The following is a 143,061-nucleotide window of genomic DNA, read 5'->3' on the forward strand; positions in this document are numbered from 1 at the left end:
TGGGGATTTTCTGCCTGAGGTGCTCTCTGAGCTAAGTCATTTAGGGTCCAATCCTATGAACTTTCTAGCACTGATGCAGCCATGCAAACAGGGCATGCACTGCATCCTCCAGTGTGGGCGCAGTCATGAAAGCCTCCTCAATGTTAGGGAACATTTGTTTCCTTTCCTTGGGGTTGCATTGTACTTGCATTGGCACTGGAAAGTTGGACTGGATTGAGCCCTTAGTCTGGTTACTTTCAGGCTGGCCAAAGAATCCCCTATACATAATAACCCGGTTTCTATGCTCTTGGAAGAGATGACATCAACTGAAAGCCTAATCCTATGAATGCATACTCAGATTTATTATTATTTATTATTTTATTAACTTGTACCCCGCCTATTTGCCCAACGGTCACACAGTCCCAGTATAGTCCCAGTATAGTCAAGGGGGCTTACTCCCAGGTAAGTGTGGATAGAATTGCAGCCATAATCTAATTTATATAATAGACAACTAGAAGAGTATTGTTGAGAGCAAGGCTTCCTAAGGCTTCCATGGTCACTTGACAGGAAACCAAAACATGACAGGTAATAAAAAGAACTGTATGATATTATATGTGTGCTGAAATGCTTTTTACTACAGTCCAAAGGGCACAATCCTAACCCATTTTCCTGCACTGGCATAGCTGTGCCAGTGGGGCATGTGCTGCATCCTGCAGTTGGGGGGAAGTCACAGAGGCCTTCTCAAGGTAAGGCAATGTTTGTTCCCTTACCTCAAAGTTGGATTACCCTTATGTTGGTGCTGGAAAGTGGGTTAGGATTGTGCCTAAAATATCCTTTTTGAGCATAGCATGTATGTCTCTTTGTATGTCTTTAACCATTGCAAATGTTAAATTGTTCGTAGTTCATAGCTATTCATTAATGACCCCAAAAATGCACAACTCATTTTCCCCCAAACTGTCAGATCTGTTGTGGACATGCCAAGATGCAGAATGCCAAATATATATATTAGACTATTGGAGGAGGAGGTGAGAGAACTCCTTACATTGGTAATTTTTTAATCTCTTGCTTAGAAGGATGTTTTTCGAAGGAAAATTTCGGAGGCATGAAACCGATATTAGATACGATCCCGCCAATAAGAATCTCTCCTGGCTGGTACCACTCATGTCGGATAAGCATGGGAACATCCCCCGCACACTTCTCAGCATGTGCTTTGCACACCATTGGAGGTAGCAATAGCAACAGCAACAGCAGCATGATGGATAAGCCCCCCTTTCTCCTTAATCTCAACCATGTTAAAAAAGCCAGACTTGAATCCCTGTTCCTGGAACTTGAAAGGCTGATTTAGAGGAAGAGGATGAAATGGACAGAGCCCTGCCTGTCAATAGTCCCTAATCTGAGCTGGGAATTGTACCCTACAGTTTTTATAACCACTCTCTGGCTTGCTCACTGATATTTTTCTTGTGTGTGCTTGGAAAGAGCTTTGCCCTTGGGAATCGATGGCAACGATTGCTGAAATTACAAGGGAGTACATTATTTTTGCTATGTGTTTTTCTTACTTCCTTGTGGTCAAAGGAGGCAAACCTGTTTGCTACTCAACAGTTTCAGACTCACTCAAAGTGATCAGATACAATAGGAGATGATACAATAGATGATACATCTATTGTATCATCTCTGTTTATCCAGAGGTTCCCAAACTCTCTGGGAGTTTGGAAACAGGGGAAAGTTCTTGCCGGGGGAGGGGGGGCAAAGGCAGTTTCGAGATTGGCATGATCACATCGCTGCTGGGGATAAAAGGAGTTTTTTAAACTCACCGTTAGCAGTGACTTTCGGGGGGGGCTTCAGGGAGCCCTTGGACCCTTTGCTGGGCTCCCCACATCTCAGAACAGTTAAAAATAGCAATCACGGCCCACTTCTGGTTTGCAACTGCGAAACCAAAAGTGGGTTGGGATAGGTATTTTTAGTTGTTCTGAGGCTTGGGGGTCTCTACACCACCTAGTGGGCCGGCATTGCTAATGGTGAGTTAAAAAACCCTTTTTATCCTCGGCAGCAGTGCAATCGTGGTGATGATGTGGCTTCCTTCAACATCGAAGTGACCCTTAAGGGGACAGAGACGGGGCTTCCCTGGCTGGGACGTCACAACATCCCAGTTTGAGAACCTCTGCCTTTAACTGTTGTGTAGAAGAGGTGCAGCTTTTTAAACCCTTCCATGTTGAGCTGGACCAGCCCAAATTCTCTATTTTGCAAATTTAGAATTGTCCTTTTGCAATTTCATGCTCAGGAATGCTTTGAAAAGGTCGACAGGCATGTGGATGCGGGAGAACCCGTGGACATTATATATCTGAATTTCAGTAGGCGTTTGACAGAGACCCTTATCAAAGGCTGCTGATAAAACTCCAGTCAGGGATTAAAAGGACAGGTCATTTTATAAATTAGGAACTGGTCAAAGACCAGGAAAGAGAGGGTGAATGTCAATTTGCAATTTTCACAGTGGAGAGAGGTGAAAACAGTGTGCCCCAAGGATTGGTCCCAGAATTGGTGCTTTTCAATTTGTTTATAAATGACCTGGAGATGGGGTGATAAAGTGCAGAAGGGATTGTGAAGATCTCCAGAAGGATCTCTCTGAAATGGGTGAACAGACAGTTAATACACTTCAATAAGTAAGTATAAAGTGATGCACATTGGGGTGAAAAAAGTCAAAGTTTCACACATAAGCTGGTGGGTTCTGAACTTTCTGTGATGAATCAGGAGAGAGTTTTTGGGGTGCTGGTGGACAGCACGATGAAAGTGTCAACCCAGTGTGCAGTGGCTGTGAAGAAGACCAGTTCAATGCTCGGGAAAATTAAAAAAGGGATTGAGAATGAAACAGCCAATATTATAATGCCATTGTACAAATTGATGGTAAGACCACACCTGGAGTATTGCATCCAGTTCTGGTCCAGTTATGTCATTGTCAGTTACTTCCAGTGGTACTTCAAATAGGTGGGTCATGTGAAGTGGGATGGCCGAGGACAAACCTTGAGAGACACTGTTCTAGAGTAAGACCTTGGGTACTCATTCCAGAAACTTTGGAATGAATCACAATGAAGGAACAAAGAAAACAAAAGTTCATTACAGAAGAGTGTTTCATCATTCATGCAATCAGATGCTTTATTCTACATACACATCATAATGGCTGTACAGTATATGGCTGGGACATATAAGAAAAGATGATGGGATTCATCTAGGACAGTGTTTCTCAAACTGTGGGTCGGGAGCCACCAGTGGGTCACGAGGCAATTTTTGGTGGGTTGTGAAAAGTTTCCAAAATATTTTTTAAAAATCCCTTTGCTACCACCCAGTTTGCAGATGAAATTGCAGCAGAGGGAAAACTAGATGGAAAGACTGCTCTCATAGCTGGAATACTAATCTGTGCAGATGAGGTCACCTTCATACCCCAAATTAAAACGTCACAGATTCTGATTTTCTCTAGTAATTGGCATGACGTAGCTCAAGTGTGAACCATGTTTCAGCCTTTTGTCTGGTCTGGAAGTTCCTCACTCAACACGCTGCTCTCCAATTCAGCCTTCTCATACCCTGGAAGGACTGTAGCAAGGTTCGGGGGAACAATCATTGTCTAGGGAGAGTCTAGCAAATGTCTACATACATAATATATGTAAGATCTCTAGCAGCCTTGGGAGCACAGGACCCTGATTTTTAATATTTATGTATTTATTATTAAATAAAAATATTCTTTCTTTCTTGATCTCTTTCTTTGTCTAGTAAAGATACATAGGTTGTGATAGTCATTTTTAAAAGTGGGTCTCAGTGCTAAAATGTTTGAGAAGCACTGGTCTAGGATATCCCAAGTGCTAAGCTCAGGCAGGCTCATTCACACATGAAACTAAATAGTTTCAAGAAGACAGGAGAAAAAAAAAATAGAGCATCTACTGGATATTTGAATGCTGTCTTCTTATTAATTGCTCTCTTTTGTTCAAATAAGGTCTCAGTATCAGCCATGGTGTGGGCTTCCTCATGAGGAAGCTGCTTCAAGCATTCACTAATGAGGCTATACTATATCTCCAAAAATAAACATGAGAGGGCAAAATGGATGCCATTTTTGGAATTGGCACCCCAAATATACCCAGGTATTGGTGTAACATTGAAGGAAGCTAAATGTGCTGTGGGATGCTGTGGGCATTATCGTGGGTACATGACGGCAACTACTGCCATAAGCCAAACACACCAGGCCCAGGAATGCATACATTCCTTAACAGTGTCGAGGAAACTGACCTGCTGCAGTAGCTCTTTCGCTAGTGAAGGAGTGTAGAGGAGCTCAGTGACAGAGCTGCGGGACTGCAGCTGCTGCAGAAGTCAGTGTTGGTGTACACAGGAGACTTTCCATTCTAGTGTGAGCCTAAATACAATGATACTCATCTCCTGCAATTATTTTCTGTATTTGAAAGACTTTAGAGAGACTTAGGAGTGTGTTTAGTTTTCCATATTACTGTATAGAACTGCCAAAGTCGGGCAGGCAGGTAGACCTGAGCTCTAAATTGGGAAGACTGGCAGACCTGGGTTCCAAAGACTATTCTAGCTGTTGCCAGTTGCCCCCACCTGTTTTGCCCCCATTCTGCCCCCCCACTGCCCCCCCACTCTGTTTCACCCCCTTCCATGTTGGGAAGGGGCCCAAAAGAAACTTTGCACACCCTGATAAAATTCCTCTCAGAGGCCCTGCCTGCAAGGGCTTCTGTGCGTCTACCTGGACTTGCACCAGGTCTGAGTAGGGGCAAGGGGAAATGCTGGGGACAAAATGGAAAGGATGGTATTGATAGAGGAATCAGCGCATATACCTGCCCTCCAAGCCCCTGAGTCCCTGATTCCCAGTGTTGTACACCAGTGAGGAAGCATCACCTGCCAGGGTTCCATGCTCACTTTGCTTCCATCCTCTATTTTCTGGGTCTGGAGGAATGCATGAGATGCAAGGCATGTGCCACAGTATAGACAGCATTATAGATACTGTAACTGTTACCAGTCATGCTCATTTCAAAAGAAGGTGCAGGAAGGGTCTCCAGGTCTTCCTCTCTGCAACACGTTTCTATATTTTTAAGCGGCACACCAAGTTTAGGAAATGCGCAGCCGAATGCCTGCTCCCAGAACATCTTCCTAAAACTATCTTTCTTTCCCCTCCAAAGGGACTATATTCTGAAGGAATTCTGTGAATCCAAGAGGCTCACTGGAGTGAACGGAGAAGGAAAAAGCACCATGGAATACGGGCATCTTTTTCAGGAATCCATAGATCAGTTCAGCCATGGTTATGAAATAGACTTTGCCTTTATGTCTTTCAATGAAGGCTGAACAAATTCCAGTTTGGGACAGCATGGCTTCCAAGACCTTTAAGAAATATTCTCCAGCATCATTATCCATAGCGAGGAGGCTGATTTCCATCCAAAATGCAGACATAATTAGACAATTCCCCAGTACTGCAGGGCTTTGTTGGGGATCATGCGATAAAAGGAAGGGAAATTGAACTCGTCGCTCTTTGCTGGTTCAAATGAGCCATATGAAATCTTGGGGGAAAAAATCCAGTTACATTAGATAGGGAATTCAATTAATGTATCTGAAAGTTTCTTCATTCATACTCATGTTTTGTACTTATTATGAAATTATTGTTTACTCATCCTTCTGCAGAGAGAAATCCTCATAGCTGCTTTGAACCATAAAATATAAACACACTTTTCAGTCTTTGAAACCACTTCTTTTGAGAAGGCAAACATAAGAAAAATGATAGTATCTAATCCTTATATTTCACTTGAACTCTTTCATCTTAAATTTTCCCAGGAGTGAATGGAATATTCAAGAACTGCATGCATTTATTGATTTGATTTACAGCCCTGAACTCCAGCCAATAGCCAACTGAAAATGGATAGTTTGCTCTCTGGCACGGGCTTCTGCCATGGGCAATGCTGGTTCACAAAACATACCTCCATCATTGTTTAAATAAGTTGCTATTGGGCTTGCTCTAGGACACTTGTAGCATACACGAAAGACCTCCATGCTTGTGCAGGGACCTCTGTGCTGTTAACATTCAGAGCCAGGCAGCAGGGGGCCAGTTGAAGAGAGGACGTAAAGTAAAAGAGCCAAAGGTGCTCCCTTTGGGGAAGGTGTTTAGAGGGAAAACCCAGGGGGTGCCAAATGACTATTATGCCCAGAGCAGAAGGGGACATAAGAAGGAAGCTAGAGAAAGAACAAAGGAAGGAGCAACAAGAGACTCAGAACCTGTGTGAGTACCTGGTGGCACCACTAATCCTAAAACAAGGGAAGAATAGATGACATGTGAGGTTAGGAAAAGTGCTCATGGCCCCCATGCACAGTTCTGACCTGTGGAATCTTGTAAGCAGCTAAGATGTCTGCCGTATATGAGGTGATATCCCAGTCAAGTCCACCAATAATAAACTTTATTTATTTATATCCCGCCCTTCTCCCTAAAGGGACCAATGACCCCAAGTGAATTGGGCAATCAATTTATCCTCAACAACAAACAGCTTAACAAATTCAGGAAACTTTGTCATGTCATTTAGACTTTATTTTACCTTGGTTAGACAAGATTTGGGGTAACTCCCTTTGGGAAAATTATGATCTGCATGTTTTGTCAATAAGAACATTGAAATTTAGTGGGATCTTCCATTTTCCAATCTCACCCAGACTCACTGCCCATGTGGGATGCTGTCAATGCCGGGCAGGCAGGTAGACCTATTGGAAGATTGGTAGACCTTGGCTCCTGTTCTGGCTTTTGCCACTTTCCCCCTGTTTTGCCCCCATTCTACCCACCCCATTGCCACCCCTGACTTGGTTTCACCCCCTTCCTCTTTGGGAGGGGGCCCCAAAGAAACTTTGTACCCCTTGATAAAATTTCTCTCAGAGGCCCTGCTGGGGGCACAATGGCAGGCGCACTACTGTGGCTACTGCTGAAAGTCATACACACCAGGCCCAGGAACGCATGCACGACACTCCTTAACACAGTGTCAAATCTGGGGGGAAACCGGCCTGCTACGGTAGCTCTTTGGCTTGTGGATGTGCTTACCACGAAGACGTGTACAGGAGCTCAGAGACACAGCTGCGGGACTGTAAGAAAATCCTCTTACAGCACTCCAACAGGTGCTTGTCGAGCCAGTAAAGGTACTTGTGACAGATTCCACTGGAAATCTAGTTTGTCATAGTTGTCCTCTGCTGAAAAGAGCAGGTATTACTGTTTACATGAACGATATTTCTGAAGTGAGGCACAGCCCAGTCTGCAATCTAAATAATATTTGAAATTTATCAGTGCACACACAAGCACACAGAATGATAATATAGAACCATCTATTCCGAATGGATGGCACTTTTCCAAGCTTGTGAACCAAATCAGAAATCCAACTGGATAAAATTTTCATTTGTCAATGGCGAACCTGCCATGAAGTGAAAGGGGCAAATGCCCTGGGCACGGAAACTTGTGCACCTCTAGGACCACACGGAAGCCTCATGGAGGCTCCTGATATGGTCAGTAACAGAAAGATTCTCCTTAAAGAGTATGGTTGTTTTGATGCTTAACCATCCTGAATGATATCTGAACATCAAACCACATTCCTGCAGAATATCAGGAATGTCCAAGCTATCCAATCTATTGCAGCCTCTCCTTGCGGTCCAAAAATTGGGAAGAAAGATTCTCAGCTATAGTGCTTTCTCTGTGGAACATTTTAAAATGGGGATTTTATGCCTGAGGTGCTCTCTGAGCTATGTCGTTTAGGGCCCAATCCTATTTACTTTCTAGCACTGATGCAGCCATGCAAACAGGGCATGCACTGCATCCTGCAGTGTGGGGATAGTCATGAAAGCGTCCTCAATGTTAGGGAACATTTGTTTCCTTGCCTTGGGGTTGCATTACACTTGCATTGGCACTGGAAAGTTGGACAGGATTGAGCCCTTAGTCTGGTTACTTTCAGGCAGGCCAAAGAATCCTCCATCCGGGATAGCCCGGTTTCTGTGCTCTTGGAAGAGATGACATCAACTGGAAGCCTAATCCTATGAATGCCTACTCAGATTTAGTCCCAGTATAGTCAAGGGGGCTTACTCCCAGGTAAGTGTGGATAGAATTGCAGCCAAAATCTAATTTATATAACAGAAAACTAGAAGAGTATTGTTGAGAGCAAGGCTTCCTAAGGCTTCCATGGTCACTAGACAGGAAACCAAAACACGACAGGTAATAAAAAGAACTGTATGATATTATGTGTGAGTTGAAATGCTTTTTACTACAATCCAAAGGGCACAATGCTAACCCATTTTCCTGCACTGGCATAGCTGTGCCAGTGGGGCATGTGCTGCATCCTGCAATTGGGGAAAAGTCACAGAGGCCTTCTCAAGGTAAGGCAATGTTTGTTCCCTTACCTCAAAGTTGCATTACCCTTATGTTGGTGCTGGAAATTGGGTTAGGATTGCGCCCAAAATGTCCTTTTTGAGCTTAGCATGTATGTTTCTTTGTATGACTTTTAATCATTTCAAATGTTAAATTGTTCGTAGTTCATAGCTATTCATTAATGTCCCCAAAAATGTCTTAAGTGCACAACTCATTTTCCCCCAAACTCTCAGATCTGTTGTGGACATGCCAAGATGCAGAGTGCCAAAAATATATATTAGACTATTGGAGGAGGAGGTGAGAGAACTCCTTACAGTGGTAATTTTTTAATCTCTTGCTTAGAAGGATGTTTTTCGAAGGAAAATTTTGGAAGCATGTAACTGATACTAGATACGATCCCGCCAATAAGAATCTCTCCTGGCTGGTACCACTCATGTCGGATAAGCATGGGAACATCCCCCGCACACTTCTCAGCATGTGCTTTGCACACCATTGGAGGTAGCAATAGCAACAGCAACAGCAGCATGATGGATAAGCCCCCTTTTCTCCTTAATCTCAACCATGTTAAAAAAGCCAGACTTGAATCCCTGTTCCTGGAACTTGAAAGGCTGATTTAGAGGAAAAGGATGAAATTGACAGAGCCTTGCCTGTCAATGGTCCCTAATCTGAGCTGGGAATTGTACCCTACAGTTTTTATAACCACTCCCAGGCTTGCTCACTGATATTTTTCTTGTGTGTGTTTGGAAAGAGCTTTGCCCTTGGGAATCGATGGCACTGATTGCTGAAATTACAAGGGAGTACTTTAATTTTGCTATGCGTTTTTCTTACTTCCTTGTGGTCAAAGGAGGCAAACCTGTTTGCTACTCAACAGTTTCAGACTCACTCAAATTGATCAGACACAAAAGGAGATGATACAATAGATGATACATCTATTGTATCATCTCTGTTAATCCAGAGGTTCCCAAACTCTCTGGGAGTTTGGAAACAGGGGAAAGTGCTTGCGGGGGTGGGGGGCAAAGGCAGTGACGAGATTGCCGCGATCACATCGCTGCTGGGGATAGAAGGAGTTTTTTAAACTTACCGTTAGCAGTGACTTGGGGGGGCTTCAAGGAGCCCTTGGACCCTTTGCTGGGCTCCCCACATCTCAGAACAACTAAAAATAGCAATCACGGCCCACTTCCGGTTTGCAACTGCGAAACCAAAAGTGGGTTGGGATAGGTATTTTTAGTTGTTCTGAGACATGGGGGTCCCCGCACCACCTAGTGGGCCGGCAGTGCTAATGGTGAGTTAAAAAACCCTTTTTATCCTTGGCAACAGCACAGTCGTGGTGATCATGTTGCTTCCTTCACCATCGAAGTGACCCTTAAGGGGACAGAGACGGGGCTTCCCTGGCTGGGACGTCACAACATCCCAGTTTGAGAACCTCTGCCTTTAACTGTTGTTTGAAGAGGTGCAGCTTTTTATACCATTCCATGTTGAGCTGGACCAGCCCAAATTCTCTATTTTGCAAATTTAGAATTGTCCTTTTGCAATTTCATGCTCAGGAATTCTTTGAAAAGGTCAACAGGCATGTGGATGCGGGAGAACCCGTGGACATTATATATCTGAATTTCAGTAGGCGTTTGACAGAGACCCTTATCAAAGGCTGCTGATAAAACTCCACAGTCAGGGATTAAAAGGACAGGTCATTTTATAAATTAGGAACTAGTCAAAGACCAGGAAATAGAGAGTGGTTGTCAATTTGCAATTTTCACAGTAGAGAGAGGTGAAAACAGTGTGCCCCAAGGATTGGTCCCAGAATTGGTGCTTTTCAATTTGTTTATAAATGACCTGGAGATGGGGTGATAAAGTGCAGAAGGGATTGTGAAGATCTCCAGAAGGATCTCTCTGAAATGGGGGGACAGTTAATACACTTCAATAAGTAAGTATAAAGTGATGCACGTTGGGGTGAAAAAAAGTCAAAGTTTCACACATAAGCTGGTGGGTTCTGAACTTTCTGTGATGAATCAGGAGAGAGTTTTTGGGGTGTTGGTGGACAGCACGATGAAAGTGAAGACTGAGTGTGCAGTGGCTATGAAGAAGACCAGTTCAATGCTTGGGAAAATTTAAAAAAGGGATTGAGAATAAAACAGCCAATATTATAATGCCATTGTACAAATTGATGGTAAGACCACACCTGGAGTATTGCATCCAGTTCTGGTTCAGTTATGTCATTGTCAGTTACTTCCAGTGGTACTTCAAATAGGTGGGTCATGTGAAGTGGGATGGCCGAGGACAAACCTTGAGAGACATTGTTCTAGAGTAAGACCTTGGGTACTCATTCCAGAAACTTTGGAATGAATCACAATGAACAAAGAAAACAAAAGTTCATTACAGAAGAGTGTTTCATCATTCATGCAATCAGATGTTTTATTCTACATACACATCATAATGGCTGTACAGTATATGGCTGGGACATATAAGAAAAGATGATGGGATTCATCTAGGACAGTGTTTCTCAAACTGTGGGTCGGGAGCCACCAGTGGGTCACGAGGCAATTTTTGGTGGGTTGTGAAAAGTTTCCAAAATATTTTTTAAAAAACTCTTTGCTAGCACCCTTGCCCAGTTTGCAGAAGAAATTGTAGCAGAGGGAAAACTAGATGGAAAGACTGCTCTCATAGCTGGAATACTAATCTGTGAAGATGAGGTCACCTTCATACCCCAAATTAAAACGTAACAAATTCTGATTTTCTCTAGTAATTGGCATGACGTAGTTCACGTGTGAACCATGTTTCAGCCTTTTGTCTGGTCTGGAAGTTCCTCACTCAACAGGCTGCTCTCCAATTCAGCCGTCTTATACCCTGGAAGGACTGTAGCAAGGTTCAGGGGAACAGTAATTGTCTAGGGAGAGTCTAGCAAATGTCCACATACATACTATATGTAAGGTCTCTAGCAGCCTTGGGAGCGCAGGACCCGGATTTTTTAAATAAAAATATTCTTTCTTTCTTGATCTCTTTCTTTGTCTAGTAAAGATACATAGGTTGTGATAGTCATTTTTCAAAGTGGGACTCAGTGCTAAAATGTTTGAGAAGCACTGGTCTAGGATGTCCCAAGTGCTAAGCTCAGGCAGGCTCATTCACACATGAAACTAAATCGTTTCAAGAAGACAGGAGAAAAAAAAAATAGAGCTTCTACTGGATATTTGAATGCTGTCTTCTTATTAATTGCTCTCATTTGTTCAAATAAGGTCTCAGTATCAGCCACGGTGTAGGCTTCCTCATGAGGAAGCTGTTTCAACCATTCACTAATGAGGCTATACTATATCTCCAAAACTAGACGTGAGAGGGCAAAATGGATGCCATTTTTGGAATCGGCACCCCAAATATACCCAGGAATTGGTGTAACATTTAAGGAAGCTAAATGTGCTGTGGGATGCTGTGGGCATTTTCATGGCGGCAACTATGCCATGAGCCAAACACACCAGGGCCAGGAATGCATACATTCCTTAACAGTGTCGAGGAAACTGACCTGCTGCAGTTGCTCTTTCGCTAGCGAAGGAATGTAGAGGAGCTCAGCGACACAGCTGCGGGACTGCAGCTGCTGCAGAAGTCAGTGTTGGTGTACACAGGACACTTTCCATTTTAGTGTGAGCCTAAATACAATGATACTCGTCTCCTGGAATTATTTTCTATATTTGAAAGACTTTAGAGAGATTTAGGAGTGTGTTTACTCTTCCGTATTACTGTATATGGCTGCCAAAGTCGGGCAGGCGGGTAGACCTGACCTCTAAATTGGGAAGACTTTGGACATTGACATGGGCTCCAAAGACTATTCCAGCTGTTGCCAGTTTCCCCACCTGTTTTGCCCCCATTCTGCCCACCCCCACTGCCACCCCACTCTGTTTCACCCCCTTCCACTTTGGGAAGGGGCCCAAAAGAAACTTTGCACACCCTGATAAAATTCCTCTCAGAGGCCCTGCCTGCAAGGGCCTCTATGCGTCTACCTGGACTTGCACCAGGTCTGAGTAGGGGCAAGGGGAAATGCTGGGGACGAAATGGAAAGGATGATATTGATAGAGGAATCAGCGCATATAGCTGCCCTCCAAGCCCCTGAGTCCCTGATTCCCAGTGTTGTACACCAGTGAGGAAGCATCACCTGCCAGGGTTCCATGCTCACTTTGCTTCCATCCTCTATTTTTCTGGGTCTGGAGGAATGCATGAGATGCAAGGCATGTGCCACAGTATAGACAGCATTATAGATACTGTAACTATAAGATACTGGTAACATGTAAGATACATGTTACCAGTCATGCTCATTTCAAAAGAAGGTGCAGGAAGGGTCTCCAGGTCTTCCTCTCCAGTACACGTTTCTATATTTTTAAGTGGCACACCGAGTTTAGGAAATGAGCAGCCGAATGCCTGCACCCAGAATCTGTTCCTAAAATTATCTTTTCTTTTTTTTTTCCTCTAAAGGGACTATATTCTGAAGGAATTCTGTGAATCCAAGAGGCTCACTGGAATGAACGGAGAAGCAAAAAGCACCATGGAATACGGGCATCTTTTTCAGGAATCCATAGATCAGTTCAGCTATGGTTGTGAAATAGACTTTGCCTTTATGTCTTCCAATGAAGGCTGAACAAATTCCAGTTTGGGACAGCATGGGTTCCAAGACCTTTAAGAAATATTCTCCAGCATCATTATCCATAGCGAGGAGGCTGACTCATTTCCATCCAAAATACAGACATTGTTTCCGCACTGTCCAATGAACACTCGAGACAACAGATATGGGAGAAAAGGCCACTTTATTTCACATTAGCAAGAGAAGAGTAGGCTGAGACCTGCAGCATCCGAGGCAGTGAAAGCCCCTGTGGTGTGGGATGGGAACTCTGGGCGGTACCAGAAACCTCTGCCCCCAGGCAGGCATGCACCTGACTCCAAGTCGTGCCCCGCTGCAGGGCGGCGCGTCTCATCCATGTCTGTCCCTTAAGGGGAAGGCAGCCGGACCATGGACTGCGCCACCTCAAGTCACTGAGCCTCTGAGGTGGGCCCTGTGGTCCCGCCCAGAGCCCCGTCTACGTCCTCATGCCGCCGAGCCCCTGAGGACTGAAATGGGGTTCCGCCCTGCCTATGCCGCCTGAGGGTGCATGCCCAAAGTCCCATTCACTCCTCCTAACCCACACCACCTGCCACAAGGAGGGGTCAGCTAGCGCTTGACCCCCCCGCTCCCAACCAGTGGCAGAAGCACCTTAAGGCTGTCCCACAGGTCCTTAAGAAAGATGTCTGCGCCTTCCTCCGACAAATGAACACCATCGCCCCTGTACAGGTAAGGTAGCGAGAACACAATTGCAGGATGCATTACCACCCTGCCACCAGTGTGAGACACAAAGCCACCAATGCCCTTGGTGATTTTCCTGTGCATCCTTTCAATCTTAGCACAGCAGAAGGCCCCTTGCCATACACGACGCTGCAAGACGTCCGACCAGACCAAGGTGGAACCAGGCAGCCAACCCATAAGGGTGGTGATGTCCTCGCGGGCTCTGTTCATCAGAGCCAGACCAGACATCCTGCAAAGGTCATTCTCACCCAGATGGAGCACCAAAACATCCAGTGGGGGGTTCACATTCAGGAACTCCATTAATGCAGGCAGCAGCTGGCCCCATCTCATCCCCCTCTTGGCTAACCAAGTAACCCGCACTGCTGGGCTGAGGCCCAGATGCGATCCGAGGAGGGTTGCAGCCACCCTCTTGCAGGCCCAAAAGACAATGGAGTGGTCGCAGATTAACACACGTACCGGGCTACCACAGTGTCCTGCAAGATGAAAGCAGAGATGTTAATGCAAGGTATCCCTGCTGCTGCTGCTGCTGCAGCCTAACATGCGTTCTGGGCCACCACAGCGTCCTGCAAGATGAAAGCAGAGAGTTTATAGCAAAGCATCCCCTTTAACACTGCTCCCCCCACAGATTGGGGAATGCCTGGAACACCAGAGTCACTGTAGTGGACCGTGCGATACTGGTCGGGAATGCCATCGTTCACGGATGTCCCCGTGGGGTAAGACAATTGGTGAATGAGGCGGTATACCCCAGGGGCCTTCTTAGGCACCACCCCCAGCGGAGAACCTTAAGGTCAGGTGGGGGGAGTAAGAAAAAGGGGCCCAAACACGCTCCAAATCCACCCCTTGGCAATTGTCCTCTGGACTATGCCTTCCATGCCCGTGACTGACTTCAAGTTGCGAGCTAAACTCACACCCTTGTGGTGTGGCGAGCGGATATGGAAACCCTGAGTGAAACCCTCCCACAGGAATACAGCCGCAGCGCGATCAGGGCACTCGTGCAGCAGCTCAGCCATCAGCGGCAGCCTAATCGGACTTGGCCTCTTTGGAATTGGATGCGTCACCTGCACCTCCTCCCTTCTCCTGACCTGAGCCTCGGCGCCTAGATTTCCTGTCCCAGTAACCCCTCGGGCAGGAGGTAAGCGGATGGTCAGCACCGCACAGTCCACAGTTGTTCAGGAACATACAACTTGATCTAGAACAGTGCCCCGAGGAGGCATACTCATAGCAGGCACATGGGGATTGAACCCGTCGGCCTGGTGCTCCCACCTGAGGCGGCCCCACCATGCACGAACTACTGTTCCTGGTAATCAGTTGGCTGCTCTCTGAGCGCTCACCCCCAGCAGCACCACCCGCCATCACGAGTTGAATCCACAACTCCGAGTTCTTCCTTTCCCAGGAAAGCTGTGGGTTATTCCCCATGCGCATGTGGAACTGCTCATCATAGGCCAACCAACCTGAACCTGAGTATCCCCTAAAAGCCCTGTGAATCAAGTCCAGGTACTTTGCTAGTGCCGGGCCTTTATACAAGTCTTTCTGCAGAACAACTCCCATGTAAATGGTAAACCCTGCTAACCAATTGGTCCAATTGCGATCAATTTTGGGCTTACGCAACGTCTGATGGTCCCGATTGCACTCCCCTGGCCTGATCTCAGGCTCTGGCTCCCTATGGAGAAGGCTGAAGAGGTCCACATACTCGCCCCTCCATATCTTTTCTTTAACTGCAGGGGCCAGATGATCCCCAAGTGGAAGAGCCTCCTACCCGTATGGCATGCGGGGAAGGGGGAGCCCCTTGAACCACCGCCTTGGAAGCTGGTGACAATAGGGGCCATGCGCCAGCTGCCAGCCCAGCCCCGCTCTGGGCAGGCAGCCCAGCATGCCAGGCTTGGGCTGCATTGGCCAGCTGTGATGCTGAGTAAATGTTCCCTTGTGCCAGCGGGAGCTCACCTGTCACTGTAACACCCGCAGCAAACTGCACGCTCACCCCCTGGGCGCCATCCTGCACCCGAGAGGGGCCCGAATGTAACACTGCCATCGTTTGTTGGGGGAGAGCCGCCAGCGCCATACCACCCTGCTGAAATGCAGCCTGCTGAGCAGCGCATCCCTACGGGGAGGCTGGTTGTCTGCCCTCCGGCAGCTGTGTAGAAACTGACTGGCAGCGGGGCTGCAGAGTCTCCCCCACTGCCAGGACGGGTGAATGCTGAAGCAATCCTGGTTGCCCCTCTGGGCCATCTATTACAGCCCCTGGGCGCCCTCGCTGATTGTGCAGAACAGCGCAACCTCCCCAGACTTCCACAACTCCAGCCAAGCCTCTCCCTCCATACTCACCCGTGTTGGCCTGGTCCCCTATGTTGGGGTTGGGAACTTCAACATATGCAGATGGAGCCACTGCTGCATCGTTGTCCGAAGAGGCCTCTGAAGATTCCCCCACTGGGGTCAAATCTGGGCCTGCAGCAGGCCTCGCAACTGCCGCTGGCCCGCAGCTCTCCAAGGCTGTAAGCCTGTCCAGAATCCCTTGCAGGATATCGGACAGGGAGGAGCACGCACACTTCTCAGGCAGGGCATTGCCCCCCACTCGGGGAGTACATGAAGGCACCATCTCCCCTTGTAATGCCATGACCAGTGCAGCTATGCTGTCCAGACCTAGCGTGGGAACCACCTGCCCCACCATGGAAGCCCCCGCGTTCCCAACAGGCACTGCGGCAGTGGGCGCCTTGCGGTTGGCTCTACACTGAGACCTACGCATGCTGACAAGAGACTGAAGCAAAGAAACAAGCTAACCTGGAAGGGAAGTGATGAAGACAAGTAGTCAATGCCAGATAAACTCTCATACATAACCCACATGAGCAGTAATTGCGCACCAAACTGTAAGGCCTCGGGGGGGGGGGAGTGTGGCAAACAACTCCCTGCCGACTACCCCAGCTGGACACAACCCTCCAGCTGCGCCTGGAACGGTGAACAAATGAAGCCCTACAGCTCCGCAAGGAGAGGGGACCCCCCAGAGGGAAAGAACCATACAACATTCACACTGCCGAGGGAGGGGGGCATGATTAAGGCACCTCTGCCAGCCTCCCCAAAATGGGGGAGAACCCCTTCGAAGGAAGGGGGCTGCCTGAAAGCGCCTCATCAGCAAGGAGAAGGGGAACGCCGCTGTCCTGAGGGGGGCGCCATGGCAGCCAGCCAAGCTTCATGGAGCTCCACTCTCCAGGAGGGGGGGTCTGAGGCACCCCGGCGACCCCCTGAGGGGGGGCAGACCCCGCCACACCACGTCGAGTATGCGGAAGGGGGGATCCAGCCCCCCCAGGAGCAGATCACGCCGCCACTGGCGGCCCAGCGGTTCCCGGGGTCCGAAGCACCCAGGCAACCACCCTTCCCTTCTTTGGGAAGGGGCCCCAAAGAAACTTGGTACCCCTTGCTAAAATTTCTCTCAGAGGCCCTGCTGGGGGCACTACTGTGGCTACTGCTGAAAGTCATACACACCAGGCCCAGGAACGCATGCACGACACTCCTTAACACAGTGTCAAATCTGGGGGGAAACCGGCCTGCTACGGTAGCTCTTTGGCTTGTGGATGTGCTTAACACGAAGACGTGTACAGGAGCTCAGAGACACAGCTGCGGGACTGCAGCTGCTGCAGAAGCAAGTTTTGGTACATGCAGGACACTTTCCGTTCTAGTGTGAAATATCCCAAAATACGATGATGCTAATTTTCTGATTTAGGAGTGCGCTCGGTTTAACACACTACTGTATCTAGTGGCCGATGCCACAAGTGCAGGCAATGTTAGCCCACACCTGCTTTAGAGCAAAACAGATGTTATCAAGCAAAGGCATGGGGAGGGATCCAACATGGCTACCGAAGCAGTCGCTCTTACGGTGTGCTCCGGTGTTTAAATTTTATTTATTGGTTTTAACTATTGTTTTATCTAGAACTGCTGTGGCAGTTTGGTCTGTGAAGGTGTCCTCCTCCAGTTCCTGATTAAAGGTATCTTTCTGGGTGCTTTTTGAAGCTTCCTTAGAAGCAATTCTGATATCTGCACTCCCTGTTCAAATGGGAAGAAAACGCCAACTTTTCCTGGAGAGTCCTGACCTTGGGTCTCCTCCCTCATCCTTTAAACAACCTAAACAATCTAAACTTGGGGATTTTTTCGAACCCACAAGGAGTCTCTCCCATGTTTCTCATGTAGAGGCCGATATAGACTTGCTGAGGACTATTGAGTATTCACGCCTCTCTCCTCTCACCAGATCTCTGATTAGAGACCTGATTGATGACCAAGTGTCAGGGAATTCCCTCCAAGTGTCAGGGAAGCTTTGCCAGACTCTGGCACTATAGAACTATTATTGTAACATTCTACCTCTATGTCCCTGGCTGTGAAGCAAATCTTCAAATATCTAGAAAATATTCTGCTTCTCTTAAAGGACCAGACACCAAATTATGTGAATCCCTACCTGCACCTCTGCAAACCTAGTTCTACTTTTAAATCTTCAGAGTCCCAGGCTTTTCTTCCTCTCCCAGAAGAGCCCCTTCTTCTACCATCCGGAATCTCTGCAACCAAGCTAATATTGGACCCCAAGAGTGTTGCCTTTTCAGTACATTATCATCCAAGGCACCCCGCGGACTGGACGCAGCTAAGGAAGGCTAAGAAATACTTGTCAAATATCTGGAGGATAAACCTTTCTAAGATAGACCTGTATAAAATCGAGAAACTGCCTTCATCTTTATGCCAGACATGCGTTCTTTTATATTTTTGATCGCTTTATGTTCCGAGTCTGATATTCTCTCATGCCCACGTTTTTAGAGACCTAGGTATTTTTCCTCAAAGACATTTTAAAAACCTGATTATCGCACGGCTGCAACCGATTAAATCCAGGAAGCCCTCTAAACTTTGCCACAACCAGAATGTCTTCTCCGTTCCTCATCCAGCTCTCCCTCTCCTCTGATGGCCCCTAGACTTAAGGACTCGAGCTGCCCTTCACTCTACACTTTTCTTTCCGACAAGCCTACTGAACTTAATGAAAGCTCTCCACCTCTGTGTCCTTCTCCTCCTTCCCTTTCACCTATTTGTGTTGTGGATCAATCTCGGCAAAGTGGTGTATTTACTCTTGTCGATGCCCAGGCGCAAGCTGTTCCCCCGAAGACTTTTCTTCTCTCTACCACGTCGTCCACCAAGCCAGCAGCCCTTTCTATGATCTCACATCCTGCTCCCCCAGAGCCTTGTACTACGGATACTTGGTCAAATTGAAATGATAAGCCTTATACGCCTGTAATCTCTGGCTCAAACAGTTGCGTTATTTCTGAAGCTCCCCCAAACATTGATGTTGATGTACCGTTTCAATGACTACTGAATTTGTCTTCATTCCCTTCACCCTCTGGATTCCCTTCCAAGTCTTCACTTTGCCATCTAGTAAGTCAGCTCAAATCAGGAGTTATATTTAAATCTGAGCTCTGTCAGGCTGCCAACCGGATCACAGAAAGGAGTCTATCGACGCCTTTGGAGAGGCCACCTCTACCTTTTGCACCTCAAAGCCCTCCTGAATCTATCTACTGCGACTCCGGTTTGATTGCTCTGGAACCTAAAAGGCCTTTATCCTCAGTGCCAACTACTCTTGATACCATAAATGTTATATCTTGGAACATCGCTGGCTGGATTCACAAATCCATGGACAAAGATTTTAAAGACTTTTGTACTCGATTTGACATAATCGCTTTTCAAGAGACCTGGCTACTGCCGGCAGCATCTCCTTCCATTCCTGGATATGCCGTCTTTGTCAAACCAGCCACCAAATCCTTGACCGGCAGAAGGACTATGAGCTACTTTAATTTCTACCCATAAAACTTCAAAGACAGAAGTTCTAGACATCCTTCCTAGCTTAAATATTCTGGCCATATTTGTGACTTGGTTTCCCTCCTTTAAATTCATTTTGCTAAATGTATATTGTCCCCCCAAGGATTTGCACTGTCCTGAGATCTCTACGTTGACTGCCTTGGACCAGGTGATGTCGGAACTGTCTGAGGAATACCCTGGTCTCCCCGTTCTATTAGCCGGGGACATGAATGCCAGAATGGGGCAAAATAACACCATCATGGGAGATAAATTGGGCCTAATTCCGGAAGAGATTACTTATCTCCCAGAGAGATCCTCACCTGATGCTGGAGTAAAGGAAGCCGGCATAACTTTATTCAGTTTGATTTATAAATACCACCTCCTTATATGCAACGGCTTAACTCCAGACCCTGGCTCTGCTTCCTTTACCCTTCTTGGCCAAAGGGGCAATAGTGTCATTGACTACATGCTGGTTTCATCTACCTTTTTGCCCTATCTTCAATCCTTCAAGGTCCTATGTAGGCCAGAAAGCGATCATATGCCAACTTCTCTGGTCATTTCCTTTCCCTCAGGCTATCGGGCAAATACTAAAGATCCAAAAGTCTCTCCTTTATTGCTATGTGAAAGAAGACTCCGCTGGTCAGACAAACTTCAGGATCAAGAATCTCGTCTTCTGGGATCCACCACTCTGTCATCTCTCAGAAACTCCATTTCCAAGGCTTCAAATCCCTTGGCTATCTATAATCAAATTACTTAAGAAATTAGGCCTCTTCTTGTCACTTCCAAGCCGACGGGACAAGAATCACATTCATATGGCGGCTGGTTTGATTGGGAGTGTATTCGACAAAAACGATTATTGGCCAGAGCTCTTAAAATCCTGAGGAGGGACAGGCCCTTTTTGTACCATCCCTGTGAGGGAAGGGGAGGGGCCAAAGGGGAGGGCTCTGCCCTACATAAACCTGGAGGCCAGGGATGACAAGGCTGTTAGGAGTTAGGAGAGCAGGCAGGAGGATCTGCTGCTAGCAGCCCCTGCTCCTGACTAACAAATGCTGCCAACCCAAAGAAGGGGAACCGGGTGACGCAAGCCCCCCTTCTTGTGGGAAACTAGTCTGAGGCCTCCACAAGGGGGTCCCCCTTGGAAAGGCCAGGCAGGCCCTCCCCTCCCCCACAGGGAGGCCTCACACTCCTATATCCAACTGAGGAGAGACTATAAAAACCTTTTAAGATCTAAAAAGGCTGATCAGACTAGAAAGTCTTGGCAAGACCTTGCCTTGGCCGCGTTTGAAAAGGATTCTTCTAAGTTCTGGTCTTTGATCTCCAGAGGTATGAAGCCTCAACATGGTACTCTGGATAACCAGATAACTACCCTCCAGTGGCAAAATCATTTTTCCATTATTTTCACTGAAAATGCCAATCTAAACCTCCTATCTCCTTATTGCGATTTGGCTGCTCCTTCCCTCCGTCTCATACCCAATTGGGACCCCGTCACCTCGGCAGAAATAAAAGACTTGATATCTTCTATTCCAAACAACAAAGCCCCAGGCCCTGACATGCTACCAGGTGAACTTTTCAAACACAACCCAGACTGGTGGTGTAAAATCCTCATCAAATTATTCTCCTATATAAACCATTCTGGAGATTTTCCCCAGGGCTGGGAGGATAGTATTGTGGTACCCATTCATAAGAAAGGTTCCAAATCGGACCCCAAAAATTTTAGACCCATCAGCCTTCTTAGTGTAGCGTCCAAACTCTATACCAAGTATCTCCTACGTAAATTGGAGGAATGGGCTAAAGACAACTCGATCATCGCTGAAGAACAGGCCGGGTTCCAAAAGAGAAAGTCCACATTGGATCATAGTTTTGTTATCCACCACTTGATCCACAAATACACCCAGACTGGCAACAAAAGACTTTATGCTGTTTTTGTTGACCTTACCTCGGCATTTGATTCTATTAACAGAATGCTTTTATGGCAGAAGTTGTCTGCAACCAACATCGATAGGAGACTTCTTCTTCTAGTGCAGAGGATTCATACAAACACCAATCTAAGAGTCAGACTTAGGACATCTGGCACGCTCTCTGAGAAAATTTCTACCGACAAAAGGGAGTTCGACAAGGCTGCCTATTGGCTCCTTTTCTTTTCAATTTTTATCTAAACGACATCGTACATGCTCTCCAAGGACCAGAGTTTTTCCCTCCTGTGATGGGGGACACTAAACTTCCAATTCTCCTGTATGCTGACGACATAGCACTTTTCTCAACTACATCTATTGGGCTGTGCAGGTTACTGTCTAGATTAAGCTCCTTCTGTACACAGGAAAAACTGTCCATAAACCACAATAAGACCAAAGTGGTCTCCTCATTTAAATATGGCCAAGCTTAAAGTAGCTCATACAATCCAATCTTTACTACACTTTATGAGAACTAAAGGAAGTAACCTTGTGACTCCTGCGGTAGAGATTTTTGCTAAGAAAATAATCCCCCAAATGATTTTTGGAACAGAAATCTGGGGCTACTCAAAAACCTCTACATTAGAATCAGCCCAAAATGCTTTTATATGTTTATTATTAAATGTCCCTCGGCAAACTTTATCCCCTCTTCTCAGAGTGGAAGTGGGTTTAATTTCGATAGGAGCACACTGTTATACTGCGCTAGCTCCGTACTGGTATAAATTAGCAGCAATGGATGACTCCCGTCTTCCCAAGATGTGCTTCAGAGATCAACTTATTAACCCTGCTCGGCTATCCTGGGCAACTTTAGTAAAACAGATCATGGAGAAATATGAAATAGTCACGGACACTTTACCTTCCTATATATCCAAAAACGTTAAGGCTATGGTAAAAGATAAAATTCGACTTTACCATATGAGACGTGACTTGTGTGATATTTCCAGCTCAACTTACTCATCCTGGCTCCCATTGTATAAGTTATCATTTGTATCAGAAAATTATTTAACCTATCTTACAGTTCCAGCATTGCGCAAAGCCTTTACTGCCCTGCGCTTTCAGTGTATGCAGACTACGGTCCTTGAAGGCAGATATAAAAATACTACCTACCATCTTAGGACTTGCATTTGCAACTCAGGTGAAATAGAGGATATTTCTCACTACCTATTAAAATGTCCTTTATATGAGCTTTCTAGAACAAAATATCTATTTAATATCATTGCTCTGCTCCAAGAGAGATCCACCTCAGCCTTAATCTGCTGGCTTCTTGCTGACTCTGACACTGACATCACTTATAAAGTTGCTGTCTTTGCCCTTGTGGCAAAGAAAATAAGAGCCAAATTTTTGTTGTCTTAAACTCAAATTTCTCTGTCCTCTTTATTAGTTTGCAAGATCCCGACAATTGTTTAAACTTTTTTCACTTTTGAACTATTCCGAAAATATCCTCTATTTTATGGTTTTGACCTACGTTAAGTATTAAAATCATTTGCCTAATTTTACGTGTTTTGTAGGTTGCAATGCTATTGTGTGCTTTTATATGTATATATTGTAATATGTTCTCTCATATATTGAAATGACCTATGGTTATATAATAATAAATTTCAATTCAATTCAAAGCAAAGCCATGGTGTGCTGTTGCTTGATAAAACCTGTTTAGCTCTAAAGCAGGGGTAGGCAAACATTCTGACAGGAGGGCCACATCATTTTGCTGACACTGTGTCGGGGGGGCTGGGAGAAAAGAATTAATTTACATTTCAAATTTGAATAAATTTGCATACATTTTCATAAATGAATACATTAGACATGGAACTTATATGAATGAATGAATTTGACTGAGCTTATTTATAATACACATGAGTACTATAATACAGGCTGCAATCCTAACCACACTTTCCTGAGAGTAAGCCCCATTGAACAAAATAGGACTTACTTCTGAGTAGACCTGGTTAGGATTGTGCCCAAAGGCATGTAGAACCACATGAGAGCTATGCACTGTTTCCCACACACCTCTTGCACCGTGAAAACATACAGACCAAGCCAGAAACGCATGGAGACATTAGTTGTTCAGAGGCAATGGGAGGGCATTTAAAATCAGGCCCAGGGAAAAGCAATAAAAACACATGGAGACTATAAAAGGCCTTACCCTAATTTGACCTTACTTGTGTCTGGCATTTGCGACCAGCATGGAGCCAGCATGGGCTAACGTGGACCAGAGGCTCATTGGAGACTGGGGTATCCCTGTGGGCTGGATTTGGGGTCCCCAAGTGCTACAAATGGCCCGCAGGCAGGGGTCTGCCCACCCCCTGCTCTAAAGGAATCCTCTGTTAGCGCAATTGGGGGAAGGGCAGAGTTAAAATTCTTCCATCACCACTGAACTCGGTATTTGGCCTTTGAAAAGACCATTTCTTTTAATTTTCAGGTTCGGCCTCTGCAATTAGATAGTGATTATCCTGATCTTCCTCAATGAATTGTTGTAATATGGATAAATGAGAAAATGTAGATGCACAATTTTCAATATTATACAGTGCACTGTAATTGTTTGATAGTATTATGCCAGGGACTAGATGGGAAGCCACTGAGACATGATTAGCCATGGGATTCATACCCCCTTTCTATGCTGAAGCCACTGTTCCTGACTCGAAGACGACTATGAATAAAATAATTCAAAGTAAAACATTGTTATTTTAATAGTTTTAAGTTAACAATAAAATAGGATACTCTGGGTTCAGCTCTTGTTATTCCAAAATTTCACCCTGAGCTTCTGCCAGGAAACCAAGAAAAATGCAACCTATGGCATAAGTACATTTTCACAATGTTTAAACTGAGAGTTTTTATTCTAGGTACAAATCACAGTCATTTTGTTGGAGGGGGGGGTGCGTAGATTAGATTCTTATGTATAATCATCCCAGGCTTCACCTTTGGACAGAACACCAGCTCTTTCCATATGTCAGAGACAGGAAACTGAAGGAAAAAGACTGATTATCAGATATCTCATTTTTGTCTTCTTATTAACTGTTCTCGTTTGTTCAAATCAGGCCGCAGGAGAATGATGTAGCATTTGGGAGAAAAGATGCAGCCTAGTAGCCCAGCACTGGAGGCCAAGATGGAGAAGATCTCTACAGCCACCATGGCTTTTCCCCTTGTGCTCAGGTAGGTTGGCACAAAGGACAACCAAACGCTGCAAAAGACCAGCATGCTGAAGGTAATGAATTTGGCTTCATTGAAACTGTCTGGCAGTTTCCTGGCTAGAAAAGCCACACTGAAGCTGACAGAGGCCAGGAAGCCCATGTAGCCCAGGACAAAGTAAAACATGGTGGCCGAACCTTCATTACATTCCACCACAACTTCTCTAATCTGTGAGTGCATGTCCAGCTCGGGGAATGGAGGAGAAACAGCCAACCAAGCAGCACAAATGCCTACTTGAAAAAGAGTGCAGGATAAGACAATAAAGTGTGCCAATCTTTTCCCCACCCATTTCCGGAAAATGTTTCCAGGCTTGGAGGCCATGAATGCCACCACCACTGTGATGGTTTTGGCCAAGACAGACGAAACAGCAACAGAGAAGATGAGGCCAAAGGCTGTTTGCCGGAGAAGGCAGGTTGTGTTTGTAGACTTTCCGATGAAGAGCAATGAGCAGAGGAAGCAAAGAAGGAGGGAAGTGAGAAGAACATAGGTGAGGCTGCGGTTGTTGGCTTTGACGATGGGAGTGTCCCTTTGCTGAATGAAGATTCCCAGCACCACAGCTGTGATCACAGCAAAGAAAAGAGCCAAGGCAGCTAAAGTCATGCCCAGGGGTTCTGCATAAGATAAAAAGGTTGGTGTCTTGGGAATGCATCCATCTTGGTGCTTGTTTGGGTAATGATCTTCCATGCAAGGAATACAGTAATCCATGTCTGAAAAAGAACACATACCACCTTCAAGCTACTATAATTGTTACCAGGAATGACGATCTGTTCTTCCAAGAGTGTCAGTGCTTTCAACACACTAGCAGCCCAATCTTATGGGCCTGCTGTGCTGCTGGAAGGGTGGTGGTTGGTGGGAAGAATGGGTAGGGGGGTGGGAGGAACAGGGTAGAGATCGGGGTGTGATGGAATGTGTGTCAAGGATGGGAAGGGGGCATTATCAGCTGCAGCATCTTTGCTGATATCCTATCCTTTTTCCTGGCCTCAACCCACCCAGTGGCAGCCCTGGAGAGGGTAGGTGGGAGGCAAAAGCCCCAGGTGCCATGCCTGTGGGCCCCATGGTGGTGGAACTGCTGTGCCTGCTGCAGCACTGCTGCTGCCACCTGCCCCTCAGAGCCATTCTGGGGGCAGGCAGAAGCCCCATGCTGCATTCAAGGGTGCTCCGGAAGCCTTCTGAGTTCTCCGGAGTGCCCTGTTTAATGGTGCTCCAGAGGACTCAGAATGCTTTCAGAGCACCTACGAATGTTGTGTGAGGCTGCAAAGCTCCTCAAAGTTCAGTCCCAGGCAGGCTCTTTTTTGACCTTTTTTTTTAAAGTCCCAGGTAGGACGTAACCCACAGCCTCCAGCAGGGGGCTCACTCCAGGAGCTTAACTGTGGGTTAAGTCCTAACTGGAACTTAAAAAAAAAAAGGTCAAAAAAGAGCCTGCCTGGGACTGAACTTTGAGGAGTTTTGCAGCCTCAAATGGCCCCCCTTTTGGCAACTAGCAACCAACCTTTATATTTTGCAGCCATGGAGCACCTTCCCACCTAAAAAAAATTATTCCTCATAGGGATTTGAACCCCAAGCCTCTGGCTCCACAGACCTGCAATTTAGCCATTGAGGCACCAGAGCTCTTAGGCTCAAAGTGTTTGGAACTAACACTTGAGGCACTGATGGCCACCAGCTGGGCTCAAGACCTTATATATTTGTTCTGAACACTTTAACTACTGTACAGGCTTTCCTATAGCCCAATGGAGAGAGTTTCCTATAGCACAATGGAGCACCTCCCAACCTAAAAAAAAAGGGGTGTTTCACTCCAGCTGTGGCAGGAGTGCTTTTGCTATCAGGGAGCTCACACGGGATGGACGTGTGTGTGTGTGCGTGTGTGTGTGTGTGTGTGTGTGTGTGCGTGTGCGTGTGCGTGTGCGCATGCACGCGTATGTGTATAAAAAAAGGTTTAAAAATAAATAAATAAATAAATAAATAAATAAAAAGTTGTGAGTTCCTGCACCTATTTTTTTACAAAAAAGGCACTAGATAGGATTAATCCAATTCAAATTTCTAAACTATACACAGCTTACCGGTTTGATTTGAGATCTTCCCTTCTGGACACGGAGCACAATCATAGCAGCAAAATTTCTCCCCTTCCTTCCTTTTCCTGCTGGAACCAGGTGGGCAGTTATCATTACAGAGAGACAAGGGTGGCACCTGTCCTTAAATCAAGGAAGTTTTAGCATTAACACCAAGCATGTTTGGGGAGTTTTGGTGTACAAATGACGTGCCAGTTAAGAAGAGGGGTGATGACAGTGTATAATACTATCCTTGAGCTCACAGGTGGCACATTTGGTCAAATGTTCTCAGAATTATTTATGACAAAAACATAAATACAATTAGAGGATGATAACAGTTTCCACACTTGGATGGAGCCCTGGTGTATTGAGGTCAAGAAGGAGAGGTAGCAGTTGTTTCCTTGACCTGGCCTTTGCTGCCCCTTGAGTCTCATTGGACATTTGCCAGTTACGGGTCTGAGTGGACTCAGAAGGATGAATCCAGGCTAGGAAGGGGGATCGGATTTTGGCAGCAGTGCTGCTGCTGACACCACCCCTTTCCTGGCCTTGATCTGCTCTACTCCTTGCTTGCGTCTCCACGCCATTCTGCCCACTTGCCTCCTTGTTCCACTGACTCCAGAGCACCGCCCACCCCTGTACCAACTTACCAGTGCTGGGGTACTTGAGGTGGCTACCAGCATGAGGGTCTGGTCTTTCATTTCTTACAGTGGCAGCTAGGCAGTGTGTTACAGTACCTTGATATATGCAGTGCTCAGAAAACACACCCAGTCACTGAAATATGCATTCTGGCGGGGGAGAGGACCAGTAGGATTGGGTCACTTATCTGACCATGCTGTTTTTGAGCATTGCAGGGCTGGGGATCCTTCTTTTGTGTCACTTAACAACTTTGTTCGCTACTAGAAGATGGCTTTTCTCCACAGGGTTCAAAGTGCTGCACAAGCAAGATGCAGTCACACATGGAACTTTTCAAGGATCACGCAAGGCTCCTTGACAGCTAACTTGATAGTGTGGGTAGGGATGAGTGGGCTGACAATAAAAAGTGAGGCTTCTGCTTGAGTCTTGGGCTGTCAAGCTGTTCCGGGAGCCTGTATTCAGCTGATCACTTCCAAAATTCAGGGCCCAATCTTATGCGTATTACACCAAGCCATGCTGTGTTGGTTCTCTTCTTACACTGGCACTGACTGCCACTAAGTAGTCAGTGCAAGTAGCAAAACATCAGGAGAGGCAGGAGGGGATGGAAAGAGGGCAACTGGGAGGTAGAGGGGTGGAAGGGGCAGGAGATGGGAAGATATCGTCCCATTGGATATCTTCATCCCCTTCCTGGACCTGATCCTGCACACAGGTCAGTACAGAATTGTGACAGCAAAATAGATGTTGAAGGTCTGAATATACCCCTCTGTGTTGTGGATATTTACCTCTGAGTAAAGGAACAATTGTTCCCTTACCTAGAGAAGAACTCTGCAACTGACCCCCACCTTAGGATGCAGCGGTTGTTGTTTTGGTGCTGGTGCATCTATGGGGGTGGTGGTGAAAATGATAAGTTTGGAATAAATGTGCCTCTAAGGACTGCAGGGAAATGTACAGGTGAGTAGGAACTGGACCCCCAGACACCCACTGCCACCTACCTGTGTCTCTCTGCACATAGTAAAACAAAATTTCAAATTTTGCCAGGAAATATTTATCTTGCAAAAAAACAAGATTCCCCAACCTGAATAAAATAGTCAGGCCACTCAATTCCATCCACATCAATGGCAAATGTAATGCCTGAATCAGCTTGAAGATTCAAACTCCCCACTTTGACTCTGACATAGGAGTCATTCCTGAAAGTGATCACGTTTGTAATATCAAATCCAGCCACTAATTCTCCATGTTCATTGAACTTAATTTCCTCTCCACAACTGTTGTTGAACGAGAGCCTCAGAAGAGGTGAGTGGAGCTGGGTGGAAAGAGGCATGAAAGCATCAGGTTTAAAACCTACAATAATATTCCTAGTAAGCTGGTCTAAACTGAATTCCCCATATGAATTTCCTTCTTAGAGTGAAAAGGGTTTGATAGATTATTCTTTGACAAGTTATATTCGACCATAGCTTCTTTAGGGAGCATGTAAAGGAAAGATCCTAGCCAGATTCTATGCCAATTCATTGCTTGAGTTGGTTATGATGCTGATTGGGAGAACTTCTGAAAAGAACCACATGTCCTGGTAGAGGGAGGGCTTCTCAGCATCTATGGGCTGATCCAGGGCAGTAGGGCCTAGTGGTTAGCACACTCATGCCTTTCCTGCCCCCCTCTTTCCCCTGCTTGGACACTCAGCAGAATGCAGAAAAGCTTTGGTACAATGTCACCTCTGCCACCAGCCAGGAGATCAGGCTAGAGAGAGGGGCTAGCTGGGCAAAGCCCCCGCTTTGAAAAAAAAATTGAACCTCTGCGTTTTCTATTAAAATCATTCTCATACTAGCACTTGTAGAGGAAGTAGATGTGACAATCCACAGTGCTGTTCATTTATACTGTAAACAAATTACTAAAAGTCTAACCAAAAAGGGAAAAATGAAATGGTGGATAAAAGCAGATAAAGAGGAAATAAACTTGGCTAAGGGGTATTCCCAACTGCACTTATAATTTATGCCAGCAGATGGTGATGAGGCACTTTGTGTTGCATGTTATAAGGACCAGCTGCAAGTTAAATCTGAGGACATAAGAACAGCCCTGCTGGATCAGGCCATAGGCCCATCTAGTTCAGCTTCCTGTGTCTCACAGTGGCCCACCAAATGCCCAGGGAGCACACAAAACAGCAAGAGACCTGAATCCTGGTGCCCTCCCTTGTATCTGGCATTCTGACATAACCCATTTCTAAAATCAGGAGGTTGCACATACACATCATGGCTTGTAACCCGTGATGGATTTTTCCTCCTGAAATTTGTCCAATTCCCTTTTAAAGGCATCTAGGCTAGATGCTGTCACCACATCCTGTGGCAAGGAGTTCCACAGATTAACTACACACTGAGTGAAGAAGTATTTTCTTTTGTCTGTCCTAACTCTCCCAACACTCAATTTTAGCAGATGTTCCCTGGTTCTGGTGTTGTGTGAGAGGGAAAAGAGCATCTCTCTATCCACTCTGTCCTTCCCAGGCATAATTTTGTATGTCTCTGGGCGCAATCCTAACTCACTTCCCAGCACCGACATAAGGGTAATACAACTTTGAGGTAAGGGAACAAACATTGCCGTACCTTCAGGAGGCCTCCGTGACTGCTCCCCATCTGCAGGATGCAGCACATGCCCCACTAGCACAGCTATGCCAATGCTGCAAAATTGGTTAGGATTGGGCCCTCAATCTTGCCCCCTCTCATGTGCCTCTTTTCTAGGCTGAAGAGGCCTGAATGCATTGTGGAAGGACTACAAATGGCAAAAAAAACCATAAGCACTGATGATCTCTAGCTAGACTTATTCCTGCCTTTTCAGGGTTATCCAGGTATCCAACATTTTCACTCATCTTCAGTGAGTCCCTTCCACCCAGAGCCCACTACATGGGCTTTGGGCTTCTGGAAGAAAGAGAGCACTCCTTCTTGTCAGCTTGGAACTTTTAGTGTTAGGTTTTAACACAGTCACTGGTTTACCCGACGAAGTCTTTCCTTCCCGGAGGAGAACTGGCAGGAACATGAGCCAAGCAGCTAGTTCATTCCTGATTCAAACTTTCAGACTCAAATGGAAGAGAAAAGCGAAACAAAAATGATGTTTTGCAGAACAGAGGACTGCAAACCTGCTGCTCCCAGCATCTGAATGGCACAGTAAACTCCCCCAAATGCAGAGAAATGCACAGGAAAAAAAAAAAACAGGGGAACTTGGGGAACACAACCAGTCAGCTATCACCTTTCAGGAACCTGAGGACTCACAGTAAAATGGTAATATTGGATTGACAGGATTACCTGCCAGGGCTCCATGTGCAGTCTTTTTCCATTCCCTCTTTCTTCATATCTGGCTCTGGGGGAAGGCAAGTGATGCAAGGCATGTGCCACTGCATAGACAGCATTATAGATACTATAGCTGTGGCCTGTCATGCTCATTTCAAAAACAGGTGCAGGGAGGCTCTCCAGCTCCTCCTCTCCGGTACATTGTCTTCTACTCCTTGGAGGCACACCAAGTTTTGGGAACGAACAGCCAAATGCATGCTCCCAGAACATCTTCATAAAGCCATTACTTTTATCCTCCAAAGGGTCTATATTCTGAAGAAAGTCTGTGAATCCAGCAGGCTGATTGGAATGAATTGAGAAGGAAAGAGCACCATGGAAGAGAGCATCACGGAATGGCTGAATATTAACTATCTTGTAATAGATGTTGCTTGTAAAATCAATCTGGGCTGTCATAATCCACAATTTACCTTCAGGGGGTTTAAATCCAGGAATGACCAGAGGAATCATATTTATAGAGCATATAGTGGTCGTCAATGATACAATATTTGGAATGTCCCCATAGAAAACAATTGCATTGGCTTTACTCTCCAGGAACACTGGCATATTGTTCACAAGTTCTTGGAGAAATTCAGTTATTGTCACAGCATGAATTCTCCATTTATGCCTTTCAGTGAAGGCTGAACAAATTCCATTTTGGGACAGCATGGGTTCCAAGATCTGTAAGAAATGTTCTCCAGCTTCATTATCCATAGCAAGGAGGCCAACCCATTTCCATCCAAAATGCAGACATAACTGGACAATTCCCCAGTACTGAAGGGCTTCATTGGGGACCATGCGATAAAAGGAAGGCAATTTGGACTTGTCCTTCTTTTCTGGTTCAAATGAGCCATAGGAAAACTTGAAAAATAGAATCCAGTTACTTTAGGCATGAAATAGGATTATTTGAAATTCATATTATGTACTCGCTTAGAAATTAATTTCTAACTCACTTTTTTTTAAAGATAGAAATCCTCATGGCTGCTTGGGTTGAATTATAAATGTACTTGCCAGTCTTTAAACTGTTTCAAGAAAAACTGTGTATTTTGTCCCACTTTTACAGAAGATAATTCAATTATTTATTTTTTATTTTTTGAGGGGGAAAAACATATTTGGGAAGGCTGAAATGTTTGTGCCATCTGATATACTCCAAAATAGAAAAATTCTTAGATTTCACTTATCTCTTTAATCCTACATATATTTTTTCAGAAGAGAATGTTCCTGCCCTGAGTACCGGGTGACAGATCTAATCATAAAAGAAGGGAAAAGTGACTTGCATGTGAAATGAAGAAAAGTGTTTGTGGCCCTCCCAAGGACAGTTCTTACCTGTGGAATCTTGAAAAGACCTAAGGTGTTTGCCATATATGAGGAGATATCAGAGTAAAGTCCACCAACGGCTCCAATTAAATTTTTCTTGGAGCCACAGTTGTAGTTGGGGATGAACCTTGATGATTGAAAGAGCAGGCCCAGAATATTGCGGTAGGTTGTCCTTGCCACACCGTAGCTGTCATAGATATGAAATCCCAGAGTGATATTGGGCAAGATTTCAGAGTTTTCATTGATCTCATCTATGGCAAAAGCCAAGGCCAGGATGTGCTGGTACATCTTTGTTATCATTCTGCAAAGGAAGTGTCTGACAGTTTTAAGTAGAATCCAACAGTGTCTGAATACATTTTAGCAACTAACTGGCCCTCCCAGGCTCTAAGAGTTTGAGCTGCTTGGTAGTGAAATGCGGATAAAAATCATAGAATCCTAGAGTTGGAAGGTGCCTAATAGGTCATCTAGTCCAAACCCCTGCCTTAGGCAGAAAATCCTCTTACAGCACTCCAACAGGTGCTTGTCGAGCCAGTAAAGGTACTTGTGACAGATTCCACTGGAAATCTAGTTTGTCATAGTTGTCCTCTGCTGAAAAGAGCAGGTATTACTGTTTACATGAACGATATTTCTGAAGTGAGGCACAGCCCAGTCTGCAATCTAAATAATATTTGAAATTTATCAGTGCACACACAAGCACACAGAATGATAATATAGAACCATCTATTCCGAATGGATGGCACTTTTCCAAGCTTGTGAACCAAATCAGAAATCCAACTGGATAAAATTTTCATTTGTCAATGGCGAACCTGCCATGAAGTGAAAGGGGCAAATGCCCTGGGCACGGAAACTTGTGCACCTCTAGGACCACACGGAAGCCTCATGGAGGCTCCTGATATGGTCAGTAACAGAAAGATTCTCCTTAAAGAGTATGGTTGTTTTGATGCTTAACCATCCTGAATGATATCTGAACATCAAACCACATTCCTGCAGAATATCAGGAATGTCCAAGCTATCCAATCTATTGCAGCCTCTCCTTGCGGTCCAAAAATTGGGAAGAAAGATTCTCAGCTATAGTGCTTTCTCTGTGGAACATTTTAAAATGGGGATTTTATGCCTGAGGTGCTCTCTGAGCTATGTCGTTTAGGGCCCAATCCTATTTACTTTCTAGCACTGATGCAGCCATGCAAACAGGGCATGCACTGCATCCTGCAGTGTGGGGATAGTCATGAAAGCGTCCTCAATGTTAGGGAACATTTGTTTCCTTGCCTTGGGGTTGCATTACACTTGCATTGGCACTGGAAAGTTGGACAGGATTGAGCCCTTAGTCTGGTTACTTTCAGGCAGGCCAAAGAATCCTCCATCCGGGATAGCCCGGTTTCTGTGCTCTTGGAAGAGATGACATCAACTGGAAGCCTAATCCTATGAATGCCTACTCAGATTTAGTCCCAGTATAGTCAAGGGGGCTTACTCCCAGGTAAGTGTGGATAGAATTGCAGCCAAAATCTAATTTATATAACAGAAAACTAGAAGAGTATTGTTGAGAGCAAGGCTTCCTAAGGCTTCCATGGTCACTAGACAGGAAACCAAAACACGACAGGTAATAAAAAGAACTGTATGATATTATGTGTGAGTTGAAATGCTTTTTACTACAATCCAAAGGGCACAATGCTAACCCATTTTCCTGCACTGGCATAGCTGTGCCAGTGGGGCATGTGCTGCATCCTGCAAATGGGGGAAAGTCACAGAGGCCTTCTCAAGGTAAGGCAATGTTTGTTCCCTTACCTCAAAGTTGCATTACCCTTATGTTGGTGCTGGAAATTGGGTTAGGATTGCGCCCAAAATGTCCTTTTTGAGCTTAGCATGTATGTTTCTTTGTATGACTTTTAATCATTTCAAATGTTAAATTGTTCGTAGTTCATAGCTATTCATTAATGTCCCCAAAAATGTCTTAAGTGCACAACTCATTTTCCCCCAAACTCTCAGATCTGTTGTGGACATGCCAAGATGCAGAGTGCCAAAAATATATATTAGACTATTGGAGGAGGAGGTGAGAGAACTCCTTACAGTGGTAATTTTTTAATCTCTTGCTTAGAAGGATGTTTTTCGAAGGAAAATTTTGGAAGCATGTAACTGATACTAGATACGATCCCGCCAATAAGAATCTCTCCAGGCTGGTACCACTCATGTCGGATAAGCATGGGAACATCCCCCGCACACTTCTCAGCATGTGCTTTGCACACCATTGGAGGTAGCAATAGCAACAGCAACAGCAGCATGATGGATAAGCCCCCTTTTCTCCTTAATCTCAACCATGTTAAAAAAGCCAGACTTGAATCCCTGTTCCTGGAACTTGAAAGGCTGATTTAGAGGAAAAGGATGAAATTGACAGAGCCTTGCCTGTCAATGGTCCCTAATCTGAGCTGGGAATTGTACCCTACAGTTTTTATAACCACTCCCAGGCTTGCTCACTGATATTTTTCTTGTGTGTGTTTGGAAAGAGCTTTGCCCTTGGGAATCGATGGCACTGATTGCTGAAATTACAAGGGAGTACTTTAATTTTGCTATGCGTTTTTCTTACTTCCTTGTGGTCAAAGGAGGCAAACCTGTTTGCTACTCAACAGTTTCAGACTCACTCAAATTGATCAGACACAAAAGGAGATGATACAATAGATGATACATCTATTGTATCATCTCTGTTAATCCAGAGGTTCCCAAACTCTCTGGGAGTTTGGAAACAGGGGAAAGTGCTTGCGGGGGTGGGGGGCAAAGGCAGTGACGAGATTGCCGCGATCACATCGCTGCTGGGGATAGAAGGAGTTTTTTAAACTTACCGTTAGCAGTGACTTGGGGGGGCTTCAAGGAGCCCTTGGACCCTTTGCTGGGCTCCCCACATCTCAGAACAACTAAAAATAGCAATCACGGCCCACTTCCGGTTTGCAACTGCGAAACCAAAAGTGGGTTGGGATAGGTATTTTTAGTTGTTCTGAGACATGGGGGTCCCCGCACCACCTAGTGGGCCGGCAGTGCTAATGGTGAGTTAAAAAACCCTTTTTATCCTTGGCAACAGCACAGTCGTGGTGATCATGTTGCTTCCTTCACCATCGAAGTGACCCTTAAGGGGACAGAGACGGGGCTTCCCTGGCTGGGACGTCACAACATCCCAGTTTGAGAACCTCTGCCTTTAACTGTTGTTTGAAGAGGTGCAGCTTTTTATACCATTCCATGTTGAGCTGGACCAGCCCAAATTCTCTATTTTGCAAATTTAGAATTGTCCTTTTGCAATTTCATGCTCAGGAATTCTTTGAAAAGGTCAACAGGCATGTGGATGCGGGAGAACCCGTGGACATTATATATCTGAATTTCAGTAGGCGTTTGACAGAGACCCTTATCAAAGGCTGCTGATAAAACTCCACAGTCAGGGATTAAAAGGACAGGTCATTTTATAAATTAGGAACTAGTCAAAGACCAGGAAATAGAGAGTGGTTGTCAATTTGCAATTTTCACAGTAGAGAGAGGTGAAAACAGTGTGCCCCAAGGATTGGTCCCAGAATTGGTGCTTTTCAATTTGTTTATAAATGACCTGGAGATGGGGTGATAAAGTGCAGAAGGGATTGTGAAGATCTCCAGAAGGATCTCTCTGAAATGGGGGGACAGTTAATACACTTCAATAAGTAAGTATAAAGTGATGCACGTTGGGGTGAAAAAAAGTCAAAGTTTCACACATAAGCTGGTGGGTTCTGAACTTTCTGTGATGAATCAGGAGAGAGTTTTTGGGGTGTTGGTGGACAGCACGATGAAAGTGAAGACTGAGTGTGCAGTGGCTATGAAGAAGACCAGTTCAATGCTTGGGAAAATTTAAAAAAGGGATTGAGAATAAAACAGCCAATATTATAATGCCATTGTACAAATTGATGGTAAGACCACACCTGGAGTATTGCATCCAGTTCTGGTTCAGTTATGTCATTGTCAGTTACTTCCAGTGGTACTTCAAATAGGTGGGTCATGTGAAGTGGGATGGCCGAGGACAAACCTTGAGAGACATTGTTCTAGAGTAAGACCTTGGGTACTCATTCCAGAAACTTTGGAATGAATCACAATGAACAAAGAAAACAAAAGTTCATTACAGAAGAGTGTTTCATCATTCATGCAATCAGATGTTTTATTCTACATACACATCATAATGGCTGGGACATATAAGAAAAGATGATGGGATTCATCTAGGACAGTGTTTCTCAAACTGTGGGTCGGGAGCCACCAGTGGGTCACGAGGCAATTTTTGGTGGGTTGTGAAAAGTTTCCAAAATATTTTTTAAAAAACTCTTTGCTAGCACCCTTGCCCAGTTTGCAGAAGAAATTGTAGCAGAGGGAAAACTAGATGGAAAGACTGCTCTCATAGCTGGAATACTAATCTGTGAAGATGAGGTCACCTTCATACCCCAAATTAAAACGTAACAAATTCTGATTTTCTCTAGTAATTGGCATGACGTAGTTCACGTGTGAACCATGTTTCAGCCTTTTGTCTGGTCTGGAAGTTCCTCACTCAACAGGCTGCTCTCCAATTCAGCCGTCTTATACCCTGGAAGGACTGTAGCAAGGTTCAGGGGAACAGTAATTGTCTAGGGAGAGTCTAGCAAATGTCCACATACATACTATATGTAAGGTCTCTAGCAGCCTTGGGAGCGCAGGACCCGGATTTTTTAAATAAAAATATTCTTTCTTTCTTGATCTCTTTCTTTGTCTAGTAAAGATACATAGGTTGTGATAGTCATTTTTCAAAGTGGGACTCAGTGCTAAAATGTTTGAGAAGCACTGGTCTAGGATGTCCCAAGTGCTAAGCTCAGGCAGGCTCATTCACACATGAAACTAAATCGTTTCAAGAAGACAGGAGAAAAAAAAAATAGAGCTTCTACTGGATATTTGAATGCTGTCTTCTTATTAATTGCTCTCATTTGTTCAAATAAGGTCTCAGTATCAGCCACGGTGTAGGCTTCCTCATGAGGAAGCTGTTTCAACCATTCACTAATGAGGCTATACTATATCTCCAAAACTAGACGTGAGAGGGCAAAATGGATGCCATTTTTGGAATCGGCACCCCAAATATACCCAGGAATTGGTGTAACATTTAAGGAAGCTAAATGTGCTGTGGGATGCTGTGGGCATTTTCATGGCGGCAACTATGCCATGAGCCAAACACACCAGGGCCAGGAATGCATACATTCCTTAACAGTGTCGAGGAAACTGACCTGCTGCAGTTGCTCTTTCGCTAGCGAAGGAATGTAGAGGAGCTCAGCGACACAGCTGCGGGACTGCAGCTGCTGCAGAAGTCAGTGTTGGTGTACACAGGACACTTTCCATTTTAGTGTGAGCCTAAATACAATGATACTCGTCTCCTGGAATTATTTTCTATATTTGAAAGACTTTAGAGAGATTTAGGAGTGTGTTTACTCTTCCGTATTACTGTATATGGCTGCCAAAGTCGGGCAGGCGGGTAGACCTGACCTCTAAATTGGGAAGACTTTGGACATTGACATGGGCTCCAAAGACTATTCCAGCTGTTGCCAGTTTCCCCACCTGTTTTGCCCCCATTCTGCCCACCCCCACTGCCACCCCACTCTGTTTCACCCCCTTCCACTTTGGGAAGGGGCCCAAAAGAAACTTTGCACACCCTGATAAAATTCCTCTCAGAGGCCCTGCCTGCAAGGGCCTCTATGCGTCTACCTGGACTTGCACCAGGTCTGAGTAGGGGCAAGGGGAAATGCTGGGGACGAAATGGAAAGGATGATATTGATAGAGGAATCAGCGCATATAGCTGCCCTCCAAGCCCCTGAGTCCCTGATTCCCAGTGTTGTACACCAGTGAGGAAGCATCACCTGCCAGGGTTCCATGCTCACTTTGCTTCCATCCTCTATTTTTCTGGGTCTGGAGGAATGCATGAGATGCAAGGCATGTGCCACAGTATAGACAGCATTATAGATACTGTAACTATAAGATACTGGTAACATGTAAGATACATGTTACCAGTCATGCTCATTTCAAAAGAAGGTGCAGGAAGGGTCTCCAGGTCTTCCTCTCCAGTACACGTTTCTATATTTTTAAGTGGCACACCGAGTTTAGGAAATGAGCAGCCGAATGCCTGCACCCAGAATCTGTTCCTAAAATTATCTTTTCTTTTTTTTTTCCTCTAAAGGGACTATATTCTGAAGGAATTCTGTGAATCCAAGAGGCTCACTGGAATGAACGGAGAAGCAAAAAGCACCATGGAATACGGGCATCTTTTTCAGGAATCCATAGATCAGTTCAGCTATGGTTGTGAAATAGACTTTGCCTTTATGTCTTCCAATGAAGGCTGAACAAATTCCAGTTTGGGACAGCATGGGTTCCAAGACCTTTAAGAAATATTCTCCAGCATCATTATCCATAGCGAGGAGGCTGACTCATTTCCATCCAAAATACAGACATTGTTTCCGCACTGTCCAATGAACACTCGAGACAACAGATATGGGAGAAAAGGCCACTTTATTTCACATTAGCAAGAGAAGAGTAGGCTGAGACCTGCAGCATCCGAGGCAGTGAAAGCCCCTGTGGTGTGGGATGGGAACTCTGGGCGGTACCAGAAACCTCTGCCCCCAGGCAGGCATGCACCTGACTCCAAGTCGTGCCCCGCTGCAGGGCGGCGCGTCTCATCCATGTCTGTCCCTTAAGGGGAAGGCAGCCGGACCATGGACTGCGCCACCTCAAGTCACTGAGCCTCTGAGGTGGGCCCTGTGGTCCCGCCCAGAGCCCCGTCTACGTCCTCATGCCGCCGAGCCCCTGAGGACTGAAATGGGGTTCCGCCCTGCCTATGCCGCCTGAGGGTGCATGCCCAAAGTCCCATTCACTCCTCCTAACCCACACCACCTACCACAAGGAGGGGTCAGCTAGCGCTTGACCCCCCCGCTCCCAACCAGTGGCAGAAGCACCTTAAGGCTGTCCCACAGGTCCTTAAGAAAGATGTCTGCGCCTTCCTCCGACAAATGAACACCATCGCCCCTGTACAGGTAAGGTAGCGAGAACACAATTGCAGGATGCATTACCACCCTGCCACCAGTGTGAGACACAAAGCCACCAATGCCCTTGGTGATTTTCCTGTGCATCCTTTCAATCTTAGCACAGCAGAAGGCCCCTTGCCATACACGACGCTGCAAGACGTCCGACCAGACCAAGGTGGAACCAGGCAGCCAACCCATAAGGGTGGTGATGTCCTCGCGGGCTCTGTTCATCAGAGCCAGACCAGACATCCTGCAAAGGTCATTCTCACCCAGATGGAGCACCAAAACATCCAGTGGGGGGTTCACATTCAGGAACTCCATTAATGCAGGCAGCAGCTGGCCCCATCTCATCCCCCTCTTGGCTAACCAAGTAACCCGCACTGCTGGGCTGAGGCCCAGATGCGATCCGAGGAGGGTTGCAGCCACCCTCTTGCAGGCCCAAAAGACAATGGAGTGGTCGCAGATTAACACACGTACCGGGCTACCACAGTGTCCTGCAAGATGAAAGCAGAGATGTTAATGCAAGGTATCCCTGCTGCTGCTGCTGCTGCAGCCTAACATGCGTTCTGGGCCACCACAGCGTCCTGCAAGATGAAAGCAGAGAGTTTATAGCAAAGCATCCCCTTTAACACTGCTCCCCCCACAGATTGGGGAATGCCTGGAACACCAGAGTCACTGTAGTGGACCGTGCGATACTGGTCGGGAATGCCATCGTTCACGGATGTCCCCGTGGGGTAAGACAATTGGTGAATGAGGCGGTATACCCCAGGGGCCTTCTTAGGCACCACCCCCAGCGGAGAACCTTAAGGTCAGGTGGGGGGAGTAAGAAAAAGGGGCCCAAACACGCTCCAAATCCACCCCTTGGCAATTGTCCTCTGGACTATGCCTTCCATGCCCGTGACTGACTTCAAGTTGCGAGCTAAACTCACACCCTTGTGGTGTGGCGAGCGGATATGGAAACCCTGAGTGAAACCCTCCCACAGGAATACAGCCGCAGCGCGATCAGGGCACTCGTGCAGCAGCTCAGCCATCAGCGGCAGCCTAATCGGACTTGGCCTCTTTGGAATTGGATGCGTCACCTGCACCTCCTCCCTTCTCCTGACCTGAGCCTCGGCGCCTAGATTTCCTGTCCCAGTAACCCCTCGGGCAGGAGGTAAGCGGATGGTCAGCACCGCACAGTCCACAGTTGTTCAGGAACATACAACTTGATCTAGAACAGTGCCCCGAGGAGGCATACTCATAGCAGGCACATGGGGATTGAACCCGTCGGCCTGGTGCTCCCACCTGAGGCGGCCCCACCATGCACGAACTACTGTTCCTGGTAATCAGTTGGCTGCTCTCTGAGCGCTCACCCCCAGCAGCACCACCCGCCATCACGAGTTGAATCCACAACTCCGAGTTCTTCCTTTCCCAGGAAAGCTGTGGGTTATTCCCCATGCGCATGTGGAACTGCTCATCATAGGCCAACCAACCTGAACCTGAGTATCCCCTAAAAGCCCTGTGAATCAAGTCCAGGTACTTTGCTAGTGCCGGGCCTTTATACAAGTCTTTCTGCAGAACAACTCCCATGTAAATGGTAAACCCTGCTAACCAATTGGTCCAATTGCGATCAATTTTGGGCTTACGCAACGTCTGATGGTCCCGATTGCACTCCCCTGGCCTGATCTCAGGCTCTGGCTCCCTATGGAGAAGGCTGAAGAGGTCCACATACTCGCCCCTCCATATCTTTTCTTTAACTGCAGGGGCCAGATGATCCCCAAGTGGAAGAGCCTCCTACCCGTATGGCATGCGGGGAAGGGGGAGCCCCTTGAACCACCGCCTTGGAAGCTGGTGACAATAGGGGCCATGCGCCAGCTGCCAGCCCAGCCCCGCTCTGGGCAGGCAGCCCAGCATGCCAGGCTTGGGCTGCATTGGCCAGCTGTGATGCTGAGTAAATGTTCCCTTGTGCCAGCGGGAGCTCACCTGTCACTGTAACACCCGCAGCAAACTGCACGCTCACCCCCTGGGCGCCATCCTGCACCCGAGAGGGGCCCGAATGTAACACTGCCATCGTTTGTTGGGGGAGAGCCGCCAGCGCCATACCACCCTGCTGAAATGCAGCCTGCTGAGCAGCGCATCCCTACGGGGAGGCTGGTTGTCTGCCCTCCGGCAGCTGTGTAGAAACTGACTGGCAGCGGGGCTGCAGAGTCTCCCCCACTGCCAGGACGGGTGAATGCTGAAGCAATCCTGGTTGCCCCTCTGGGCCATCTATTACAGCCCCTGGGCGCCCTCGCTGATTGTGCAGAACAGCGCAACCTCCCCAGACTTCCACAACTCCAGCCAAGCCTCTCCCTCCATACTCACCCGTGTTGGCCTGGTCCCCTATGTTGGGGTTGGGAACTTCAACATATGCAGATGGAGCCACTGCTGCATCGTTGTCCGAAGAGGCCTCTGAAGATTCCCCCACTGGGGTCAAATCTGGGCCTGCAGCAGGCCTCGCAACTGCCGCTGGCCCGCAGCTCTCCAAGGCTGTAAGCCTGTCCAGAATCCCTTGCAGGATATCGGACAGGGAGGAGCACGCACACTTCTCAGGCAGGGCATTGCCCCCCACTCGGGGAGTACATGAAGGCACCATCTCCCCTTGTAATGCCATGACCAGTGCAGCTATGCTGTCCAGACCTAGCGTGGGAACCACCTGCCCCACCATGGAAGCCCCCGCGTTCCCAACAGGCACTGCGGCAGTGGGCGCCTTGCGGTTGGCTCTACACTGAGACCTACGCATGCTGACAAGAGACTGAAGCAAAGAAACAAGCTAACCTGGAAGGGAAGTGATGAAGACAAGTAGTCAATGCCAGATAAACTCTCATACATAACCCACATGAGCAGTAATTGCGCACCAAACTGTAAGGCCTCGGGGGGGGGGGAGTGTGGCAAACAACTCCCTGCCGACTACCCCAGCTGGACACAACCCTCCAGCTGCGCCTGGAACGGTGAACAAATGAAGCCCTACAGCTCCGCAAGGAGAGGGGACCCCCCAGAGGGAAAGAACCATACAACATTCACACTGCCGAGGGAGGGGGGCATGATTAAGGCACCTCTGCCAGCCTCCCCAAAATGGGGGAGAACCCCTTCGAAGGAAGGGGGCTGCCTGAAAGCGCCTCATCAGCAAGGAGAAGGGGAACGCCGCTGTCCTGAGGGGGGCGCCATGGCAGCCAGCCAAGCTTCATGGAGCTCCACTCTCCAGGAGGGGGGGTCTGAGGCACCCCGGCGACCCCCTGAGGGGGGGCAGACCCCGCCACACCACGTCGAGTATGCGGAAGGGGGGATCCAGCCCCCCCAGGAGCAGATCACGCCGCCACTGGCGGCCCAGCGGTTCCCGGGGTCCGAAGCACCCAGGCAACCACCCTTCCCTTCTTTGGGAAGGGGCCCCAAAGAAACTTGGTACCCCTTGCTAAAATTTCTCTCAGAGGCCCTGCTGGGGGCACTACTGTGGCTACTGCTGAAAGTCATACACACCAGGCCCAGGAACGCATGCACGACACTCCTTAACACAGTGTCAAATCTGGGGGGAAACCGGCCTGCTACGGTAGCTCTTTGGCTTGTGGATGTGCTTAACACGAAGACGTGTACAGGAGCTCAGAGACACAGCTGCGGGACTGCAGCTGCTGCAGAAGCAAGTTTTGGTACATGCAGGACACTTTCCGTTCTAGTGTGAAATATCCCAAAATACGATGATGCTAATTTTCTGATTTAGGAGTGCGCTCGGTTTAACACACTACTGTATCTAGTGGCCGATGCCACAAGTGCAGGCAATGTTAGCCCACACCTGCTTTAGAGCAAAACAGATGTTATCAAGCAAAGGCATGGGGAGGGATCCAACATGGCTACCGAAGCAGTCGCTCTTACGGTGTGCTCCGGTGTTTAAATTTTATTTATTGGTTTTAACTATTGTTTTATCTAGAACTGCTGTGGCAGTTTGGTCTGTGAAGGTGTCCTCCTCCAGTTCCTGATTAAAGGTATCTTTCTGGGTGCTTTTTGAAGCTTCCTTAGAAGCAATTCTGATATCTGCACTCCCTGTTCAAATGGGAAGAAAACGCCAACTTTTCCTGGAGAGTCCTGACCTTGGGTCTCCTCCCTCATCCTTTAAACAACCTAAACAATCTAAACTTGGGGATTTTTTCGAACCCACAAGGAGTCTCTCCCATGTTTCTCATGTAGAGGCCGATATAGACTTGCTGAGGACTATTGAGTATTCACGCCTCTCTCCTCTCACCAGATCTCTGATTAGAGACCTGATTGATGACCAAGTGTCAGGGAATTCCCTCCAAGTGTCAGGGAAGCTTTGCCAGACTCTGGCACTATAGAACTATTATTGTAACATTCTACCTCTATGTCCCTGGCTGTGAAGCAAATCTTCAAATATCTAGAAAATATTCTGCTTCTCTTAAAGGACCAGACACCAAATTATGTGAATCCCTACCTGCACCTCTGCAAACCTAGTTCTACTTTTAAATCTTCAGAGTCCCAGGCTTTTCTTCCTCTCCCAGAAGAGCCCCTTCTTCTACCATCCGGAATCTCTGCAACCAAGCTAATATTGGACCCCAAGAGTGTTGCCTTTTCAGTACATTATCATCCAAGGCACCCCGCGGACTGGACGCAGCTAAGGAAGGCTAAGAAATACTTGTCAAATATCTGGAGGATAAACCTTTCTAAGATAGACCTGTATAAAATCGAGAAACTGCCTTCATCTTTATGCCAGACATGCGTTCTTTTATATTTTTGATCGCTTTATGTTCCGAGTCTGATATTCTCTCATGCCCACGTTTTTAGAGACCTAGGTATTTTTCCTCAAAGACATTTTAAAAACCTGATTATCGCACGGCTGCAACCGATTAAATCCAGGAAGCCCTCTAAACTTTGCCACAACCAGAATGTCTTCTCCGTTCCTCATCCAGCTCTCCCTCTCCTCTGATGGCCCCTAGACTTAAGGACTCGAGCTGCCCTTCACTCTACACTTTTCTTTCCGACAAGCCTACTGAACTTAATGAAAGCTCTCCACCTCTGTGTCCTTCTCCTCCTTCCCTTTCACCTATTTGTGTTGTGGATCAATCTCGGCAAAGTGGTGTATTTACTCTTGTCGATGCCCAGGCGCAAGCTGTTCCCCCGAAGACTTTTCTTCTCTCTACCACGTCGTCCACCAAGCCAGCAGCCCTTTCTATGATCTCACATCCTGCTCCCCCAGAGCCTTGTACTACGGATACTTGGTCAAATTGAAATGATAAGCCTTATACGCCTGTAATCTCTGGCTCAAACAGTTGCGTTATTTCTGAAGCTCCCCCAAACATTGATGTTGATGTACCGTTTCAATGACTACTGAATTTGTCTTCATTCCCTTCACCCTCTGGATTCCCTTCCAAGTCTTCACTTTGCCATCTAGTAAGTCAGCTCAAATCAGGAGTTATATTTAAATCTGAGCTCTGTCAGGCTGCCAACCGGATCACAGAAAGGAGTCTATCGACGCCTTTGGAGAGGCCACCTCTACCTTTTGCACCTCAAAGCCCTCCTGAATCTATCTACTGCGACTCCGGTTTGATTGCTCTGGAACCTAAAAGGCCTTTATCCTCAGTGCCAACTACTCTTGATACCATAAATGTTATATCTTGGAACATCGCTGGCTGGATTCACAAATCCATGGACAAAGATTTTAAAGACTTTTGTACTCGATTTGACATAATCGCTTTTCAAGAGACCTGGCTACTGCCGGCAGCATCTCCTTCCATTCCTGGATATGCCGTCTTTGTCAAACCAGCCACCAAATCCTTGACCGGCAGAAGGACTATGAGCTACTTTAATTTCTACCCATAAAACTTCAAAGACAGAAGTTCTAGACATCCTTCCTAGCTTAAATATTCTGGCCATATTTGTGACTTGGTTTCCCTCCTTTAAATTCATTTTGCTAAATGTATATTGTCCCCCCAAGGATTTGCACTGTCCTGAGATCTCTACGTTGACTGCCTTGGACCAGGTGATGTCGGAACTGTCTGAGGAATACCCTGGTCTCCCCGTTCTATTAGCCGGGGACATGAATGCCAGAATGGGGCAAAATAACACCATCATGGGAGATAAATTGGGCCTAATTCCGGAAGAGATTACTTATCTCCCAGAGAGATCCTCACCTGATGCTGGAGTAAAGGAAGCCGGCATAACTTTATTCAGTTTGATTTATAAATACCACCTCCTTATATGCAACGGCTTAACTCCAGACCCTGGCTCTGCTTCCTTTACCCTTCTTGGCCAAAGGGGCAATAGTGTCATTGACTACATGCTGGTTTCATCTACCTTTTTGCCCTATCTTCAATCCTTCAAGGTCCTATGTAGGCCAGAAAGCGATCATATGCCAACTTCTCTGGTCATTTCCTTTCCCTCAGGCTATCGGGCAAATACTAAAGATCCAAAAGTCTCTCCTTTATTGCTATGTGAAAGAAGACTCCGCTGGTCAGACAAACTTCAGGATCAAGAATCTCGTCTTCTGGGATCCACCACTCTGTCATCTCTCAGAAACTCCATTTCCAAGGCTTCAAATCCCTTGGCTATCTATAATCAAATTACTGAAGAAATTAGGCCTCTTCTTGTCACTTCCAAGCCGACGGGACAAGAATCACATTCATATGGCGGCTGGTTTGATTGGGAGTGTATTCGACAAAAACGATTATTGGCCAGAGCTCTTAAAATCCTGAGGAGGGACTCTGCCGAAAACTTTGCCTCCTTGTTGGGGTTCCCCTCCTCCCCCGAGTCCCCAGCTTACCCAGGAAGGAGGCTTCTGGACCAGAGCAGAGGCAGCAGCCTTCCCAGCCCTCTCAGGAACAACCCTGGCAACTCCAGGTGAGAGGAGGTGGGAGGGAAACAGAGAGAGGAAGGGTGAGAGTTGTGGTAAGCCCAGGGAAGGTCAGGCCCAGAGACAGGCCCTTTTTGTACCATCCCTGTGAGGGAAGGGGAGGGGCCAAAGGGGAGGGGTCTGCCCTACATAAACCTGGAGGCCAGGGATGACAAGGCTGTTAGGAGTTAGGAGAGCAGGCAGGAGGATCTGCTGCTAGCAGCCCCTGCTCCTGACTAACAAATGCTGCCAACCCAAAGAAGGGGAACCGGGTGACGCAAGCCCCCCTTCTTGTGGGAAACTAGTCTGAGGCCTCCACAAGGGGGTCCCCCTTGGAAAGGCCAGGCAGGCCCTCCCCTCCCCCACAGGGAGGCCTCACACTCCTATATCCAACTGAGGAGAGACTATAAAAACCTTTTAAGATCTAAAAAGGCTGATCAGACTAGAAAGTCTTGGCAAGACCTTGCCTTGGCCGCGTTTGAAAAGGATTCTTCTAAGTTCTGGTCTTTGATCTCCAGAGGTATGAAGCCTCAACATGGTACTCTGGATAACCAGATAACTACCCTCCAGTGGCAAAATCATTTTTCCATTATTTTCACTGAAAATGCCAATCTAAACCTCCTATCTCCTTATTGCGATTTGGCTGCTCCTTCCCTCCGTCTCATACCCAATTGGGACCCCGTCACCTCGGCAGAAATAAAAGACTTGATATCTTCTATTCCAAACAACAAAGCCCCAGGCCCTGACATGCTACCAGGTGAACTTTTCAAACACAACCCAGACTGGTGGTGTAAAATCCTCATCAAATTATTCTCCTATATAAACCATTCTGGAGATTTTCCCCAGGGCTGGGAGGATAGTATTGTGGTACCCATTCATAAGAAAGGTTCCAAATCGGACCCCAAAAATTTTAGACCCATCAGCCTTCTTAGTGTAGCGTCCAAACTCTATACCAAGTATCTCCTACGTAAATTGGAGGAATGGGCTAAAGACAACTCGATCATCGCTGAAGAACAGGCCGGGTTCCAAAAGAGAAAGTCCACATTGGATCATAGTTTTGTTATCCACCACTTGATCCACAAATACACCCAGACTGGCAACAAAAGACTTTATGCTGTTTTTGTTGACCTTACCTCGGCATTTGATTCTATTAACAGAATGCTTTTATGGCAGAAGTTGTCTGCAACCAACATCGATAGGAGACTTCTTCTTCTAGTGCAGAGGATTCATACAAACACCAATCTAAGAGTCAGACTTAGGACATCTGGCACGCTCTCTGAGAAAATTTCTACCGACAAAAGGGAGTTCGACAAGGCTGCCTATTGGCTCCTTTTCTTTTCAATTTTTATATAAACGACATCGTACATGCTCTCCAAGGACCAGAGTTTTTCCCTCCTGTGATGGGGGACACTAAACTTCCAATTCTCCTGTATGCTGACGACATAGCACTTTTCTCAACTACATCTATTGGGCTGTGCAGGTTACTGTCTAGATTAAGCTCCTTCTGTACACAGGAAAAACTGTCCATAAACCACAATAAGACCAAAGTGGTCTCCTCATTTAAATATGGCCAAGCTTAAAGTAGCTCATACAATCCAATCTTTACTACACTTTATGAGAACTAAAGGAAGTAACCTTGTGACTCCTGCGGTAGAGATTTTTGCTAAGAAAATAATCCCCCAAATGATTTTTGGAACAGAAATCTGGGGCTACTCAAAAACCTCTACATTAGAATCAGCCCAAAATGCTTTTATATGTTTATTATTAAATGTCCCTCGGCAAACTTTATCCCCTCTTCTCAGAGTGGAAGTGGGTTTAATTTCGATAGGAGCACACTGTTATACTGCGCTAGCTCCGTACTGGTATAAATTAGCAGCAATGGATGACTCCCGTCTTCCCAAGATGTGCTTCAGAGATCAACTTATTAACCCTGCTCGGCTATCCTGGGCAACTTTAGTAAAACAGATCATGGAGAAATATGAAATAGTCACGGACACTTTACCTTCCTATATATCCAAAAACGTTAAGGCTATGGTAAAAGATAAAATTCGACTTTACCATATGAGACGTGACTTGTGTGATATTTCCAGCTCAACTTACTCATCCTGGCTCCCATTGTATAAGTTATCATTTGTATCAGAAAATTATTTAACCTATCTTACAGTTCCAGCATTGCGCAAAGCCTTTACTGCCCTGCGCTTTCAGTGTATGCAGACTACGGTCCTTGAAGGCAGATATAAAAATACTACCTACCATCTTAGGACTTGCATTTGCAACTCAGGTGAAATAGAGGATATTTCTCACTACCTATTAAAATGTCCTTTATATGAGCTTTCTAGAACAAAATATCTATTTAATATCATTGCTCTGCTCCAAGAGAGATCCACCTCAGCCTTAATCTGCTGGCTTCTTGCTGACTCTGACACTGACATCACTTATAAAGTTGCTGTCTTTGCCCTTGTGGCAAAGAAAATAAGAGCCAAATTTTTGTTGTCTTAAACTCAAATTTCTCTGTCCTCTTTATTAGTTTGCAAGATCCCGACAATTGTTTAAACTTTTTTCACTTTTGAACTATTCCGAAAATATCCTCTATTTTATGGTTTTGACCTACGTTAAGTATTAAAATCATTTGCCTAATTTTACGTGTTTTGTAGGTTGCAATGCTATTGTGTGCTTTTATATGTATATATTGTAATATGTTCTCTCATATATTGAAATGACCTATGGTTATATAATAATAAATTTCAATTCAATTCAAAGCAAAGCCATGGTGTGCTGTTGCTTGATAAAACCTGTTTAGCTCTAAAGCAGGGGTAGGCAAACATTCTGACAGGAGGGCCACATCATTTTGCTGACACTGTGTCGGGGGGGCTGGGAGAAAAGAATTAATTTACATTTCAAATTTGAATAAATTTGCATACATTTTCATAAATGAATACATTAGACATGGAACTTATATGAATGAATGAATTTGATTGAGCTTATTTATAATACACATGAGTACTATAATACAGGCTGCAATCCTAACCACACTTTCCTGAGAGTAAGCCCCATTGAACAAAATAGGACTTACTTCTGAGTAGACCTGGTTAGGATTGTGCCCAAAGGCATGTAGAACCACATGAGAGCTATGCACTGTTTCCCACACACCTCTTGCACCGTGAAAACATACAGACCAAGCCAGAAACGCATGGAGACATTAGTTGTTCAGAGGCAATGGGAGGGCATTTAAAATCAGGCCCAGGGAAAAGCAATAAAAACACATGGAGACTATAAAAGGCCTTACCCTAATTTGACCTTACTTGTGTCTGGCATTTGCGACCAGCATGGAGCCAGCATGGGCTAACGTGGACCAGAGGCTCATTGGAGACTGGGGTATCCCTGTGGGCTGGATTTGGGGTCCCCAAGTGCTACAAATGGCCCGCAGGCAGGGGTCTGCCCACCCCCTGCTCTAAAGGAATCCTCTGTTAGCGCAATTGGGGGAAGGGCAGAGTTAAAATTCTTCCATCACCACTGAACTCGGTATTTGGCCTTTGAAAAGACCATTTCTTTTAATTTTCAGGTTCGGCCTCTGCAATTAGATAGTGATTATCCTGATCTTCCTCAATGAATTGTTGTAATATGGATAAATGAGAAAATGTAGATGCACAATTTTCAATATTATACAGTGCACTGTAATTGTTTGATAGTATTATGCCAGGGACTAGATGGGAAGCCACTGAGACATGATTAGCCATGGGATTCATACCCCCTTTCTATGCTGAAGCCACTGTTCCTGACTCGAAGACGACTATGAATAAAATAATTCAAAGTAAAACATTGTTATTTTAATAGTTTTAAGTTAACAATAAAATAGGATACTCTGGGTTCAGCTCTTGTTATTCCAAAATTTCACCCTGAGCTTCTGCCAGGAAACCAAGAAAAATGCAACCTATGGCATAAGTACATTTTCACAATGTTTAAACTGAGAGTTTTTATTCTAGGTACAAATCACAGTCATTTTGTTGGAGGGGGGGGTGCGTAGATTAGATTCTTATGTATAATCATCCCAGGCTTCACCTTTGGACAGAACACCAGCTCTTTCCATATGTCAGAGACAGGAAACTGAAGGAAAAAGACTGATTATCAGATATCTCATTTTTGTCTTCTTATTAACTGTTCTCGTTTGTTCAAATCAGGCCGCAGGAGAATGATGTAGCATTTGGGAGAAAAGATGCAGCCTAGTAGCCCAGCACTGGAGGCCAAGATGGAGAAGATCTCTACAGCCACCATGGCTTTTCCCCTTGTGCTCAGGTAGGTTGGCACAAAGGACAACCAAACGCTGCAAAAGACCAGCATGCTGAAGGTAATGAATTTGGCTTCATTGAAACTGTCTGGCAGTTTCCTGGCTAGAAAAGCCACACTGAAGCTGACAGAGGCCAGGAAGCCCATGTAGCCCAGGACAAAGTAAAACATGGTGGCCGAACCTTCATTACATTCCACCACAACTTCTCTAATCTGTGAGTGCATGTCCAGCTCGGGGAATGGAGGAGAAACAGCCAACCAAGCAGCACATATGCCTACTTGAAAAAGAGTGCAGGATAAGACAATAAAGTGTGCCAATCTTTTCCCCACCCATTTCCGGAAAATGTTTCCAGGCTTGGAGGCCATGAATGCCACCACCACTGTGATGGTTTTGGCCAAGACAGACGAAACAGCAACAGAGAAGATGAGGCCAAAGGCTGTTTGCCGGAGAAGGCAGGTTGTGTTTGTAGACTTTCCGATGAAGAGCAATGAGCAGAGGAAGCAAAGAAGGAGGGAAGTGAGAAGAACATAGGTGAGGCTGCGGTTGTTGGCTTTGACGATGGGAGTGTCCCTTTGCTGAATGAAGATTCCCAGCACCACAGCTGTGATCACAGCAAAGAAAAGAGCCAAGGCAGCTAAAGTCATGCCCAGGGGTTCTGCATAAGATAAAAAGGTTGGTGTCTTGGGAATGCATCCATCTTGGTGCTTGTTTGGGTAATGATCTTCCATGCAAGGAATACAGTAATCCATGTCTGGAAAAAGAACACATACCACCTTCAAGCTACTATAATTGTTACCAGGAATGACGATCTGTTCTTCCAAGAGTGTCAGTGCTTTCAACACACTAGCAGCCCAATCTTATGGGCCTGCTGTGCTGCTGGAAGGGTGGTGGTTGGTGGGAAGAATGGGTAGGGGGGTGGGAGGAACAGGGTAGAGATCGGGGTGTGATGGAATGTGTGTCAAGGATGGGAAGGGGGCATTATCAGCTGCAGCATCTTTGCTGATATCCTATCCTTTTTCCTGGCCTCAACCCACCCAGTGGCAGCCCTGGAGAGGGTAGGTGGGAGGCAAAAGCCCCAGGTGCCATGCCTGTGGGCCCCATGGTGGTGGAACTGCTGTGCCTGCTGCAGCACTGCTGCTGCCACCTGCCCCTCAGAGCCATTCTGGGGGCAGGCAGAAGCCCCATGCTGCATTCAAGGGTGCTCCGGAAGCCTTCTGAGTTCTCCGGAGTGCCCTGTTTAATGGTGCTCCAGAGGACTCAGAATGCTTTCAGAGCACCTACGAATGTTGTGTGAGGCTGCAAAGCTCCTCAAAGTTCAGTCCCAGGCAGGCTCTTTTTTGACCTTTTTTTTTAAAGTCCCAGGTAGGACGTAACCCACAGCCTCCAGCAGGGGGCTCACTCCAGGAGCTTAACTGTGGGTTAAGTCCTAACTGGAACTTAAAAAAAAAAAGGTCAAAAAAGAGCCTGCCTGGGACTGAACTTTGAGGAGTTTTGCAGCCTCAAATGGCCCCCCTTTTGGCAACTAGCAACCAACCTTTATATTTTGCAGCCATGGAGCACCTTCCCACCTAAAAAAAATTATTCCTCATAGGGATTTGAACCCCAAGCCTCTGGCTCCACAGACCTGCAATTTAGCCATTGAGGCACCAGAGCTCTTAGGCTCAAAGTGTTTGGAACTAACACTTGAGGCACTGATGGCCACCAGCTGGGCTCAAGACCTTATATATTTGTTCTGAACACTTTAACTACTGTACAGGCTTTCCTATAGCCCAATGGAGAGAGTTTCCTATAGCACAATGGAGCACCTCCCAACCTAAAAAAAAAGGGGTGTTTCACTCCAGCTGTGGCAGGAGTGCTTTTGCTATCAGGGAGCTCACACGGGATGGACGTGTGTGTGTGTGCGTGTGTGTGTGTGTGTGTGTGTGTGTGCGTGTGCGTGTGCGTGTGCGCATGCACGCGTATGTGTATAAAAAAAGGTTTAAAAATAAATAAATAAATAAATAAATAAATAAAAAGTTGTGAGTTCCTGCACCTATTTTTTTACAAAAAAGGCACTAGATAGGATTAATCCAATTCAAATTTCTAAACTATACACAGCTTACCGGTTTGATTTGAGATCTTCCCTTCTGGACACGGAGCACAATCATAGCAGCAAAATTTCTCCCCTTCCTTCCTTTTCCTGCTGGAACCAGGTGGGCAGTTATCATTACAGAGAGACAAGGGTGGCACCTGTCCTTAAATCAAGGAAGTTTTAGCATTAACACCAAGCATGTTTGGGGAGTTTTGGTGTACAAATGACGTGCCAGTTAAGAAGAGGGGTGATGACAGTGTATAATACTATCCTTGAGCTCACAGGTGGCACATTTGGTCAAATGTTCTCAGAATTATTTATGACAAAAACATAAATACAATTAGAGGATGATAACAGTTTCCACACTTGGATGGAGCCCTGGTGTATTGAGGTCAAGAAGGAGAGGTAGCAGTTGTTTCCTTGACCTGGCCTTTGCTGCCCCTTGAGTCTCATTGGACATTTGCCAGTTACGGGTCTGAGTGGACTCAGAAGGATGAATCCAGGCTAGGAAGGGGGATCGGATTTTGGCAGCAGTGCTGCTGCTGACACCACCCCTTTCCTGGCCTTGATCTGCTCTACTCCTTGCTTGCGTCTCCACGCCATTCTGCCCACTTGCCTCCTTGTTCCACTGACTCCAGAGCACCGCCCACCCCTGTACCAACTTACCAGTGCTGGGGTACTTGAGGTGGCTACCAGCATGAGGGTCTGGTCTTTCATTTCTTACAGTGGCAGCTAGGCAGTGTGTTACAGTACCTTGATATATGCAGTGCTCAGAAAACACACCCAGTCACTGAAATATGCATTCTGGCGGGGGAGAGGACCAGTAGGATTGGGTCACTTATCTGACCATGCTGTTTTTGAGCATTGCAGGGCTGGGGATCCTTCTTTTGTGTCACTTAACAACTTTGTTCGCTACTAGAAGATGGCTTTTCTCCACAGGGTTCAAAGTGCTGCACAAGCAAGATGCAGTCACACATGGAACTTTTCAAGGATCACGCAAGGCTCCTTGACAGCTAACTTGATAGTGTGGGTAGGGATGAGTGGGCTGACAATAAAAAGTGAGGCTTCTGCTTGAGTCTTGGGCTGTCAAGCTGTTCCGGGAGCCTGTATTCAGCTGATCACTTCCAAAATTCAGGGCCCAATCTTATGCGTATTACACCAAGCCATGCTGTGTTGGTTCTCTTCTTACACTGGCACTGACTGCCACTAAGTAGTCAGTGCAAGTAGCAAAACATCAGGAGAGGCAGGAGGGGATGGAAAGAGGGCAACTGGGAGGTAGAGGGGTGGAAGGGGCAGGAGATGGGAAGATATCGTCCCATTGGATATCTTCATCCCCTTCCTGGACCTGATCCTGCACACAGGTCAGTACAGAATTGTGACAGCAAAATAGATGTTGAAGGTCTGAATATACCCCTCTGTGTTGTGGATATTTACCTCTGAGTAAAGGAACAATTGTTCCCTTACCTAGAGAAGAACTCTGCAACTGACCCCCACCTTAGGATGCAGCGGTTGTTGTTTTGGTGCTGGTGCATCTATGGGGGTGGTGGTGAAAATGATAAGTTTGGAATAAATGTGCCTCTAAGGACTGCAGGGAAATGTACAGGTGAGTAGGAACTGGACCCCCAGACACCCACTGCCACCTACCTGTGTCTCTCTGCACATAGTAAAACAAAATTTCAAATTTTGCCAGGAAATATTTATCTTGCAAAAAAACAAGATTCCCCAACCTGAATAAAATAGTCAGGCCACTCAATTCCATCCACATCAATGGCAAATGTAATGCCTGAATCAGCTTGAAGATTCAAACTCCCCACTTTGACTCTGACATAGGAGTCATTCCTGAAAGTGATCACGTTTGTAATATCAAATCCAGCCACTAATTCTCCATGTTCATTGAACTTAATTTCCTCTCCACAACTGTTGTTGAACGAGAGCCTCAGAAGAGGTGAGTGGAGCTGGGTGGAAAGAGGCATGAAAGCATCAGGTTTAAAACCTACAATAATATTCCTAGTAAGCTGGTCTAAACTGAATTCCCCATATGAATTTCCTTCTTAGAGTGAAAAGGGTTTGATAGATTATTCTTTGACAAGTTATATTCGACCATAGCTTCTTTAGGGAGCATGTAAAGGAAAGATCCTAGCCAGATTCTATGCCAATTCATTGCTTGAGTTGGTTATGATGCTGATTGGGAGAACTTCTGAAAAGAACCACATGTCCTGGTAGAGGGAGGGCTTCTCAGCATCTATGGGCTGATCCAGGGCAGTAGGGCCTAGTGGTTAGCACACTCATGCCTTTCCTGCCCCCCTCTTTCCCCTGCTTGGACACTCAGCAGAATGCAGAAAAGCTTTGGTACAATGTCACCTCTGCCACCAGCCAGGAGATCAGGCTAGAGAGAGGGGCTAGCTGGGCAAAGCCCCCGCTTTGAAAAAAAAATTGAACCTCTGCGTTTTCTATTAAAATCATTCTCATACTAGCACTTGTAGAGGAAGTAGATGTGACAATCCACAGTGCTGTTCATTTATACTGTAAACAAATTACTAAAAGTCTAACCAAAAAGGGAAAAATGAAATGGTGGATAAAAGCAGATAAAGAGGAAATAAACTTGGCTAAGGGGTATTCCCAACTGCACTTATAATTTATGCCAGCAGATGGTGATGAGGCACTTTGTGTTGCATGTTATAAGGACCAGCTGCAAGTTAAATCTGAGGACATAAGAACAGCCCTGCTGGATCAGGCCATAGGCCCATCTAGTTCAGCTTCCTGTGTCTCACAGTGGCCCACCAAATGCCCAGGGAGCACACAAAACAGCAAGAGACCTGAATCCTGGTGCCCTCCCTTGTATCTGGCATTCTGACATAACCCATTTCTAAAATCAGGAGGTTGCACATACACATCATGGCTTGTAACCCGTGATGGATTTTTCCTCCTGAAATTTGTCCAATTCCCTTTTAAAGGCATCTAGGCTAGATGCTGTCACCACATCCTGTGGCAAGGAGTTCCACAGATTAACTACACACTGAGTGAAGAAGTATTTTCTTTTGTCTGTCCTAACTCTCCCAACACTCAATTTTAGCAGATGTTCCCTGGTTCTGGTGTTGTGTGAGAGGGAAAAGAGCATCTCTCTATCCACTCTGTCCTTCCCAGGCATAATTTTGTATGTCTCTGGGCGCAATCCTAACTCACTTCCCAGCACCGACATAAGGGTAATACAACTTTGAGGTAAGGGAACAAACATTGCCGTACCTTCAGGAGGCCTCCGTGACTGCTCCCCATCTGCAGGATGCAGCACATGCCCCACTAGCACAGCTATGCCAATGCTGCAAAATTGGTTAGGATTGGGCCCTCAATCTTGCCCCCTCTCATGTGCCTCTTTTCTAGGCTGAAGAGGCCTGAATGCATTGTGGAAGGACTACAAATGGCAAAAAAAACCATAAGCACTGATGATCTCTAGCTAGACTTATTCCTGCCTTTTCAGGGTTATCCAGGTATCCAACATTTTCACTCATCTTCAGTGAGTCCCTTCCACCCAGAGCCCACTACATGGGCTTTGGGCTTCTGGAAGAAAGAGAGCACTCCTTCTTGTCAGCTTGGAACTTTTAGTGTTAGGTTTTAACACAGTCACTGGTTTACCCGACGAAGTCTTTCCTTCCCGGAGGAGAACTGGCAGGAACATGAGCCAAGCAGCTAGTTCATTCCTGATTCAAACTTTCAGACTCAAATGGAAGAGAAAAGCGAAACAAAAATGATGTTTTGCAGAACAGAGGACTGCAAACCTGCTGCTCCCAGCATCTGAATGGCACAGTAAACTCCCCCAAATGCAGAGAAATGCACAGGAAAAAAAAAAAACAGGGGAACTTGGGGAACACAACCAGTCAGCTATCACCTTTCAGGAACCTGAGGACTCACAGTAAAATGGTAATATTGGATTGACAGGATTACCTGCCAGGGCTCCATGTGCAGTCTTTTTCCATTCCCTCTTTCTTCATATCTGGCTCTGGGGGAAGGCAAGTGATGCAAGGCATGTGCCACTGCATAGACAGCATTATAGATACTATAGCTGTGGCCTGTCATGCTCATTTCAAAAACAGGTGCAGGGAGGCTCTCCAGCTCCTCCTCTCCGGTACATTGTCTTCTACTCCTTGGAGGCACACCAAGTTTTGGGAACGAACAGCCAAATGCATGCTCCCAGAACATCTTCATAAAGCCATTACTTTTATCCTCCAAAGGGTCTATATTCTGAAGAAAGTCTGTGAATCCAGCAGGCTGATTGGAATGAATTGAGAAGGAAAGAGCACCATGGAAGAGAGCATCACGGAATGGCTGAATATTAACTATCTTGTAATAGATGTTGCTTGTAAAATCAATCTGGGCTGTCATAATCCACAATTTACCTTCAGGGGGTTTAAATCCAGGAATGACCAGAGGAATCATATTTATAGAGCATATAGTGGTCGTCAATGATACAATATTTGGAATGTCCCCATAGAAAACAATTGCATTGGCTTTACTCTCCAGGAACACTGGCATATTGTTCACAAGTTCTTGGAGAAATTCAGTTATTGTCACAGCATGAATTCTCCATTTATGCCTTTCAGTGAAGGCTGAACAAATTCCATTTTGGGACAGCATGGGTTCCAAGATCTGTAAGAAATGTTCTCCAGCTTCATTATCCATAGCAAGGAGGCCAACCCATTTCCATCCAAAATGCAGACATAACTGGACAATTCCCCAGTACTGAAGGGCTTCATTGGGGACCATGCGATAAAAGGAAGGCAATTTGGACTTGTCCTTCTTTTCTGGTTCAAATGAGCCATAGGAAAACTTGAAAAATAGAATCCAGTTACTTTAGGCATGAAATAGGATTATTTGAAATTCATATTATGTACTCGCTTAGAAATTAATTTCTAACTCACTTTTTTTTAAAGATAGAAATCCTCATGGCTGCTTGGGTTGAATTATAAATGTACTTGCCAGTCTTTAAACTGTTTCAAGAAAAACTGTGTATTTTGTCCCACTTTTACAGAAGATAATTCAATTATTTATTTTTTATTTTTTGAGGGGGAAAAACATATTTGGGAAGGCTGAAATGTTTGTGCCATCTGATATACTCCAAAATAGAAAAATTCTTAGATTTCACTTATCTCTTTAATCCTACATATATTTTTTCAGAAGAGAATGTTCCTGCCCTGAGTACCGGGTGACAGATCTAATCATAAAAGAAGGGAAAAGTGACTTGCATGTGAAATGAAGAAAAGTGTTTGTGGCCCTCCCAAGGACAGTTCTTACCTGTGGAATCTTGAAAAGACCTAAGGTGTTTGCCATATATGAGGAGATATCAGAGTAAAGTCCACCAACGGCTCCAATTAAATTTTTCTTGGAGCCACAGTTGTAGTTGGGGATGAACCTTGATGATTGAAAGAGCAGGCCCAGAATATTGCGGTAGGTTGTCCTTGCCACACCGTAGCTGTCATAGATATGAAATCCCAGAGTGATATTGGGCAAGATTTCAGAGTTTTCATTGATCTCATCTATGGCAAAAGCCAAGGCCAGGATGTGCTGGTACATCTTTGTTATCATTCTGCAAAGGAAGTGTCTGACAGTTTTAAGTAGAATCCAACAGTGTCTGAATACATTTTAGCAACTAACTGGCCCTCCCAGGCTCTAAGAGTTTGAGCTGCTTGGTAGTGAAATGCGGATAAAAATCATAGAATCCTAGAGTTGGAAGGTGCCTAATAGGTCATCTAGTCCAAACCCCTGCCTTAGGCAGAAAATCCTCTTACAGCACTCCAACAGGTGCTTGTCGAGCCAGTAAAGGTACTTGTGACAGATTCCACTGGAAATCTAGTTTGTCATAGTTGTCCTCTGCTGAAAAGAGCAGGTATTACTGTTTACATGAACGATATTTCTGAAGTGAGGCACAGCCCAGTCTGCAATCTAAATAATATTTGAAATTTATCAGTGCACACACAAGCACACAGAATGATAATATAGAACCATCTATTCCGAATGGATGGCACTTTTCCAAGCTTGTGAACCAAATCAGAAATCCAACTGGATAAAATTTTCATTTGTCAATGGCGAACCTGCCATGAAGTGAAAGGGGCAAATGCCCTGGGCACGGAAACTTGTGCACCTCTAGGACCACACGGAAGCCTCATGGAGGCTCCTGATATGGTCAGTAACAGAAAGATTCTCCTTAAAGAGTATGGTTGTTTTGATGCTTAACCATCCTGAATGATATCTGAACATCAAACCACATTCCTGCAGAATATCAGGAATGTCCAAGCTATCCAATCTATTGCAGCCTCTCCTTGCGGTCCAAAAATTGGGAAGAAAGATTCTCAGCTATAGTGCTTTCTCTGTGGAACATTTTAAAATGGGGATTTTATGCCTGAGGTGCTCTCTGAGCTATGTCGTTTAGGGCCCAATCCTATTTACTTTCTAGCACTGATGCAGCCATGCAAACAGGGCATGCACTGCATCCTGCAGTGTGGGGATAGTCATGAAAGCGTCCTCAATGTTAGGGAACATTTGTTTCCTTGCCTTGGGGTTGCATTACACTTGCATTGGCACTGGAAAGTTGGACAGGATTGAGCCCTTAGTCTGGTTACTTTCAGGCAGGCCAAAGAATCCTCCATCCGGGATAGCCCGGTTTCTGTGCTCTTGGAAGAGATGACATCAACTGGAAGCCTAATCCTATGAATGCCTACTCAGATTTAGTCCCAGTATAGTCAAGGGGGCTTACTCCCAGGTAAGTGTGGATAGAATTGCAGCCAAAATCTAATTTATATAACAGAAAACTAGAAGAGTATTGTTGAGAGCAAGGCTTCCTAAGGCTTCCATGGTCACTAGACAGGAAACCAAAACACGACAGGTAATAAAAAGAACTGTATGATATTATGTGTGAGTTGAAATGCTTTTTACTACAATCCAAAGGGCACAATGCTAACCCATTTTCCTGCACTGGCATAGCTGTGCCAGTGGGGCATGTGCTGCATCCTGCAAATGGGGGAAAGTCACAGAGGCCTTCTCAAGGTAAGGCAATGTTTGTTCCCTTACCTCAAAGTTGCATTACCCTTATGTTGGTGCTGGAAATTGGGTTAGGATTGCGCCCAAAATGTCCTTTTTGAGCTTAGCATGTATGTTTCTTTGTATGACTTTTAATCATTTCAAATGTTAAATTGTTCGTAGTTCATAGCTATTCATTAATGTCCCCAAAAATGTCTTAAGTGCACAACTCATTTTCCCCCAAACTCTCAGATCTGTTGTGGACATGCCAAGATGCAGAGTGCCAAAAATATATATTAGACTATTGGAGGAGGAGGTGAGAGAACTCCTTACAGTGGTAATTTTTTAATCTCTTGCTTAGAAGGATGTTTTTCGAAGGAAAATTTTGGAAGCATGTAACTGATACTAGATACGATCCCGCCAATAAGAATCTCTCCAGGCTGGTACCACTCATGTCGGATAAGCATGGGAACATCCCCCGCACACTTCTCAGCATGTGCTTTGCACACCATTGGAGGTAGCAATAGCAACAGCAACAGCAGCATGATGGATAAGCCCCCTTTTCTCCTTAATCTCAACCATGTTAAAAAAGCCAGACTTGAATCCCTGTTCCTGGAACTTGAAAGGCTGATTTAGAGGAAAAGGATGAAATTGACAGAGCCTTGCCTGTCAATGGTCCCTAATCTGAGCTGGGAATTGTACCCTACAGTTTTTATAACCACTCCCAGGCTTGCTCACTGATATTTTTCTTGTGTGTGTTTGGAAAGAGCTTTGCCCTTGGGAATCGATGGCACTGATTGCTGAAATTACAAGGGAGTACTTTAATTTTGCTATGCGTTTTTCTTACTTCCTTGTGGTCAAAGGAGGCAAACCTGTTTGCTACTCAACAGTTTCAGACTCACTCAAATTGATCAGACACAAAAGGAGATGATACAATAGATGATACATCTATTGTATCATCTCTGTTAATCCAGAGGTTCCCAAACTCTCTGGGAGTTTGGAAACAGGGGAAAGTGCTTGCGGGGGTGGGGGGCAAAGGCAGTGACGAGATTGCCGCGATCACATCGCTGCTGGGGATAGAAGGAGTTTTTTAAACTTACCGTTAGCAGTGACTTGGGGGGGCTTCAAGGAGCCCTTGGACCCTTTGCTGGGCTCCCCACATCTCAGAACAACTAAAAATAGCAATCACGGCCCACTTCCGGTTTGCAACTGCGAAACCAAAAGTGGGTTGGGATAGGTATTTTTAGTTGTTCTGAGACATGGGGGTCCCCGCACCACCTAGTGGGCCGGCAGTGCTAATGGTGAGTTAAAAAACCCTTTTTATCCTTGGCAACAGCACAGTCGTGGTGATCATGTTGCTTCCTTCACCATCGAAGTGACCCTTAAGGGGACAGAGACGGGGCTTCCCTGGCTGGGACGTCACAACATCCCAGTTTGAGAACCTCTGCCTTTAACTGTTGTTTGAAGAGGTGCAGCTTTTTATACCATTCCATGTTGAGCTGGACCAGCCCAAATTCTCTATTTTGCAAATTTAGAATTGTCCTTTTGCAATTTCATGCTCAGGAATTCTTTGAAAAGGTCAACAGGCATGTGGATGCGGGAGAACCCGTGGACATTATATATCTGAATTTCAGTAGGCGTTTGACAGAGACCCTTATCAAAGGCTGCTGATAAAACTCCACAGTCAGGGATTAAAAGGACAGGTCATTTTATAAATTAGGAACTAGTCAAAGACCAGGAAATAGAGAGTGGTTGTCAATTTGCAATTTTCACAGTAGAGAGAGGTGAAAACAGTGTGCCCCAAGGATTGGTCCCAGAATTGGTGCTTTTCAATTTGTTTATAAATGACCTGGAGATGGGGTGATAAAGTGCAGAAGGGATTGTGAAGATCTCCAGAAGGATCTCTCTGAAATGGGGGGACAGTTAATACACTTCAATAAGTAAGTATAAAGTGATGCACGTTGGGGTGAAAAAAAGTCAAAGTTTCACACATAAGCTGGTGGGTTCTGAACTTTCTGTGATGAATCAGGAGAGAGTTTTTGGGGTGTTGGTGGACAGCACGATGAAAGTGAAGACTGAGTGTGCAGTGGCTATGAAGAAGACCAGTTCAATGCTTGGGAAAATTTAAAAAAGGGATTGAGAATAAAACAGCCAATATTATAATGCCATTGTACAAATTGATGGTAAGACCACACCTGGAGTATTGCATCCAGTTCTGGTTCAGTTATGTCATTGTCAGTTACTTCCAGTGGTACTTCAAATAGGTGGGTCATGTGAAGTGGGATGGCCGAGGACAAACCTTGAGAGACATTGTTCTAGAGTAAGACCTTGGGTACTCATTCCAGAAACTTTGGAATGAATCACAATGAACAAAGAAAACAAAAGTTCATTACAGAAGAGTGTTTCATCATTCATGCAATCAGATGTTTTATTCTACATACACATCATAATGGCTGTACAGTATATGGCTGGGACATATAAGAAAAGATGATGGGATTCATCTAGGACAGTGTTTCTCAAACTGTGGGTCGGGAGCCACCAGTGGGTCACGAGGCAATTTTTGGTGGGTTGTGAAAAGTTTCCAAAATATTTTTTAAAAAACTCTTTGCTAGCACCCTTGCCCAGTTTGCAGAAGAAATTGTAGCAGAGGGAAAACTAGATGGAAAGACTGCTCTCATAGCTGGAATACTAATCTGTGAAGATGAGGTCACCTTCATACCCCAAATTAAAACGTAACAAATTCTGATTTTCTCTAGTAATTGGCATGACGTAGTTCACGTGTGAACCATGTTTCAGCCTTTTGTCTGGTCTGGAAGTTCCTCACTCAACAGGCTGCTCTCCAATTCAGCCGTCTTATAATCTGGAAGGACTGTAGCAAGGTTCAGGGGAACAGTAATTGTCTAGGGAGAGTCTAGCAAATGTCCACATACATACTATATGTAAGGTCTCTAGCAGCCTTGGGAGCGCAGGACCCGGATTTTTTAAATAAAAATATTCTTTCTTTCTTGATCTCTTTCTTTGTCTAGTAAAGATACATAGGTTGTGATAGTCATTTTTCAAAGTGGGACTCAGTGCTAAAATGTTTGAGAAGCACTGGTCTAGGATGTCCCAAGTGCTAAGCTCAGGCAGGCTCATTCACACATGAAACTAAATCGTTTCAAGAAGACAGGAGAAAAAAAAAATAGAGCTTCTACTGGATATTTGAATGCTGTCTTCTTATTAATTGCTCTCATTTGTTCAAATAAGGTCTCAGTATCAGCCACGGTGTAGGCTTCCTCATGAGGAAGCTGTTTCAACCATTCACTAATGAGGCTATACTATATCTCCAAAACTAGACGTGAGAGGGCAAAATGGATGCCATTTTTGGAATCGGCACCCCAAATATACCCAGGAATTGGTGTAACATTTAAGGAAGCTAAATGTGCTGTGGGATGCTGTGGGCATTTTCATGGCGGCAACTATGCCATGAGCCAAACACACCAGGGCCAGGAATGCATACATTCCTTAACAGTGTCGAGGAAACTGACCTGCTGCAGTTGCTCTTTCGCTAGCGAAGGAATGTAGAGGAGCTCAGCGACACAGCTGCGGGACTGCAGCTGCTGCAGAAGTCAGTGTTGGTGTACACAGGACACTTTCCATTTTAGTGTGAGCCTAAATACAATGATACTCGTCTCCTGGAATTATTTTCTATATTTGAAAGACTTTAGAGAGATTTAGGAGTGTGTTTACTCTTCCGTATTACTGTATATGGCTGCCAAAGTCGGGCAGGCGGGTAGACCTGACCTCTAAATTGGGAAGACTTTGGACATTGACATGGGCTCCAAAGACTATTCCAGCTGTTGCCAGTTTCCCCACCTGTTTTGCCCCCATTCTGCCCACCCCCACTGCCACCCCACTCTGTTTCACCCCCTTCCACTTTGGGAAGGGGCCCAAAAGAAACTTTGCACACCCTGATAAAATTCCTCTCAGAGGCCCTGCCTGCAAGGGCCTCTATGCGTCTACCTGGACTTGCACCAGGTCTGAGTAGGGGCAAGGGGAAATGCTGGGGACGAAATGGAAAGGATGATATTGATAGAGGAATCAGCGCATATAGCTGCCCTCCAAGCCCCTGAGTCCCTGATTCCCAGTGTTGTACACCAGTGAGGAAGCATCACCTGCCAGGGTTCCATGCTCACTTTGCTTCCATCCTCTATTTTTCTGGGTCTGGAGGAATGCACGAGATGCAAGGCATGTGCCACAGTATAGACAGCATTATAGATACTGTAACTATAAGATACTGGTAACATGTAAGATACATGTTACCAGTCATGCTCATTTCAAAAGAAGGTGCAGGAAGGGTCTCCAGGTCTTCCTCTCCAGTACACGTTTCTATATTTTTAAGTGGCACACCGAGTTTAGGAAATGAGCAGCCGAATGCCTGCACCCAGAATCTGTTCCTAAAATTATCTTTTCTTTTTTTTTTTCCTCTAAAGGGACTATATTCTGAAGGAATTCTGTGAATCCAAGAGGCTCACTGGAATGAACGGAGAAGCAAAAAGCACCATGGAATACGGGCATCTTTTTCAGGAATCCATAGATCAGTTCAGCTATGGTTGTGAAATAGACTTTGCCTTTATGTCTTCCAATGAAGGCTGAACAAATTCCAGTTTGGGACAGCATGGGTTCCAAGACCTTTAAGAAATATTCTCCAGCATCATTATCCATAGCGAGGAGGCTGACTCATTTCCATCCAAAATACAGACATTGTTTCCGCACTGTCCAATGAACACTCGAGACAACAGATATGGGAGAAAAGGCCACTTTATTTCACATTAGCAAGAGAAGAGTAGGCTGAGACCTGCAGCATCCGAGGCAGTGAAAGCCCCTGTGGTGTGGGATGGGAACTCTGGGCGGTACCAGAAACCTCTGCCCCCAGGCAGGCATGCACCTGACTCCAAGTCGTGCCCCGCTGCAGGGCGGCGCGTCTCATCCATGTCTGTCCCTTAAGGGGAAGGCAGCCGGACCATGGACTGCGCCACCTCAAGTCACTGAGCCTCTGAGGTGGGCCCTGTGGTCCCGCCCAGAGCCCCGTCTACGTCCTCATGCCGCCGAGCCCCTGAGGACTGAAATGGGGTTCCGCCCTGCCTATGCCGCCTGAGGGTGCATGCCCAAAGTCCCATTCACTCCTCCTAACCCACACCACCTGCCACAAGGAGGGGTCAGCTAGCGCTTGACCCCCCCCCGCTCCCAACCAGTGGCAGAAGCACCTTAAGGCTGTCCCACAGGTCCTTAAGAAAGATGTCTGCGCCTTCCTCCGACAAATGAACACCATCGCCCCTGTACAGGTAAGGTAGCGAGAACACAATTGCAGGATGCATTACCACCCTGCCACCAGTGTGAGACACAAAGCCACCAATGCCCTTGGTGATTTTCCTGTGCATCCTTTCAATCTTAGCACAGCAGAAGGCCCCTTGCCATACACGACGCTGCAAGACGTCCGACCAGACCAAGGTGGAACCAGGCAGCCAACCCATAAGGGTGGTGATGTCCTCGCGGGCTCTGTTCATCAGAGCCAGACCAGACATCCTGCAAAGGTCATTCTCACCCAGATGGAGCACCAAAACATCCAGTGGGGGGTTCACATTCAGGAACTCCATTAATGCAGGCAGCAGCTGGCCCCATCTCATCCCCCTCTTGGCTAACCAAGTAACCCGCACTGCTGGGCTGAGGCCCAGATGCGATCCGAGGAGGGTTGCAGCCACCCTCTTGCAGGCCCAAAAGACAATGGAGTGGTCGCAGATTAACACACGTACCGGGCTACCACAGTGTCCTGCAAGATGAAAGCAGAGATGTTAATGCAAGGTATCCCTGCTGCTGCTGCTGCTGCAGCCTAACATGCGTTCTGGGCCACCACAGCGTCCTGCAAGATGAAAGCAGAGAGTTTATAGCAAAGCATCCCCTTTAACACTGCTCCCCCCACAGATTGGGGAATGCCTGGAACACCAGAGTCACTGTAGTGGACCGTGCGATACTGGTCGGGAATGCCATCGTTCACGGATGTCCCCGTGGGGTAAGACAATTGGTGAATGAGGCGGTATACCCCAGGGGCCTTCTTAGGCACCACCCCCAGCGGAGAACCTTAAGGTCAGGTGGGGGGAGAAAGAAAAAGGGGCCCAAACACGCTCCAAATCCACCCCTTGGCAATTGTCCTCTGGACTATGCCTTCCATGCCCGTGACTGACTTCAAGTTGCGAGCTAAACTCACACCCTTGTGGTGTGGCGAGCGGATATGGAAACCCTGAGTGAAACCCTCCCACAGGAATACAGCCGCAGCGCGATCAGGGCACTCGTGCAGCAGCTCAGCCATCAGCGGCAGCCTAATCGGACTTGGCCTCTTTGGAATTGGATGCGTCACCTGCACCTCCTCCCTTCTCCTGACCTGAGCCTCGGCGCCTAGATTTCCTGTCCCAGTAACCCCTCGGGCAGGAGGTAAGCGGATGGTCAGCACCGCACAGTCCACAGTTGTTCAGGAACATACAACTTGATCTAGAACAGTGCCCCGAGGAGGCATACTCATAGCAGGCACATGGGGATTGAACCCGTCGGCCTGGTGCTCCCACCTGAGGCGGCCCCACCATGCACGAACTACTGTTCCTGGTAATCAGTTGGCTGCTCTCTGAGCGCTCACCCCCAGCAGCACCACCCGCCATCACGAGTTGAATCCACAACTCCGAGTTCTTCCTTTCCCAGGAAAGCTGTGGGTTATTCCCCATGCGCATGTGGAACTGCTCATCATAGGCCAACCAACCTGAACCTGAGTATCCCCTAAAAGCCCTGTGAATCAAGTCCAGGTACTTTGCTAGTGCCGGGCCTTTATACAAGTCTTTCTGCAGAACAACTCCCATGTAAATGGTAAACCCTGCTAACCAATTGGTCCAATTGCGATCAATTTTGGGCTTACGCAACGTCTGATGGTCCCGATTGCACTCCCCTGGCCTGATCTCAGGCTCTGGCTCCCTATGGAGAAGGCTGAAGAGGTCCACATACTCGCCCCTCCATATCTTTTCTTTAACTGCAGGGGCCAGATGATCCCCAAGTGGAAGAGCCTCCTACCCGTATGGCATGCGGGGAAGGGGGAGCCCCTTGAACCACCGCCTTGGAAGCTGGTGACAATAGGGGCCATGCGCCAGCTGCCAGCCCAGCCCCGCTCTGGGCAGGCAGCCCAGCATGCCAGGCTTGGGCTGCATTGGCCAGCTGTGATGCTGAGTAAATGTTCCCTTGTGCCAGCGGGAGCTCACCTGTCACTGTAACACCCGCAGCAAACTGCACGCTCACCCCCTGGGCGCCATCCTGCACCCAAGAGGGGCCCGAATGTAACACTGCCATCGTTTGTTGGGGGAGAGCCGCCAGCGCCATACCACCCTGCTGAAATGCAGCCTGCTGAGCAGCGCATCCCTACGGGGAGGCTGGTTGTCTGCCCTCCGGCAGCTGTGTAGAAACTGACTGGCAGCAGGGCTGCAGAGTCTCCCCCACTGCCAGGACGGGTGAATGCTGAAGCAATCCTGGTTGCCCCTCTGGGCCATCTATTACAGCCCCTGGGCGCCCTCGCTGATTGTGCAGAACAGCGCAACCTCCCCAGACTTCCACAACTCCAGCCAAGCCTCTCCCTCCATACTCACCCGTGTTGGCCTGGTCCCCTATGTTGGGGTTGGGAACTTCAACATATGCAGATGGAGCCACTGCTGCATCGTTGTCCGAAGAGGCCTCTGAAGATTCCCCCACTGGGGTCAAATCTGGGCCTGCAGCAGGCCTCGCAACTGCCGCTGGCCCGCAGCTCTCCAAGGCTGTAAGCCTGTCCAGAATCCCTTGCAGGATATCGGACAGGGAGGAGCACGCACACTTCTCAGGCAGGGCATTGCCCCCCACTCGGGGAGTACATGAAGGCACCATCTCCCCTTGTAATGCCATGACCAGTGCAGCTATGCTGTCCAGACCTAGCGTGGGAACCACCTGCCCCACCATGGAAGCCCCCGCGTTCCCAACAGGCACTGCGGCAGTGGGCGCCTTGCGGTTGGCTCTACACTGAGACCTACGCATGCTGACAAGAGACTGAAGCAAAGAAACAAGCTAACCTGGAAGGGAAGTGATGAAGACAAGTAGTCAATGCCAGATAAACTCTCATACATAACCCACATGAGCAGTAATTGCGCACCAAACTGTAAGGCCTCGGGGGGGGGGGAGTGTGGCAAACAACTCCCTGCCGACTACCCCAGCTGGACACAACCCTCCAGCTGCGCCTGGAACGGTGAACAAATGAAGCCCTACAGCTCCGCAAGGAGAGGGGACCCCCCAGAGGGAAAGAACCATACAACATTCACACTGCCGAGGGAGGGGGGCATGATTAAGGCACCTCTGCCAGCCTCCCCAAAATGGGGGAGAACCCCTTCGAAGGAAGGGGGCTGCCTGAAAGCGCCTCATCAGCAAGGAGAAGGGGAACGCCGCTGTCCTGAGGGGGGCGCCATGGCAGCCAGCCAAGCTTCATGGAGCTCCACTCTCCAGGAGGGGGGGTCTGAGGCACCCCGGCGACCCCCTGAGGGGGGGCAGACCCCGCCACACCACGTCGAGTATGCGGAAGGGGGGATCCAGCCCCCCCAGGAGCAGATCACGCCGCCACTGGCGGCCCAGCGGTTCCCGGGGTCCGAAGCACCCAGGCAACCACCCTTCCCTTCTTTGGGAAGGGGCCCCAAAGAAACTTGGTACCCCTTGCTAAAATTTCTCTCAGAGGCCCTGCTGGGGGCACTACTGTGGCTACTGCTGAAAGTCATACACACCAGGCCCAGGAACGCATGCACGACACTCCTTAACACAGTGTCAAATCTGGGGGGAAACCGGCCTGCTACGGTAGCTCTTTGGCTTGTGGATGTGCTTAACACGAAGACGTGTACAGGAGCTCAGAGACACAGCTGCGGGACTGCAGCTGCTGCAGAAGCAAGTTTTGGTACATGCAGGACACTTTCCGTTCTAGTGTGAAATATCCCAAAATACGATGATGCTAATTTTCTGATTTAGGAGTGCGCTCGGTTTAACACACTACTGTATCTAGTGGCCGATGCCACAAGTGCAGGCAATGTTAGCCCACACCTGCTTTAGAGCAAAACAGATGTTATCAAGCAAAGGCATGGGGAGGGATCCAACATGGCTACCGAAGCAGTCGCTCTTACGGTGTGCTCCGGTATTTAAATTTTATTTATTGGTTTTAACTATTGTTTTATCTAGAACTGCTGTGGCAGTTTGGTCTGTGAAGGTGTCCTCCTCCAGTTCCTGATTAAAGGTATCTTTCTGGGTGCTTTTTGAAGCTTCCTTAGAAGCAATTCTGATATCTGCACTCCCTGTTCAAATGGGAAGAAAACACCAACTTTTCCTGGAGAGTCCTGACCTTGGGTCTCCTCCCTCATCCTTTAAACAACCTAAACAATCTAAACTTGGGGATTTTTTCGAACCCACAAGGAGTCTCTCCCATGTTTCTCATGTAGAGGCCGATATAGACTTGCTGAGGACTATTGAGTATTCACGCCTCTCTCCTCTCACCAGATCTCTGATTAGAGACCTGATTGATGACCAAGTGTCAGGGAATTCCCTCCAAGTGTCAGGGAAGCTTTGCCAGACTCTGGCACTATAGAACTATTATTGTAACATTCTACCTCTATGTCCCTGGCTGTGAAGCAAATCTTCAAATATCTAGAAAATATTCTGCTTCTCTTAAAGGACCAGACACCAAATTATGTGAATCCCTACCTGCACCTCTGCAAACCTAGTTCTACTTTTAAATCTTCAGAGTCCCAGGCTTTTCTTCCTCTCCCAGAAGAGCCCCTTCTTCTACCATCCGGAATCTCTGCAACCAAGCTAATATTGGACCCCAAGAGTGTTGCCTTTTCAGTACATTATCATCCAAGGCACCTCGCGGACTGGACGCAGCTAAGGAAGGCTAAGAAATACTTGTCAAATATCTGGAGAATAAACCTTTCTAAGATAGACCTGTATAAAATCGAGAAACTGCCTTCATCTTTATGCCAGACATGCGTTCTTTTATATTTTTGATCGCTTTATGTTCCGAGTCTGATATTCTCTCATGCCCACGTTTTTAGAGACCTAGGTATTTTTCCTCAAAGACATTTTAAAAACCTGATTATCGCACGGCTGCAACCGATTAAATCCAGGAAGCCCTCTAAACTTTGCCACAACCAGAATGTCTTCTCCGTTCCTCATCCAGCTCTCCCTCTCCTCTGATGGCCCCTAGACTTAAGGACTCGAGCTGCCCTTCACTCTACACTTTTCTTTCCGACAAGCCTACTGAACTTAATGAAAGCTCTCCACCTCTGTGTCCTTCTCCTCCTTCCCTTTCACCTATTTGTGTTGTGGATCAATCTCGGCAAAGTGGTGTATTTACTCTTGTCGATGCCCAGGCGCAAGCTGTTCCCCCGAAGACTTTTCTTCTCTCTACCACGTCGTCCACCAAGCCAGCAGCCCTTTCTATGATCTCACATCCTGCTCCCCCAGAGCCTTGTACTACGGATACTTGGTCAAATTGAAATGATAAGCCTTATACGCCTGTAATCTCTGGCTCAAACAGTTGCGTTATTTCTGAAGCTCCCCCAAACATTGATGTTGATGTACCGTTTCAATGACTACTGAATTTGTCTTCATTCCCTTCACCCTCTGGATTCCCTTCCAAGTCTTCACTTTGCCATCTAGTAAGTCAGCTCAAATCAGGAGTTATATTTAAATCTGAGCTCTGTCAGGCTGCCAACCGGATCACAGAAAGGAGTCTATCGACGCCTTTGGAGAGGCCACCTCTACCTTTTGCACCTCAAAGCCCTCCTGAATCTATCTACTGCGACTCTGGTTTGATTGCTCTGGAACCTAAAAGGCCTTTATCCTCAGTGCCAACTACTCTTGATACCATAAATGTTATATCTTGGAACATCGCTGGCTGGATTCACAAATCCATGGACAAAGATTTTAAAGACTTTTGTACTCGATTTGACATAATCGCTTTTCAAGAGACCTGGCTACTGCCGGCAGCATCTCCTTCCATTCCTGGATATGCCGTCTTTGTCAAACCAGCCACCAAATCCTTGACCGGCAGAAGGGCTATGAGCTACTTTAATTTCTACCCATAAAACTTCAAAGACAGAAGTTCTAGACATCCTTCCTAGCTTAAATATTCTGGCCATATTTGTGACTTGGTTTCCCTCCTTTAAATTCATTTTGCTAAATGTATATTGTCCCCCCAAGGATTTGCACTGTCCTGAGATCTCTACGTTGGCTGCCTTGGACCAGGTGATGTCGGAACTGTCTGAGGAATACCCTGGTCTCCCCGTTCTATTAGTCGGGGACATGAATGCCAGAATGGGGCAAAATAACACCATCATGGGAGATAAATTGGGCCTAACTCCGGAAGAGATTACTTATCTCCCGGAGAGATCCTCGCCTGATGCTGGAGTAAAGGAAGCCGGCATAACTTTATTCAGTTTGATTTATAAATACCACCTCTTTATATGCAACGGCTTAACTCCAGACCCTGGCTCTGCTTCCTTTACCTTTCTTGGCCAAAGGGGCAATAGTGTCATCGACTACATGCTGGTTTCATCTACCTTTTTGCCCTATCTTCAGTCCTTCAAGGTCCTATGTAGGCCAGAAAGCGATCATATGCCAACTTCTCTGGTCATTTCCTTTCCCTCAGGCTATCAGGCAAATACTAAAGATCCAAAATCTCTCCTTTATTGCTATGTGAAAGAAGACTCCGCTGGTCAGACAAACTTCAGGATCAAGAATCTCGTCTTCTGGGATCCACCACTCTGTCATCTCTCAGAGACTCCATTTCCAAGGCTTCAAATCCCTTGGCTATCTATAATCAAATTACTGAAGAAATTAGGCCTCTTCTTGTCACTTCCAAGCCGACGGGACAAGAATCACATTCATATGGCGGCTGGTTTGATTGGGAGTGTATTCGACAAAAACGATTATTGGCCAGAGCTCTTAAAATCCTGAGGAGGGACTCTGCCGAAAACTTTGCCTCCTTGTTGGGGTTCCCCTCCTCCCCCGAGTCCCCAGCTTACCCAGGAAGGAGGCTTCTGGACCAGAGCAGAGGCAGCAGCCTTCCCAGCCCTCTCAGGAACAACCCTGGCAACTCCAGGTGAGAGGAGGTGGGAGGGAAACAGAGAGAGGAAGGGTGAGAGTTGTGGTAAGCCCAGGGAAGGTCAGGCCCAGAGACAGGCCCTTTTTGTACCATCCCTGTGAGGGAAGGGGAGGGGCCAAAGGGGAGGGGTCTGCCCTACATAAACCTGGAGGCCAGGGATGACAAGGCTGTTAGGAGTTAGGAGAGCAGGCAGGAGGATCTGCTGCTAGCAGCCCCTGCTCCTGACTAACAAATGCTGCCAACCCAAAGAAGGGGAACCGGGTGACGCAAGCCCCCCTTCTTGTGGGAAACTAGTCTGAGGCCTCCACAAGGGGGTCCCCCTTGGAAAGGCCAGGCAGGCCCTCCCCTCCCCCACAGGGAGGCCTCACACTCCTATATCCGACTGAGGAGAGACTATAAAAACCTTTTAAGATCTAAAAAGGCTGATCAGACTAGAAAGTCTTGGCAAGACCTTGCCTTGGCCGCGTTTGAAAAGGATTCTTCTAAGTTCTGGTCTTTGATCTCCAGAGGTATGAAGCCTCAACATGGCACTCTGGATAACCAGATAACTACCCTCCAGTGGCAAAATCATTTTTCCATGATTTTCACTGAAAATGCCAATCTAAACCTCCTATCTCCTTATTGCGATTTGGCTGCTCCTTCCCTCCGTCTCATAACCAATTGGGACCCCGTCACCTCGGCAGAAATAAAAGACTTGATATCGTCTATTCCAAACAACAAAGCCCCGGGCCCTGACATGCTACCAGGTGAACTTTTCAAACACAACCCAGACTGGTGGTGTAAAATCCTCATCAAATTATTCTCCTATATAAACCATTCTGGAGATTTTCCCCAGGGCTGGGAGGATAGTATTGTGGTACCCATTCATAAGAAAGGTTCCAAATCGGACCCCAAAAATTTTAGACCCATCAGCCTTCTTAGTGTAGCGTCCAAACTCTATACCAAGTATCTCCTACGTAAATTGGAGGAATGGGCTAAAGACAACTCGATCATCGCTGAAGAACAGGCCGGGTTCCAAAAGAGAAAGTCCACATTGGATCATAGTTTTGTTATCCACCACTTGATCCACAAATACACCCAGACTGGCAACAAAAGACTTTATGCTGTTTTTGTTGACCTTACCTCGGCATTTGATTCTATTAACAGAATGCTTTTATGGCAGAAGTTGTCTGCAACCAACATCGATAGGAGACTTCTTCTTCTAGTGCAGAGGATTCATACAAACACCAATCTAAGAGTCAGACTTAGGACATCTGGCACGCTCTCTGAGAAAATTTCTACCGACAAGGGAGTTCGACAAGGCTGCCTATTGGCTCCTTTTCTTTTCAATTTTTATCTAAACGACATCGTACATGCTCTCCAAGGACCAGAGTTTTTCCCTCCTGTGATGGGGGACACTAAACTTCCAATTCTCCTGTATGCTGACGACATAGCACTTTTCTCAACTACATCTATTGGGCTGTGCAGGTTACTGTCTAGATTAAGCTCCTTCTGTACACAGGAAAAACTGTCCATAAACCACAATAAGACCAAAGTGGTCCTTTTTGGCAAACAAAACAAGAAGCACAAATGGAGGATTGACGGTAATTCCATAGAACAACTTAGAGCTTTTAAATATTTAGGCGTCACCTTCAATGCTCAACTTGCCTGGTCTCCTCATTTAAATATGTATTGGCAACCTTCAGTCTCGAAAGACTATGGTATCGCGCTCTGAAAGGTGGTTCTGGCACAGCGTCTAGTGTGGCTGAAAAGGCCAATCCGGGAGTGACAATCCCTTCCACACCGGGAGCAAGTGCAGTCTGTCCCTGGTCTGTCTCCCTGGCTATGGGCCTTCCTTCTTTGCCTCTTAGCCTCAGACTGTTGGCAAAGTGTCTCTTCAAACTGGGAAAGGCCATGCTGCACAGCCTGCCTCCAAGCGGGCCGCTCAGAGGCCAGGGTTTCCCACTTGTTGAGGTCCATCCCTAAGGCCTTCAGATCCCTCTTGCAGATGTCCTTGTATCGCAGCTGTGGTCTACCTGTAGGGCGCTTTCCTTGCACGAGTTCTCCATAGAGGAGATCCTTTGGGATCCGGCCATCATCCATTCTCACGACATGACCAAGCCAACGCAGGCGTCTCTGATTCAGCAGTGAATACATGCTAGGGATTCCAGCACGTTCCAGGACTGTGCCGTTTGGAACTTTGTCCTGCCAGGTGATGCCGAGGATGCATCGGAGGCAGCGCATGTGGAAAGCGCTCAGTTTCCTCTCCTGTTGTGAGCGAAGAGTCCATGACTCGCTGCAGTACAGAAGTGTACTCAGGACGCAAGCTCTGTAGACCTGGATCTTGGTATGTTCCGTCAGCTTCTTGTTGGACCAGACTCTCTTTGTGAGTCTGGAAAACGTGGTAGCTGCTTTACCAATGCGCTTGTTTAGCTCGGTATCGAGAGAATGAGTGTCGGAGATCGTTGAGCCAAGGTACACAAAGTCATGGACAACCTCCAGTTCATGCGCAGAGATTGTAATGCAGGGAGGTGAGTCCACATCCTGAACCATGACCTGTGTTTTCTTCAGGCTGATTGTCAGTCCAAAATCTTGGCAGGCCTTGCTAAAACGATCCATGAGCTGCTGAAGATCTTTGGCAGAGTGGGTAGTGACAGCTGCATCGTCGGCAAAGAGGAAGTCACGCAGACATTTCAGCTGGACTTTGGATTTTGCTCTCAGTCTGGAGAGGTTGAAGAGCTTTCCGTCTGATCTGGTCCGGAGATAGATGCCTTCTGTTGCAGTTCCAAAGGCCTGCTTCAGCAGGACAGCGAAGAAAATCCCAAACAAGGTTGGTGCAAGAACACAGCCCTGCTTCACTCCGCTTCGGATGTCAAAAGGGTCTGATGTGGAGCCATCGAAGAAAACAGTGCCCTTCATGTCCTTGTGGAAAGATCTGATGATGCTGAGGAGCCTGGGTGGACATCCAATCTTGGGGAGAATCTTGAAGAGGCCGTCTCTGCTGACCAGGTCGAAAGCCTTTGTGAGATCTATGAAGGCTATAAAGAGTGGCTGTCGTTGTTCCCTGCATTTCTCCTGCAGTTGTCTAAGGGAGAATACCATATCAGTGGTGGACCTGTTGGCTCGGAATCCACACTGCGATTCTGGATAGACGCTCTCTGCAAGTACCTGGAGCCTCTTTAGTACAACTCGGGCAAACAGCTTTCCTACAACGCTAAGGAGAGAGATGCCGCGGTAGTTGTTGCAGTCACCCCTGTCACCTTTGTTCTTGTACAGCATTTAAATATGGCCAAGCTTAAAGTAGCTCATACAATCCAATCTTTACTACACTTTATGTAGGAAGGAAGTAAGCTTCTAAAGGAAGTAACCTTCTACTTCTACTTCTAAAGGAAGTAACCTTGTGACTCCTGCGGTAGAGATTTTTGCTAAGAAAATAATCCCCCAAATGATTTTTGGAACAGAAATCTGGGGCTACTCAAAAACCTCTACATTAGAATCAGCCCAAAATGCTTTTATATGTTTATTATTAAATGTCCCTCGGCAAACTTTATCCCCTCTTCTCAGAGTGGAAGTGGGTTTAATTTCGATAGGAGCACACTGTTATACTGCGCTAGCTCCGTACTGGTATAAATTAGCAGCAATGGATGACTCCCGTCTTCCCAAGATGTGCTTCAGAGATCAACTTATTAACCCTGCTCGGCTATCCTGGGCAACTTTAGTAAAACAGATCATGGAGAAATATGAAATAGTCACGGACACTTTACCTTCCTATATATCCAAAAACGTTAAGGCTATGGTAAAAGATAAAATTCGACTTTACCATATGAGACGTGACTTGTGTGATATTTCCAGCTCAACTTACTCATCCTGGCTCCCATTGTATAAGTTATCATTTGTATCAGAAAATTATTTAACCTATCTTACAGTTCCAGCATTGCGCAAAGCCTTTACTGCCCTGCGCTTTCAGTGTATGCAGACTACGGTCCTTGAAGGCAGATATAAAAATACTACCTACCATCTTAGGACTTGCATTTGCAACTCAGGTGAAATAGAGGATATTTCTCACTACCTATTAAAATGTCCTTTATATGAGCTTCCTAGAACAAAATATCTATTTAATATCATTGCTCTGCTCCAAGAGAGATCCACCTCAGCCTTAATCTGCTGGCTTCTTGCTGACTCTGACACTGACATCACTTATAAAGTTGCTGTCTTTGCCCTTGTGGCAAAGAAAATAAGAGCCAAATTTTTGTTGTCTTAAACTCAAATTTCTCTGTCCTCTATTAGTTTGCAAGATCCCGACAATTGTTTAAACTTTTTTCACTTTTGAACTATTCCAAAAATATCCTCTATTTTATGGTTTTGACCTACGTTAAGTATTAAAATCATTTGCCTAATTTTACGTGTTTTGTAGGTTGCAATGCTATTGTGTGCTTTTATATGTATATATTGTAATATGTTCTCTCATATATTGAAATGACCTATGGTTATATAATAATAAATTTCAATTCAATTCAAAGCAAAGCCATGGTGTGCTGTTGCTTGATAAAACCTGTTTAGCTCTAAAGCAGGGGTAGGCAAACATTCTGACAGGAGGGCCACATCATTTTGCTGACACTGTGTCAGGGGGGGGGGCTGGGAGAAAAGAATTGATTTACATTTCAAATTTGAATAAATTTGCATACATTTTCATAAATGAATACATTAGACATGGAACTTATATGAATGAATGAATTTGATTGAGCTTATTTATAATACACATGAGTACTATAATACAGGCTGTAATCCTAACCACACTTTCCTGAAAGTAAGCCCCATTGAACAAAATAGGACTTACTTCTGAGTAGACCTGGTTAGGCTTGTGCCCAAAGGCATGTAGAACCACATGAGAGCTATGCACTGTTTCCCACACACCTCTTGCACCGTGAAAACATACAGACCAAGCCAGAAACGCATGGAGACATTAGTTGTTCAGAGGCAATGGGAGGGCATTTAAAATCAGGCCCACGGAAAAGCAATAAAAACACATGGAGACTATAAAAGGCCTTACCCTAATTTGGCCTTACTTGTGTCTGGCATTTGTGACCAGCATGGAGCCAGCATGGGCTAACGTGGACCAGAGGCTCATTGGAGACTGGGGTATCCCTGTGGGCTGGATTTGGGGTCCCCAAGTGCCACAAATGGCCCGCAGGCAGGGGTCTGCCCACCCCCTGCTCTAAAGGAATCCTATGTTAGCGCAATTGGGGGAAGGGCAGAGTTAAAATTCTTCCATCACCACTGAACTCGGTATTTGGCCTTTGAAAAGACCATTTCTTTTAATTTTCAGGTTCGGCCTCTGCAATTAGATAGTGATTATCCTGATCTTCCTCAATGAATTGTTGTAATATGGATAAATGAGAAAATGTAGATGCACAATTTTCAATATTATGCAGTGCACTGTAATTGTTTGATAGTATTATGCCAGGGACTAGATGGGAAGCCACTGAGACATGATTAGCCATGGGATTCATACCCCCTTTCTATGCTGAAGCCACTGTTCCTGACTCGAAGATGACTATGAATAAAATAATTCAAAGAAAACATTGTTATTTTAATAGTTTTAAGTTAACAATAAAATAGGATACTCTGGGTTCAGCTCTTGTTATTCCAAAATTTCACCCTGAGCTTCTGCCAGGAAACCAAGAAAAATGCAACCTATGGAATAAGTACATTTTCACAATGTTTAAACTGAGAGTTTTTATTCTAGGTACAAATCACAGTCATTTTGTTGGAGGGGGGGTGCGTAGATTAGATTCTTATGTATAATCATCCCAGGCTTCACCTTTGGACAGAACACCAGCTCTTTCCATATGTCAGAGACAGGAAACTGAAGGAAAAAGACTGATTATCAGATATCTCATTTTTGTCTTCTTATTAACTGTTCTCGTTTGTTCAAATCAGGCCGCAGGAGAATGATGTAGCATTTGGGAGAAAAGATGCAGCCTAGTAGCCCAGCACTGGAGGCCAAGATGGAGAAGATCTCTACAGCCACCATGGCTTTTCCCCTTGTGCTCAGGTAGGTTGGCACAAAGGACAACCAAACGCTGCAAAAGACCAGCATGCTGAAGGTAATGAATTTGGCTTCATTGAAACTGTCTGGCAGTTTCCTGGCTAGAAAAGCCACACTGAAGCTGACAGAGGCCAGGAAGCCCATGTAGCCCAGGACAAAGTAAAACATGGTGGCCGAACCTTCATTACATTCCACCACAACTTCTCTAATCTGTGAGTGCATGTCCAGCTCGGGGAATGGAGGAGAAACAGCCAACCAAGCAGCACAAATGCCTACTTGAAAAAGAGTGCAGGATAAGACAATAAAGTGTGCCAATCTTTTCCCCACCCATTTCCGGAAAATGTTTCCAGGCTTGGAGGCCATGAATGCCACCACCACTGTGATGGTTTTGGCCAAGACAGACGAAACAGCAACAGAGAAGATGAGGCCAAAGGCTGTTTGCCGGAGAAGGCAGGTTGTGTTTGTAGACTTTCCGATGAAGAGCAATGAGCAGAGGAAGCAAAGAAGGAGGGAAGTGAGAAGAACATAGGTGAGGCTGCGGTTGTTGGCTTTGACGATGGGAGTGTCCCTTTGCTGAATGAAGATTCCCAGCACCACAGCTGTGATCACAGCAAAGAAAAGAGCCAAGGCAGCTAAAGTTATGCCCAGGGGTTCTGCATAAGATAAAAAGGTTGGTGTCTTGGGAATGCATCCATCTTGGTGCTTGTTTGGGTAATGATCTTCCATGCAAGGAATACAGTAATCCATGTCTGGAAAAAGAACACATACCACCTTCAAGCTACTATAATTGTTACCAGGAATGACGATCTGTTCTTCCAAGAGTGTCAGTGCTTTCAACACACTAGCAGCCCAATCTTATGGGCCTGCTGTGCTGCTGGAAGGGTGGTGGTTGGTGGGAAGAATGGGTAGGGGGGTGGGAGGAACAGGGTAGAGATTGGGGTGTGATGGAATGTGTGTCAAGGATGGGTAGGGGGCATTATCAGCTGCAGCATCTTTGCTGATATCCTATCCTTTTTCCTGGCCTCAACCCACCCAGTGGCAGCCCTGGAGAGGGTAGGTGGGGGGCAAAAGCCCCAGGTGCCATGCCTGTGGGCCCCATGGTGGTGGAACTGCTGTGCCTGCTGCAGCACTGCTGCTGCCACCTGCCCCTCAGAGCCATTCTGGGGGCAGGCAGAAGCCCCGTGCTGCATTCAAGGGTGCTCCGGAAGCCTTCTGAGTTCTCCGGAGTGCCCTGTTTAATGGTGCTCCAGAGAACTCAGAATGCTTTCAGAGCACCTACGAACGTTGTGTGAGGCTTCATAGGGTGCATAAGTATCCCCGGTGGGGGGCAGCGTGTTGCAGGGGGTGGCATGTTGTGGTCCCTGGGCAGCACAGGGGCCAGGTCTGCAACTGAATCCAGCTTGCCAAGTCTGCTTGGACCTGCCCCAGCAAAATTGTCCCATCCTGGCAGTGTACCCCTGGGGCAAGGGAACCAAGAATCTCGCTGAGACATCGGGGACTTCCCCTTTCGGGATGCAGTGTGTGCTCCAGTGGAAGGCTGCTCCAGAGGGGAGGGGGAGAGGGGTTAGATAGGATCAGGGCTTTTTTTGTAATGGAATGCACCGGAACGGTGTTCCAGCAACTTTTCCCCCCCCTCCCTGCCCCCACCTTTTTCCCTCCTGCCTGCACCGCCCCACCCCCTTTTTTCCCTCCTCCTTGCCCCCACCTTTTTTCCCCTGCCTGCACCACCCCGCTCCGCACTGCTGGCTAGGGAGGGATTCGAACCTCCAACCTTGTGCTCCACAGCCCAGCACTCTCTCCATTGGGCTATAGGAAAGCCTATTGTTAAAGTGTTCAGAACTAATATATATGGTCTTCAGCCCAGCTGGTGTCCATCAGTCCCTCAAGTATTAGTTCCAAACACTTTGAGCCTAAGAGCTCTGGTGGCTCAATGGCTAAACTGCAGGTCTGTGGAGCCAGAGGCTAGGGGTTCAAATCCCAGTGAGGAATAATATAATTTTTTTAAGGTGGGAAGGTGCTCCATTGCTGCAAAATATAAAGGTTGGTTGCTAGTTGCCAAAAGGGGGGCCAGTTGAAGCTGCAAAACTCCTCAAAGTTCAGTCCCAGGCAGGCTCTTTTTTGACCTTTTTTTTTAAAGTCCCAGGTAGGACTTAACCCACAGCCTCCAGCAGGGGGCTCACTCCAGGAGCTTAACTGTGGGTTAAGTCCTAACTGGAACTTAAAAAAAAAAAGGTCAAAAAAGAGCCTGCCTGGGACTGAACTTTGAGGAGTTTTGCAGCCTCAAATGGCCCCCCTTTTGGCAACTAGCAACCAACCTTTATATTTTGCAGCCATGGAGCACCTTTCCACCTAAAAAAAATGATTCCTCATAGGGATTTGAACCCCAAGCCTCTGGCTCCACAGACCTGCAGTTTAGCCATTGAGCCACCAGAGCTCTTAGGCTCAAAGTGTTTGGAACTAACACTTGAGGCACTGATGGCCACCAGCTGGGCTCAAGACCTTATATATTTGTTCTGAACACTTTAACTACTGTGCAGGCTTTCCTGTAGCCCAATGGAGAGAGTTTCCTATAGGCCAATGGAGCACCTCCCAACCTAAAAAAAAGGGGTGTTTCACTCCAGCTGTGGCAGGAGTGCTTTTGCTATCAGGGAGCTCACACGAGATGGACGTGTGTGTGTGTGTGTGTGTGTGTGTGTGTGTGTGTGTGTGCGTGCGCGCGCGCGTGTATAAAAATGGCTTTAAAATAAATAAATAAATAAATAAATAAATATTAAATAAATAAATAAATAAATAAATAAATAAATAAATAAATAAATAAATAAAAAGTTGTGAGTTCCTGCCCCTATTTTTTTTACAAAAAAAGCACTGGATAGGATTAATCCAATTCAAATTTCTGAACTATACACAGCTTACCGGTTTGATTTGAGATCTTCCCTTCTGGACACGGAGCACAATCATAGCAGCAAAATTTCTCCCCTTCCTTCCTTTTCCTGCTGGAACCAGGTGGGCAGTTATCATTACAGAGAGACAAGGGTGGCACCTGTCAAATCGAGGAAGTTTTAGCATTAACACCAAGCATGTTTGGGGAGTTTTGGTGTACAAATGACGTGCCAGTTAAGAAGAGGGGTGATGACAGTGTATAATACTATCCTTGAGCTCACAGGTGGCACATTTGGTCAAATGTTCTCAGAATTATTTATGACAAAAACATAAATACAATTAGAGGATGATAACAGTTTCCACACTTGGATGGAGCCCTGGTGTATTGAGGTCAAGAAGGAGGAGGTAGCAGTTGTTTCCTTGACCTGGCCTTTGCTGCCCGTTGAGTCTCATTGGACATTTGCCAGTTACGGGTCTGAGTGGACTCAGAAGGATGAATCCAGGCTAGGAAGGGGGATCAGATTTTGGCAGCAGTGCTGCTGCTGACACCACCCCTTTCCTGGCCTTGATCTGCTCTACTCCTTGCTTGCGTCTCCACCCCATTCTGCCCACTTGCCTCCTTGTTCCACTGACTCCAGAGCACCGCCCACCCCTGTACCAACTTACCAGTGCTGGGGTACTTGAGGTGGCTACCAGCATGAGGGTCTGGTCTTTCATTTCTTACAGTGGCAGCTAGGCAGTGTGTTACAGTACCTTGATATATGCAGTGCTCAGAAAACACACCCAGTCACTGGAATATGCATTCTGGCGGGGGAGAGGACCAGTAGGATTGGGCCACTTATCTGACCATGCTGTTTTTGAGCATTGCAGGGCTGGGGAGCCTTCTTTTGTGTCACTTAACAACTTTGTTCGCTACTAGAAGATGGCTTTTCTCCACAGGGTTCAAAGTGCTGCACAAGCAAGGTGCAGTCACACATGGAACTTTTCAAGGATCACGCAAGGCTCCTTGACAGCTAACTTGACAGTGTGGGTAGGGATGAGTGGGCTGACAATAAAAAGTGAGGCTTCTGCTTGAGTCTTGGGCTGTCAAGCTCTTCCGGGAGCCTGTATTTAGCTGATCACTTCCAAAATTCAGGGCCCAATCTTATGCCTATTACACCAAGCCATGCTGTGTTGGTTCTCTTCTTACACTGGCACTGACTGCCACTAAGTAGTCAGTGCAAGTAGCAAAACATCAGGAGAGGCAGGAGGGGATGGAAAGAGGGCAACTGGGGGGTAGAGGGGTGGAAGGGGCAGGAGATGGGAAGATATCGTCCCATTGGATATCTTCATCCCCTTCCTGGACCTGATCCTGCACACAGGTCAGTACAGAATTGTGACAGCAAAATAGATGTTGAAGGTCAGAATATACCCCTCTGTGTTGTGGATATTTACCTCTGAGTAAAGGAACTATTGTTCCCTTACCTAGAGAAGAACTCTGCAACTGACCCCCACCTTAGGATGCAGCGGTTGTTGTTTTGGTGCTGGTGCATCTATGGGGGTGGTGGTGAAAATGATAAGTTTGGAATAAATGTGCCTCTAAGAACTGCAGGGAAATGTACAGGTGAGTAGGAACTGGACCCCCAGACACCCACTGCCACCTACCTGCGTCTCTCTGCACATAGTAAAACAAAATTTCAAATTTTGCCAGGAAATATTTATCTTGCAAAAAAACAAGATTCCCCAACCTGAATAAAATAGTCAGGCCACTCAATTCCATCCACATCAATGGCAAATGTTATGCCCGAATCAGCCTGAAGATTCAAACTCCCCACTTTGACTCTGACATAGGAGTCATTCCTGAAAGTGATCAAGTTTGTAATATCAAATCCAGCTGCTAATTCTCCATGTTCGTTGAACTTAATTTCCTCTCCACAACTGTTGTTGAACGAGAGCCTCAGAAGAGGTGAGTGGAGCTGGGTGGAAAGAGGCATGAAAGCATCAGGTTTAAAACCTACAATAATATTCCTAGTAAGCTGGTCTAAACTGAATTCCCCATATGAATTTCCTTCTTAGAGTGAAAAGGGTTTGATAGATTATTCTTTGACAAGTTATATTCGACCATAGCTTCTTTAGGGACCATGTAAAGGAAAGATCCTAGCCAGATTCTATGCCAAATCATTGCTTGAGTTGGTTATGATGCTGATTGGGAGAACTTCTGAAAAGAACCACATGTCCTGGTAGAGGGAGGGCTTCTCAGCATCTATGGGCTGATCCAGGGCAGTAGGGCCTAGCGGTTAGCACACTCATGCCTTTCCTGCCCCCCTCTTTCCCCTGCTTGGACACTCAGCAGAATGCAGAAAAGCTTTGGTACGATGTCACCTCTGCCACCAGCCAGGAGATCAGGCTAGAGAGAGGGGCTAACTGGGCAAAGCCCCCGCTTTGAAAAAAAAATTGAACCTCTGTGTTTTCTATCAAAATCATTCTCATACTAGCACTTGTAGAGGAAGTAGATTTGACAATCCACAGTGCTGTTCATTTATACTGTAAACAAATTACTAAAATTCTAACCAAAAAGGGAAAAATGAAATGGTGGATAAAAGCAGATAAAGAGGAAATAAACTTGACTAAGGGGTATTCCCAACTGCACTTATAATTTATGCCAGCAGATGGTGCTGAGGCACTTCGTGTTGCATGTTAAAAGGACCAGCTGCAAGTTAAATCTGAGGACATAAGAACAGCCCCGCTGGATCGGGCCATAGGCCCATCTAGTTCAGCTTCCTGTGTCTCACAGTGGCCCACCAAATGCCCAAGGAGCACACAAAACAGCAAGAGACCTGAATCTTGGTGCCCTCCCTTGCATCTGGCATTCTGACATAACCCATTTCTAAAATCAGGAGGTTGCACATACACATTATGGCTTGTAACCCGTGATGGATTTTTCCTCCTGAAATTTGTCCAATTCCCTTTTAAAGGCATCTAGGCCAGATGCCATCACCACATCCTGTGGCAAGGAGTTCCACAGATTAACTACACACTGAGTGAAGAAGTATTTTTTTTGTCTGTCCTAACTCTCCCAACACTCAATTTTAGCAGATGTTCCCTGGTTCTGGTGTTGTGTGAGAGGGAAAAGAGCATCTCTCTATCCACTCTGTCCTTCCCAGGCATAATTTTGTATGTCTCTGGGCGCAATCCTAACTCACTTTCCAGCACCGACATAAGGGTAATACAACTTTGAGGTAAGGGAACAAACATTGCCGTACCTTGAGGAGGCCTCCGTGACTGCTCCCCATCTGCAGGATGCAGCACATGTCCCACTAGCACAGCTATGCCAATGCTGCAAAATTGGTTAGGATTGGGCCCTCAGTCTTCCCCCTCTCATGTGCCTCTTTTCTAGGCTGAAGAGGCCTGAATGCATTGTGGAAGGACTACGAATGGCAAAAAAAACCATAAGCACTGATGATCTCTAGCTAGACTTATTCCTGCCTTTTCAGGGTTATCCAGGTATCCAACATTTTCACTCATCTTCAGTGAGTCCCTTCCACCCAGAGCCCACTACATGGGCTTTGGGCTTCTGGAAGAAAGAGAGCACTCCTTCTTGTCAGCTTGGAACTTTTAGTGCTCGGTTTTAACACAGTCACTGGTTTACCCGACGAAGTCTTTCCTTCCCGGAGCAGAACTGGCAGGAACATGAGCCAAGCAGCTAGTTCATTCCTGATTCAAACTTTCAGACTCAAATGGAAGAGAAAAGCGAAACAAAAATGATGTTTTGCAGAACAGAGGACTGCAAACCTCCTGCTCCCAGCATCTGAATGGCACAGCAAACGCCCCCAAATGCAGATAAATGCACAGAAAAAAAAAACAGGGGAACTTGGGGAACACAACCAGTCAGCTATCACCTTTCAGGAACCTGAGGACTCACAGTAAAATGGTAATATTGGATTGACAGGATTACCTGCCAGGGCTCCATGATCAGTCTTTTTCCATTCCCTATTTCTTCATATCTGGCTCTGGGGGAAGGCAAGAGATGCAAGGCATGTGCCACTGCATAGACAGCATTATAGATACTATAGCTGTGGCCTGTCATTCTCATTTCAAAAACAGGTGCAGGGAGGCTCTCCAGCTCCTCCTCTCCGGTACATTGTCTTCTACTCCTTGGAGGCACACCAAGTTTTGGGAACGAACAGCCAAATGCATGCTCCCAGAACATCTTCATAAAGCCATTACTTTTATCCTCCAAAGGGTCTATATTCTGAACAAAGTCTGTGAATCCAGGAGGCTGATTGGAATGAATTGAGAAGGAAAGAGCACCGTGGAAGAGAGCATCACGGAATGGCTGAATATTAACTATCTTGTAATAGATGTTGCTTGTAAAATCAATCTGGGCTGTCATAATCCACAATTTACCTTCAGGGGGTTTAAATTCAGGAATGACCAGAGGAATCATATTTATAGAGCATATAGTGGTCGTCAATGATACAATATTTGGAATGTCCCCATAGAAAACAATTGCATTGGCTTTACTCCCCAGGAACACTGGCATATTGTTCACAAGTTCTTGGAGATATTCAGTTATTGTCACAGCATGAATTCTCCCTTTATGCCTTTCAGTGAAGGCTGAACAAATTTCATTTTGGGACAGCATGGGTTCCAAGACCTGTAAGAAATGTTCTCCAGCTTCATTATCCATAGCAAGGAGGCCAACCCATTTCCATCCAAAATGCAGACATAACTGGACAATTCCCCAGTACTGAAGGGCTTCATTGGGGACCATGCGATAAAAGGAAGGCAGTTTGGACTTGTCCTTCTTTCCTGGTTCAAATGAGCCATAGGAAAACTTGAAAAATAGAACCCAGTTACTTTAGGCATGAAATAGAATTATTTGAAATTCATATTATGTACTTGCTTAGTAATTAATTTCTAACTAACTTTTTTTTAAAGATAGAAATCCTCATGGCTGCTTGGGTTGAATTATAAATGTACTTGCCAGTCTTTAAACTGTTTCAAGAAAAACTGTGTATTTTGTCCCACTTCTACAGAAGATAATTCAATTATTTATTTTTTTATTTTTTGAGGGGGAAAAACATATTTGGGAAGGCTGAAATGTTTGTGCCATCTGATATACTCCAAAATAGAAAAATTCTTAGATTTCACTTATCTCTTTAATCCTACATATATTTTTTTCAGAAGAGAATGTTCCTGCCCTGAGTACCGGGTGACACATCTAATCATAAAAGAAGGGAAGAGTGACTTGCATGTGAAATGAAGAAAAGTGTTTGTGGCCCTCCCAAGGACAGTTCTTACCTGTGGAATCTTGAAAAGACCTAAGGTGTTTGCCATATATGAGGAGATATCAGAGTAAAGTCCACCAACGGCTCCAATTAAATTTTTCTTGGAGCCACAGTTGTAGTTGGGGATGAACCTTGATGATTGAAAGAGCAGGCCCAGAATATTGCGGTAGGTTGTCCTTGCCACACCGTAGCTGTCATAGATATGAAATCCCAGAGTGATATTGGGCAAGATTTCAGAGTTTTCATTGATCTCATCTATGGCAAAAGCCAAGGCCAGGATGTGCTGGTACATCTTTGTTATCATTCTGCAAAGGAAGTGTCTGACAGTTTTAAGTAGAATCCAACAGTGTCTGAATACATTTTAGCAACTAACTGGCCCTCCCAGGCTCTAAGAGTTTGAGCTGCTTGGTAGTGAAATGCGGATAAAAATCATAGAATCCTAGAGTTGGAAGGTGCCTAATAGGTCATCTAGTCCAAACCCCTGCCTTAGGCAGAAAATCCTCTTACAGCACTCCAACAGGTGCTTGTCGAGCCAGTAAAGGTACTTGTGACAGAATCCACTGGAAATCTAGTTTGTCATATTTCTCCTCTGCTGAAAAGAGCAGGTATTACTGTTTACGTGAACGATATTTCTGAAGTGAGGCACAGCCCAGTCTGCAATCTAAATAATATTTGAAATTTATCGGCGCACACACAAGCACACAGAATGATAATATAGAACCATCTATTCAGAATGGATGACACTTTTCCAAGCTTGTGAACCAAATCAGAAATCCAACTGGATAAAATTTTCATTTGTCAATGGCGAACCTGCCATGAAGTGAAAGGGGCAAATGCCCTGGGCACGGAAACTTGTGCACCTCTAGGACCACACGGAAGCCTCATTGAGGCTCCTGATATGGTCAGTAACAGAAAGATTCTCCTTAAAGAGTATGGTTGTTTTGATGCTTAACCATCCTGAATGATATCTGAACATCAAACCACATTCCTGCAGAATATCAGGAATGTCCAAGCTATCCAATCTATTGGAGCCTCTCCTTGCGGTCCAAAAATTGGGAAGAAAGATTCTCAACTATAGTGCTTTCTCTGTGGAACATTTTAAAATGGGGATTTTATGCCTGAGGTGCTCTCTGAGCTATGTCGTTTAGGGCCCAATCCTATTTACTTTCTAGCACTGATGCAGCCATGCAAACAGGGCATGCACTGCATCCTGCAGTGTGGGGATAGTCATGAAAGCGTCCTCAATGTTAGGGAACATTTGTTTCCTTGCCTTGGGGTTGCATTGCACTTGCATTGGCACTGGAAAGTTGGACAGGATTGAGCCCTTAGTCTGGTAACTTTCAGGCTGGCCAAAGAATCCTCCATCCGGGATAGCCCGGTTTCTGTGCTCTTGGAAGAGATGACATCAACTGAAAGCCTAATCCTATGAATGCCTACTCAGATTTAGTCCCAGTATAGTCAAGGGGGCTTACTCCCAGGTAAGTGTGGATAGAATTGCAGCCAAAATCTAATTTATGTAACAGACAACTAGAAGAGTATTGTTGAGAGCAAGGCTTCCATGGTCACTAGACAGGAAACCAAAACACGACAGGTAATAAAAAGAACTGTATGATATTATATGTGAATTGAAATGCTTTTTACTACAGTCCAAAGGGCACAATCCTAACCCATTTTCCTGCACTGGCATAGCTGTGCCAGTGGGGCATGTGCTGCATCCTGCAGATGGCAGGAAGTCACAGAGGCCTCCTCAAGGTAGGTCAATGTTTGTTCCCTTACCTCAAAGTTGCTTTACCCTTATGTTGGTGCTGGAAATTGGGTTAGGATTGCGCCCAAAATGTCCTTTTTGAGCTTAGCATGTATGTTTCTTTGTATGACTTTTAATCATTTCAAATGTTAAATTGTTCGTAGTTCATAGCTATTCATTAATGTCCCCAAAAATGTCTTAAGTGCACAACTCATTTTCCCCCAAACTCTCAGATCTGTTGTGGACATGCCAAGATGCAGAGTGCCAAAAATATATATTAGACTATTGGAGGAGGAGGTGAGAGAACTCCTTACAGTGGTAATTTTTTAATCTCTTGCTTAGAAGGATGTTTTTCAAAGAAAAATTTTGGAAACATGTAACTGATACTAGATACGATCCCGCCAATAAGAATCTCTCCAGGCTGGTACCACTCATGTCGGATAAGCATGGGAACATCCCCCGCACACTTCTCAGCATGTGCTTTGCACACCATTGGAGGTAGCAATAGCAACAGCAACAGCAGCATGATGGATAAGCCCCCTTTTCTCCTTAATCTCAACCATGTTAAAAAAGCCAGACTTGAATCCCTGTTCCTGGAACTTGAAAGGCTGATTTAGAGGAAAAGGATGAAATTGACAGAGCCTTGCCTGTCAATGGTCCCTAATCTGAGCTGGGAATTGTACCCTACAGTTTTTATAACCACTCCCAGGCTTGCTCACTGATATTTTTCTTGTGTGTGTTTGGAAAGAGCTTTGCCCTTGGGAATCGATGGCACTGATTGCTGAAATTACAAGGGAGTACTTTAATTTTGCTATGCGTTTTTCTTACTTCCTTGTGGTCAAAGGAGGCAAACCTGTTTGCTACTCAACAGTTTCAGACTCACTCACATTGATCAGACACAAAAGGAGATGATACAATAGATGATACATCTATTGTATCATCTCTGTTAATCCAGAGGTTCCCAAACTCTCTGGGAGTTTGGAAACAGGGGAAAGTGCTTGCGGGGGTGGGGGGCAAAGGCAGTGACGAGATTGCCGCGATCACATCGCTGCTGGGGATAGAAGGAGTTTTTTAAACTTACCGTTAGCAGTGACTTGGGGGGGCTTCAAGGAGCCCTTGGACCCTTTGCTGGGCTCCCCACATCTCAGAACAACTAAAAATAGCAATCACGGCCCACTTCCGGTTTGCAACTGCGAAACCAAAAGTGGGTTGGGATAGGTATTTTTAGTTGTTCTGAGACATGGGGGTCCCCGCACCACCTAGTGGGCCGGCACTGCTAATGGTGAGTTAAAAAACCCTTTTTATCCTCGGCAACAGCACAATCGTGGTGATCATGTTGCTTCCTTCACCATCGAAGTGACCCTTAAGGGGACAGAGACGGGGCTTCCCTGGCTGGGATGTCACAATAATAATAATAATAATAAAACTTTATTTTTATCCCGCCCTTCTCCCAAAAAGGGACCCAGGGCGGCTAACAACATATAAAACAAATTAAAACATAATTTCACAGATAAAAACATATTAAAAAACACATTAGCAGAACCCATCAAAACAGTAGTCAGAAGAGTCAGAATAAAAGAGCATAAAACAGCAGTTCTTAGAGGAATCGGGCCTGTAAAAAAGCAACTAAAAGATATATAAAAGATGTTAAAAAGGCCAGAACGTCAGAAGGCTTGGTTAAACAACAAGGTCTTCAGGCCTCGCCGAAAGGACTCAAGAGAGGGAGCCATTCTCAAGTCAAGGGGAAGGGAGTTCCACAACGTTGGTGCCACTACTGAGAAGGCCCTATTTCTTGCCGCCGCCCCACGTACCTCCTTAGGCGGCGGCACTTGTAAAAAGGCCTTCTCTGATGACCTGAGAGGACGAGCCGGATTGTATGGGAGTAGGCGATCTCTAAGATAACCTGGCCCAGAGCAGTATAGGGCTTTAAAGGTCAAAACCAGCACCTTGAATTGGGCCCGGAAACGAATGGGCAGCCAATGCAGCCCCCGGAGAAGCGGGCTGACAGAGTCAAACCGCCTAGCTCCAGTGACCACACGGGCCGCCGCATTCTGCATTAATTGCAGTTTCCGAACCGTCTTCAGGGGCAGCCCCACATAAAGCGCGTTACAATAATCTAACCTCGATGTCACCGTAGCATGGATCACCGTGGCCAGGTCTGCACGATCCAAGTACGGACGCAGCTGGCGCACCAGCCGAAGCTGAGCAAAGGCCCCCCTAGCCACAGCCGCCACCTGGGAATCCAGGAGCAGCTGCGAGTCCAGGTGGACCCCCAAGCTGCGGACCTGCTCCTTCAGAGGGAGTGCAACCCCATTCAGAGCAAGCTGATAATCCAGCACCTGCATCGAGGATTTCCGAACCAGGAGAGCCTCTGTCTTATCCGGATTTAATTTCAGCTTGTTAGCCCCCATCCAGATCCTCACTGCTTCCAGACAGCGCTCCAGGCCCTCAACCGCCACCCTGGAGTCTGGAGGAAAGGAGAGATAGGGCTGGGTGTCATCAGCATATTGATCAGCACAACATCCCAGTTTGAGAACCTCTGCCTTTAACTGTTGTTTGAAGAGGTGCAGCTTTTTATACCATTCCATGTTGAGCTGGACCAGCCCAAATTCTCTATTTTGCAAATTTAGAATTGTCCTTTTGCAATTTCATGCTCAGGAATTCTTTGAAAAGGTCAACAGGCATGTGGATGCGGGAGAACCCGTGGACATTATATATCTGAATTTCAGTAGGCGTTTGACAGAGACCCTTATCAAAGGCTGCTGATAAATCTCCACAGTCAGGGATTAAAAGGACAGGTCATTTTATAAATTAGGAACTGGTCAAAGACCAGGAAATAGAGAGTGGTTGTCAATTTGCAATTTTCACAGTAGAGAGAGGTGAAAACAGTGTGCCCCAAGGATTGGTCCCAGAATTGGTGCTTTTCAATTTGTTTATAAATGACCTGGAGATGGGGTGATGAAGTGCAGAAGGGATTGTGAAGATCTCCAGAAGGATCTCTCTGAAATGGGGGGACAGTTAATACACTTCAATAAGTAAGTATAAAGTGATGCACATTGGGGTGAAAAAAGTCAAAGTTTCACACATAAGCTGGTGGGTTCTGAACTTTCTGTGATGAATCAGGAGAGAGTTTTTGGGGTGTTGGTGGACAGCACGATGAAAGTGAAGACTGAGTGTGCAGTGGCTATGAAGAAGACCAGTTCAATGCTTGGGAAAATTTAAAAAAGGGATTGAGAATAAAACAGCCAATATTATAATGCCATTGTACAAATTGATGGTAAGACCACACCTGGAGTATTGCATCCAGTTCTGGTCCAGTTATGTCATTGTCAGTTACTTCCAGTGGTACTTCAAATAGGTGGGTCATGTGAAGTGGGATGGCCGAGGACAAACCTTGAGAGACACTGTTCTAGAGTAAGACCTTGGGTACTCATTCCAGAAACTTTGGAATGAATCACAATGAAGGAACAAAGAAAACAAAAGTTCATTACAGAAGAGTGTTTCATCATTCATGCAATCAGATGTTTTATTCTACATACACATCATAATGGCTGTACAGTATATGGCTGGGACATATAAGAAAAGATGATGGGATTCATCTAGGACAGTGTTTCTCAAACTGTGGGTCGGGAGCCACCAGTGGGTCACGAGGCAATTTTTGGTGGGTTGTGAAAAGTTTCCAAAATATTTTTTAAAAAACCCTTTGCTAGCACCCTTGCCCAGTTTGCAGAAGAAATTGTAGCAGAGGGAAAACTAGATGGAAAGACTGCTCTCACAGCTGGAATACTAATCTGTGAAGATGAGGTCACCTTCATACCCCAAATTAAAATGCCACATATTCTGATTTTCTCTAGTAATTGGCATGACGTAGCTCACGTGTGAACCATGTTTCAGCCTTTTGTCTGGTCTGGAAGTTCCTCACTCAACAGGCTGCTCTCCAATTCAGCCTTCTCATACCCTGGAAGGACTGTAGCAAGGTTCGGGGGAACAGTAATTGTCTAGGGAGAGTCTAGCAAATGTCCACATACATACTATATGTAAGATCTCTAGCAGCCTTGGGAGCACAGGACCCTGATTTTTAATATTTATTTATTTATTATTAAATAAAAATATTCTTTCTTTCTTGATCTCTTTCTTTGTCTAGTAAAGATACATAGGTTGTGATAGTCATTTTTCAAAGTGGGACTCAGTGCTAAAATGTTTGAGAAGCACTGGTCTAGGATGTTCCAAGTGCTAAGCTCAGGCAGGCTCATTCACACATGAAACTAAATCGTTTCAAGAAGACAGGAGAAAAAAAAATAGAGCTTCTACTGGATATTTGAATGCTGTCTTCTTATTAATTGCTCTCTTTTGTTCAAATAAGGTTTCAGTATCAGCCATGGTGTGGGCTTCCTCATGAGGAAGCTGCTTCAACCATTCACTAATGAGGCTATACTATATCTGCAAAACTAGACGTGAGAGGGCAAAATGGATGCCATTTTTTGAATCGGCACCCCAAATATACCCAGGAATTGGTGTAACATTTAAGGAAGCTAAATGTGCTGTGGGATGCTGTGGGCATTATCGTGGGTACATGGTGGCAACTACTGCCATAAGCCAAACACACCAGGCCCAGGAATGCATACATTCCTTAACAGTGTGGAGGAAACTGACCTGCTGCAGTTGCTCTTTCGCTGGCGAAGGAGTGTAGAGGAGCTCAGCGACAGAGCTGCGGGACTGCAGCTGCTGCAGAAGTCAGTGTTGGTGTCCACAGGACACTTTCCATTCTAGTGTGAGCCTAAATACAATGATACTCGTCTCCTGCAATTATTTTCTGTATTTGAAAGACTTTAGAGAGATTTAGGAGTGTGTTTACTCTTCTGTATTACTGTATATGGCTGCCAAAGTCGGGCAGGCGGGTAGACCTGACCTCTAAATTGGGAAGACTTCGGACTTTGGACTTTGACATGGGCTCCAAAGACTATTCCAGCTGTTGCCAGTTTCCCCACCTGTTTTGCCCCCATTCTGCCCACCCCCACTGCCACCCCCCCACTCTGTTTCACCCCCTTCCACTTTGGGAAGGGGCCCAAAAGAAACTTTGCACACCCTGATAAAATTCCTCTCAGAGGCCCTGCCTGCAAGGGCCTCTATGCGTCTACCTGGACTTGCACCAGGTCTGAGTAGGGGCAAGGGGAAATGCTGGGGACGAAATGGAAAGGATGATATTGATAGAGGAATCAGCGCATATAGCTGCCCTCCAAGCCCCTGAGTCCCTGATTCCCAGTGTTGTACACCAGTGAGGAAGCATCACCTGCCAGGGTTCCATGCTCACTTTGCTTCCATCCTCTATTTTCTGGGTCTGGAGGAATGCATGAGATGCAAGGCATGTGCCACAGTATAGACAGCATTATAGATACTGTAACTGCTACCAGTCCTGCTCATTTCAAAAGAAGGCACAGGAAGGGTCTCCAGGTCTTCCTCTCCGCTACACGTTTCTATATTTTTAAGTGGCACACCGAGTTTAGGAAATGAGCACCCGAATGCCTTCTCCCAGAACATCTTCCTAAAACTATCTTCTTTCTTTTTCCCCTCCAAAGGGACTATATTCTGAAGGAATTCTGTGAATCCAAGAGGCTCACTGGAGTGAACTGAGAAGGAAAAAGTACCATGGAATACTGGCATCTTTTTCAGGAATCCATCGATCAGTTCAGCTACGGTTGTGAAACAAACTTTGCCTTTATGTCTCACAATGATGGCTGAACAAATTCCAGTTTGGGACAGCATGGGTTCCAAGACCTTTAAGAAATATTCTCCAGCATCATCATCCATAGCGAGGAGGCCGACTCATTTCCATCCAAAATGCAGACATAATTAGACAATTCCCCAGTACTGCGGGGCTTCGTTGGGGACCATGCGATAAAAGGAAGGGAAATTGAACTCGTCGCTCTTTGCTGGTTCAAATGAGCCATATGAAAACTTGGGGGAAAAAAAATCCAGTTACATTAGATAGGGAATTCAATTAATGTATCTGAAAGTCTCTTCATTCATACTGTTGCTCATGTTACGTACTTATTTATGAAGTTATTGTTTATTCATCCTTCTGCAGAGAGAAATCCTCATAGCTGCTTTGAACCATAAAATATAAACACACTTTTCAGTCTTTGAAACCACTTTTTTTGAGAAGGCAAACATAAGAAAAATGGTGGTATCTAATCCTTATATTTCACTTGATCTCTTTCATCTTAAATATATTTTCCCAGGAGGGAATGGAATATTCAAGAACTGCATGCATTTATTGATTTGATTTACAACCCTGCACTCCAGCCAATAGCCAATTGAAAATGGATAGTTTGCTCTCTGGCAGGGGCTTCTGCCATGGGCAATGCTGGTTCACAAAACATACCTCCATCATTGTTTAAATAAGTTGCTATTGGGCTTGCTATGGGACTCTTGTAGCATGCACGCAAGACCTCCATGCTTGTGCAGGGACCTCTGTGCTGTGAACTTTCAGTGCCAGGCAGCAGGGGGCCAGTTCAAGAGAGGACGTAAAGTAATGAGCCAAAGGTGCTCCCTTTGGGGAAGGTGTTTAGAGGGGAAACCCAGGGGGTGCCGAATGACTATTATGCCCAGAGCAGAAGGGGACATAAGAAGGAAGCTAGAGAAAGAACAAAGGAAGGAGAATCAAGAGACTCAGATCCTGTTTGAGTACCTCGTGGCACCACTAATCCTAAAACAAGGGAAGAATAGATTACATGTAAGGTTAGGAAAAGTGCTCAGTTCTGACCTGTGGAATCTTGTAAACAGCTAAGATGTCTGCCGTATATGAGGTGATCTCCCAGTCAAGTCCACCAATGACCCAAAGGAAATTGGGCGATCAATTTATCCTCAACAACAAACAGCTTAACAAATTCAGGAAACTTTGTCATGTCATTTAGACTTTATTTTACCTTTGTTAGACAAGATTTGGGGTAACTCCCTTTGGGAAAATTATGATCTGCATGTATTGTCAATCAGAACATTGAAATTTCCTGGGATCTTCCATTTTCCAATCTCACCCAGACTCACTGCCCATGTGGGATGCTGTCAATGCCGGGCAGGCAGGTAGACCTGACCTATCTATTGGAAGACTGATAGACCTTGGCTCCTGTTCTGGCTTTTGCCACTTCCCCCCTGTTTTGCCCACATTCTACCCACCCCATTGCCACCCCTGACTTGGTTTCACCCCCTTCCTCTTTGGGAAGGGGCCCAAAAGAAACTTTGTACCCCTTGATAAAATTTCTCTCAGAGGCCCTGCTGGGGGCACTACCGCAGGCGCACTACTGTGGCTACTGCTGAAAGTCATACACACCAGGCCCAGGAATGCATACACGACGCGCCTTAACACAGTGTCAAATCTGGGGCTAAACCGGTCTGCTACAGTAGCTCTTTGGCTTGTGGATGTGCTTACCACACTTACATGTAAAGCAGCTCAGAGACACAACTTGCAGAAGCAAGTTGTCGTACACACAGGACACTTTCCATTCTAGTGTGAACCGAAATACGATGGTGCTAATTTTCTGCTTTAGGAGTGCGCTTGGTTTAACACAATATTGTATCTAGTGGCCGATGCCACAAGTGCAGGCAATGTTTGCCCACACCTGCTTTAGAGCAAAACAGATCTTATCAGGCTAAGGCATTACAAAAGAACATAAGAACAGCCCACTGGGTCAGGCCATAGGCCCATCTAGTCCAGCTTCCTGTATCTCACAGCAGCCCACCAAATGCCCCAGGGAGCACACCTGATAACTGCATCCTGGTGCCCTCCCTTGCATCTGGCATTCTGACATAGCCCATTTCTAAAATCAGGAGGTTGCACATCATGGCTTGTAACCCAAAATGGATTTTTCCTCCAGAAACTTGTCCAATCCCCTTTTAAAGGCATCCAGGCCAGATGCCATCACCACATCCTGCGCTAAGGAGTTCCACAGACCAACCACACGCTGCGTAAAGAAATATTTTCTTTTGTCTGTCCTAACCCTCCCAACACTCAATTTTAGTGGATATCCCCTGCTTCTGGTGTTATGTGAGAGTGTAAAGAGCATCTCTATATCCACTCTGTCCATCCCCTGCATAATTTTGTAAGTCTCAATCATGTCCCCCCTCAGGCGTCTCTTTTCTAGGCTGAAGAGGCCCAAACGCTGTAGTCTTTCCTCATAAGGAAGGTGCCCCAGCCCAGTAATCATCTTAGTCACTCTCTTTTGCACCTTTTCCATTTCCACTATGTCCTTTTTGAGATGTGGTGACCAGAACTGGACACAATACTCCAGGTGTGGCCTTACCATCGATTTGTACAACGGCATTATAATATTAGCCTTTATGTTCTCAATACCTTTTCTAATGATCTCGAGCATTGTGCGCTGTTGCTTCATAAAACCTGTTTAGCTCTAAAACAGGGGTAGGCAAACATTTTGACAGGAGGGCTACATCATCTCTCTGACAGTGTGTCGGGGGGCCGGGCAAAAAGAATTAATTTACATTTCAGATTTGAATAAATTTACATACATTTTCATAAATGAATACATTAAACACAGAACTTATATGAATGAATGAATTTGACTGAGCTTATTTGTAATACACATGAGAACTATAATACAGGCTGCAATCCTAACCACACTTTCCTGAGAGTAAGCCCCATTGAACAAAATAGGACTTACTTCTGAGTAGACCTGGTTAGGCTTGTGCCCAAAGGCATGTAGAACCACATGAGAACTATGCACTGTTTGCCACACACCTCTTGCACCGTGAAAACATACAGACCAAGCCAGAAACGCAGGGAGACATTAGTTGTTCAGAGGCAATGGGAGGGCTTTTAAAATCAGGCCCAAGGAAAAGCAATAAAAACACATGGAGACTATAAAAGGCCTTGCTCTAATTTGGCCCGCAGCTTGTGTCTGGCATTTGCGACCAGCATGCAGGCCAGCATGGGCTAACGTGGGCCAGAGACTCATTGGAGACTGGGGTCTCCCTGTGGGCCAGATTTGGGGTCCCCAAGTGCCACAAATGGCCTGCAGGCAGAGGTTTGCCCACCGCCTGCTCTAAAGGAATCCTCTGTTAGCCCAATTGGGGGAAGGGCAGAGTTAAATTTCTTCCATCACCACTGAACTCGGTTGACCTTTGAAAGGACCATTTCTTTTAACTTTCAGGCTCAGACTCTGCAATTAGATAGTAATTATCCTGATCTTCCTCAATGAATTGGTGTAATATGGATAAATGAGAAAATGTAGGTGCCAGAAGATTGGAGGATAGCAAATGTCACGGCTATTTTTAAAAAGGGAAAGAGGGGGGACCCAGGAAACTATAGGCCGGTCAGCCTAACATTAATACTGGGTAAGATGGTGGAATGCCTCATCAAAGATAGGATCTCAAAACACATAGACGAACAGGCCTTGCTGAGGGAGAGTCAGCATGGCTTCTGTGAGGGTACGTCTTGCCTCACGAATCTTATAGAATTCTTTGAAATGGTCAACAGGCATGTGGATGCAGGAGAACCCGTGGACATTATATATCTGGACTTTCAGAAGGCGTTTGACACGGTCCCTCACCAAAGGCTACTGAAAAAACTCCACAGTCAGGGAATTAGAGAACAGGTCCTCTCATGGATTGAGAACTGGTTGAAGGCCAGGAAGCAGAGAGTGGGTGTCAATGGGCAATTTTCACAATGGAGAGAGGTGAAAAGCGGTGTGCCCCAAGGATCTGTCCTGGGACTGGTGCTTTTCAACCTCTTCATAAATGACCTGGAGACAGGGTTGAGCAGTGAAGTGGCTAAGTTTGCAGATGACACCAAACTTTTCCGAGTGGTAAAGACCAGAAGTGATTGTGAGGAGCTCCAGAAGGATCTCTCCAGACTGGCAGAATGGGCAGCAAAATGGCAGATGCGCTTCAATGTCAGTAAGTGTAAAGTCATGCACATTGGGGCAAAAAATCAAAACTTTAGATATAGGCTGATGGGTTCTGAGCTGTCTGTGACAGATCAGGAGAGAGATCTTGGGGTGGTGGTGGACAGATTGATGAAAGTGTCGACCCAATGTGCGGCGGCAGTGAAGAAGGCCAATTCTATGCTTGGGATCATTAGGAAGGGTATTGAGAACAAAACGGCTAATATTATAATACCGTTGTACAAATCGATGGTAAGGCCACACCTGGAGTATTGTGTCCAGTTCTGGTCGCCGCATCTCAAAAAAGACATAGTGGAAATGGAAAAGGTGCAAAAGAGAGCGACTAAGATGATTACGGGGCTGGGGCACTTTCCTTATGAGGAAAGGCTACGGCGTTTGGGCCTCTTCAGCCTAGAAAAGAGACGACTGAGGGGGGACATGATTGAGACTTACAAAATTATGCAGGGGATGGACAGAGAGGATAGGGAGATGCTCTTTACACTCTCACATAATACCAGAACCAGGGGACATCCACTAAAATTGAGTGTTGGGCAGGTTAGGACAGACAAAAGAAAATATTTCTTTACTCAGCATGTGGTCGGTCTGTGGAACTCCTTGCCACAGGATGTGGTGATGGCGTCTAGCCTAGACGCCTTTAAAAGGGGATTGGACAAGTTTCTGGAGGAAAAATCCATTATGGGGTACAAGCCATGATGTGTATGCGCAACCTCCTGATTTTAGAAATGGGTTATGTCAGAATGCCAGATGCAAGGGAGGGCACCAGGATGAGGTCTCTTGTGATCTGGTGTGCTCCCTGGGGCATTTGGTGGGCCGCTGTGAGATACAGGAAGCTGGACTAGATGGGCCTATGGCCTGATCCAGTGGGGCTGTTCTTATGTTCTTATGTTCTTACAGTTTTCAATATTATACAGTGCTCTGTAACTGTTTGATAGTATTATGCCAGGGACTAGACAGGTAGCCACTGAGACATGATTAGCCATGGGATTCATACCCCCTTTCTATGCTGAAGCCACTGTTCCTGACTTGAAGACGATTAGGAAAAAAATAATTCAAAGTAAAACATTGTTATTTTAATAGTTTTAAGTTAACAATAAAATAGGATACTCTGGGTTCAGCTCTTGTTATTCCAAAATTTCACCCTGAGTTTCTGCCAGGAAACCAAGAAAAATGCAACCTATGGCATAAGTACATTTTCACAATGTTTAAACTGAGAGTTTTTATTCTAGGTACACTTCATAGTCATTTTGTTGGAGGGGGGCGGGTGCGTAGATTAGATTCTTATGTATAATCATCCCAGGCTTCACCTTAGGACACCACCAGCTCTTTCCATATGTCAGAGACAGGACACTGAAGGAAAAAGAATGATTATTAGATATCTCATTGTTGTCTTCTTATTAACTGTTCTCGTTTGTTCAGATCAGGCCGCAGGATAATGATGTAGCATTTGGGAGAAAAGATGCAGCCTAGTAGCCCAGCACTGGAGGCCAAGATGGAGAAGATCTCTACAGCCACCATGGCTTTTCCCCTTGTGCTCAGGTAGGTTGGCACAAAGGACACCCAAACACTGCAAAAGACCAGCATGCTGAAGGTGATGAATTTGGCTTCATTGAAACTGTCTGGCAGTTTCCTGGCTAGAAAAGCCACACTGAAGCTGACAGAGGCCAGGAAGCCCATGTAGCCCAGGACAAAGTAAAACATGGTGGCCGAACCTTCATTACATTCCACTACAATTTCTCTAATCTGTGAGTGCATGTCCAGCTCGGGGAATGGAGGAGAAACACCCAACCAAGCAGCACAAATGCCTACTTGAAAAAGAGTGCAGGATAAGACAATAAAGTGTGCCAATCTTTTCCCCACCCATTTCCGGAAAATGTTTCCAGGCTTGGAGGCCATGAATGCCACCACCACTGTGATGGTTTTGGCCAAGATAGACGAAACAGCAACAGAGAAGATGAGGCCAAAGGCTGTTTGCCGGACAAGGCAGGTTGTGTTTGTAGACTTTCCGATGAAGAGCAATGAGCAGAGGAAGCAAAGAAGGAGGGAGATGAGAAGAATATAGGTGAGGCTGCGGTTGTTGGCTTTGACAATGGGAGTGTCCCTTTGCTGAATGAAGATTCCCAGCATCACAGCTGTGATCACAGCAAAGAAAAGAGCCAAGGCAGCTAAAGTCATGCCCAGGGGTTCTGCATAAGATAAAAAGGTTGGTGTCTTGGGAATGCATCCATCTTGGTGCTTGTTTGGGTAATGATCTTCCATGCAAGGAATACAGTAATCCATGTCTGAAAAAGCAACACAAAAAATTCTAAGATTCTGTTCTTCTAAGGCAGCAGTTTTCAAACTTTTGGGGAGAGTTTGAGATGCTCTAAGTTCATACAGGGGTGGGGGGAGGTAATCCATGTCTGGAAAAAGAACACATACCAAATTCAAGCTACTATAATTGTTACCAGGAATGACGATATGTTCTTCCAAGAGTGTCAGTGCTTTCAACACACTAGCAGCCCAATCTTATGGGCCTGCTGTGCTGCTGGAAGGGTGGTGGCTGGTGGGAAGAATGGGTAGGGGGGTGGGAGGAACAGGGTAGAGATTGGGGTATGATGGAATGTGTGTCAAGGATGGGAAGGGGGCATTATTAGCTGCAGCATCTTTGCTGATATCCTATCCCTTTTCCCGGCCTCAACCCAGCCAGTGGCAGTCCTGGAGAGGGTCGGGGGGGGGAAGCCCTAGGTGCCATGCCTGTGAACCCCGTGGGGGTGGAACTGCTGTGCCTGCTGCAGCACTGCTACTGTCACCTGCCCTTCAGAGCCATTCTGGGGGCAGGCAGAAACCCCGTGCTGCATTCAAAGCTGCTCTGGAAGCCTTCTGAGTTCTCTGGAGTGCCCTGTTTAATGGTGCTCCGGAGGACTCAGAATGCTTTCAGAGCACCTAGGAACATTGTGTGAGGCTTCATAAGGTGTGTAAGTCTCCTCGGGGGGCAGCGTGTTGCAGGGGGTGTCATGTTAGGGGTCCCAGGGCAGCACAGGGGCCAGGTCTGCAACTGAATCCAGCTTGCCAAGTCTGCTCGGACCTGCCCCAGCAAAATTGTCACATCCTGGCAGTGTACCCCTGGCGCAAGGGAACCAAGAATCTTGCTGAGACATCTGGGACTTCCCCTTTCGGGATGCAGGGTGTGCTCCAGTGGAAGGCTGCTCCAGAGGGGCAGGGGAGAGGGTTAGAGAGGATTAATCCAATTCAAATTTCTGAACTATACACAGCTTACCGATTTGATCTGAGATCTTCCCTTCTGGACACGGAGCACAATCATAGCAGCAAAATTTCTCCCCTTCCTTCCTTTTCCTGCTGGAACCAGGTGGGCAGTTATCATTACAGAGAGACAAGGGCGGCACCTGTCCTTAAATCGAGGAAGTTTTAGCATTAACACCAAGCATGTTTGGGGAGTTTTGGTGTACAAAAGACGTGCCAGTTAAGAAGAGGGGTGATGACAGTGTATAATACTATCCTTCAGTTCACAGGTGGCACATTTGGTCAAATGTACTCAAAATTATTTATGACTTAGACATAAACACAAATAGAGGATGATAACAGTTTCCACACTTGGATGGAGCCCTGGTGTATTGAGGTCAAGAAGGAGGAGGTAGCAGTTGTTTCCTTGACCTGGCCTTTGCTGCCCCATTGAGTCTCACTGGACCTTTGCCAGTTCCAGGTCTGAGTGGATGCAGAAGGATGAATCCAGGCTAGGAAGGGGGATCAGATTTTGGCAGCAGCGCTCCTGCTGACCCCAGCCCTTTCCTGGCCTTGATCTGCTCTACTCCTTGCTTGCGTCTCCACCCCATTCTGCCCACTTGCCTCCTTGTTCCACTGACTCCTGAGCACTGTCCACCCCTGTACCAACTTACCAGTGCTGGGGTGCTTGTGGTGGCTACCAGCATGAGGGTCTGGTCTCTCCTTTCTTACAGTGGCAGCTGGGCAGTGTGCTACGGTACCTTGATATTTGCAGTGCCCAGAAAAAACACTGAGTCACCGGAAGATGCATTCTGGCGGGGGAGAGGACCAGTTGGATCGGGCCACTTATCTGACCATGCTGTTTTTGAGCATTGCGGGGCTGGGGAGCCTTCTTTTGTGTCACTTAACAACCTTGTTCGCTCCTAGGAGATGGCTTTTCTCCACAGGGTTCAAAGTGCTGCACAAGCAAGGTACAGTCACACATGGAACTTGTCAAGGATCACGCAAGGCTCCTTGACAGCTAACTTGACAGTGTGGGTAGGGATGAGTGGGCTGACAATAAAAAGCGCGGCTTCTGCTTGAGTCTTGGACTGTCAAGCTGTTCTGGGAGCCTGTATTCAGCTGATCATTTCCAAAACTCATGGCCCAATCTTATGCTTATTGCACCAAGCCATGCTGTGTTGGTTCTCTTCTTACACTGGCACTGACTGCCACTAAGTAGTGAGTGCAAGTAGCAAAACATCAGGAGAGGCAGGAGGGGATGGAAAGAGGGCAACTGGGGGGGTTGGAAGGGGCAGGAGATGGGAAGACTTGGTACCACTGGATATCTCAATCCCTTTCCTGGACCTGATCCTGCACACAGGTCAGTACAGAATTGTGACAGCAAAATAGATGTTGAAGGTCTGAATATACCCTTCTGTGTTGTGGATATTTACCTCTGAGTAAAGGAACTATTGTTCCCTTACCTAGAGAAGACCTCTGCAACTGACCCCCACCTTAGGATGCAGCGGTTGTTGTTTTGGTGCTGGTGCATCCATGGGGGTGGTGGTGGAAATGATACGATTGGACATTAAGTGTACCTCCAAGGACTGCAGGGAAATGTACAGGTGACTAGGAACTGGACCCTCAGACAGCCTCTGCCACCTACCTGTGTCTCTTTGCACATAGTAAAACAAAATTTCAAATTTTGACAGGAGATATTTATCTAGCAAAAAACAAGATTTCCCAACCTGAATAAAATAGTCAGGCCACTCAATTCCATCCACATCAATGGCAAACATTACGCCTGAATCAGCCTGAAGATTCAAACTCCCCACTTTGACTCTGACGTAGGAGTCATTCCTGAAAGTGATCAAGTTTGTAATATCGAATCCAGCTGCTAATTCTCCCTGTTCGTTGAACTGAATTTCCTCTCCACAACTGTTGTTGAACGAGAGCCTCAGAAGAGGTGAGTGGAGCTGGGTGGAAAGAGGCATGAAAGCATCAGGTTTAAACCTACAATAATATTCCTAGTAAGCTGTTCTAAACGGAATTCCCTAGATGAATTTCCTTCTTAGAGTGAAAAGGGTTTGATAGATTATTCTTTGACAAGTTATATTTGACCATAGCTTCTTTAGGGACCGTGTAAAGGAAAGATCATAGCCAGGTTCTATGCCAATTAATTGCATGAGTTGGTTATGATGCTGATTGGGAGAACATCTGAAAAGAACCACGTGTCATGGTAGAGGAAAGGGTTCTCAGCATCTATGGGCTGATCCAGGGCAGTAGGGCCTAGTGGTTAGCACACTCATACCTTTCCTGCCCCCCTCTTTCCCCTGCTTGGACACTCAGCAGAATGCAGAAAAGCTTTGGTACAATGTCACCTCTGCCACCAGCCAGGAGATCAGGCTAGAGAGAGGGGCTAGCTGGGCAAAGCCCCCGCTTTGAAAAAAAAAAATTGAACCTCTGTGTTTTCTATCAAAATCATTCTCATACTAGCACTTGCAGAGGATGTAGATGTGACAATCCACAGTGCAGTTCATTTATACTGTAAACAAATTACTAAAACTCTAACCAAAAAGGGAAAAATGAAATGATTGATAAAAGCAGATAAAGAGGAAATAAACTTGGCTAAGGGGTATTCCCAACTGCACTTATAATTTATGCCAGCAGATGGTGCTGAGGCACTTCGTGTTGCATGTTAAAAGGACCAGCTGCAAGTTAAATCTGAGGACATAAGAACAGCCCCGCTGGATCAGGCCATAGGCCTATCTAGTTCAGCTTCCTGTGTCTCACAGTGGCCCGCCAAATGCCCAGGGAGCACACAAAACAGCAAAAGACCTGAATACTGGAGCCCTCCCTTGCATCTGGCATTCTGACATAACCCATTTCTAAAATCAGGAGGTTGCACATACACATCACGGCTTGTAACACGTGATGGATTTTTCCTCCTGAAATTTGTCCAATTCCCTTTTAAAGGCATCTACGCCAGATGCCATCACGACATCCTGTGGCAAGGAGTTCCACAGATTAACTACACACTGAGTGAAGAAGTATTTTCTTTTGTCTCTCTTAACTCTCTGAACACTCAATTTTAGCAGATGTTCCCTGGTTCTGGTGTTGTGTGAGAGGGAAAAGAGCATCTCTCTATCCACTCTGTCCTTCCCAGGCATAATTTTGTATGTCTCTGGGTGCAATCCTAACTCACTTCCCAGCACCGACATAAGGGTAATACAACTTTGAGGTAAGGGAACAAACATTGCCGTACCTTCAGGAGGCCTCCGTGACTGCTCCCCATCTGCAGGATGCAGCACATGTCCCACTATCACAGCTATGCCAATGCTGGAAAGTTGGTTAGGATTGTGCCCTCAATCATGCCCCCCTTCATGCGCCTCTTTTCTAGGCTGAAGAGGCCTGAATGCATTGTGGAAGGACTACAAATGGCAAAAAAAAACCATAAGCACTGATGATCTCTAGCTAGACTTATTCCTGCCTTTTCAGGGTTACCCAGTTATCCAACATTTTCACTCATCTTCAGTGAGTCCCTTCCACCCAGAGCCCACTACATGGGCTTTGGGCTGCTGGAACAAAGAGAGCACTCCTTCTTGTCAGCTTGGAACTTTTAGCGCTAGGTTTTAACACAGTCACTGGTTTACCCGACGAAGTCTTTCCTTCCTGGAGGAGAACTGGCAGGAACATGAGCCAAGCAGCTAGTTCAATCCTGATTCAAAGTTTCAGACTCAAACAGAAGACAAAAGCTAAACAAAAATGATGTTTTGCAGAACAAAGGGCTGCAAACCTGCTGCTCCCAGCATCTGAATGGCACAGCAACTGCCCCCAAATGCAGAGAAATGGACAGAGAATTGAGGAAATGCAGAGAAAATGCACAGAAAAAAAAGGGGGAACTTGGGGAATGCAGCCAGTCAGCTTAGCCTCTGGGAACTAAGTGCCAGGTAAGGCACAAGAGTTTAGCATCTGGGCGAGGAGAAGGCAAGGAGACCTCTGAGTTTTGGAGAAGGAGAGGAGGAGGAGCAGGAGCAGGAGGAGGAGGTAAGTGTACTCATTCTAACGCTTTGTCTTTCTAACTCCCTGTCTTCTAACCTTAACCTTACCTTTAAAGCAACCTTAAATCAAAATTGAAAGTTAGCACCTAAGGGAGGTACATAGGGCTACTCTGAGCAGGAGCAGAGTCCTACTCGTGAGTAAGAGTAAGTCCTACTCGTGAGTAAGTGCCCAAGGGTCAGGCATTTAAATCAAAATTGAAAGTTAGCTGCACCTAAGGTAGCACTTAATCGAAGGAAGGGAGGAGGATAAAGTGAAAAGCAGGTTTTCTACTTGTTTAAATTAAACCTATACTTAACCCAGGTTAAACCTAATCTAAGTTAGAACATAACCTAAACAGGTCAGTAAATTGGGACACAGGATCTAGAGAGCAATAAATAATTAAACAAACCCAAATAAAAACTAGCTTGAGGTTACAAAAACAGTCCAGCCTAAGAGAACAGAACTAGGAGGGAAAGGACCTAGGAAGGGCCAATTCCCAACCCATTAAGAGCCCCATTAGGCTAATCCAAGCAGTCCATTCAGGAGCCTGCAGAGTAGGTCACGCCCATCAGCGGCCATTTGCCTTCCTGAGCTTTTGTAAACTCACCTGGGAAGGCCAGCCCCCTTTCAATCAGGAAGGAAGGAGGGGGGAGGAGCCAGCCAGGACTATAAAGCTAGGCGGGCCATCGCGTGAGGCTCTCTGCAGACGCGTGTGGCCTCTGGGAACCAAGTGCCTCTGGGAACTAAGTGCCAGGTAAGGCACAAGAGTTTAGCATCTGGGCGAGGAGAAGGCAAGGAGACCTCTGAGTTTTGGAGAAGGAGAGGAGGAGGAGCAGGAGCAGGAGGAGGAGGTAAGTGTACTCATTCTAACGCTTTGTCTTTCTAACTCCCTGTCTTCTAACCTTAACCTTACCTTTAAAGCAACCTTAAATCAAAATTGAAAGTTAGCACCTAAGGGAGGTACATAGGGCTACTCTGAGCAGGAGCAGAGTCCTACTCGTGAGTAAGAGTAAGTCCTACTCGTGAGTAAGTGCCCAAGGGTCAGGCATTTAAATCAAAATTGAAAGTTAGCTGCACCTAAGGTAGCACTTAATCGAAGGAAGGGAGGAGGATAAAGTGAAAAGCAGGTTTTCTACTTGTTTAAATTAAACCTATACTTAACCCAGGTTAAACCTAATCTAAGTTAGAACATAACCTAAACAGGTCAGTAAATTGGGACACAGGATCTAGAGAGCAATAAATAATTAAACAAACCCAAATAAAAACTAGCTTGAGGTTACAAAAACAGTCCAGCCTAAGAGAACAGAACTAGGAGGGAAAGGACCTAGGAAGGGCCAATTCCCAACCCATTAAGAGCCCCATTAGGCTAATCCAAGCAGTCCATTCAGGAGCCTGCAGAGTAGGTCACGCCCATCAGCGGCCATTTGCCTTCCTGAGCTTTTGTAAACTCACCTGGGAAGGCCAGCCCCCTTTCAATCAGGAAGGAAGGAGGGGGGAGGAGCCAGCCAGGACTATAAAGCTAGGCGGGCCATCGCGTGAGGCTCTCTGCAGACGCGTGTGGCCTCTGGGAACCAAGTGCCTCTGGGAACTAAGTGCCAGGTAAGGCACAAGAGTTTAGCATCTGGGCGAGGAGAAGGCAAGGAGACCTCTGAGTTTTGGAGAAGGAGAGGAGGAGGAGCAGGAGCAGGAGGAGGAGGTAAGTGTACTCATTCTAACGCTTTGTCTTTCTAACTCCCTGTCTTCTAACCTTAACCTTACCTTTAAAGCAACCTTAAATCAAAATTGAAAGTTAGCACCTAAGGGAGGTACATAGGGCTACTCTGAGCAGGAGCAGAGTCCTACTCGTGAGTAAGAGTAAGTCCTACTCGTGAGTAAGTGCCCAAGGGTCAGGCATTTAAATCAAAATTGAAAGTTAGCTGCACCTAAGGTAGCACTTAATCGAAGGAAGGGAGGAGGATAAAGTGAAAAGCAGGTTTTCTACTTGTTTAAATTAAACCTATACTTAACCCAGGTTAAACCTAATCTAAGTTAGAACATAACCTAAACAGGTCAGTAAATTGGGACACAGGATCTAGAGAGCAATAAATAATTAAACAAACCCAAATAAAAACTAGCTTGAGGTTACAAAAACAGTCCAGCCTAAGAGAACAGAACTAGGAGGGAAAGGACCTAGGAAGGGCCAATTCCCAACCCATTAAGAGCCCCATTAGGCTAATCCAAGCAGTCCATTCAGGAGCCTGCAGAGTAGGTCACGCCCATCAGCGGCCATTTGCCTTCCTGAGCTTTTGTAAACTCACCTGGGAAGGCCAGCCCCCTTTCAATCAGGAAGGAAGGAGGGGGGAGGAGCCAGCCAGGACTATAAAGCTAGGCGGGCCATCGCGTGAGGCTCTCTGCAGACGCGTGTGGCCTCTGGGAACCAAGTGCCTCTGGGAACTAAGTGCCAGGTAAGGCACAAGAGTTTAGCATCTGGGCGAGGAGAAGGCAAGGAGACCTCTGAGTTTTGGAGAAGGAGAGGAGGAGGAGCAGGAGCAGGAGGAGGAGGTAAGTGTACTCATTCTAACGCTTTGTCTTTCTAACTCCCTGTCTTCTAACCTTAACCTTACCTTTAAAGCAACCTTAAATCAAAATTGAAAGTTAGCACCTAAGGGAGGTACATAGGGCTACTCTGAGCAGGAGCAGAGTCCTACTCGTGAGTAAGAGTAAGTCCTACTCGTGAGTAAGTGCCCAAGGGTCAGGCATTTAAATCAAAATTGAAAGTTAGCTGCACCTAAGGTAGCACTTAATCGAAGGAAGGGAGGAGGATAAAGTGAAAAGCAGGTTTTCTACTTGTTTAAATTAAACCTATACTTAACCCAGGTTAAACCTAATCTAAGTTAGAACATAACCTAAACAGGTCAGTAAATTGGGACACAGGATCTAGAGAGCAATAAATAATTAAACAAACCCAAATAAAAACTAGCTTGAGGTTACAAAAACAGTCCAGCCTAAGAGAACAGAACTAGGAGGGAAAGGACCTAGGAAGGGCCAATTCCCAACCCATTAAGAGCCCCATTAGGCTAATCCAAGCAGTCCATTCAGGAGCCTGCAGAGTAGGTCACGCCCATCAGCGGCCATTTGCCTTCCTGAGCTTTTGTAAACTCACCTGGGAAGGCCAGCCCCCTTTCAATCAGGAAGGAAGGAGGGGGGAGGAGCCAGCCAGGACTATAAAGCTAGGCGGGCCATCGCGTGAGGCTCTCTGCAGACGCGTGTGGCCTCTGGGAACCAAGTGCCTCTGGGAACTAAGTGCCAGGTAAGGCACAAGAGTTTAGCATCTGGGCGAGGAGAAGGCAAGGAGACCTCTGAGTTTTGGAGAAGGAGAGGAGGAGGAGCAGGAGCAGGAGGAGGAGGTAAGTGTACTCATTCTAACGCTTTGTCTTTCTAACTCCCTGTCTTCTAACCTTAACCTTACCTTTAAAGCAACCTTAAATCAAAATTGAAAGTTAGCACCTAAGGGAGGTACATAGGGCTACTCTGAGCAGGAGCAGAGTCCTACTCGTGAGTAAGAGTAAGTCCTACTCGTGAGTAAGTGCCCAAGGGTCAGGCATTTAAATCAAAATTGAAAGTTAGCTGCACCTAAGGTAGCACTTAATCGAAGGAAGGGAGGAGGATAAAGTGAAAAGCAGGTTTTCTACTTGTTTAAATTAAACCTATACTTAACCCAGGTTAAACCTAATCTAAGTTAGAACATAACCTAAACAGGTCAGTAAATTGGGACACAGGATCTAGAGAGCAATAAATAATTAAACAAACCCAAATAAAAACTAGCTTGAGGTTACAAAAACAGTCCAGCCTAAGAGAACAGAACTAGGAGGGAAAGGACCTAGGAAGGGCCAATTCCCAACCCATTAAGAGCCCCATTAGGCTAATCCAAGCAGTCCATTCAGGAGCCTGCAGAGTAGGTCACGCCCATCAGCGGCCATTTGCCTTCCTGAGCTTTTGTAAACTCACCTGGGAAGGCCAGCCCCCTTTCAATCAGGAAGGAAGGAGGGGGGAGGAGCCAGCCAGGACTATAAAGCTAGGCGGGCCATCGCGTGAGGCTCTCTGCAGACGCGTGTGGCCTCTGGGAACCAAGTGCCTCTGGGAACTAAGTGCCAGGTAAGGCACAAGAGTTTAGCATCTGGGCGAGGAGAAGGCAAGGAGACCTCTGAGTTTTGGAGAAGGAGAGGAGGAGGAGCAGGAGCAGGAGGAGGAGGTAAGTGTACTCATTCTAACGCTTTGTCTTTCTAACTCCCTGTCTTCTAACCTTAACCTTACCTTTAAAGCAACCTTAAATCAAAATTGAAAGTTAGCACCTAAGGGAGGTACATAGGGCTACTCTGAGCAGGAGCAGAGTCCTACTCGTGAGTAAGAGTAAGTCCTACTCGTGAGTAAGTGCCCAAGGGTCAGGCATTTAAATCAAAATTGAAAGTTAGCTGCACCTAAGGTAGCACTTAATCGAAGGAAGGGAGGAGGATAAAGTGAAAAGCAGGTTTTCTACTTGTTTAAATTAAACCTATACTTAACCCAGGTTAAACCTAATCTAAGTTAGAACATAACCTAAACAGGTCAGTAAATTGGGACACAGGATCTAGAGAGCAATAAATAATTAAACAAACCCAAATAAAAACTAGCTTGAGGTTACAAAAACAGTCCAGCCTAAGAGAACAGAACTAGGAGGGAAAGGACCTAGGAAGGGCCAATTCCCAACCCATTAAGAGCCCCATTAGGCTAATCCAAGCAGTCCATTCAGGAGCCTGCAGAGTAGGTCACGCCCATCAGCGGCCATTTGCCTTCCTGAGCTTTTGTAAACTCACCTGGGAAGGCCAGCCCCCTTTCAATCAGGAAGGAAGGAGGGGGGAGGAGCCAGCCAGGACTATAAAGCTAGGCGGGCCATCGCGTGAGGCTCTCTGCAGACGCGTGTGGCCTCTGGGAACCAAGTGCCTCTGGGAACTAAGTGCCAGGTAAGGCACAAGAGTTTAGCATCTGGGTGAGTTCAGCAGCAGGGTGAGGAGGCCAGGGCCCCATACACTGCCCTTCCTCTTCCCTTGAGAAGAGGGCTGCTATCCAGTGTACGGTTTTAAAAGGACCCCTAAAGAAAACAACAAAACAATAACAAAAAAGCTATGCAGTCAGACAGCCAGCAGCAGGGTGGGGGCTATCCAGTGTTCTGCATCGAGTGCCACATGTATGATTATATGCCTCTGGGGCATAAGTCATGGGTGTGTCCTCGGTGCAAGGAGCTCCAGGGTCTCAGGGAACGCGTCAGCTCCCTTGAAGCCTTGGTGGCCGACCTGGAGAAGCGCAGGCAGCCAGAGGAGGACCGTGGGGAGACTTCCGGGGACGATCAGGCTTCGTCCCAACCTCAGGCGTGCAGCTCCTCGGCTGCCCGGGTGGGAAGTCTCGGGACTGGAGGATGTCATCCTGGAGAGGAGGGAAACAATCCCCTAGGGGGGACCCCTTCTCCAGGGGATGGGCCCGTATCCGAGCGCACTCGGGATACTCCTCGGCGGGAGGGGGGTCGGGGGCTTCTTGTAGTGGGGGATTCGATTATTAGAAACATAGAGAGGGGGGTTTGCGACGGATGTGAGGACCGCATGGTGACTTGCCTGCCTGGTGCGAAGGTTGCGGACATCACTTCTCGTCTAGACAGGCTAGTAGACAGTGCTGGGGGAGAGGTAGCGGCTGTGGTGCATGTCGGCACCAACGACGTGGGCAAGTGTAGCTGGGAGGTCCTGGAGGCCAAATTTAGGCTTTTAGGCAGGAAGCTGAAAGCCAGGACCTCAAAGGTAGCGTTCTCTGAAGTGCTACCTGTTCCACGCGCAGGGCCAGCTAGGCAGGCGGAGATCAGGGGTCTCAATGCGTGGATGAGACGGTGGTGTAGGGAGGAGGGGTTTAGATTCGTTAGGCACTGGGGAACGTTTTGGGACAAGCGGGGCCTGTACAAGAGGGACGGGCTCCATTTGAACCAGAATGGAACCAGACTGCTGGCGCATAACATTAAAAAGGTGGCAGAGCAGCTTTTAAACTGATCCCTGGGGGAAGGCCGACAGGAGCCGAGGGGCATCCGGTTCGGGACTCCTCATCCCTATGGGATGAGGATGGGGAGGTTAGAGAACAACAAGACAAAGGCAGGGTAGGAGAAGAAATTGGGAAAGGTAGGGTGATGGGATGTGATAGACGGTTTGGCACAATGAGAGGATGCGGGGACAAAGGAGCGAATAAGCAGCCCATCCTGGGGCATTCCGTGTATAAATGCTTTTATGCGAATGCCCGAAGTCTACGAGCAAAGGTGGGAGAACTGGAATGTCTGGTGACAAGGGAAAATATTGACATAGTGGGCATAACGGAAACCTGGTGGAATGCGGAGAATCAGTGGGATACCGCAATCCCGGGCTATAAACTCTACAGGAGGGACAGGCAGGGGCGTGTTGGAGGTGGGGTGGCCCTTTATGTTAAGGAAGGGATAGAATCCAGCACAGTAGAGATTGAAGGTGGGTCCGACTCCACCGTAGAATCTCTGTGGGTTAAATTACCAGGCTTGTGCAGCAATGTAATACTGGGGGCGTGCTATCGTCCTCCAGACCAGAAATCTGATGGGGACCTTGAAATGAGGAAACAGATCAGGGAGGTGACAAGGAGGGACAGGGTTGTAATCATGGGGGACTTCAATTATCCTCATATTGACTGGGTCAATTTGTGTTCTGGTCACGATAAGGAAACCGGATTTCTTGACGTGCTAAATGACTGTGGCTTAGATCAGCTAGTCAAGGAGCCCACCAGAGGACAGGTGACTCTGGATTTAATTTTGTGCGGTACGCAGGACCTGGTTAGAGATGTAAACGTTACTGAGCCATTGGGGAACAGTGATCATGCTGCGATCTGTTTTGACGTGCACGTTGGGGGAAGAATACCAGGCAAATCTCTAACAAAAACCCTTGACTTCCGACGGGCGGACTTCCCTCAAATGAGGAGGCTGGTTAGGAGGAGGTTGAAAGGGAGGGTAAAAAGAGTCCAGTCTCTCCAGAGTGCATGGAGGCTGCTTAAAACAACAGTAATAGAGGCCCAGCAGAGGTGTATACCGCAAAGAAAGAAGGGTTCCACTAAATCCAGGAGAATGCCCGCATGGCTAACCAGCCAAGTTAGAGAGGCTGTGAAGGGCAAGGAAGCTTCCTTCCGTAAATGGAAGTCTTGCCCTAATGAAGAGAATAAAAAGGAACATAAACTGTGGCAAAAGAAATGTAAGAAGGTGATAGGGGAGGCCAAGCGAGACTATGAGGAACGCATGGCCAGCAACATTAAGGGGAATAATAAAAGCTTCTTCAAATATGTTAGAAGCAGGAAACCCGCCAGAGAAGCGGTTGGCCCTCTGGATGGTGAGGGAGGGAAAGGGGAGATAAAAGGAGACTTAGAGATGGCAGAGAAATTAAATGAGTTCTTTGCATCTGTCTTCACGGCAGAAGACCTCGGGCAGATACCGCTGCCCGAACGGCCCCTCCTGACCGAGGAGTTAAGTCAGATAGAGGTTAAAAGAGAAGATGTTTCAGACCTCATTGATAAATTAAAGATCAATAAGTCACCGGGCCCTGATGGCATACACCCAAGGGTTATTAAGGAATTGAAGAATGAAGTTGCAGATCTCTTGACTAAGGTATGCAACTTGTCCCTCAAAACAGCCACGGTACCAGAAGATTGGAGGATAGCAAATGTCACGCCTATTTTTAAAAAGGGAAAGAGGGGGGACCCGGGAAACTATAGGCCGGTCAGCCTAACATCCATACCGGGTAAGATGGTGGAATGCCTCATCAAAGATAGGATCTCAAAACACATAGACAAACAGGCCTTGCTGAGGGAGAGTCAGCATGGCTTCTGTAAGGGTAAGTCTTGCCTCACGAACCTTATAGAATTCTTTGAAAAGGTCAACAGGCATGTGGATGCGGGAGAACCCGTGGACATTATATATCTGGACTTTCAGAAGGCGTTTGACACGGTCCCTCACCAAAGGCTACTGAAAAAACTCCACAGTCAGGGAATTAGAGGACAGGTCCTCTCGTGGATTGAGAACTGGTTGGAGGCCAGGAAGCAGAGAGTGGGTGTCAATGGGCAATTTTCACAATGGAGAGAGGTGAAAAGCGGTGTGCCCCAAGGATCTGTCCTGGGACCGGTGCTTTTCAACCTCTTCATAAATGACCTGGAGACAGGGTTGAGCAGTGAATTGGCTAAGTTTGCAGACGACACCAAACTTTTCCGAGTGGTGAAGACCAGAAGTGATTGTGAGGAGCTCCAGAAGGATCTCTCCAGACTGGCAGAATGGGCAGCAAAATGGCAGATGCGCTTCAATGTCAGTAAGTGTAAAGTCATGCACATTGGGGCAAAAAATCAAAACTTTAGATATAGGCTGATGGGTTCTGAGCTGTCTGTGACAGATCAGGAGAGAGATCTTGGGGTGGTGGTGGACAGGTCGATGAAAGTGTCGACCCAATGTGCGGCGGCAGTGAAGAAGGCCAATTCTATGCTTGGGATCATTAGGAAGGGTATTGAGAACAAAACGGCTAATATTATAATGCCGTTGTACAAATCGATGGTAAGGCCACACCTGGAGTATTGTGTCCAGTTCTGGTCGCCGCATCTCAAAAAAGACATAGTGGAAATGGAGAAGGTGCAAAAGAGAGCGACTAAGCTGATTACGGGGCTGGGGCACCTTCCTTATGAGGAAAGGCTACGGCGTTTGGGCCTCTTCAGCCTAGAAAAGAGACGCTTGAGGGGGGACATGATTGAGACATACAAAATTATGCAGGGGATGGACAGAGTGGATAGGGAGATGCTCTTTACACTCTCACATAATACCAGAACCAGGGGACATCCACTAAAATTGAGTGTTGGGCGGGTTAGGACAGACAAAAGAAAATATTTCTTTACTCAGCGCGTGGTCAGTCTGTGGAACTCCTTGCCACAGGATGTGGTGCTGGCGTCTAGCCTAGACGCCTTTAAAAGGGGATTGGACGAGTTTCTGGAGGAAAAATCCATTATGGGGTACAAGCCATGATGTGTATGCGCAACCTCCTGATTTTAGGAATGGGTTAAGTCAGAATGCCAGATGTAGGGGAGAGCACCAGGACGAGGTCTCTTGTTATCTGGTGTGCTCCCTGGGGCATTTGGTGGGCCGCTGTGAGATACAGGAAGCTGGACTAGATGGGCCTATGGCCTGATCCAGTGGGGCTGTTCTTATGTTCTTATGTTCTTATGTTCTTATGTTCTATCACCTTTCAGAAACCTGAGGACTCACAGTAAAATGGTAACATTGGATTGACAGGATTACCTGCCAGGGCTCCAGGTTCAGTCTTTTTCCATTCCCTCTTTCTTCATATCTGGCTCTGGGGGAAGGCAGGAGATGCAGGGCATGTGCCACAGCATAGACAGCATTGTAGATACTATAGCTGTGGCCCGTCATGCTCATTTCAAAAACAGGTGCAGGGAGGCTCTCCAGCTCCTCCTCTCCAGTACATTGTCTTCTACTCTTTGGAGGCACACCAAGTTTTGGGAACGAACAGCCAAATGCATGCTCCCAGAACATCTTCATATAGCCATTATTTTTCTCCTCCAAAGGGTCTATATTCTGAAGAAAGTCTGTGAATCCAGGAGGCTGATTGGAATGAATTGAAAAGGAAAGAGCACCATGGAAGAGAGCATCACGGAATGGCTGAATATTAAATATCATGTAATAGATGTTGCTTGTAAAATCAATCTGGGCTGTCATAATCCACAATTTACCTTCAGGGGGTTTAAATTCTGGAGTGACCAGAGGAATCATATTTATAGCGCATATAGTGGTCGTCAATAATACAATATTTGGAATGTCCGCATAGAAAACAATTGCATTGGCTTTACTCCCCAGGAACACTGGCATATTGTTCACAAGTTCTTTGAGATATTCAGTTATTGTCACAGCATGCATTCTCCCTTTATGCCTTTCAGTGAAGGCTGAACAAATTCCTTTTTGGGACAGCATGGGTTCCAAGACCTGTAAGAAATGTTCTCCAGCTTCATTATCCATAGCGAGGAGGCCGACCCATTTCCATCCAAAATGCAGACATAACTGGACAATTCCCCAGTACTGAAGGGCTTCATTGGGGACCATGCGATAAAAGGAAGGCAATTTGGACTTGTCCTTCTTTCCTGGTTCAAATGAGCCATAGGAAAACTTGAAAAATAGAACCCAGTTACTTTAGGCATGAAATAGGATTATTTGAAATTCATATTATGTACTTGCTTAGTAATTAATTTCTAACTCACTTTTTTTTAAAGATAGAAATCCTCATGGCTGCTTGGATTGAATTATAAATGTACTTTCCAGTCTTTAAACTCTTTAAAGAAAAACTTTGTATTTTGTCCCACTTCTACAGAAGATAATTCAATTTATTTATTTTTTATTTTTTTGAAAAAAAAAAAATTTCGGAAGGCTGAAATGTTTGTACTATCTGATATACTCCAAAATAGAAAAATTCTTAGATTTCACTTATCTTTTTAATCCTACATATTTTTTTTCAGAAGAGAATGTCCCTGCTCTGAGTACCTGGTGACACATCTAATCATAAAAGAAGGGAAGAGTGACTTGCATGTGAAATGAAGAAAAGTGTTTGTGGCCCTCCCAAGGATAGTTCTTACCTGTGGAATCTTGAAAAGACCTAAGGTGTTTGCCATATATGAGGAGATATCAGAGTCAAGTCCACCAATGACTCCAATTAAATTTTTCTTGGAGCCACAGTTGTAGTTGGGGATGAACTTTGATGACTGAAAGAGCAGGCCCAGAGTACTGCGGTAGGTAGTCCTTGCAACACTGTAGCTGTCATAGATATGAAATCCCAGAGTGATATTGGGCAAGATTTCAGAGTTTTCATTGATCTCATCTATGGCAAAAGCCAAGGCCAGGATGTGCTGGTACATCTTTGTTATCATTCTGTAAAGGAAGTGTCTGACAGTTTTAAGTAGAATCCAACAGTGTCTGAATACATTTTAGCAACTAACTGGCCCTCCCAGGCTCTAAGAGTTTGAGCTGCTTGGTAGTGAAATGAGGACCAAAATCATAGAATCATAGAGTTGGAAGGTGCCTAAAAGGTCATCTAGTCCAAACCCCTGCCTTAGGCAGAAAATCCTCTTACAGCACTCCAACAGGTGCTTGTCGAGCCAGTAAAGGTACTTGTGACAGAATCCACTGGAAATCTAGTTTGTCATAGTTGTTCTCTGCTGAAAAGAGCAGGTATTACTGTTTACATGAAAGATATTTCTGAAGTGAGGCACAGCCCAGTCTGCAATCTAAATAATATTTGAAATTTATCGGCGCACACACAAGCACACAGAAAGACATTATAGAACCATCTATTCAGAATGGATGGCACTTTTCCAGGCTCATGCACCTCTAGGACCACACGGAAGCCTCATTGAGGCTCCCGACATGGTCAGTTACAGAAAGATTCTCCATAAAGAGTATGGTTGTTTTGATATCTTAAACCAGCCTGAATGATATCTGAACATCCTTTCCTTGGGGTTGCGTTGCACTTACATTATCACTGGAAAGTTGGACAGGATTGAGCCCTTAGTCTGGTAACTTTCAGGCTGGCCAAAGAATCCTCCATCCGGGATAGCCCAGTTTCTGTGCTCTTGGAAGAGATGACATCAACTGGAAGCCTAATCCTACGAATGCCTACTCCGATTTAGTCCCAGTATAGTCAAGGGGGCTTACTCCCAGGTAAGTGTGGATAGAATTGCAGCCAAAATCTAATTTATATAACAGGCAACTAGAAGAGTATTGTTGAGAGCAAGGCTTCCTAAGGCTTCCATGGTCACTAGACAGGAAACCAAAACACGACAGGTAATAAAAAGAACTGTATGATATTATATGTGAGTTGAAATGCTTTTTACTACAATCCAAAGGGCACAATCCTAACCAATTTTCCTGCACTGGCATAGCTGTGCCAGTGGGGCATGTGCTGCATCCTGCAGATGGCAGGAAGTCACAGAGGCCTCCTCAAGGTAGGTCAATTTTTGTTCCCTTACCTCAAAGTTGCATTACCGTTATGTTGGTGCGGGAAAGTGGGTTAGGATTGCTCCCAAAATGTCCTTTTTGAGCATAGCATGTATGTCTCTTTGTATGTCTTTAACCATTTCAAATGTTAAATTGTTCGTAGTTCATAGCTATTCATTAAATACCCCAAACACGTCTTAAGTGCACGACTCATTTTCCCCCAAACTGTCAGATCTGTTGCGGACATGCCAAGATGCAGAATGCCAATATATATATATATATATTTGACTATTGGAGGAGGAGGGGAGAGAACTCCTTACAGTGGTAATTTTTTAATCTCTTGCTTAGAAGGATGTTTTTCAAAGGAAAATTTCGGAGACATGTAACTGATACTAGATACGATCCCGCCAATAAGAATCTCTCCTGGCTGGTACCACTCATGTCGGATAAGCATGGGAACATCCCCCGCACACTTCTCAGCATGTGCTTTGCACACCATTGGAGGTAGCAATAGCAACAGCAACAGCAGCATGACGGATAAGCCCCCTTTTCTCCTTAATCTCAACCATGTTATAAAAGCCAGACTTGTATCTCTGTTCCTGGAACTTGAAAGGCTGATTTAGAAGAAAAGGTTGAAATGGACAGAGCCCTGCCTGTCAATAGTCCCTAATCTGAGCTGGGAATTGTACCCTACAGTTTTTATAACCACTCCCAGGCTTGCTCACTGATATTTTCCTTGTGTGTGCTTGGAAAGAGCTTTGCCCTTGGGAATTGATGGCACTGATTGCTGAAATTACAAGGGAGTACATTATTTTTGCTATGTGTTTTTCTTACTTCCTTGTGATCAAAGGAGGCAAACCTGTTTGCTACTCAACAGTTTCAGACTCACTCAAAGTGATCAGATACAATAGGAGATGATACAATAGATGATACATCTATTGTATCATCTCTGTTAATCCAGAGGTTCCCAAACTCTCTGGGAGTTTGGAAACATGGGAAAGTGCTTGCGGGGGTGGGGGGGCAAAGGCAGTGACGAGATTGCCGCGATCACATCGCTGCTGGGGATAGAAGGAGTTTTTTAAACTCACCATTAGCAGTGACTTGGGGGGGCTTCAAGGAGCCCTTGGACCCTTTGCTGGGCTCCCCACATCTCAGAACAACTAAAAATAGCAATCACGGCCCACTTCCGGTTTGCAACTGCGAAACCAAAAGTGGGTTGGGATAGGTATTTTTAGTTGTTCTGAGACATGGAGGTCCCCGCACCACCTAGTGGGCCGGCAGTGCTAATGGTGAGTTAAAAAACCCTTTTTATCCTTGGCAACAGCACAATTGTGGTGATCATGTTGCTTCCTTCACCATCGAAGTGACCCTTAAGGGGACAGAGACGGGGCTTCCCTGGCTGGGATGTCACAACATCCCAGTTTGAGAACCTCTGCCTTTAACTGTTGTGTAGAAGAGGTGCAGCTTTTTATACCATTCCATGTTGAGCTGGACCAGCCCAAATTCTCTATTTTGCAAATTTAGAATTGTCCTTTTGCAATTTCATGCTCAGGAATTCTTTGAAAAGGTCAACAGGCATGTGGATGCAGGAGAACCCGTGGACATTATATATCTGAATTTCAGTAGGCGTTTGACAGAGACCCTTATCAAAGGCTGCTGATACAACTCCACAGTCAGGGATTAAAAGGACAGGTCATTTTATAAATTAGGAACTGGTCAAAGACCAGGAAATAGAGAATGGTTGTCAATTTGCAATTTTCACAGTAGAGAGAGGTGAAAACAGTGTGCCCCAAGGATTGGTCCCAGAATTGGTGCTTTTCAATTTGTTTATAAATGACCTGGAGATGGGGTGATAAAGTGCAGAAGGGATTGTGAGGATCTCCAGAAGGATCTCTCTGAAATGGGGGAACAGACAGTTAATACACTTCAATAAGTAAGTATAAAGTGATGCACACTGGGGTGAAAAAAAGTCAAAGTTTCACACATAAGCTGGTGGGTTCTGAACTTTCTGTGATGAATCAGGAGAGAGTTTTTGGGGTGTTGGTGGACAGCACGATGAAAGTGAAGACTGAGTGTGCAGTGGCTATGAAGAAGACCAGTTCAATGCTTGGGAAAATTTAAAAAAGGGATTGAGAATAAAACAGCCAATATTATAATGCCATTGTACAAATTGATGGTAAGACCACACCTGGAGTATTGCATCCAGTTCTGGTCCAGTTATGTCATTGTCAGTTACTTCCAGTGGTACTTTGAATAGGTGGGTCATGTGAAGTGGGATGGCCGAGGACAAACCTTGAGAGACACTGTTCTAGAGTAAGACCTTGGGTACTCATTCCAGAAACTTTGGAATGAATCACAATGAAGGAACAAAGAAAACAAAAGTTCATTACAGAAGAGTGTTTCATCATTCATCCAATCAGATGCTTTATTCTACATACACATCGTAATGGCTGTACAGTATATGGCTGGGACATATAAGAAAAGATGATGGGATTCATCTAGGACAGTGTTTCTCAAACTGTGGGTCGGGAGCCACCAGTGGGTCACGAGGCAATTTTTGGTGGGTTGTGAAAAGTTTCCAAAATATTTTTTTAAAAAACCCTTTGCTAGCACCCTTGCCCAGTTTGCAGAAGAAATTGTAGCAGAGGGAAAACTAGATGGAAAGACTGCTCTCACAGCTGGAATACTAATCTGTGAAGATGAGGGCACCTTCATACCCCAAATTAATACGTCACATATTCTGATTTTCTCTAGTAATTGGCATGACGTAGCTCATGTGTGAACCATGTTTCAGCCTTTGTCTGGTCTGGAAGTTCCTCACTCAACACACTCCTCTCCAATTCAGCCTTCTCATACCCTGGAAGGACTGTAGCAAGGTTCGGGGGAACAGTCATTGTCTAGGGAGAGTCTAGCAAATGTCTACATACATACTATATGTAAGGTCTCTAGCGGCCTTGGGAGCACAGGACCCGGATTTTTAATATTTATTTATTTATTATTAAATAAAAATATTCATTCTTTCTTGATCTCTTTCTTTGTCTAGTAAAGATATGTAGGTTGTGATAGTCATTTTTCAAAGTGGGACACAGTGCTAAAATGTTTGAGAAGCACTGGTTTAGGATGTCCCAAGTGCTAAGCTCAGGCAGGCTCATTCACACATGAAACTAAATCGTTTCAAGAAGACAGGAGGAAAAAAAATAGAGCTTCTACTGGATATTTGAATGCTGTCTTCTTATTAATTGCTCTCTTTTGTTCAAATAAGGTTTCAGTATCAGCCATGGTGTAGGCTTCCTCATGAGGAAGCTGCTTCAACCATTCACTAATGAGGCTATACTATATCTGCAAAACTAGACGTGAGAGGGCAAAATGGATGCCATTTTTGGAATCGGCACCCCAAATATACCCAGGAATTGGTGTAACATTTAAGGAAGCTAAATGTGCTGTGGGATGCTGTGGGCATTATCGTGGGTACATGGTGGCAACTACTGCCATAAGCCAAACACACCAGGCCCAGGAATGCATACATTCCTTAACAGTGTCGAGGAAACTGACCTGCTGCAGTTGCTCTTTCGCTGGCGAAGGAGTGTAGAGGAGCTCAGCGACAGAGCTGCGGGACTGCAGCTGCTGCAGAAGTCAGCGTTAGTGTCCACAGGACACTTTCCATTCTAGTGTGAGCCTAAATACAATGATACTCGTCTCCTGCAATTATTTTCTGTATTTGAAAGACTTTAGAGAGATTTAGGAGTGTGTTTACTCTTCTGTATTACTGTATATGGCTGCCAAAGTCGGGCAGGCGGGTAGACCTGACCTCTAAATTGGGAAGACTTTGGACTTTGGACTTTGACAGGGGCTCCAAAGACTATTCCAGCTGTTGCCAGTTTCCCCACCTGTTTTGCCCCCATTCTGCCCACCCCCACTGCCACCCCACTCTGTTTCACCCCCTTCCACTTTGGGAAGGGGCCCAAAAGAAACTTTGCACACCCTGATAAAATTCCTCTCAGAGGCCCTGCCTGCAAGGGCCTCTATGCGTCTACCTGGACTTGCACCAGGTCTGAGTAGGGGCAAGGGGAAATACTGGGGACGAAATGGAAAGGGTGATATTGATAATCAGCACGTATACCTGCCCTCCAAGCCCCTGAGTCCCTGATTCCCAGTGTTGTACACCAGTGAGGAAGCATCACCTGCCAGGGTTCCATGCTCACTTTGCTTCCATCCTCTATTTTTCTGGGTCTGGAGGAATGCATGAGATGCAAGGCATGTGCCACAGTATAGACAGCATTATAGATACTGTAACTGCTACCAGTCATGCTCATTTCAAAAGAAGGCGCAGGAAGGGTCTCCAGGTCTTCCTCTCCAGTACACGTTTCTATATTTTTAAGCGGCACACCGAGTTTAGGAAATGAGCAGCCGAATGCCTGCACCCAGAATCTGTTCCTAAAACTATCTTCTTTTTTTTTTACTCCAAAGGGACTATATTCTGAAGGAATTCTGTGAATCCAAGAGGCTCACTGGAGCGAACTGAGAAGGAAAAAGCACCATGGAATACGGGCATCTTTTTCAGGAATCCATCGATCAGTTCAGCTGCGGTTGTGAAACAGACTTTGCCTTTATGTCTCACAATGAAGGCTGAACAAATTCCAGTTTGGGACAGCATGGGTTCCAAGACCTTTAAGAAATATTCTCCAGCATCATTATCCATAGCGAGGAGGCCGACTCATTTCCATCCAAAATACAGACATTGTTTCCGCACTGTCCAATGAACACTCGAGACAACAGATATGGGAGAAAAGGCCACTTTATTTCACATTAGCAAGAGAAGAGTAGGCTGAGACCTGCAGCATCCGAGGCAGTGAAAGCCCCTGTGGTGTGGGATGGGACCTCTGGGTGGTACCAGAAACCTCTGCCCACACGCAGGCATGCACCGACTCCAAGTCGCGCCCCGCTTCTGGGCGGCGCGTCTCATCCATGTCTGTCCCTTAAGGGGAAGGCAGCCGGACCATGGACTGCGCCACCTCAAGCCACTGAGCCTCTGAGGTGGGCCCTGTGTTCCCGGCCAGGGCCCCGTCTACGTCCTCATGCCGCCGAGCCCCTAAGGACTGAAATGGGGTTCCGCCCTGCCTATGCCGCCTGAAGGTGCATGCCCAAAGTCCCATTCACTCCTCCTAACCCACACCACCTGCCACAAGGAGGAGTCAGCTAGCGCTTGACCCCCCCCCGCTCCCAACCAGTGGCAGAAGCACCTTAAGGCTGTCCCACAGGTCTTTAAGAAAGATGTCTGCGCCTTCCTCCGACAAATGAACACCATCGCCCCTGTACAGGTAAGGTAGCAAGAACACAATTGCAGGATGCATTACCACCCTGCCACCAGTGTGAGACACAAAGCCACCAATGCCCTTGGTGATTTTCCTGCGCATCCTTTCAATCTTAGCACAGTAGAAGGCCCCTTGCCATACATGACGCTGCAAGACGTCCGACCAGACCAAGGTGGAACCAGGCAGCCAACCCATAAGGGTGGTGATGTCCTCGCGGGCTCTTTTCATCAGAGCCAGACCAGACATCCTGCAAAGGTCATTCTCACCCAGATGTAGCACCAAAATATCCGGTGGGGGGTTCACATTCAGGAACTCCATCAACACAGGCAGCAGCTGGCCCCATCTCATCCCCCTCTTGGCTAACCAAGTAACCCGCACTGCCGGGCTGAGGCCCAGATGCGATCCGAGGAGGGTTGCAGCCACCCTCTTGCAGGCCCAAAAGACAATGGAGTGGTCGCAGATTAACACATGTACCGGGCTACCACAGTGTCCTCCAAGATGAAAGCAGAGATGTTAATGCAAGGTATCCCTGCTGCAGCTGCTGTTGCAGCCTAACATGCATTCTGGGCCACCACAGCGTCCTGCAAGATGAAAGCAGAGAGTTTATAGCAAAGCATCCCCTTTAACACTGCTCCCCCCACAGATTGGGGAATGCCTGGAACACCAGAGTCACTGTAGTGGACCGTGCAATACTGGTCGGGAATGTCAACATTCACGGATGTCCCCGTGGGGTAAGACAATTGGTGAATGAGGCGGTATACCCCAGGGGCCTTCTTAGGCACCACCCCCAGCGGAGAACCTTAAGGTCAGGTGGGGGGGAGTAAGAAAAAGGGGCCCAAACACGCCCCAAATCCACCCATTCGCAATCGTCCTCTGGACTATGCCCTCCATGCCCGTGACTGACTTCAGGTTGCGAGCTAAACTCACGCCCTTATGGTGTGGCGAGCAGATATGGAAACCCTGAGTGAAACCCTCCCACAGGAATACAGCCGCAGCGCGATCAGGGCACTCGCGCAGCAGCTCAGCCATCAGCGGCAGCCTAATCGGACTTGGCCTCTTTGGAATTGGATGCGTCACCTGCACCTCCTCCCTTCTCCTGACCTGAGCCTCGGTGCCTAGATTTCCTGTCCCAGTAACCCCTCGGGCAGGAGGTAAGCGGGTGGTCAGCACCGCACAGTCCACAGTTGTGCAGGAACATACAACTTGATCTAGAACAGTGCCCCGAGAAGGCATACTCATAGCAGGCACGTGGGGATTGAACCCGTCGGCCTGGTGCTCCCACCTGAGGCGGCCCCGCCGTGCACGAACTACTGTTCCTGGCAATCAGTTGGCCGCTGTCTGAGTGCTCACCCCCAGCAGCACCACCCGCCATCACGAGTTGAATCCACAACTCCGAGTTCTTCCTTTCCCAGGAAAGCTGCGGGTTATTCCCCACGCGCATGTGGAACTGCTCATCATAGGCCAACCAACCTGAACCTGAGTATCCCCTAAAAGCCCTGTGAATCAAGTCCAGGTACTTTGCTAGTGCCGGGCCTTTATACAAGTCTTTCTGCAGAACAACTCCCATGTAAATGGTAAACCCTGCTAACCAATTGGTCCAATTGCGATCAATTTTGGGCTTACGCAACGTCTGATGGTCCCGATTGCACTCCCCTGGCCTGATCTCAGGCTCTGGCTCCCTATAGAGAAGGCTGAAGAGGTCCACATACTCGCCCCTCCATATCTTTTCTTTAACTGCAGGGGCCAGATGATCCCCAAGTGGAAGAGCCTCCTCCCCGTATGGCATGCGGGGGAGGGGGGGAGTCCCTTGAACCACCGCCTTGGAAGCTGGTGACAATAGGGGCCATGCGCCAGCTGCCAGCCCAGCCCCGCTCTGGGCAGGCAGCCCAGCATGCCAGGCTTGGGCTGCATTGGCCAGCTGCGACGCTGAGTAAATGTTCCCTTGTGCCGGCGGGAGCTCACCTGTCACTGTAACACCCGCAGCAAACTGCACGCTCACCCCCTGGGCGCCATCCTGCACCCGAGAGGGGCCCAAATGTAACACTGCCATCGCTTGTTGGGGGAGAGCCGCCGGCGCCATACCACCCTGCTGATATGCAGCCTGCTGAGCAGCGCATCCCTGCGGGGAGGCTGGTTGTCTGCCCTCCGGCAGCTGTGTAGAAACTGACTGGCAGCAGGGCTGCGGAGTCTCCCCCACTGCCAGGATGGGTGAATGCTGAAGCAATCCTGGTTGCCCCTCTGGGCCATCCATTACAGCCCCTGGGCGCCCTCGCTGATTGTGCAGAACAGCGCAACCTCCCCAGACTTCCACAACTCCAGCCAAGCCTCTCCCTCCATACTCACCCGTGTTGGCCCGGTCCCCTATGTTGGGGTTGGGAACTTCAACATAAGCAGATGGAGCCACTGCTGCATCGTTATCCAAAGAGGCCTCTGAAGATTCCCCCACTGGGTTCATATCTGGGCCTGCGGCAGGCCTCGCAACTGCCACTGGCCCGCAGCTCTCCAAGGCTGTAAGCCTGTCCAGAATCCCTTGCAGGATATCGGACAGGGAGGAGCATGCACACTTCTCGGGCAGGGCATTGCCCCCCACTCGGGGAGTACATGAAGGCACCATCTCCCCTTGTAATGCCATGACCAGTGCAGCTATGCTGTCCAGACCTGGCGTGGGAACCACCTGCCCCACCATGGAAACCCCCGCGTTTCCAACAGGCACTGCGGCAGCGGGTGCCTTGCAGTTGGCTCTACACTGAGACCTACGCATGCTGACAAGAGACTGAAGCAAAGAAACAAGCTAACCTGGAAGGGAAGTGATGAAGACAAGTAGTCAATGCCAGATAAACTCTCACACATAACCCACATGAGCAGTAATTGCGCACCAAACTGTAAGGCCTCGGGGGGTGGGGTGGGAAACAACTCCCTGCTGACTACCCCAGCTGGACACAACCCTCCAGCTGCGCCTGGAAGGGTGAACAAACGAAGCCCTACAGCTCCGCAAGGAGAGGGGACCCCCCAGAGGGAAAGAACCATACAACATTCGCGCTGCCAAGGGAGGGGGTTATGATTAAGGCACCTCTGCCAGCCTCCCCAACATGGGGGAGAACCCCTTCGAAGGAAGGGGGCTGCCTGAAAGCGCCCCATCAGCAAGGAGAAGGGGAACGCCACTGTCCTGAGGGGGGCGCCATGGCAGCCAGCCAAGCTCCATGGAGCTCCACTCTCCAGGAGGGGGTCCGAGGCACCCCAGCGACCGCCCTGAGGGGGGGCGGACTCCGCCACACCACGTCGAGTATGCGGAAGGGGGATCCAGCCCCCCCAGGAGCAGATCACGCCACCACTGGCGGCCCAGCGGTGCCCGGGGTCCGAAGCACCCAGGCGACCACCCTGAGGGGGGGCGGCCCCCCACCACGCCACGCCGAGTGTGCAGAAGGGGGGTCCAGCCCCCCTCATGCACAGGTCACACCGCCCTGGGCGGCCCAGCGGTGCCCAGGGTCCATGGCACCCATGCGACCATGTTGAAGGAGGGGTCCAGCCCCCCTCAGGCGCCGATCATGCCACCACTGGCATCCCAGCGGGGCCTGGCCCGGGCCGCTGCTGCACTGCCGCTGACACGCGCGGGAATGGGGGGACCTCCCCAAGATGGTGCACGAAGGGGCCAGAGGAGGTCCCTCCAAACATGGCACTAGCCGTGCACGCGCAAAGCCGGCACCAGCATCCGGCAGCGTAGGTGCAAAGAGGGGCGACTCTCCCAACACGGCGCCCGCGATCGGCCGGAGGAACGCCTCCCCAACATGGCGCCGGCCGCGCATGCACAAGCCGGTGCCCCGATTTACACATGCGCAAAGGCCCCAGACCATCCTAAGATGGCACCAGAGAGGCGCCTAAGAGGCCCCAGACCATCCTAAGAGGCGCCAGAGAGGAGAGGCAGACAAAGAAGCCCTCCCCAAGATGGCGGCCCCCCCGGAGGCGGCTGCCCTCCACCGGCGCCAGGGCCTGCCACGACCAGCCGGCAGCTGAGGTGGTGAGGCCCTGCCGCAGGCCAGCCACAAGCAGCCCAGCAGCCAGGGCCCAGAGGGTCCTCAAAAGCGCCAGCCCCCGCAGAGGCTATATCCGGGCCCGCTCCAGTCAAACAGGCTCCGTGGGACAAGTGACTGGGGTGGCCGGCCCCACAGCATACCGGCCCCACAGTGGCCCCCCGCCCGTGCCTGGAGCGACCCGCTAGCCCGCGACAATGTGGGCCCCCCACTGTGAGTAAGGACATGCTGGCGAGGGGCACAACCTGGCCCCAAAACACAAAATTTTTGCTCCCTGCACCCGGGCTGCATACGCGGGCACCGCACAACGGGGGGGGGGTGCATGACTGGAATGACGGGCACCGTGGGAAAATTGGCAAAAGGAGGGAGAAATGCAAGGGGGTTAAGGGGGGGTAAGCAAAAATGCAGGGGGGTAAAAAAGGGGAGGTGAAGCAGGGGCAGGCAAACCCCCCCACCTTACCTCGAACCCAACAGTAAGCTGGAAAGCACCACCTGTTGTTATTCCCACGGTGCCCACGTGCAAAGGAGGAAGAGGGCTGGGTCCTGCGCCCTTTAAAAGGCCCGCCATAGCTGCCAGACCCAGCCCCTTTCCACTCCCCATTGGGGAGGGACTCTCGTGTCCCAGGCCAGGCCAAACACACTCCGATCACCTTTTTTATTAGGCAATCGGGATAATTAGACAATTCCCCAGTACTGCAGGGCTTTGTTGGGGACCATGCGATAAAAGCAAGGGAAATTGAACTTGTCATTCTTTGCTGGTTCAAATGAACCATATGAAAACTTGGAAGGAAAATATCCAGTTGTATTAGATAGGGAATTCAATTAATGTATCTGAAAGTCTCTTCATTCATACTGTTGCTCATGTTACGTACTTATTTATGAAGTTACTGTTTACTCATCCTTCTGCAGAGAGAAATCCTCATAGCTGCTTTGAACCATAAAATTATTGTATTGTATTGGCAACCTTCAGTCTCGAAAGACTATGGTATCGCGCTCTGAATGGTGGTTCTGGCACAGCGTCTAGTGTGGCTGAAAAGGCCAATCCGGGAGTGACAATCCCTTCCACACCGGGAGCAAGTGCAGTCTGTCCCTGGTCTGTCTCCCTGACTATGGGCCTTCCTTCTTTGCCTCTTAGCCTCAGACTGTTGGCAAAGTGTCTCTTCAAACTGGGAAAGGCTATGCTGCACAGCCTGCCTCCAAGCGGGCCGCTCAGAGGCCAGGGTTTCCCACTTGTTGAGGTCCATCCCTAAGGCCTTCAGATCCCTCTTGCAGATGTCCTTGTATCGCAGCTGTGGTCTGCCTGTAGGGCGCTTTCCTTGCACGAGTTCTCCATAGAGGAGATCCTTTGGGATCCGGCCATCATCCATTCTCACGACATGACCAAGCCAACGCAGGCGTCTCTGTTTCAGCAGTGAATACATGCTAGGGATTCCAGCACGTTCCAGGACTGTGTTGTTTGGAACTTTGTCCTGCCAGGTGATGCCGAGGATGCGTCGGAGGCAGCGCATGTGGAAAGCGCTCAGTTTCCTCTCCTGTTGTGAGTGAAGAGTCCATGACTCGCTGCAGTACAGAAGTGTACTCAGGACGCAAGCTCTGTAGACCTGGATCTTGGTATGTTCCGTCAGCTTCTTGTTGGACCAGACTCTCTTTGTGAGTCTGGAAAACGTGGTAGCTGCTTTACCGATGCGCTTGTTTAGCTCGGTATCGAGAGAATGAGTGTCGGAGATCGTTGAGCCAAGGTACACAAAGTCATGGACAACCTCCAGTTCATGCTCAGAGATTGTAATGCAGGGAGGTGAGTCCACATCCTGAACCATGACCTGTGTTTTCTTCAGGCTGATTGTCAGTCCAAAATCTTGGCAGGCCTTGCTAAAACGATCCATGAGCTGCTGAAGATCTTTGGCAGAGTGGGTAGTGACAGCTGCATCGTCGGCAAAGAGGAAGTCACGCAGACATTTCAGCTGGACTTTGGATTTTGCTCTCAGTCTGGAGAGGTTGAAGAGCTTTCCGTCTGATCTGGTCCGGAGATAGATGCCTTCTGTTGCAGTTCCAAAGGCCTGCTTCAGCAGGACAGCGAAGAAAATCCCAAACAAGGTTGGTGCAAGAACACAGCCCTGCTTCACTCCGCTTCGGATGTCAAAAGGGTCTGATGTGGAGCCATCGAAGACAACAGTGCCCTTCATGTCCTTGTGGAAAGATCTGATGATGCTGAGGAGCCTGGGTGGACATCCAATCTTGGGGAGAATCTTGAAGAGGCCGTCTCTGCTGACCAGGTCGAAAGCCTTTGTGAGAACTATGAAGGCTATAAAGAGTGGCTGTCGTTGTTCCTTGCATTTCTCCTGCAGTTGTCTAAGGGAGAATACCATATCAGTGGTGGACCTGTTGGCTCGGAATCCACACTGCGATTCTGAATAGACGCTCTCTGCAAGTACCTGGAGCCTCTTTAGTACAACTCGGGCAAACAGCTTTCCTACAACGCTAAGGAGAGAGATGCCGCGGTAGTTGTTGCAGTCACCCCTGTCACCTTTGTTCTTGTACAGCGTGATGATGTTTGCATCCCTCATGTCTTGAGGTACTCCACCTTCTCTCCAGCAGAGACAGAGGATTTCATGCAGCTCAGTGACGATGATCTCTTTGCAGCATTTTAGGACTTCAGCAGGGATGCTGTCTTTTCCAGGCGCCTTGCCAAAGGCAAGGGAGTCCAGGGCCACGTGAAGTTCTTCTAGGGTTGGTTCACTGTCAAGCTCTTCCAGCACAGGCAGGCACTCAATGTTGTTCAGTGCTTCTTCGGTGACTACATTTTCTCTGGAATATAGCTCAGAGTAGTGCTGCACCCAGCGTTCCATCTGCTGCGCCCGATCCTGGATGACCTCGCCTGTGGCAGACTTCAGAGGGGCAATTTTCTTCTGTGTTGGACCTAGGGCCTGCTTGATACCATCATACATCCCCTTGATGTTGCCCGTGTCAGCTGCTATCTGTATCTCGGAACAGAGCTGGAGCCAGTAGTCGTTAGCACATCTCCTGGCAGTCTGTTGGACTTTGCTGCGAGCAGTTCGGAGGACCTGCAGGTTGCGCTCACTGGGACAGGCCTTGTATGCTGCTTGAGCTCTCCTCTTTTCCTCAATGACTGGTGTCAACTCCTCAGAGTGGGCTTCAAACCAGTCTGCCGCCTTGTTGGTCTTCTTGCCGAATATGGACAAGGCGGTGTTGTAAACGGTATTCTTGAAATGTTCCCATCTGTTGGATGCGTTTGCGTCGGCCGGGCCTGGAAGAGATTCCTCAAGCGCTTGTGCAAATTCCTCCACTTTTCTCTGATCCCGGGTCTTGCTGGTATCAATGCGAGGTCTTCCTTCCTTTTTCGTGTGATACAGTCGCTTTGTTTGCAGTTTCACTCTGCTGCACACCAGGGAGTGGTCAGTGTCGCAGGCAGCACCATGATAACTGCGTGTGATCTTGATGCTGGGAAGGCTGGAGCGTCTGGTGAGGATCAGGTCGAGCTGGTGCCAATGCTTTGATCTTGGATGTCTCCAAGAGACTCTATGTTGGGGCTTTGTGTTGAAGAACGTGTTGCTGACACAGAGACCGTGATGACAGCAAAACTCTAGCAGGCGTTGGCCATTTTCGTTCATCCTCCCAGTGCCAAACTGACCTAAGCAAGTGAGCCATGAACTGTTATCAGCACCAACTCTAGCATTGAAATCGCCGAGGATGAACAATGGCTCTTTTACAGGGATTTTCTTGACAGTGGTGGCCAGGTCATCATAGAATTTGTCTTTGGCTTCTGCTGGAGACGACAGAGTCGGTGCATAAGCACTGATGAGAGTGATAGGTCCTGCTGATGACTGGAGCTGCAGGGACAAAATTCTTTCACTTCCCACAGTAGGTGGGATGATGGATTTCAGCAGGGTATTTCTGACCGCAAAGCCAACGCCATGTTCCCTGGTTTCGTTTGGTGGTTTTCCCTGCCAGAAAAATGAGAAATTTCTCTCCCTGACAGATCCGGAATCTGGCAGCCTAGTCTCTTGAAGGGCGACGATGTCCATCTGCAGTCTGCTCAGCTCCATGTCGATGACAGCTGTTTTGCGTGCGTCGTCTATTTCTTGCAGGTCATCAGAGAAGCCAGGTGTCATTGTCCTAACGTTCCAGGTGCCCAGCTTTAGGGCAGTAGTTTTCTGTTTTCTGTTGCATGGTGCAGAGTTGTCGATCCGCTTGTCGGTTTTCACCCTAAACCCCACGCACCCCATGAGGTTAACGGACCGTGGCGAGGCAACACCTTACTGGCTGGGGACTGCCCAGCTTAAGGCGGGCGGTAGCTGCCCAATGAGATGCAATGATCTCTCCCACCGTCGGAAGCAGCCCCTGGCGTCATGCTCTACGCCAATCGAGCAAAGACTTATAACCGGTAAACTGCTGCTTCCCGTGTTGTGCCGACGCCGAATGGCGAAGTTGGAGTGTCCTCTCCAGTGCGCGAAGCCTGGGTAAAGAAGGTATGGAGGATAGGCTGTTACCCATGCAGCAAATCCCCCCTCTCCACGTCGCTGGAATGGTCCAATGGAAAGGCAGAAGCCAATACGGTTGGTTCCAGCGGCGTCGCAGGAGTTGCCAGAACGTGACTGTGTTCAGCCATGAACTGCCTAAGGGACTCCGGCTCCTGATTTTGCCTCGAGGTTGACTCCTGAAGCCTTTTCCAGAACTGGATGTAGCCACAAGGCAGTGGAGGTTTGAGGTCAGAGTTTCCTTCTCTTAGATGAGCTGCCTTCCTAGGCTGACGAGTCCCATCTACCCGGTGGCTGTTTAGTCGCCTCTTACGACAAGTACAGCCAAACTGAGGGCCTATTCTTAGCCCCAGCCCCCAGGCTACTACTAACCACTACGATTTTAGCATGTCACCCCCCTGTGCACGTCACCCGGTGCAGACCGCACCCCCCTAGCGATGCCACTGAGTCCAAGGCAAGAGATTCGATCCCTTCCTCAGCGCGAACCCTTCTCCAGCAGGATGTGCGCGATGGCTCTGGGAACCTGGAGCGCCCGGACGCGATCCAGGCAGGCAGGCAGAAGAACAGGCAGGCACCATTCTGAAAATAAAAGCCAGATGACAGATGCTGGGCTTCTGAGCATGCGCAGAGTGCTCCCCCACCCCTTGCCACTAAGCCTCTGCTGCCAACTCGCACACACTTAAGATTCGGGCAAAGGGGGTGTGTGAGAGAGTGTATGTGTGAAAGAGAGAGAGTGTGTGTATGAGTGAGTGAAAGAGTGTGCATGTGAATGACAGTGTGTGTATGAAAGAGAGAGTGTGCATGTTAGTGTGTGACAGATACAGTGTGAGTGTGTGTGACGCATAGTGTATGTGTGAAAGAGAGTGGTGTGTAAGGGTGTATGTGTGAGAGTGTGTGTATGAAAGAGCATGTGTGTGACTGATAGAATGTGAGTGTGTGTGAAAGAGTGAGTGGTGTTTGTTAGTGTGTGTGTGTATGTGTGAGTGAATGTGTGAAAGAGAAAATGATGTGTGAGTGAATGTGTGTATATGTGTGATATTGTGCATGTGAAAGAGAGTGGTGTGTGTGAGAGAGTGTGTGTGAAAGAGCATGTGTGTGAGTGAGAGTGTGAGTATGTGTGAAAGGGAGCGTGTGTGTGTGTGTGTGTGTGTGTGTGAGTGTGTGTGAAAGAGCATGTGTGTGAGTGAGAGTGTGAGTATGTGTGAAAGGGAGCGTGTGTGTGTGAGTGTGTGTGAAAGAGCATGTGTGTGACTGATAGAGTGTATGTGTGAAAGAGAGTGGCGAGCGTGTGTGAGAGTGTGTGAAAGGGAGTGTGTCTGTGAAACAGAGTGTGGTGTGTGTGAGAGAGTGTGTGAAAGAGCGCGTGTGTGAGTGACAGAGCGTGAGTGTGCGTGAAAGAGAGAGAGAGGCTGCAATCGTATCCACACTTTCCTGAGAAAAAGCTCCATTGAACCCAATGAGCCTTACTTCTGAGTAGACCTGCCTAGCCTTGGGCGGTGCGAGAGGCTATAAACGCATAAACCATAAAATATAAACGCACTATAAACCATAAACTATATGGTTTATAGTTTATAGTTTATGGTTATAAACTATAAACCATAAAATATAAACGCACTTTTCAGTCTTTGAAACCACTTTTTTTGAGAAGGCAAACATAAGAAAAATGGTAGTATCTAATCCTTATATTTCACTTGAACTCTTTCATCTTAAATATATTTTCCCAGGAGTGAATGGAATATTCAAGAACTGCCTGCATTTATTGATTTGATTTACAGCCCTGAACTCCAGCCAATAGCCAACTGAAAATGGATAGTTTGCTCTCTGGCACGGGCTTCTGCCATAGGCAATGCTGGTTCACAAAACATACCTCCATCATTGTTTAAATAAGTTGCTATTGGGCTTGCTCTAGGACACTTGTAGCATGCACGCAAGACCTCCATGCTTGTGCAGGGACCTTTGTGCTGTGAACATTCAGTGCCAGGCAGCAGGGGGCCAGCTCAAGAGAGGACATAAAGTAAAAGAGCCAAAGGTGCTCCCTTTGGGGAAGGTGTTTAGAGGGAAAACCCAGGGGGTGCTGAATGACTATTCTGCCCAGAGCAGAAGGGGACATAAGAAGGAAGCCAGAGAAAGAACAAAGGAAGGAGCAACAAGAGACCCAGAACCTGTGTGAGTACCTGGTGGCACCACTAATCCTAAAACAAGGGAAGAATAGATGACATGTGAGGTTAGGAAAAGTGCTCATGGCCCCCATGCACAGTTCTGACCTGTGGAATCTTGTAAGCAGCTAAGATGTCTGCCGTATATGAGGTGATATCCCAGTCAAGTCCACCAATAATAAACTTTATTTATTTATATCCCGCCCTTCTCCCTAAAGGGACCAATGACCCCAAGTGAATTGGGCAATCAATTTATCCTCAACAACAAACAGCTTAACAAATTCAGGAAACTTTGTCATGTCATTTAGACTTTATTTTACCTTGGTTAGACAAGATTTGGGGTAACTCCCTTTGGGAAAATTATGATCTGCATGTTTTGACAATAAGATCATTGAAATTTCCTGGGATCTTCCATTTTCCAATCTCACCCAGACTCACTGCCCATGTGGGATGCTGTCAATGCCGGGCAGGCAGGTAGACCTGACCTATCTATTGGAAGATTGGTAGACCTTGGCTCCTGTTCTGGCTTTTGCCACTTTCCCCCTGTTTTGCCCCCATTCTACCCACCCCATTGCCACCCCTGACTTGGTTTCACTCCCTTCTCTTTGGGAAGGGGCCCCAAAGAAACTTTGTACCCCTTGATAAAATTTCTCTCAGAGGCCCTGCTGGGGGCACTACCGCAGGCGCACTACTGTGGCTACTGCTGAAAGTCATACACACCAGGCCCAGGAACGCATGCACGACACTCCTTAACACAGTGTCAAATCTGGGGGGATACCGGCCTGCTACGGTAGCTCTTTGGCTTGTAGATGTGCTTACCACGAAGACGTGTGCAGGAGCTCAGAGACACAGCTGCGGGACTGCAGCTGCTGCAGAAGCAAGTTTTGGTACATGCAGGACACTTTCCGTTCTAGTGTGAAATATCCCGAAATACGATGATGCTAATTTTCTGATTTAGGAGTGCGCTTGGTTTAACACACTACTGTATCTAGTGGCTGATGCCACAAGTGCAGGCAATGTTAGCCCACACCTGCTTTAGAGCAAAACAGATGTTATCAAGCAAAGGCATGGGGAGGGATCCAACATGGCTACCGAAGCAGTCGCTCTTACGGTGTGCTCTGGTTTTTAAATTTTATTTATTGGTTTTAACTATTGTTTTATCTAGAACTGCTGTGGCAGTTTGGTCTGTGAAGGTGTCCTCCTCCAGTTCCTGATTAAAGGTATCTTTCTGGGTGCTTTTTGAAGCTTCCTTAGAAGCAATTCTGATATCTGCACTCCCTGTTCAAATGGGAAGAAAACACCAACTTTCCCTGGAGAGTCCTGACCTTGGGTCTCCTCCCTCATCCTTTAAACAACCTAAACAATCTAAACTTGGGGATTTTTTCGAACCCACAAGGAGTCTCTCCCATGTTTCTCATGTAGAGGCCGATATAGACTTGCTGAGGACTATTGAGTATTCACGCCTCTCTCCTCTCGCCAGATCTCTGATTAGAGACCTGATTGATGACCAAGTGTCAGGGAATTCCCTCCAAGTGTCAGGGAAGCTTTGCCAGACTCTGGCACTATAGAACTATTATTGTAACATTCTACCTCTATGTCCCTGGCTGTGAAGCAAATCTTCAAATATCTAGAAAATATTCTGCTTCTCTTAAAGGACCAGACACCAAATTATGTGAATCCCTACCTGCACCTCTGCAAACCTAGTTCTACTTTTAAATCTTCAGAGTCCCAGGCTTTTCTTCCTCTCCCAGAAGAGTCCCTTCTTCTACCATCCGGAATCTCTGCAACCAAGCTAATATTGGACCCCAAGAGTGTTGCCTTTTCAGTACATTATCATCCAAGGCACCCCGCGGACAGGACGCAGCTAAGGAAGGCTAAGAAATACTTGTCAAATATCTGGAGGATAAACCTTTCTAAGATAGACCTGTATAAAATCGAGAAACTGCCTTCATCTTTATGCCAGACACGCGTTCTTTTATATTTTGGATCGCTTTATGTTCCGAGTCTGATATTCTCTCATGCCCACGTTTTTAGAGACCTAGGTATTTTTCCTCAAAGACATTTTAAAAACCTGATTATCGCACGGCTGCAACCGATTAAATCCAGGAAGCCCTCTAAACTTTGCCACAACCAGAATGTCTTCTCCGTTCCTCATCCAGCTCTCCCTCTCCTCTGATGGCCCCTAGACTTAAGGACTCGAGCTGCCCTTCACTCTACACTTTTCTTTCCGACAAGCCTACTGAACTTAATGAAAGCTCTCCACCTCTGTGTCCTTCTCCTCCTTCTGGGGGTGTCCCCCTTTCACCTATTTGTGTTGTGGATCAATCTCGGCAAAGTGGTGTATTTACTCTTGTCGATGCCCAGGCGCAAGCTGTTCCCCCGAAGACTTTTCTTCTCTCTACCACGTCGTCCACCAAGCCAGCAGCCCTTTCTATGATCTCACATCCTGCTCCCCCAGAGCCTTGTACTACGGATACTTGGTCAAATTGAAATGATAAGCCTTATACGCCTGTAATCTCTGGCTCAAACAGTTGTGTTATTTCTGAAGCTCCCCCAAACATTGATGTTGATGTACCGTTTCAATGACTACTGAATTTGTCTTCATTCCCTTCACCCTCTGGATTCCCCTCCAAGTCTTCACTTTGCCATCTAGTAAGTCAGCTCAAATCAGGAGTTATATTTAAATCTCAGCTCTGTCAGGCTGCCAACCGGATCACAGAAAGGAGTCTAACGACGCCTTTGGAGAGGCCACCTCTACCTTTTGCACCTCAAAGCCCTCCTGAATCTATCTACTGCGACTCTGGTTTGATTGCTCTGGAACCTAAAAGGCCTTTATCCTCAGTGCCAACTACTCTTGATACCATAAATGTTATATCTTGGAACATCGCTGGCTGGATTCACAAATCCATGGACAAAGATTTTAAAGACTTTTGTACTCAATTTGACATAATCGCTTTTCAAGAGACCTGGCTACTGCCGGCAGCATCTCCTTCCATTCCTGGATATGCCGTCTTTGTCAAACCAGCCACCAAATCCTTGACCGGCAGAAGGGCTATGAGCTACTTTAATTTCTACCCATAAAACTTCAAAGACAGAAGTTCTAGACATCCTTCCTAGCTTAAATATTCTGGCCATATTTGTGACTTGGTTTCCCTCCTTTAAATTCATTTTGCTAAATGTATATTGTCCCCCCAAGGATTTGCACTGTCCTGAGATCTCTACGTTGGCTGCCTTGGACCAGGTGATGTCGGAACTGTCTGAAGAATACCCTGGTCTCCCCGTTCTATTAGTCGGGGACATGAATGCCAGAATGGGGCAAAATAACACCATCATGGGAGATAAATTGGGCCTAACTCCGGAAGAGATTACTTATCTCCCGGAGAGATCCTCGCCTGATGCTGGAGTAAAGGAAGCCGGCATAACTTTATTCAGTTTGATTTATAAATACCACCTCTTTATATGCAATGGCTTAACTCCAGACCCTGGCTCTGCTTCCTTTACCTTTCTTGGCCAAAGGGGCAATAGTGTCATCGACTACATGCTGGTTTCATCTAACTTTTTGCCCTATCTTCAGTCCTTCAAGGTCCTATGTAGGCCAGAAAGCGATCATATGCCAACTTCTCTGGTCATTTCCTTTCCCTCAGGCTATCAGGCAAATACTAAAGATCCAAAAGTCTCTCCTTTATTGCTATGTGAAAGAAGACTCCGCTGGTCAGACAAACTTCAGGATCAAGAATCTCATCTTCTGGGATCTACCACTCTGTCATCTCTCAGAGACTCCATTTCCAAGGCTTCAAATCCCTTGGCTATCTATAATCAAATTACTGAAGAAATTAGGCCTCTTCTTGTCACTTCCAAGCCGACGGGACAAGAATCACATTCATATGATTCTTGGGTCCCTTTTTGGGAGAAGGGCTGGATAAAAATAAAGTTTTATTATTATTATTATTATTATTATTATTATTATTATATGGCGGCTGGTTTGATTGGGAGTGTGTTCGACAAAAACGATTATTGGCCAGAGCTCTTAAAATCCTGAGGAGGGACTCTGCCGAAAACTTTGCCTCCTTGTTGGGGTTCCCCTCCTCCCCCGAGTCCCCAGCGTACCCAGGAAGGAGGCTTCTGGACCCAGAGCAGAGGCAGCAGCCTTCCCAGCCCTCTCAGGAACAACCCTGGCAACTCCAGGTGAGAGGAGGTGGGAGGGAAACAGAGCGAGGAAGGGTGGGAGTTGTGGTAAGCCCAGGGAAGGTCAGGCCCAGAGACAGGCCCTTTTTGTACCATCCCTGTGAGGGAAGGGGAGGGGCCAAAGGGGAGGGGTCTGCCCTACATAAACCTGGAGGCCAGGGATGACAAGGCTGTTGGGAGTTAGAAGAGCAGGTAGGAGGATCTGCTGCTAGCAGCCCCTGCTCCTGACTAACAAATGCTGCCAACCCAAAGAAGGGGAACCGGGTGACGCAAGCCCCCCTTCTTTTGGGAAACTAGTCTGAGGCCTCCACAAGGGGGTCCCCCTTGGAAAGGCCAGGCAGGCCCTCCCCTCCCCCACAGGGAGGCCTCACACTCCTATATCCAACTGAGGAGAGACTATAAAAACCTTTTAAGATCTAAAAAGGCTGATCAGACTAGAAAGTCTTGGCAAGACCTTGCCTTGGCCGCGTTTGAAAAGGATTCTTCTAAGTTCTGGTCTTTGATCTCCAGAGGTATGAAGCCTCAACATGGTACTCTGGATAACCAGATAACTACCCTCCAGTGGCAAAATCATTTTTCCACGATTTTCACTGAAAATGCCAATCTAAACCTCCTATCTCCTTATTGCGATTTGGCTGCTCCTTCCCTCCGTCTCATACCCAATTGGGACCCCGTCACCTCAGCAGAAATAAGACTTGATATCTTCTATTCCAAACAACAAAGCCCCGGGCCCTGACATGCTACCAGGTGAACTTTTCAAACACAACCCAGACTGGTGGTGTAAAATCCTCATCAAATTATTCTCCTATATAAACCATTCTGGAGATTTTCCCCAGGGCTGGGAGGATAGTATTGTGGTACCCATTCATAAGAAAGGTTCCAAATCGGACCCCAAAAATTTTAGACCCATCAGCCTTCTTAGTGTAGCGTCCAAACTCTATACCAAGTATCTCCTACGTAAATTGGAGGAATGGGCTAAAGACAACTCGATCATCGCTGAAGAACAGGCCGGGTTCCAAAAGAGAAAGTCCACATTGGATCATAGTTTTGTTATCCACCACTTGATCCACAAATACACCCAGACTGGCAACAAAAGACTTTATGCTGTTTTTGTTGACCTTACCTCGGCATTTGATTCTATTAACAGAATGCTTTTATGGCAGAAGTTGTCTGCAACCAACATCGATAGGAGACTTCTTCTTCTAGTGCAGAGGATTCATACAAACACCAATCTAAGAGTCAGACTTAGGACATCTGGCACGCTCTCTGAGAAAATTTCTACCGACAAGGGAGTTCGACAAGGCTGCCTATTGGCTCCTTTTCTTTTCAATTTTTATCTAAACGACATCGTACATGCTCTCCAAGGACCAGAGTTTTTCCCTCCTGTGATGGGGGACACTAAACTTCCAATTCTCCTGTATGCTGACGACATAGCACTTTTCTCAACTACATCTATTGGGCTGTGCAGGTTACTGTCTAGATTAAGCTCCTTCTGTACACAGGAAAAACTGTCCATAAACCACAATAAGACCAAAGTGGTCCTTTTTGGCAAACAAAAAAAGAAGCACAAATGGAGGATTGACGGTAATTCCATAGAACAACTTAGAGCTTTTAAATATTTAGGCGTCACCTTCAATGCTCAACTTGCCTGGTCTCCTCATTTAAATATGGCCAAGCTTAAAGTAGCTCATACAATCCAATCTTTACTACACTTTATGAGAACTAAAGGAAGTAACCTTGTGACTCCTGCGGTAGAGGTTTTTGCTAAGAAAATAATCCCCCAAATGATTTTTGGAACAGAAATCTGGGGCTACTCAAAAACCTCTACATTAGAATCAGCCCAAAATGCTTTTATATGTTTATTATTAAATGTCCCTCGGCAAACTTTATCCCCTCTTCTCAGAGTGGAAGTGGGTTTAATTTCGATAGGAGCACACTGTCATACTGCGCTAGCTCCGTACTGGTATAAATTAGCAGCAATGGATGACTCCCGTCTTCCCAAGATGTGCTTCAGAGATCAACTTATTAACCCTGCTCGGCTATCCTGGGCAACTTTAGTAAAACAGATCATGGAGAAATATGAAATAGTCACGGACACTTTACCTTCCTATATATCCAAAAACGTTAAGGCTATGGTAAAAGATAAAATTCGACTTTACCATATGAGACGTGACTTGTGTGATATTTCCAGCTCAACTTACTCATCCTGGCTCCCATTGTATAAGTTATCATTTGTATCAGAAAATTATTTAACCTATCTTACAGTTCCAGCATTGCGCAAAGCCTTTACTGCCCTGCACTTTCAGTGTATGCAGACTACGGTCCTTGAAGGCAGATATAAAAATACTACCTACCATCTTAGGACTTGCATTTGCAACTCAGGTGAAATAAAGGATATTTCTCACTACCTATTAAAATGTCCTTTATATGAGCTTCCTAGAACAAAATATCTATTTAATATCATTGCTCTGCTCCAAGAGAGATCCACCTCAGCCTTGATCTGCTGGCTTCTTGCTGACTCTGACACTGACATCACTTATAAAGTTGCTGTCTTTGCCCTTGTGGCAAAGAAAATAAGAGCCAAATTTTTGTTGTCTTAAACTCAAATTTCTCTGTCCTCTTTATTAGTTTGCAAGATCCCGACAATTGTTTAAACTTTTTTCACTTTTGAACTATTCCAAAAATATCCTCTATTTTATGGTTTTGACCTACGTTAAGTATTAAAATCATTTGCCCAATTTTATGTGTTTTGTAGGTTGCAATGCTATTGTGTGCTTTTATATGTATATATTGTAATATGTTCTCTCATATATTGAAATGACCTATGGTTATATAATAATAAATTTCAATTCAATTCAAAGCAAAGCCATGGTGTGCTGTTGCTTGATAAAACCTGTTTAGCTCTAAAGCAGGGGTAGGCAAACATTCTGACAGGAGGGCCACATCATTTTGCTGACACTGTGTCGGGGGGGGGGGGGCTGGGAGAAAAGAATTAATTTACATTTCAAATTTGAATAAATTTGCATACATTTTCATAAATGAATACATTAGACATGGAACTTATATGAATGAATGAATTTGATTGAGCTTATTTATAATACACATGAGTACTATAATACAGGCTGCAATCCTAACCACACTTTCCTGAAAGTAAGCCCCATTGAACAAAATAGGACTTACTTCTGAGTAGACCTGGTTAGGATTGTGCCCAAAGGCACGTAGAACCACATGAGAGCTATGCACTGTTTCCCACACACCTCTTGCACCGTGAAAACATACAGACCAAGCCAGAAACGCATGGAGACATTAGTTGTTCAGAGGCAATGGGAGGGCATTTAAAATCAGGCCCAGGGAAAAGCAATAAAAACACATGGAGACTATAAAAGGCCTTACCCTAATTTGGCCTTACTTGTGTCTGGCATTTGTGACCAGCATGGACTAACGTGGACCAGAGGCTCATTGGAGACTGGGGTATCCCTGTGGGCTGGATTTGGGGTCCCCAAGTGCCACAAATGGCCCGCAGGCAGGGGTCTGCCCACCCCCTGCTCTAAAGGAATCCTCTGTTAGCGCAATTGGGGGAAGGGCAGAGTTAAAATTCTTCCATCACCACTGAACTCAGTATTTGGCCTTTGAAAAGACCATTTCTTTTAATTTTCAGGTTCGGCCTCTGCAATTAGATAGTGATTATCCTGATCTTCCTCAATGAATTGTTGTAATATGGATAAATGAGAAAATGTAGATGCACAATTTTCAATATTATACAGTGCACTGTAATTGTTTGATAGTATTATGCCAGGGACTAGATGGGAAGCCACTGAGACGTGATTAGCCATGGGATTCATACCCCCTTTCTATGCTGAAGCCACTGTTCCTAACTCGAAGACGACTATGAATAAAATAATTCAAAGTAAAACATTGTTATTTTAATAGTTTTAAGTTAACAATAAAATAGGATACTCTGGGTTCAGCTCTTGTTATTCCAAAATTTCACCCTGAGCTTCTGCCAGGAAACCAAGAAAAATGCAACCTATGGCATAAGTACATTTTCACAATGTTTAAACTGAGAGTTTTTATTCTAGGTACACTTCACAGTCATTTTGTTGGAGGGGGGGTGCGTAGATTAGATTCTTATGTATAATCATCCCAGGCTTCACCTTTGGACAGAACACCAGCTCTTTCCATATGTCAGAGACAGGAAACTGAAGGAAAAAGACTGATTATCAGATATCTCATTTTTGTCTTCTTATTAACTGTTCTCGTTTGTTCAAATCAGGCCGCAGGAGAATGATGTAGCATTTGGGAGAAAAGATGCAGCCTAGTAGCCCAGCACTGGAGGCCAAGATGGAGAAGATCTCTACAGCCACCATGGCTTTTCCCCTTGTGCTCAGGTAGGTTGGCACAAAGGACACCCAAACGCTGCAAAAGACCAGCATGCTGAAGGTAATGAATTTGGCTTCATTGAAACTGTCTGGCAGTTTCCTGGCTAGAAAAGCCACACTGAAGCTGACAGAGGCCAGGAAGCCCATGTAGCCCAGGACAAAGTAAAACATGGTGGCCGAACCTTCATTACATTCCACCACAACTTCTCTAATCTGTGAGTGCATGTCCAGCTCGGGGAATGGAGGAGAAACAGCCAACCAAGCAGCACAAATGCCTACTTGAAAAAGAGTGCAGGATAAGACAATAAAGTGTGCCAATCTTTTCCCCACCCATTTCCAGAAAATGTTTCCAGGCCTGGAGGCCATGAATGCCACCACCACTGTGATGGTTTTGGCCAAGACAGATGAAACAGCAACAGAGAAGATGAGGCCAAAGGCTGTTTGCCGAACAAGGCAGGTTGTGTTTGTAGACTTTCCGATGAAGAGCAATGAGCAGAGGAAGCAAAGAAGGAGGGAAGTGAGAAGAACATAGGTGAGGCTGCGGTTGTTGGCTTTGACGATGGGAGTGTCCCTTTGCTGAATGAAGATTCCCAGCACCACAGCTGTGATCACAGCAAAGAAAAGAGCCAAGGCAGCTAAAGTTATGCCCAGGGGTTCTGCATAAGATAAAAAGGTTGGTGTCTTGGGAATGCATCCATCTTGGTGCTTGTTTGGGTAATGATCTTCCATGCAAGGAATACAGTAATCTATGTCTGGAAAAAGAACACATACCACCTTCAAGCTACTATAATTGTTACCAGGAATGACGATCTGTTCTTCCAAGAGTGTCAGTGCTTTCAACACACTAGCAGCCCAATCTTATGGGCCTGCTGTGCTGCTGGAAGGGTGGTGGTTGGTGGGAAGAATGGGTAGGGGGGTGGGAGGAACAGGGTAGAGATTGGGGTGTGATGGAATGTGTGTCAAGGATGTGAAGGGGGCATTATCAGCTGCAGCATCTTTGCTGATATCCTATCCTTTTTCCTGGCCTCAACCCACCCAGTGGCAGCCCTGGAGAGGGTAGGTGGGGGGCAAAAGCCCCAGGTGCCATGCCTGTGGGCCCCATGGTGGTGGAACCGCTGTGCCTGCTGCAGCACTGCTGCTGCCACCTGCCCCTCAGAGCCATTCTGGGGCAGGCAGAAGCCCCGTGCTGCATTCAAGGGTGCTCCGGAAGCCTTCTGAGTTCTCCAGAGTGCCCTGTTTAATGGTGCTCCAGAGGACTCAGAATGCTTTCAGAGCACCTACGAACGTTGTGTGAGGCTTCATAGGGTGCATAAGTATCCCTGGTGGGGGGCAGCATGTTGCAGGTGGTGGCATGTTGTGGTCCCAGGGCAGCACAGGGGCCAGGTCTGCAACTGAATCCAGCTTGCCAAGTCTGCTCGGACCTGCCCCAGCAAAATTGTCCCATCCTGGCAGTGTACCCCTGGGGCAGGGGAACCAAGAATCTCGCTGAGACATCTGGAACTTCCCCTTTCGGGATGCAGTGTGTGCTCCAGTGGAAGGCTGCTCCAGAGGGGAGGGGGAGAGGGGTTAGATAGGATCAGGGCTTTTTTTGTAATGGAACGCACCGGAACGGTGTGCCAGCAACTTTCCCCCCCTCCCTGCCCCCACCTTTTTCCCTCCTGCCTGCACCGCCCCACCCCCTTTTTTCCCTCCTCCTTGCCCCCACCTTTTTTCCCCTGCCTGCACCACCCCGCTCTGCACTGCTGGCTAGGGAGGGATTCGAACCTCCAACCTTGTGCTCCACAGCCCAGCACTCTCTCCATTGGGCTATAGGAAAGCCTATTGTTAAAGTGTTCAGAACTAATATATATGGTCTTCAGCCCAGCTGGTGGCCATCAGTCCCTCAAGTATTAGTTCCAAACACTTTGAGCCTAAGAGCTCTGGTGGCTCAATGGCTAAACTGCAGGTCTGTGGAGCGAGAGGCTAGGGGTTCAAATCCCAGTGAGGAATAATATATTTTTTTTAAGGTGGGACGGTGCTCCATTGCTGCAAAATATAAAGGTTGGTTGCTAGTTGCC

At 46.7% G+C, this 143,061-nt stretch overlaps 5 protein-coding genes across 5 annotated transcripts in view; all 5 read right to left on the reverse strand.

Annotated features, from left to right (window-relative positions):
* Positions 1–24,412: 24,412 nt before the first annotated feature.
* On the reverse strand, positions 24,413–32,198 carry LOC136653692 (vomeronasal type-2 receptor 26-like). Its single transcript, XM_066630575.1, has 3 exons — positions 31,920–32,198; positions 26,665–26,791; positions 24,413–25,314 (listed from the first exon to the last, which is right to left on the reverse strand). The coding sequence occupies exons 1-3, from the start codon at positions 32,196–32,198 to the stop codon at positions 24,413–24,415; spliced, it is 1,308 nt and encodes a 435-aa protein (XP_066486672.1).
* Positions 32,199–49,925: 17,727 nt separating this feature from the next.
* Positions 49,926–56,905, reverse strand: LOC136653693 (vomeronasal type-2 receptor 26-like). Its single transcript, XM_066630577.1, has 4 exons — positions 56,087–56,905; positions 53,875–54,102; positions 52,179–52,305; positions 49,926–50,827 (listed from the first exon to the last, which is right to left on the reverse strand). The coding sequence occupies exons 1-4, from the start codon at positions 56,903–56,905 to the stop codon at positions 49,926–49,928; spliced, it is 2,076 nt and encodes a 691-aa protein (XP_066486674.1).
* Positions 56,906–77,208: 20,303 nt separating this feature from the next.
* On the reverse strand, positions 77,209–84,994 carry LOC136653695 (vomeronasal type-2 receptor 26-like). The gene is made up of 4 exons (XM_066630578.1): positions 84,176–84,994; positions 81,969–82,196; positions 80,275–80,401; positions 77,209–78,110 (listed from the first exon to the last, which is right to left on the reverse strand). Exons 1-4 carry the CDS (start codon positions 84,992–84,994, stop codon positions 77,209–77,211), a joined length of 2,076 nt encoding a protein of 691 aa, XP_066486675.1.
* Positions 84,995–98,546: 13,552 nt separating this feature from the next.
* On the reverse strand, positions 98,547–115,370 carry LOC136653696 (vomeronasal type-2 receptor 26-like). The gene is made up of 5 exons (XM_066630579.1): positions 115,092–115,370; positions 113,746–114,171; positions 102,119–102,346; positions 100,426–100,552; positions 98,547–99,448 (listed from the first exon to the last, which is right to left on the reverse strand). The coding sequence occupies exons 1-5, from the start codon at positions 115,368–115,370 to the stop codon at positions 98,547–98,549; spliced, it is 1,962 nt and encodes a 653-aa protein (XP_066486676.1).
* Positions 115,371–140,854: 25,484 nt separating this feature from the next.
* LOC136653697 (vomeronasal type-2 receptor 26-like) overlaps positions 140,855–143,061 on the reverse strand; it is an 8,415-nt gene continuing 6,208 nt past the window's right edge. The window contains exon 3 of the mRNA XM_066630580.1: positions 140,855–141,756. Coding sequence (XP_066486677.1) covers positions 140,855–141,756 — 902 coding nt within the window. The remainder of the gene's footprint in view (positions 141,757–143,061) is intronic.

The sequence above is a fragment of the Tiliqua scincoides genome, chromosome 5 (genome assembly GCF_035046505.1).
Source record: "Tiliqua scincoides isolate rTilSci1 chromosome 5, rTilSci1.hap2, whole genome shotgun sequence".
Taxonomy (NCBI): domain Eukaryota; kingdom Metazoa; phylum Chordata; class Lepidosauria; order Squamata; family Scincidae; genus Tiliqua; species Tiliqua scincoides.

What these genes read in the sequence shown, in the direction of transcription:
- LOC136653692 (XM_066630575.1), bottom strand. Translation starts at nt 32,198, where the DNA reads ATGTACCAGCACATCCTGGCCTTGGCTTTTGCCATAGATGAGATCAAT. An exon ending in GTCTTTTCAAGATTCCACAG is followed by an intron (nt 26,792 to 31,919) that starts GTAAGAACTGTC and finishes ATTTAAGGACAG; the next exon opens with GTGCCACCCTTGTCTCTCTG. An exon ending in GAAGATCTCAAATCAAACCG is followed by an intron (nt 25,315 to 26,664) that starts GTAAGCTGTGTA and finishes GTTCTTTTTCAG; the next exon opens with ACATGGATTACTGTATTCCT.
- LOC136653695 (XM_066630578.1), bottom strand. Translation starts at nt 84,994, where the DNA reads ATGGTCCCCAATGAAGCCCTTCAGTACTGGGGAATTGTCCAGTTATGT. An exon ending in TGATCATGGAGCCCTGGCAG is followed by an intron (nt 82,197 to 84,175) that starts GTAATCCTGTCA and finishes CTTTCCACCCAG; the next exon opens with CTCCACTCACCTCTTCTGAG. An exon ending in GAAGATCTCAAATCAAACCG is followed by an intron (nt 78,111 to 80,274) that starts GTAAGCTGTGTA and finishes TTCTTTTTCCAG; the next exon opens with ACATGGATTACTGTATTCCT.
- LOC136653696 (XM_066630579.1), bottom strand. Translation starts at nt 115,370, where the DNA reads ATGTACCAGCACATCCTGGCCTTGGCTTTTGCCATAGATGAGATCAAT. An exon ending in GTCTTTTCAAGATTCCACAG is followed by an intron (nt 114,172 to 115,091) that starts GTAAGAACTATC and finishes ATGACAGCCCAG; the next exon opens with ATTGATTTTACAAGCAACAT. An exon ending in GGCCTGACTATTTTATTCAG is followed by an intron (nt 100,553 to 102,118) that starts GTTGGGAAATCT and finishes ATTTAAGGACAG; the next exon opens with GTGCCGCCCTTGTCTCTCTG.
- LOC136653693 (XM_066630577.1), bottom strand. Translation starts at nt 56,905, where the DNA reads ATGGTCCCCAATGAAGCCCTTCAGTACTGGGGAATTGTCCAGTTATGT. An exon ending in TGCACATGGAGCCCTGGCAG is followed by an intron (nt 54,103 to 56,086) that starts GTAATCCTGTCA and finishes CTTTCCACCCAG; the next exon opens with CTCCACTCACCTCTTCTGAG. An exon ending in GGCCTGACTATTTTATTCAG is followed by an intron (nt 52,306 to 53,874) that starts GTTGGGGAATCT and finishes ATTTAAGGACAG; the next exon opens with GTGCCACCCTTGTCTCTCTG.